This window comes from Lepisosteus oculatus, chromosome 8 (assembly GCF_040954835.1).
Source record: "Lepisosteus oculatus isolate fLepOcu1 chromosome 8, fLepOcu1.hap2, whole genome shotgun sequence".
NCBI classification, from domain to species: Eukaryota; Metazoa; Chordata; class Actinopteri; order Semionotiformes; family Lepisosteidae; genus Lepisosteus; species Lepisosteus oculatus.
This window is the reverse complement of record NC_090703.1, coordinates 12,070,024-12,186,021: the sequence shown is the minus strand read 5'-3', so window position 1 is coordinate 12,186,021 and position 115,998 is coordinate 12,070,024. Positions and strand designations below refer to the sequence as shown.

Below are 115,998 nucleotides of genomic sequence, written 5' to 3'. Positions count from 1 at the left end.
AGGAGTTGGAAACAAATGTTTGTAATTAATGGACAGTGGCTGTGGTGTCGTCAATAAAAACAATGCAGCCTATGTGCCACAGGATAACCGCGAGTAGTTTGATACCTTTGTTTTATTAGTTACGCTACCACTGTTTTCATATCTCAGCTTCTGAGGTTTTCTGTCAAGGCTATGGCCATATCCTTCATTTAAACTGCATACAGTAGCATTCAGACAGTCGGTCTCTGTTGAAAATAAATGCTTCACTGATGTGGTGGTGGTCACCGGTGTGGAAAGACCCTTTCAAACAACTGTTTTTCTCTCCCTAGTGGAAATTGGTATTATTCCACTAAATACCATTTCCCTGCTACAGATCCATAGGATAGAGGCTCATATTAGCCATCACCCTGTACCGTCACTTATCTAGGTACTGAAAACTCCTCCATTCTCTAGGAGCGGGGGTACATTAAACCACATGGTGTCATATTTGGAGTATAGCTCAACTAGACTCACAGACCTGGATTCAATAACCAGGTTTCCAGGAGACAGGAACAAGACATGACCTTTCAGAATGAAAGAGAAGAATATTTGCCTTTCCTGTTTTCAGCTCAGTTTGTCACTGATAGTTTATTGATAAATTACAACACGCTTGACTTCAGGAAGTAAATACAACCTCTTAGGCTGGTCACACCCAACCAACACAGAACTTTCTATGAAAGAAGACAACAAAAATGGAAGGAGATTCTAAAAAAATACTGTGAAATGATAGTGAATTTTAAAAGTAGTTTAATTATATTGTACTTGGCCCATGTCTGCTTTTTGAGTACTTTCAACAGACTAAACACTGTAATTACTGCGCTTGAACCAGAGAACACATTAACCTCTATTCCCAGAAATTACATTTACATCTCCTCTTTTTTGAACCTAATCTATCATTTAAAACACTCAACCATAAGAGCCATCACTCCTCCAAAGCACACTGTGTTGTACTGGAAACTCAGCTGTGTTGTAATGTTTCTCAAGTGCTCTTTAATGTTCAGCTCTCTTGGACTATCCATTTGTATTCATGTCAATGCTAATTATTTCATATGCTCTTACTGACATTTTTGTGTGGTTTGTGATGGCTGAATGAAGCTGTAATCACAGTAGTTTCAGAGAATAGAGGGATTTGACCAAAAATATGTGTCCTTGACTTTTAAGATGCATCTTTTCCAGAGTTGCTGGTTTAAACTCTGTTTGTCCTGGGCTGTCCTGGAGTGACCTGAAAGCATGTCAACCCATCTTTTTCTGCTATGGAGCACAAGACCAAAGACGTTTTTTTAACCTTTCTAACTTTTCATGGATGACTACAGTAAACAAGAATATTTCGATTTTCATTTTGAGGTCTGCTTTTACACTACAAGAAAATGCCTGTCCAGAAATTTAGAAATGCAACTACCAATAATAAAACAAGAAAAAAAAATACAAATAAGGACATCCATCCAGATTCCATCCAACATGAGATATTTTTTTCATTCTTCATGCACAGGGACAATTCCCGACCTTTTAATGAGAAATACTTTTTCATCACTATCCAATAATCTCTCTGTCAAAATCACAAGAGATTAAATTTTCTTTTTTTTTATTACGTCTGTGTCCTGGGAGTTTCACTTCATACATGATATCTAAACAAGTCACCTTGTGAGTGGGAAGAGTTTTCCTCTCTGTCATACAGTGGCAGTACCAGGAATCTTATAGCCTTTTCACTGAAATTCTAGTATGCATCAAATGATGAATCTTCCAAATGAGACTTGGTCTTTTCAGCAGTTGTCGGTGTTCACTGCAGAACACTTAATTCTTTGTCTTTCAAGGAAAAAGGTGATTTTCCTTTATTTTAATCTCTCTGGTGTCTGTGTATTGGACTTTGAGCTAATGCCTGTTGGATTAAAGGTCAGGGTTCAAAGCAACATCTGCTGTTATTCACTAGTGGATTATTTCCAGACAGAGTGGTGAGGCGTGTTTAACTGGTTTATTCATGGCCCAGTAACCACTCACAGATTGAGCTGAGCTTTGATTTTAGTGGAGAAGCACAGGGAAGTGACCCACAGGCAAACTGCCAATTCTCATTTCATGTGAGGGGTTATAGACACAGAATTGGCTCACGTGTCTTGGCAGGACAACCTACACATCTGATGATCATTTCCTCACTTGGGTGCTATTGGAACTACTGCTGTATGTTGTAAATACTTGAGTGTACTTGATTGTTATTATACTTGGCACAATGAATCCACACTTTAAATCTTGGTTATTTTTTTCCCTATAGAATACTTATTTTTACATGAATATATTAATGAATCACAAAGTTCTCAGAGGGAACAATATCGAACATTGGAAACATATGAAACATATTCAAATAGTGTAATGCACAAAGACCAGTAATGTACCAGAGCTGTAGCAGATTTGTATTGTATTGTTTTTATAAAGTATAAAGGCGGAGATGATCATTCAACATCACCTCTGTCTTAAGGGATAGACTCCATCATTTGTCTGGTAATTCGCTCATGTGGGAAGTTGTCAGCATTAGTTAGCTAATTTAGCCAAATTTAGTTAAATTTTAGTAAGCTAAATTTAAAGGAACAAATAAAGGTTAATTTCACCCTGCAAAGTAGAAAGAAAAATATATGTTTCAGCTGTTGAGTTTGCTTCAGATGTGAGCAACAAAAGCTTATTGTACAAAAATATGTGACACCTGAAGAAGGCTGCACGGACGAAACGTTGTGTTCTCTTTCTTCTTTTTTTCAGCATGGAATAAACCTATTACTTATTCCTTTGCAGCCTACGCATCCTGACGCAGCTACCCACCTGAACTACAACCTTTTATATTTTTGGTCATGGTCACATCAAGGTGGAATTCAGAGTGCAACAAAAGGACTGGACTGCTGAATTGCTGATGTTTGACTGCAATTGAGAGTATTCTGCTAATGAAGACATTCAAGTAGGTGGCTGCATCAGCTGCATAGGCTACAAAGGAACAGTTAAAGGTTTATTCTATGCTGAAAGAAAGTAAAAAGAGACACAACGTCGCAGGTGTGTGAAAGTAACACCTTCACATACTTGAAGAAGGCTCCACGGTCGAAATGTTGTATCTCTTTTCTTTTCCTTTGTGTTCTACTACTACCTGTTGCATATTGGTACATTAAAATTGGGTATTTTTTCTTTCCAAATACGTCTCCTGTTCGGCCTAGACCCCGGAAATAATACGTTAGCTTCAGAATTCGCCATTCATATGAATGGGTCGTCAGGGTATTAGCGTGCTCATATACTGTCTAGAACGGATTTACCCGTTTTTCTTCTTTACAGAGTTTAATCCATCAGTGAGGTTTTATAGTAACAGCATAGACAAGTTACTCTTCAGCACCCTGGAGAGCTCCATACCGACAGTTCTGACAAGCTCCGTGAAGTTGGCCCCCTACAGACAGCACAAACGACGAAAGCCGTTAGTGCTACGTTTGTGCTGGTTTGTGCCGTTGAAATTGGCGTTTGTGCTGCTTTCGTTTCCGAGATGTAGCGTATAGATATATACGTCACTCAGCCCCCCCCCCCCCCCCTACAATGTTGTAGGGAAACCAAACCGGTTTCATTCTTTAGTGCTACGTTTGCTGCTTTCTTTCCCGAGATAAAACACCTTGTTTTTCCGGTGATCACGTGACCATTTCACCTCCAGTGACCCCGTTTGCCGAGTTCAAGTGCTCTGTTACAGTTTAGCTCGTACGCTTAACATTTTAAAGACAATCAATATCCATAAACAAATGAGCCTCCTTAAATGTGAATAATACTATGACGTGCCAACAAGTTAACCATCTATGACATAAACCTGTGGTTGTAATGTATGAAATTCACCGTGACTGTAAGATCTATGGATTTTATTTTCTAGTGCACATTTTCCTTTCTTTCCCTACCATGACACGCTGTTGCCAGACGCGTTACTGTGGGATACCAGCGTGACAAGACCTCCACAGCATGTCATGATGGGGAGTCCATGTATATCGCGGCAGTGTCTATCACGACTGGTGCCTTCCTTCCATGCCACCCTGGCACCGCTGTCGCAACAAAGGCCGCATATCAGGATATGATATACTCAGATAGTAAGTGTCCCGATATAGGGCTTCATGTCGCGACATGGGCATGACAATTTTTGTCATATCACGATATATAGACTCCATGTCGCGAGATGGGGGTTGGGCGTTTTGGCTGGGTATGTCATATCGCGATATAGGGCATTTCAAATCGCGACTTATGGCCGGGGGGGGGGCGGGGGTACGCCATATCGCGATATGCGGGATCCATGTCGCGACATGGGGGCGGGGGCGTTTTGTCAGTGTATGTCATATCGCGATATAGGGCATTTCATGTCGCGACATCAGGGCGGGCACTTTTGCGGGGGGGGGGGGGTATATTATATCGCGATATGTGGACTCCATATTGCGACATGGGGGTGAGCATTTTGTCGGGGGTAAGCCATATCGCGATATGCGGGGTCCAATTCCCGACATGGGGAGGGGCGTTTTGTCGGGGTATGTCATATAGCGATATATGGACTTAATGTTGAGACAGTGGTACCACGACAGTGATGCGCCAGTCGCAATGGGTGTCGCGATGTGATCGTGATGCGCGCACTCCTATCGTGACTATCGGAGTCGTGAATGCACTGTGGATACCATGACATTCTTTGTCTGCTTTTCAGTTTTGACCTCAGTGCGACTTCTCTTAGATTGATCAGTAATTGGAAACCAATGGATGTGTAACTGTATATCCAGCGTGCTCATACAGCACACACGGTACATACAGAACTTCCGCTGTGGCGCTTTACCCAATCAGAGTGTCGATTCTCACTCTTCACCCAGTCGCGGCCCGAGCTGTTCGGGGGTTTAGCCAATCACGGGTCTGAGAGCTGTTCAACCAAGCAGCGCCGGGTAGATCGGCTTGTTTACTGTGAATGAGAACTTATTTTTAAAATGCTTTACTTATTTGCAAAATAACTACTTCAGATTATTTTTTAACGTCTTTATTGGTTCACAATATCCCGTACTCTTCGAAATAAATACATTTTTATTTGCAATATAACTGTCTCCGCTGTATATTACAGTATATTAAAAAAGCAGCGAAAACCGCTAATTTAAAGGTATCTGCATAAAATATTAGTATTAATGTTTCTATATTAAGGGCACTTATAATAAACTCCGATTGCTATTTTTAAATGTGTACATTGAAATATCCGCTGATTATTGCATTTAAATGAAAAACAATAAGAAAATCACAATAATATACAGACTTTTTCCCATAATGTATATGCTGTCGCCAAGTTGCTCAATCTGAGAGGTCTGTGATGACTCCTAGCTACCGCTAGACGTCGCCAAAACGGTCTCAAGACTGCTTATCATTTAATTGGTTCTTTCGGTCATGTATTATTACTACTACTATATAGCCCTTTTCTGTCACTCCGCTCACCTGCACCCACCTGGATTATGTGACGGCTGTCAACGTACGATCACTACACGTCAGCTATCAGAGGGAAGGAGCACACAGTAATAAAGCCAATTCATAGATGGGTATTATTAGGAGGCTATGACTGGTAAAGGCCTGGTGGCTAATTTCCATAACTCGATTGAAAGGATTGTGGATTTCTCATCCGGGGTTAATCTTTAGGTTTATCTTTATTGTTGCAATCAAAATTGATTACAGTTTTGAATGCTTGGTGAGAAGCCCGACAATTTCCGATTTGCCCTTATCGACTGTTATTTGGTGTTTTCCTCGGATAGTTTAATAACGATTTAGAAAAAAGAAGGAGCAGAGGGGAAAATCAAGTTTGTTCGCTTAATAAAAGTAACCAGCGTCATTTAGAGTACATGAAAGCACGTTAATATGAGTTAATTACTGCTTATGCTGGAATTATCCTTTTTGAGTAAATTGAACACGTCTACACTTTAAAGAGTGAGTGAAAGAGAAAATGAATCTTTATAGTGTACACTACTGCTCAAAACAGACGTTAGATTTAGGTATTAGGTATTTTGTGATATAGAATTTGACCATATTAATTATGTAAATAGCTAGATAGCACTACGGAAATTTGCAACGGGAATCACTTTATGAACTCGTCTCAAGATCTGATAATGACCATTATTTTGAATTAATTTTAAAAAACAAACGCACATTGAAAAAAATGTTCGAATCTTACTGTACGTCCAACTACCCTGCAAATATGTTCAGTAGAATTATTTATGATGATATGTTGAAATAATAGGTTATGTTACCAAGAAACAAGCAGTGGGTCAAACAACATCATTAACATAAGCCTAACATTACCCGTATCTTAATTTTTATCCTCTACAACTGTTAAATTGTTAAAGCGAGTGAACTCTGCAGCTGTTGTGGGCAGAGCTCTATACAAGACAGAGGGGAGAGAGATCGTTGGCTCTAGGGGGCGCCCGCCACCGCAGCAATGTTATAGATACACAGACCACAATGAAAGGGAGGCAACAGACTGGTGTAGATCGTCGTAAGTAAAATAAACTTTCTTGTCTGGTAAAACAGTACCGTTAAAATAACTGTAATTGGACAGTCATGCTTTAAAGTAAGTCGTTTTAAAAGGTGTGTAGATGGACATTATACATTTCATCTACTGATACTTGAGTTATTGGCCTGTGCAATGGGTTTCTAGTCATTTACTTGTGTGAAGCACATAAGGCCCGAAAGCCCAGCGACAACCAAACCGGTAAATTCCAACCGCCACAATTTTCATTTTTTCCTTGATCGTGACATTTAAAAAAATCTTCAAAACGTGGATGCTTTCTTCCAGGTTTAAATTTGTATATACATATAAACGTACACAACTGTAATCCAGTACTGATCACATGTACCACATATCTAAAATTATTAATTACTTGGAAAAATGTTAGGACAATTTGGGTTTTCTTCTTAAGGTCGTATACAACATGTAAACCATTATGTATCTATGCCTGAGGTGTGACTGTACCGATGAAAAATAATGCAGATGTTATCAGTGCTTTTTAAAATGTAAAATTTTGCAGGTGTTACAATATATTTGGATATTCTCTCTTTGGATATACTGAGGATATACTGAGGTGCTCGCCAAGAAACAGCAGCAACGTGCTTAATATTTGGATTTTATCCGTTTCTAAAAAGTCTTCTTCATGCCAAGGTATAGTATGGTATGAGGTGAAGTTTTGTCTGAAAGACAAGAGCAGCGCTACCTGTGGGAGCGGTAGGTTGTTCTTGTAATACTTATCGGAGAATACTCGACCGATTATATAACTTGGCACACATCTACACAAGCTCGCATATTTCCAAAGCAGATGTATTTAAAGCTTAATTCAAATAGAAAAAAAAACTGCACATTATTGTAGAGAAACTGCAATGTGTTCAATTTTGTTCAATGTACCTTTTTCATTGCTGCAGCAATGACACTGGCATAGTGTATGCGTAGATGGGTGGCTGTGCTGTGGACTGGGAGGCGCCAGAGTTTGAGAGAAGTCACGCCTTCTCGGGGTGTTGCTTGAAGCTTGCAGTGACAACCAAGTCTTCAGGTTAACATTATTAGAGACTCAGAGAGAGAAGGAGATCGCCTGGATCTGTCCAGACTGTAAACATATATAAAATAATAATATCATCTAATTGCACGAGATGTATAGTCTTAGCATCCCTTTCTGTGCTGCAGCACTTACTGTTTTCTTATTTACGGCTTCCAGGTTTTTCTCGGATAGCAGACACTTGCACGTTGACGAGGGGGATTCTGTCAGTGGCGCGTCCGGTTCGGCTCCTGTCTCACAGCAAAGTCCTATCCTAAAAGAAATCAAAGAAAAACACAGGGAACTGTTGCCTTACTATACGGAATCCACGAAAGAAACATTTCTGAAAGTCCAGTGGAAAGAGCGAGGAGACGGTGACTCCGATTCATTAACGAACCACGGGCTGGCCAGGACGAAGGTGAAAGATATTCTGGATGTGGAAGAAAGCGCTGGTACCGGGATGATTGGTTGCGTGCAGCTCAGTTATTTCAAAAACGTGGATTTTTTGGGCTCGGGATATACTAAGGCAGTTTTGAAGGCTGTTTCTCCTGAAGGGTTACCCGTTGCCCTCAAATCCGTGAACGACAGAGGTACTGACATGAAAAGATGTCTGGAAGACTTTGGAGACGTGGAAGGCTGCTACGAGCTGGTGTCCTACAAGCTGATAAAAGAAATCATGTTGTTACAAAGGCTTCAACATCCCAATATCATTAAGGTGGGTGTCGTCAAGATACATTCACTTCAGATCTATTACCTGTGTAGAACTAAGTGAATTGTCGATACTTTTTCTTAGCAATTTGAAGTTAGTCATAGCTTTAAGTAAAAACCAAAATATTCATAACTGATCAAATATTTGTCAGCGGTCAATAAGAATTGTAGTGATCTAGAGAGTTTCGAAAGCAAAGTTTCTTTCTGTTAAAAAGATCGCGCGATCGCTTATCGAATACCTTAAAATTATTTAAATGTAATTTGCGGGCGTCTTCTTGTCCGGAACACGAGATTGCTTTAGTGTAATTTAATTATCACCCACTTTGGCAAATTCTGTTTGCAGTTACGCCCCGTCTCCAAAACAATTAACAAGCCAAACAACAATGAGGATTCGGGGTCTGTTAAAGACACTGCACCCATTTTAGGTAATTCTCTTTAGCAGACTGCAAATCAAGATAGCTACTTTCGACAAATTACATTTAAGGCCTCCATCACTACTTTAAACACATTAAATAACGTTTCTTTACAAGGGCATTTCCTGTCGTTTCAATGTCCGCCTGTTTAAATGTGTTCTGATTATATTATAATGTGTTTTAAACTCCACATTACGGAGTAGGGTGCTTACAAAACCGGTTTGCTAGGTAGAGAAATGTCAATAATCACATTATCTCATCTTGGCACTTTGTGAAAACCTTAGAAATACATCACTTTCAAATGATTCCTTATTGAAGTCTTTTGCTTTCTTTGTCTCTTTCTGCCTGCCTGACTACCCATGTATGTGTAGGTAATTTATTAGAAACTGATATATTTTCCTCATCTTATTCGATCAGTTCTTTTTTTTATATGCGGTGTATACAATCCAGATCATTAAACTGAAAAAAAGGAATAATGGTGACGCAAAATAATGTCTGTTGCAGTGAGGCTGGTAGAAGCACTGTTTGCATTTCTTGGGGGGGGGCAAGGTTAGGGGCATGCAGCTCAGTGCTTTCAATCCCAGGGTCTTGCTCCTCTTCTCTCCCTGCAGCTCCAGGGTCACTGCCAAGGCAGGGACTGGGGCAGCGGAGTCACCGCAGCCCTGGAGCTGGGCTCTCCGCTGCAGATGATCCAGCTTCTCCAGAGCCCCTGGGAGGAGCGCTTTCGGGTAAGACAACAACAGCCCCCTTCTCGCACTCCCTGGGGTATTAATCCGTCCTGCTGAGTGGACCTGGGGGAGCAGAGGGCATGCATTGCCCGAAGACCATTAACCAAACCCCTTCCCCCATCAGCCTGGAGCATAGAGTCGGGTCAGGTACTGATCAAACACAGACAGGGGCAGATGGTCCCCAGAGAGTCTAGTAAACTGTGATTCCGTGCTTTATCCGAAGCTGATATAAAATCACAGAGCATATAAAAATGAGAAAACATGTTCTGTGTACATTTGTTTTGTACAAATGAGAGAGATGGACTGAATAACCTACTCTAGTATGTACCTCTTTTATAGGCTATTTTTATTAATCCTGGAAGAATGCTAGCCAAGCCTTACAATGCGATAGATTCACTTTCTGCATTTTGTCCATCTTTTGAACTATCATGTTTGAGAAATGACTGGGACAAGTCAGGGCTTTTCTCACACACTGAACCGAATGCGCTCAAGAATAAGACCAAAAAAAGTTTGGTTCATGACCAAGATTGACTTAGGTTTAGCAAGTAAAATCTTCCTACAAACTGGAATAATAGCATTTTTCTCATATATTTAGTTTCAGTCATCTCTGCTCCCTATTGGTCTGATTGAGATTTTGAAAAGATAGAGGGGAGTAAATCTTAAAGAGTTACTCAGTGGCTCAGCTGTGTCTCCAGTCCGACAAAGGCATTTTTGTACCTTGACATAAGTGCCTGATTTTTCACTCTGACTGACGTTCTCTAATGTTCCTTTCCTGACAAAGGCCTCTGACTGGTTCTCTGGTTTCAGATCTGCCTGAGTCTGGTGAGGCTGCTCCACTACCTGTCTATCTCCCCCCTGGGCTCTGTGGCTCTCCTGGACTTCCAGCCCAGGCAGTTTGTGGTGGTGTCTGGGGAGCTGAAACTGACAGACCTGGATGATGCAAGCACAGAGGAGAGATCCTGCAGAACGGACAGCGACTGCACCCTTACCTTTCCGCACAGAAACTTCACTTTTCCCTGTGCTGCAGGAGGGATCTGTGAGGGGCTGAATGAAAAGACTAACCTGTACAATGCCTACAGGTATTGCAGTTCAGTTAGTTATTTTTCTGTGAGGGAAGAGGAAATTGAATGATTAGAGCTTTGCATATTAATCACTTGAAACTCAAAAAACTCTTCACTTTTTTTTGCTCATTGCACATTACATGAACTAATGTTTCCAACACAGTCCTTAATTGTAGTTTTTGTTAATTGCTTATGAAGTGTGTAGTCTTCTTGCTTTGTTGTTCCTGTTGGAAGACTGCTTTGTATATTGTCACACTGATATGTACATTTTCATTTTTAATAGTTTTAAGGTGCACAGATGTGCGAATCGTGAAGTTTCTTTACCGTAGATACCAGGTTTGGTGTTAAGAGGGTCATGCCTCTGTGCCTGAACATTGCCTGCTGTCATTATTATAACCGTGTTTTAAACAGAAAATGGTGTTTGTGTTCCAGGTATTTTTTCACATATCTACTGCCTCATCGTGCACCCCCAACCCTACAGCATCTCATTGATAACATCATGAATTCAACAGGTAAGAAAAAAATGAACTTTCTTGTCCTTTTCGATGTGAAAAAATCAGAACTTGGCAGAAACCAGGAGAGCAGATGCAAGATTTTTATTTTAAGAAAGTTCTGTGATCTCATCAGTCAAAATTCCATTTCAATTTAACTGCTTCACTGGTGTTCTGTTTTATAGGAGAGCTGAGGAGTGGTATAAATGAAACTCTCGAAGGGTTTGAAGAAATATTACAGATGTACAAGTCTGGGCGATACCTGAACAACCTGCCACCATCTTTATTAAGAGGTAAATCTTGGTGAAATGCTCATATATTTAACATCCTGTATTCATGATTCTTGGCAACAATGGCCTCTGGCATAACCCTTAAAGTAATTACTGCTCATAACTGTGAGGAGCACTTAAAAATAATAAATTCCCTTTTACTTTCTTGCTGTAAACCAGCTCAGGAAAAGAGAACAATTATACATTGCCCTTTGGAGCATTAGATATTATGAGGAGTGTCATATTTTCCATTCACTACAAATTTCAAACCAGTTTTTATGTATGGCTGCTGTTCCGATGTGCCAAAAATGTGTTTTATTCATCCTCCTTGGATTAGTTTTGTCTCAAAGTAGAATATTCATGTCTAATTGTTCAAGTAACGGCTGCACTTAATATATAAACAAAAAGCCCTCCATTTTCTTAGCCCCTGTTTAGCATATGTGAAGAACTAACAAAAATCCCTAACTTTTCACCACATGTCTTAAAGCATGACATAAAGGAGGAAAGTAGATGCTGAAAATAATGGTGACCAAGTGATTTTTTTCCCCCTGCCGTGTGGTATTTATGACTGACACATTGAGAAGGGATAGTTGATAATTTTAGTAGTTTCCCCTGGGAATCAGTGCATACCTGCCTGTTTCTCATATCGTACCAGCAAGTAGTCATGAAGACAATATTAATGTTAAGAACTCAGCAGCAAGACGTCTTTGGGTAAAGAAAGATGGTATGTATGTGTGTTTTTATAAGAAATTTTTTAATAGAAGCACAGTGTGAGACTGAAAGTCCACTAAAAGCCAGTCACAGTTTGGTAGACGGCCCTCATTTCTCACTCTGAAGCAGCTTACTGTTTGCAGAAAATTACTTGGTGGAGCGTTTGTTTTCCATTAGTATTCCCCAGCACATTTCCCACTGAACACTTAGGGTGAGTGCATGCCAGTATGTAATACAACACCCTAGCTGCTATTCTGACCATTACTAAGAAGACCTCTGTTAAGTTTTCTATTTAATGGCCTGGTAATATTTTGCAGATGAATTTGCCACGCGGGCTAATTTGAGACAAATTATTCTTATTCTTCTTCTAGGTTACACACTAGTGAAGGGGAAGAGGCCAGTGGATAGTGTTGATTACAGATGTTGGCCATCTTACAACCACCAGGGATGCGTGTTGTCTGTGCACAGTGCCAGGGAGGCAGCGCACATCTGCAGCTCCCACCCCCAGTGTACCAGCTTTTCTGTGAGCAGCCAGAGGACGTGGACAGGTGAGCTCCCGTAGGGCAGAAGGAAAGAATTCTCTCACTACTTTCAGAACAATCGAGGGCAGTGTTTCTCATGGTGTGATGTAACAACAGAAGTGCAGTAAAATCCTGTAAATGGTATGGACAAAAGCCAAACATACTATGGAGCAGCTTTAGACCCCTTTGGTTAGTTTTCTAAAAATGAGAAAGTGATGTAGTACCACTGCCCCGATCTGTCTCCTAATCAAACTTTCCATTTTTGACCGAATGCATTGACAAAGGAAAACGACTGTGCAGCTTCCTGTAAAAAGTGGGCACTATAGCTTGGGGACCGCATGGAATTTGTCTTGAGAGTCACTGGTTTGGCTAATCCATAGTGGTTAATAATTGTTTTGCTACGCAGTAATGAAGGCTGCATTGGGGGCGTAGGGGGGCAATTATAGCAAGTCAAGCCACAGATACAGTTCGCTCCAGCTGGCAGTAGTTCCTCTAGTAGCACCAACACACATTCATGCACTTTTGCTTAGCAGGGGCCCACAGTGGAATGGCAGGGTCTTTTTTTTCACTCAGGGGTTTTGTATAGCAGCCTTGCAATGGGTATTTGCTGCCAGTGTCTGTGTGTTACCCCCTATCATAAGAAACTATGATGGTTTTATGCCATATATTAATGTCAGTTTAACTTCCAAGACATATTTCTTCACAAACATAAGGAGCGGAAGCAAAGAACAACAAGATTACTCCTGACTTTTTTGGAAATAAAGCTTAACATCATTCACATTCTTGATTGTTTGATCTTTGCTTTAATGGCTTTGAGCAAAAGCTCTTTGGATTCTTCTTAAAGCATTCCTGCTATCACATAATTGTACTTAAACTTTTAATTTCAGCCTTATGTTGCAATGATATAATTTACTAAATGTCTTCTATAAGCTGAAAGTCTCTTCTCTCACTTGTGTATTTGTGTGGTTCTGCAAAGCAGCCTGAAGCTTAGATCTGGTCTTTTAAAGTGTGAATGAGCCTTTTAATACTGCAAAGGTTTTCATATTAAAGATGACTGCAGTTGTAATTTCAGAGTCAGCCTCCCCCTAAAATCAACCACAGAGAAAATTACAACTCCTCAAGTCCCTGGAAATAAAAAGTGTTTGATGGTGAAGCATATATTAACATTTGAACATACTTAAAGTCACAATGCAGATTAATTACATTTAATGCATTTAAGTATATTAAGTGTGATTGTGTTTTTTTTTCACTTTTCTGCAGGGCGGTACCTAGCATCGTTTAGAAGTGGTTTCAGAGATCTGATACCAGATGTTAAATCTGCTCTGTATGTGAAGAAAGTCTGTGGCTCTGAGGCAGTGGCATAAAGAAAAGAAATGGGATCAGAAGGGAAAGGAGAGCTGGGACTGAAATGTTTGAAGTAAATTAATAAGATATATTTATAAGTATTTGCACTCCAGTTGTTTGATCTCCATGCCAATATTTCGGTTGCCAGAGACTGTTAAGGGATCTCCCTTGAGGTATATAATTAACAAAACCCTGCTGGCTTAAATGTTGTGCTATTTTGTTGTTGGATTTATGATATAGTTGTTCCATACTTGGTGTTGCAACTTTAAGGACAAACTAAAATTGAAAGATTTCAAAGCCTGAAAAACAAATGCACAAATCCACTTTGATCTTTATGAGATCTGAACCCTTGTGCTGGACATAAAAGGAAAAAAAACAAGTGTACTTTTCTTAATGAGCATGAAAGATCAGCACCCAAAATAATCGAAAGTGATGGGTACAAAGGGCCCAATAAGAGCAACACAAACATTTCCTGAATTGACGTTCCTTATTGATCACAATCACATATTTAATTGACATGGTTAACTGCCATTTTCAAGGCAAAGTGCTGTTGATGTACTGTACAGTATATTGTGTGTCTGTCTGAATGTGCAGCAGTAACATAATTGCACCTTGTGGGTGCTATTGATCTTATAGGTTTGAATTGTCAATTCTTTCAGAGAAAGAGATCTTATTTATTGAACTGAGTATGTAACTGTATGGAGAATTTTGTAAAGAACGAGAATAAAATTTCCTGTATGAAACAGGTGTTGCTTTTGTGTCATAAATTTAAGGAACTGGTCACTTCATATTTTGTTCTAACAGTAGTGAATAAAAAGAAATTTTTGCAATTCCTTTCATTTCAATACACCTATGTTAGATTTTTTAAAAATGTAATCAAACAGAAACAGGCCTCTGACAGCCTGGGAAGAGCTAGCTAAGATGTCATTCTTATTACAAATACAAAATTCCTTTTTTTCCTCAATTGTTTTCACCGAATACATTTTCATTATTATAAAAGCCTCGACACAATTAGGAAGTATAAAAATGGTCCATCTTCCTTTCATTCTAATTTTTTAAGTGGGGGAAAAAAATTTTCTCAACCCTTTTTCTGAACCTCATTCAGGAATGAGATGATCCCAAAAGGGTGAAACCCTGCCATTATGTGCACAAAACTGAGAGAGCAGGAATCCATGCAAATTGTCACCTGTAGCGTCATTAAAAGTTAATTATTCCATTTAAATGCTGTTTCAACTGAAACCTTTTGTCATGGATAATTGACTCCTAGCATAATGCCAGATTACAGCCAGAACAATTAAAGTAAATGTCTTTTTAGCACATGAATGGTAACCCATCTGCCTTTTAAGGATTTAGCATTCACTTAATGCATTAGTGCGATTCAGTGATAAGCAAGGGTGGCCACAGGCCAGGCTGGAGTAAACTATTGTTTCCCAGTAGCCCCCCACCCAGTTTCTGGGCATGGGGTTACCGATAAGGGTGTTTTCATGTCAATATATGAAACAGTCAACTGAGTGGATGGTGATACTCAGCCCAGTGGAGACATGCTGATGAATCTTGGGTGTACACGAACTGGTTTTCTTGTTTCTGACATTAAAGGGCAATGTCCCTGTATTGTGGTTTTCTCTGGTCACAACTGGGTGGGGATTACTTGAAGAGTGAAGGATTTAAAATTTAATCTCAGATTATCATTTTTTTGTTGCTTGTCTTTTGTAATGATGTAACATTTTGATGATGTGTTGAACGTTTATCTCTTAAGGCAGTGTTATATTGTCATGCTCTCAATTCATATTCTAGTCTATGAAACTGCAGAGTCTGCTTTGACTTCTCATCAAGTTTTTTCAATTCTGTCTCCTTAGCTGTAGGTACTGGCACTCATTTGTTTTTTCTGTCCACATTCATCACTTAATATCTCACATTAATGGAAAACTAGCAGAGGTTTTGTACTGTGGGTACAGTTTACAACCAGAAAGAAAATAAGATTTAAAAAACATTAAATAATAGTTTGAATTATTTTCTCATAGTTTTTGTTTTGCTGCTGCAATAATTATATTCCTTCCAGATAGTTTACCCTAGCCTTTGCATGGGCACGTTAATAATTTCTCTGGTTTTGTTTGATGTTTGTAGCAGCATGGTAGATTACACATTCCATTGCTGGCCAGAAAATGTATTATTCATTATCTTTGGTTTGGTTTAACATGGTTTTTGTTTAGAAAGTCAAATGTCCACGCAGATAAGCGTACAAAAAAGTGATAAAACTGATGAGATAATTGAAGTGCAAACAGGAAATGAAGTAGAAATCAAAAGTTAAAAATATTAAAATCCCTTGATGTTTGTAGTAGCCTGCAGTAAGGCAGCAGATAGGTTTATACAGAAATACCGTGATAAAATGAACATTCTAAGTACTGCTTTGATAACACACCATTTTCAAGCCCTCTACTTGTTTAATTAGCATGAAAGTTGCAGAGGATTCTTAGGACTGTGCCCTGCATATAGTGGACCCAAAGCTGAAGAAGGCTTTATAAGTCTGAGGAAAGTTAGTCACTCACACTTGTTAACTTTCTTTTTTTGCTCATTATCACAAGTTCCTCATTCAACAGGTACAAATGATAGCTGTGCATGCATTTTCATTTGTAGGAGAGCTGTATGTACAAAATCTTTCAATGACTGCACTTTTTTGTTTCTCTAATTTTGTTTATCGTTCACTTTTTCTTCATGACAATCAGGCTGAAAATAAAATGTCCTTGGGAATTATCTTCAGAGTACAAAGTGGAAAAAGTGTGACAATACACACATGAAACAGAACGTGTTTTGCAGGTGTGATGGTGATTTTTGCAATGGCCAAAACCAATCACAGTGCGATGATGCTGTGGCTCAGTGAAAGAGAAAGAGGAACAGAAAGCTCAATTGTCACAACTCTTCAGAAAAGGTACCAGCTCACAGGAATCACTTATGACTGACCCAGACCTAGTCAGCACCGTGTAATAACTCAGGAAGGGTAACCTTGCCTTTACATGACTGCAGCTGTGGCTGTTAACATATATATGATTGCAGTCACTAGATGACTCAGACCTGCCAGCGTGCTATACAGACACTCCTTCTATCGTAAGCTTTGAAAGGTTCATTGTGCCTACCTTTATGGGGGCAATTGCTTCCATCTTTAGATAATGGCTTGGTTTTGTCATTGATGTTCTCACTACAAAGCTTTATGTTGTTCAGGTTTTTGGACTTATATCCACCATTGTAATTTGTGAATCACAAAGCCATATGGCAAGGGTCACTCAAGAACTTTAGCTTTAATCTGTGATCTAGGTCATGCATTGGCTTGTTTTTTCGTTCATCTCGTTACCCAGTCAACAGCCTGTGGGTTGCACTGGGTAAGAACATTCATCATGGCCACCCAACGTAAAAAAGTGTTTGTTCATCAGTGTTGTTTACAGATTTTGGGGAGAACACCCCTGTGGTCTGAATCAAACACCAGGGTCCTGAATCATATACTGTACAAGCTTGTTTGTGTGATGATGCCTGGTTTATCAGGTATTGTTTATTTTTTTATTTGAATGCACCATAATGCAAATGGCCTTTAAACTCTCTTGTGAAAAGTTTTGTTTTACAGAAGAAGAAATAATGGTAAAACTAAAAGAATAAATTTCTTATCTACTAATTTCCTTGAATCTGGGATAGCACCTGCAAAACAATGTCATATAAAAATGTCAAAAAGACAGAAAACTATTGATGGTGACTTTCTCTTCCAGCTCTTTTTACAGTTAGAAATGTTCTGTCTTTGACAATGTATTTCCGATGCCATTGGCCATCCTTCAGCCCCATCTGTTTTGAACTTCAGACACATAACAATTTCTGCTTACTGGTGAGACAGTGTTGCTCCAGAAAAAAGGCTAAATTGGTTTGACAGCGTTCCCCTGCAGGAACATGGCCCTGACTGCATGTATTTCAAAGAGATGCCTTTTACCCGGCTGAGCCTGTGCTCAATACTCCAGTGCTTACTGCAGAATGCGGTGGTGGAGGGATAATCAAAGGATATTCTTTTCCTTTCAGGCATCTGGTTTGAAGCACCAGGAAGTATAAAGCTTGCCAGCCCTTTGTCAGCCCCCTCAGTCTGGAAGCAGAGAAAAAGTACTGGATTAATGGCGCTAATGACAGAAGACTCCCATTGAACCATGAAACAGCAGTCCGTGCCAGGTCACTGTCACCCGCAACTCCAAAACCTGAGAGCCGGCTCTTTGAAGAAGCTCCATCCATCAGACTCCAGAGGGACCTGCCCAGGACAGCCTGGAGGAGACCTGTGCAGATCAGCTGGGGTCAAGACTGCTTTTTTCTCCCTCCCTGTAAATCAGCGCACTCTTCTTCCCCCAGAGCCCAGAGCTTTGGGGGAGGGAGAATGTGGTTCTCTGATGTGAGGGCAGTGATGCTCTGTGGGGACCTGGCTGGTTCCTGCCGGCAGGAAAAAGGTTGCCTTTTGTTCAGACATCTTTATGTCTCAATTAACCCTACCTGTCTTTTTCTGTCATTTCTCAATCGTATAAGCCTTCAGCACTGCTATTGTCATGAAGATTTTAAACAGCTGACCTGCCCTTTTACCCTCAGCCTGTCTTCCTCGGTGTTCAAACAGAATCCATTCACCATGGAACTTTGAAGCTACGTCTGTTCCTTATTAACCTCCTTTGCAAGTGGACATATTTAAACTTTATACTTTCAGTCCAGTTTTGTATTTACAAATCAAAGGAAATGTGAATGCTCAGAAGTACCTACACATCTAGATGTGTATCCATATATAAATACCATGTACAGTAACTATCCTATTCATAGATACATACTTTTTGAGTTGCTGCTAATCTAGTGCAGAATCATCAACAAGAAAATAAGTGTTTACAGATTAATGCTTTTATTATTGTGTATGTACTTAGGGATTTCTAGTCATTTTAATAGAAGATTAATGTTACTTTCCCTTCTAAAAAACTGCCCTGTGAAAATAAATCTGAATTCTAACAAATGCTTTTATGTTACTCACCGTAAACAATGTAGATTGGCGACATGCTTACATTAACACTCCTGACTATTAAATTCAATTTGCATGCATTAACAAGGAGCAACCTAATTAGATTTCCCTGTTCCACCATTATAAAATCTGTTTACTTGCTTTCAGCATTCAAAATAGATTAAATTATCTGAACAGACTGACTTCAGATCTTACTGTGAAAAATTGTTTTTGGCTGTGAGGCCAATATGGATGCAGTTGCATCCAAAACTCTAATCAAGGTCAGTTACACATTCTTTTTCATCACAGAAGCTACAGACCCTCTTACCCGAACTTGTCAGATCTCATCAACTAAGCAAGGACGGGCGTGGTTAGTCCTGTGATGCGAGACCTCTAAGATAGGATGTCACTCTCAGTGGTATCAGTGTGCTAGAAAGAGACATTGTTCCCATTGGGCCTGAATTCTGGAACCAGTGTCACACTATAAGGGCAAGGGACACTGTGCAATAGGAGGTGCTTTTTCCACGAGATATTATGTTGAGGTTTTAACTACTTGGTGATTACTGGTCCTGAGGCACTGTTCGTAAGAGAATGGGTGTTAACTCCAGTGTCCTGCCTAGCCCTGCACAATCTGGACTGCTAAATCTGTCCCCATAATCCTGCTTGGAAAGTACAGTAATTCCTTATTTTTCCTTAAGTGGGGCTGCAGGCACATAATGGCTGCACTATAGTGGTGGTGGATTCGTTGACTCCCTTCCTTAATGTAAAGCACTCTGGGATCCATTGGGTTGTAAAGTACTATGCAAATATAAGTAATTAAAATTAATTTAATACTGTTTGCTAGGAGACAAAGCATAAGCATGATAGCATGAAAGAACAATGCCCTGAAAGAATGGAATTAAAATTGCTATGGATACATTTGCTCATTATCTAGCTATAGTGACCATTATTGGATGCAATGGGCTAACATAATTCTGTTTAGTTTTAAAGCATAAGCATGATAATAAAGATTCAGCATATAGATACAGAACAGGATGTTCAATAATTTGTGGAAATGAAAAATGGTATCAACTCTATAATCCTGGTAAGAGAATAAACAATTTCCTTCTTAACTGTTATATTTAATGAAAGTAAAATCAGGCTATATCGAGAATATTAATGATATTAAAAGTTTAGGAACTCTCAAAATGTATTTATTGTGTTTTAATTATTTCACTTTGAATTGCCTTACACAGGAGTTTAATGCGTTTATAATGGTCATTAACAAAGACTTGTGAAGGATGCATAGAGCAGTAAGTTACTAATTAGTTTAATGTCTTGAAGATCATAAAACTGTTAAGGAGGCATTCAAGAAGGATGTCAATTTCAGCACCATTAGTAGTTAATTGAACCATGTATCTCTGAATCCACAAGAATAAAAAGTAAATATGAGCACTAGACCTAATGAGTCATACGTCTGGCTCCAAAGACCCTTGTCCTAACTGTTAATTTCAGACAACTTTAGCTGAGCTAACTTTAACCTCGCCAGTTAGGATGAACATCTCCTGTAGCAGGTAAAAGCTCTTTCCCTTCCTTGTAACCTTTTATTTCTGCACAGCAAATAGAACGTACACTAGTTTGTAAAGCAATTTACTGGAGCCCACCAGCAAATTTTTGCAACTCAAAATTGCACTTTGGGAAAGAATACTTATTTCTACCCAACAAATTTGTAAAAGAAGCAGTTCAGTTCTGTCCTGCCAGACTGTGGCTGGAGTAATAATAGGTCAGGCAGGGGGTTCAGGATTCTCTGTGGAGAGCCCACATTGAACTGGGGTCTGTGAAAATGCACCATGGAGCTGTTTAGCAAACAGGGTCTTGACTTCAAAGCCTGTGGACCTGGGGGATGGGGGTGGGGGATGGGGAGGCCTGGCTTCACCAAGGGAGAGTCAACAGCCCATCTGAGAGAACTGCTCGGGGGTGTGTGGGGTGCCTGTGGTTATTATTGTCACACAGTCAGGGGGATCCCCCCTAACTGTGTCTATTTTATATTCTGTGCTACAGCTTCTCAACATGGGGTCATTTCCACTGCACTCCATCGCATTATTTTGAAACAACCAGCAACTTAAACACCGTTACCAATCCTAATAATTGTCAATGAAATAGCAGAGAGCATTTCTGAAGTCAAAATACCTCATTAGAGGGGACTACAGAAAGGAGTAGGCCTAGTCTCACAGCCCTAACTGAGTAGGGTCCTCCGAGACAGTCGAAGAACCCTAATCTCAAAATTCCTTCTCATCAGTAATGTCGGACTGTTCCTTCCAAGGCTCTCAATCGATTAAACATATGAGCTGAACACATTTTTCATTTTTTTTACATCTTTTCTGTAGAATGCTTTTCAGTTTAAAGCAACTATGGTGACTGAAAACACTCATTCCTTTAACAGAGTTTTATACTAATGAATCAGAATGTGATTTTCTATTTGCAGGTTGTATAAATGCAGATTACAGAATATATTTTTAAAATGAGATTAAAGATTTGAAAATTATTAAATTATTTAAAAAAAAGATATCAGGCTTTGTGATTAAAGTACATTAACAGATTCTGGACTTGGGAATCTGAAAAAAAAAACATAGTTTTGGTTTTTGATCACTTTAAAAACCCAGCCTTTAAAAAAAGCATGATATGCATGATTAAAAATGTGCATGCATTTGGTGAAGTGCAGATCAATTAGTTTCTTTTTTATAATTTAACTTTTTATAACTGTTCCTCCTTCCCAGAGGCAGCTGATGTTAATCACCCTCTCTCTGCTAACATGAAAGAGGCTTTGAGTGCTGAGTCAGGCGGTCTGAATCACAGCTTCTAACTCCATCCATCTTAATAATTTTAACCCTGAACTGCCTGGAGAGAAGCTGTTCTGGGCTGTGAGAAGTTTGTGCACTCAATCCAGAGGTGTATATAACTCAAGGATCCAAATGGTGTTTTTTTATTCATCTTTCTTTTGCCACTAAAACTTTCTATATTTCTTCAAATAACAAAAGACAACCCCCTTTTCTGTCTGCAATGGCCATGAGGAATTTAAAAGAAAGGTTTGATTTAAAGGTGTGCTTTCACTGATTTCAGTTAAGGATGCATATGGAGTGTGTATTATACTATACCAGTATCTGTAGCGCACTGCCTTACTTCTCTGCAGGAGAAAACTGTGTCCAGAGGTCTGAATCATAGGGAATCTTTGGAGGAAGAGAACAGAGCACAAATGTAACCTGCAGCAGCCTCCCTGTTCTGTCACAAAAACTTCAGAGAAAGTAATTGAGAAACAGATATCGCCAAGGGGAAAGGGTTCCTGTCGAGTTTTGTGTGACTTTTTCTGTCTTTTTAGCAAGGTCAGGAGATGCTTGTAACTTTTGCTGTGTTGGCGAAATGGGGCCAGGCTGTGGTTGAGGCCTGCACTGAACGGATTAGTGTGCCGGCGTCTGCCAGCCCAACCTCGGCACGGCCGCATTACTTCACTCCACAGCAGGGGTCGAGCTCAGTCGGGCTCCTGACTGTAAAACTTCAGGCCAAACCAGAGGTTGCTTTCCATCTTTGTTGACATCACGAGCAATGCTTTAGAATAGTGCTTCCTTCTTTTCCTCCTTCCTCTCAGTGCTCTATCCTTTTCTCCTTTTTCTGTGCTCTGATGTTGTTTGATTGGCTTACCATAGTTATTTAGAGGCATAACAAATCTGCTGAAGTTTCTTAGGCAGCATCAGTACTGCAGAATGCTCATATGTGAAGCTTTTAGGGGAAGATCTTGTCGGATCCCACAGGCTGGCAGCCCCAAGTTGGAATGTTGCTTTTCCCACTAAACACATTCATCCCTCTGCAAAAAGGTTCAAATACCTGTGTTTTCATGAACAAACTTATGCATCATGTTTTGATTCCTGAGTTTCAAAAAAAGTTTCAGATCAAATCATCATAGATTTTTTGGGTATGAGGTGTTTATAGTGAGACTGGCAGGGCCAGTACAGTAAGAATAATGCAGGACATACCAGGGCATAAAATAAAAGTCAATAAAGTGATATAAATAATAATAAAACAGACACACTTCCTAAACCATTCAATAGACATTCAGGAAGTGGCCATTCATCTTATACAAACATTAGCAGAATTAATTAACAGTTTCTTCTTATGCATTTATGATGTGAAGCCATGCTGTGCCCCTGATGCTGTGACTTGATGGGATCTGCCCCTTTGCAATCACAGCTGTATGTCTGTCCTTCCCCGGGATTACTCTGAGCCTGACCTCGTGCTGAAGTCAGAGAGTGATGCAGAAGGTACGTCTGACCTTTATGTACAGACCAGAGCAATGGGGTATCTTGGTCTCCCCAAATCCACAGTGGCTTGACACATTTCTCCTAGAACCAATGTGAGAAGATTGTGTTCCCTTGCACATAAGACTCATTCCATCTTGGGAAGGCTTTGTAACAGCACTTTTGACAGTAGTTGATTTTCACTGGGAAAGACTCTGAGTCCTGAACCTGTGGTGTCCTGCAGAATTTACATCCGAATGAATGTCTCAGATCTAGCCTTGCCTTCTGTCAGGCACTGTCAGTGAAGCTGTAAGGGAAAACCAGCTGCAGGAAATGAATCCATTAGAAAGAAAGAGGAGCATCTTCCACTGGCTCCCCTCCCCACCCTTCTCTCACACCCCTGCAGAGCGCAGAGTGGGCCTTGCTAGGGGTTTTGAACTTCTGAATGGAACACCCCGCTGTTTAGCATCATTAATGACAATTACACTTTGGCCCGTTGACCTCTGTCACACATTTTCATTCTGTCACAATGAGCCTTGCATTATTCTAACATAAGTGAGGAGCTGCAAAGGTTAAAGAGGTTAAACAGCCATGAATATAGGAACTGATTACTTGTAATAAAGATTCAAACTAAGTAAAGAAAACTAGGTATATACAGTTCCAAGGCTGCTTGTCACGATCATTAAAAAAACTAACAATTTATTAAAAGGGCAGCTTTCTCCTACATACAAGCAGCAAGAGAGCCAAAGCAATGCTATTAAGATGAAGACTGATTACATTCAGGTTACATTCAGACAGATAGCTTTAGCTCTCTGTTTCCTAGTTAATGTTTACTGAATGGACCCCAGCCATGCCCCTAATGAGATTGGCCTCGACAGCCACAGTTAGTAACGCTAAAGAGAATATGATGAATTATGCATCATTAGAGACATTTGCTTTTGATTCACAAACTGGCACATAGGCTATTTGCATTCAGTGACAAAAAAGGCCTGAGAACATCTTAATTTATACATATGAACAAAATGAAGTAACCAAACTTTGAAATATTGGATTGAGGTCCGCAATTCATCATACAACAAGGCAATATTATAATCTTCTGTCAGCATTGTTTAATCAAGGCTGCACTAAATTGATTTGTGTGTGTGTACTCAAATTTGAACATAGATATACATAATATATTTTTAAATTCATCTAGATATAATATGAAGAGGTGTTTTTAGAAAATCAATGTTTTGCAACCTTGTGTATTTTAATTCAAATGTGTCAAATAAAGACAGGGAAACTATTCTGTTTATACTACAGAGTAAGCTTTCAGGGAATGTAGAATAACACCCAGAACACACAATAAATAACCAGAAGGATTTATTGTGTTTTCTCCAGTGTAGAGTTCACCACATGTGAAATCTCTTTAGACAATTACTAAACACAGCTTCAACCCTGAATATTTACATCATTTTTAAACAAGAGAACAGTTATTGTTTTTAATGCCAACATTTTACAGACTGGGAACAATTAATCTTCTGAATGTATTCAGCATGTTCATATAGACCAAACATTACACTGTGGTATTTGGTCCCCAATTTGAAATTAATGGAGTAATGACTACCATAGAAACCAGTCTTTTCAGCAGTAAAACCTTCAGTGGATCAAAATAGACTTGCTCTGCATTATCTGGTAGTGCAGGATTAGTAGAACAGCATTTTTTATCTCAAAACTGTATTTTGTGACATGATTCCTAAAGGCCACTTTTTATTAATTTAGTCCCCTGCTTTGGAAATCTCAAACCCCCGATTATTCTTCAAGAGTTAAAGTTCGGAATTCCAGCTCAGTAGTAAAATTGTTCATCAGAAAGTTGCACAGCCACATTGTCGAACATAAAACTCTGCCTTGAATCACTTGGCAACTAAATGGGCTAAATTGTCTTATTTTGCTTGTAGCTTTTATCTTCTTATGAAAGGACCTGAACACATCCTCATATTAATTAATAAAGGTACTCACTTAAGAGTAATTTTGCTTTGGTTATTCCCAGTATAACACACACCCTGTGGTTTTCACTCCAATTGAACATAATTACTCAACTAAAGTTTTAATTGAACTAATAGCTTCTTCGATGGGTATATTTACAAGCTTTCTTTATACTTAAATGTTTCTTGTTTATGTCCATGAGCTGGAACAAAAACCAGCAGATGTGTGGGTCTCCTGGACGAGGACACGTGTAGGACAGGCGGCATCCTGTTACAGGTTAAACAGAGAACGCCAATCCAGAAGGTGCTGCAGGAAACCATGAAGTCACCACTTTTTAAAGATACTGAGCAATTTCAACATGATCAATGAAACAGGTGATTTGTTTAATTAAGCAATTTAGATAATTTAAAACTAAACTAAATTCCCCCTTGAAATAAAACCACAGCTATATAATTAAACAATTCTAGATTACTACAGATACTGTAATATATATGCAATACACTATAAATACTATAACTCAACAGTCCAGTTGAATAATCTCACGTTCTTTATAAACTTCCGTAGTACAGACATGCGGCTTGCATAGCAAACTTGGGAAAATTTGGGAGCGGACGGCACTTTCCAGGAGATTATGGATCAATTGCGGGAGTCACGGTGGAGATGCTGATTTCCAGGAGATTCCCAGAACTTCCGGGAGACGACTTGAGATGTTTGCTATACCTTTTGGCTATAATAATTTTATATTTATATTTTATATTAACGAGTGAATTACGGTGGATCTGCAATATCTTTTCTTGTGGCTCTCTCTTCATACCAATAATTAAGTTCCCCAAATTTAGTAAAATTGTTTTTTTCGCCGTTTCGTTTTGTTCACCAAGTTATCTTTAGTATGCTTTCGAAAAGCAGTCCAATTAGAATATAAATTGAAATGATGGGAATTCAAAATTGTTTCGAATATTTTTTCATGTCAACAGTTAAGGTAAGACACTTTTCTACTGATATTTCCGTTTTGAACTCCAGAGGGAGCCATTGCACACAGGAATTTTAAAGTAGCTTTGTGAGTCTTTGACCTGGTGATTCTCCAGCTGTGTATGGTGTCACTAGCGCTTGCCGTATGTGGAACAGAGGGCCATCGAAGTTCAAACACAACAAAGTATTTAAAAATCAAGAAACAAGTCACGCTTATGGTCTACATTCGAGAATTTTGGCAGTTTATTTGAGACAAGTTTTGCATTAAAATTATTTAATGAAGCTCACTCTGTATGTGTTTAGGTTACATGAACACAGTCATCAAACTAATCCCGTGTGATTAAAACAAACTGTTTTCACAAACCAAGATATATACTCTATAGTGTATTTTTACTATGCTCTTCGATTTGTTTATCCAAAATAACATATTGTAGTCCAACATCAGGGATTGTAAAACTTGTTATTGGGATGTTAGTGTTCCCGTTTTAGAGAATAGAGATTCGAATGAGAGCTGTGTTTTACATCAAGCCTCCTGACAAAGCATGTTGTATAGTTAAACAGAATTCCTACCTTTGTCAATGCTTAAAATGTTTAAAGCTATTAGACCCGTCTTTTCTACTATAAAGGATTCTTGATTTGGTATGAAAGCAACAGAAGACATAAGCTATCACGCATGAAGTTTGGTAATTGAGTCTCTTTAAGTTTAAATACCTGCTGCCTGGTTGCTATCACATAATAGATTGGATATCTTAAATGTCTGTATGTGACAGGAGCTCTGAGAATATGCAGGAACTTTCAGTTCAGAAGAAAAGTAATTAGCAGAAGCAGCACTGTCACATGATGGTATGAAATGGCCTGGAAGGAGTTTAGTTCAGAGTAGTGTACATATTGGCTCAAACATCAAACAATGCTCTTTGGCAATGTGTTTCAAAACAGGCTCGTTTGACAAAAATCATCAGAAAAGGGGATTACATGGAGTGTAAGGTTCTGTTTAAGAAACCGTGAACTAATTACGAATCTCTGAACAGTAGGCAATGCAAAAAAAAAAAACTTGGAGAGGTCCTCCTTGAAGAGAAGATTCTTTGTATAAGGAGACTGAGGAAACATGGGCTGCTCCATCTCATCAGCAGCTATAAATATGATATTTGTGCTGTGTGAGCTTCCCAACAAGGGAATTAGAGAATCATGTTATTTATGGCTTTCACCATGACACAGACTCACCCATTTGTGCATCATGTTTCCATGTGTCTATCAAGGAAGCATACAGGGATATTTTGACATCACATTTTATATTTGTATTCTACTTGTTTATTTTTTAACTATCCTTTTAATATTTCTCTCAGTTAATGCTGTATTATAAAAAGTACAGTTACTTAATTACAGTACTTGAAGGTAAGAGAGAGGTCATTTTCTTTTTTTATTTAGAGGAGAGATACTGCTCGTTTAGCCACAAGCCCTGAATTATTTTTTCTGCATTCTATATTTTGCATATTTTTGTGGTAGGACTTAGCAGGGTGAGGCTATGGGTCTCTGAGCTTTTACGGTGTTTCTTTGTGTTCTGCAGGAGACTATCCAGTTAGTTGCTTTTTGAGCCAAGGATTTCATCCAGCTGTTACTTAAAGGAAGCCAGGGCAGGTCACAATTTGCCTTTGTATAACATGGGCTATTCATACTTAATTAATATTTTGTTGTATACTATTAGATACCTAGAGAAGCCAACAGGAAAATTAATTCCGAAGTTCAGAATCTGAAGTAATCCATAAAGACTTATTAGTATAAAGAGAAAAGAAGGTTTGGCTGATAATAGATCCCAATAAAAATTTTGCAAACATGCAGACCACCAGTAGTCCTGGTGTAAATCTCCCAGGGTATTGGTGTGAAACATTTTTTCTCCTTATCCTTCTCAAAGCACAGCTGTCAGTGCCGTGTGAATGCATCCTATCATTTCTGCATCTCAAGGCCTGTGTTCTCTGTGCAGAAGCATGCATCTTTGATCATGTGAAAGCTACATGAAACAATTTTGGAATTCTTATAGCCCCTGCTTTGAGGATAATACCTGCAAGTCAAAAATTAAAATGGTGGCTAACATCTCTGCTGTGAAGTCAGAAGCTGCTCAATGTGATTTGTTGGGCTGTGCATTAGATCAGATTTCAAGCAGCAGATTTTAAGCCCCTCTGAGGTTTCTTACAGCAGGGCCCCAGGGGCAGTACTGGTGTGGACGGGGTCTGTCCATGCTGAGCACAGCAGTGTCATATGCTTTGCTATGAGCAGCCAGGCTGCATCTGCCCTTTGTTTCAAGGTGGAGACGCCTCTGGTGTCTCTCAGGGTCCTGACGCCCGTACTGCAGTATCAGTTTCAGCGAGGCAGCCTGTGACAGGAAGGAAAGCCTCTCGTTATTACTGGAGCAGCAGTCCGATGAGAGAGTGACCTGGAGTAGAGTGGGGGGGGGGGGGAGGGGAGGGAAGCAAACAAATTTATCCGCCAATAGAGGCTTGGCCTTGTGCCGTTAGAATACATTCTTTGCATCCCATAATCAAAAGTGGACTGGAGTGAGGAACTGCTGCAACTCTGTGGGTGGGTTAAGGCATATTGGATGTTTAGCTGCATATGTTTGCAATTTAAACTCTGCCCTTTTATTTAAAAAAACAAGAACTTGTGGGCTGAGAGTCCTCGTTGTTTCTGGAGCAAGCAGGGAAGAACTTTTTTTTTCCCCAAACGATGTCAGACTGTGAGGGACTGACAATGGGTGAGTGCCTAGTGTTTGTCTTTATTCCTCCTGGAGTATGCTGTGCTTTCCTGGACCACCCATCCTAACAGTCAATAAGGAAGCAGATCAGCTCATTTCTTCTACATCTGTTCTAATGGGTTGTCATTGAAATGAAATAGCTTTAAGATCTGTTTTTGAAACTTACTAAATATAAACCTTTTAATAGGTGGCAGAATGTAAACCCTGGAAAGGCCATGAAGTTTAACTTTACATATAAGTAGAAGAGTTGTGTGAGGGAAGCAGAAACATTTAGGATTCTGACACGTACAGTTTGTTAAACCATTGATTTGAAACCCATGTTATACTGCCAAAATGTGCAGTAATGTAATAGTAATCTATTGAAAAGATCTGCATGAAGCCTAGATCCTTATAAGCAGTGCTGAAATGAAATGGCATGTGCCGACACTAGGTGAAGAAAACAACACAATCGACTATAAATAACTTTCAGCTTTTAAGACCAGCCTATTGCTCCTCTCAGCAAGCCAGTTGGTTCATTTTTTTCAGGTTAATGTGAGGGCAATGTTTATATTTATGTCGACACATAATATTTTGTTGTAGGCAACATGCAGGGGAGCAATAAAAAGGCAAATGGAATTTTTGGCTATCTAGTTACAAGCATAGATGTGAAATCCAGTGCTGTTAGGTTAAAAGTGTACATGATCCTAGTAAGATCTAATTTAGAATATTGTGTTCAATCTTGGGCACCGCAGTCCAAAAATGACCCGTTCAGAAAGAGCAACATTCCTGAATTCAAAGGAATATTCTTCCCTGATATGATACAATCTGTTTTGTCTTGAGCAATGAACACCATTAGGGGACCTCAATCAAGTATTCAAAATCCTCAAAAACATGGACAGTGTTAACCTTGGGGTTTTGGTAGCCCTACGGACATCCTTAGAACCAACCGTGGACTCGAACCAGGACACAAGTGGAAGCAAAGAGAAATTACTTTAAAAAGTGGTAACAGGAAATACTTTTTTCAGTAAAAGGTTGCGAAAGTCTGGAACACGTGTTTCCATCACTTTGTTCAAGAACAGCTGGATGGGATCTTCTGATCAATTAGCTACTGAAAGCCAAATGAGCTGGAGGGTCTAAATGACCTCCTCTCTTTGGCAAGCCTGCTTATATTCTCTCTCTCTCTCTCTGATGCCGCATAATGTGAGCTCCTGTAAACAGAGCCTGACATGCTTCTCTGGAAACTCTTAGTTCTGCTCAGTACTCGCCCTTTGCTCTCGCCACAGGCATTTTGCTGACTGCAAATGTGCTAAAGTAAACTTGCTGAAATGTTATGGTGCAGTTTATAATATCATTTTGCAAAAAAGCAAAGGACTTTTTTATGCTACTCCTAGGTAAGGTGCTAGATTTTAATGTAATGATTTTCAAGATGTATGTGGGGAGAAAAACACTGACACAATTATTAAAATGATACTAGCACAGTTGAAGTCATTTTAAGACAATAAAAACAACCTATTATTTAGTATTTTTGTCTATATTGTGAAAAGACCAGATTTTTCAATGATCATTTTTTATTTTCTAAATTTATTTTAGTTCAACACACCTTCGGAGTCCATTTTCAGTATGGAAAATCTGTCACAGTTTATACGCAGTGCAGCATCCTGCATCATTGATTACATGGAGGTTACTGTAGTGTTTGGATGCCGTCCAAGCTGCTTTGGTAATCTTGCAGACTCTGGCATGATCTTGTTCTAATTTTCCATGGTTTACTTCAATGAGCAGGATTATATACTGTATATACATTAATTTTTTACTTATTCATTAATAAGATTAACAGTCTTTATTAATAATCTTCTTTTAGAGTCATAAACAAAACTAAAGAAAGTAATCTATCAATGCCCTTATACATTTATAAGGAAAGAGAGAATTTTGTATTGACACGTTTGCCTTGCAGTTGGTAGATAGACTAGAGTTACAACATGAAGCTGTTAATAAACAATGAAACACATTAGAGAACGAACTGCATCTTTCAGAGAAGAAAATGGGTCATAAGAGTCAAATAACTAAGGACACAATGTGCAGAATGTTTATAGTGGAAATGCCACTTCTTGATTTCAGGAAGTTTAGTTTGTGATTAGATCTTAAGTCATTTTGTCTCAGAAGATTCTCATTCTTAAGTATGAATCAGAATAAAATGTGCACAATAAATGTAAATTTGGAGGTCAGTATAAGAAATGCAGCTCTGCACAAAGCCCTCATTAACGTTTAATGCCTGGCTTCTGTTCATGGAGCCAATATGTGTGTATATAATGTGTACTCCAGAGTGCATGGCTCAGGCTTGGCTGAGCTTCATTCTGCTGCTGTAGTGATCGGGTACATTCAGGTATACCAGGAAATGGTTTATTCTCACTCTTCATCAATCTGCAAGCAAATTTAAAATGTTTAAAATCCTGCAGTACCTTTAAAAGCTGTAAAAACATAATCTTAAACCAACCAGCCCTGCCTGGGCTCACTTACAAACAGCTCAGAAGAGGCAGCCTGCCTTCATCTACCATAATAAAACTGTATTATGTTTCACTTTTTAAAAAATATGCCTTACTTTGATACCATCGTACCACATCAGAATTGGCTGTGTAAAAATAAAAATTATTTCCTGGAATTGAACTGATCAAGTAACCTTGAGTGTCATTCATAACTCTGGGCTCTCGGCAATTAAACTTGGAGCAGGCCCAACAGAAGCAAGAACAGATCATGTTTCTGTAAGACCCCTGTCTACATCGAACTGCACGGCTTTATGAATCATTTAATCTTTCGCAGCGTATGGCAGTAGTACATCATTGGCACATCCTTCCAGCGGCGCAGGGCTGGCAATGTCCGGGGGAAGGTGGTTCTTCTCAACCCACAGAGGGCGCTGTTTTTCAGTGGTGCTGCTGATGCCAGGAAAAAAAACTTAAAGAGCCTCAGGGGAGGTGCTTGTGCAATGGAGAGGGTTTTCATACTCCACGCTGTTTGATTTACTGCTAACATTTGTTGTCCCAAAATGAATTATTAGTGTATATAGTCTGTCTCCCATTCCATTACCCTTCTTTGAGACTGTCCGCATGCACAAGCTGTACTTCAGTGATTCCAGTAGCTACATGGCTGCTGTTTTCTCTAAATGTTACCGAGGTGAGGCATCAGTAGTTATTTTAATGGAAGGTCTTTGATCCAGAGTACTTTTTAGTTTCACATAAGTGAGAATTTTCTTATTCTTTTAAAAAATATTAGTTATTATAGAATGAAGAAATAATAAAATAATATTGAATCCTCAGTTTACTGTGCTGTTTGTTTAATAGCAATTCTATTTTTATTGTGATTTGAATGACCACACTGAAGAAAATGATACTTGCATAATCCATGTAAAGGAAAGGGGTGTTTTTCACAACTTTAAAAACTCCCTGATTAGTGTCATACTTGTCAAAGTTAAGATACCACTTTAGACATGCAGGAGCACAGAAAGCATGTGGCAGATTTTGTCTTGTTCTCGAGATGTGCACCCACACATATGGAGTTTCATGTATTACAGAGCTCAAGCAGATAAAATATATGCTATGTGCTTAGACATGGCCTTATATTTCAAGTGCATTGTTTGAATCCAACTTTATTTTAATTTCAACGGGACTCCTGTTGGGGCAGCCTGGTGGCACATAGGTGAGCAGTGCTGGGGCCCTGTATTCAATTCCAGACCTGGGTTGCTATCTGCTTGGCATTTGTATGTTCTCATCATGTTCATGAGGGTTTCCTCTGGATGCTCTAATTTCCTCCCACAGTTGAAAGACGTGCTGGTGGGTTAAATAGCCACTAATTGTCTAATTGGTGTGTCCGTGTCCGTGTCCGTGTCCAGGATCTCTCCTACCTTGTGCCATTTGCTTGCCCAGGATAGGCTTCAGCTGCTCCATCACCCTGAATTGGCTAAAGTAGCTAGAAAATGAATGGATAGAAACCTTCTTAGAATCAATTAGCTCTATTCCAATATGAAGGCTTCTAATGGTTATCTACGAGGGTGCTTTCGCTCCATTTGTTTTCTCAAGGGACTCAGGGACTGCATGTACCTTGAAATAAAAGCCATTCCAGTATCTTTAGATTAAAATAGTATCCCTTTCTTTAATGATTTAAAAATGCAGCCCTGTTATGTACAGGACCTCATTAGTCTTGCAGTTTTACAGTACCTTTGGCTTTTCAAAGTGCAGAGCAAGAACATTTTTTATATTGCTCACAGCACATAATTATAGATTCATAAACCTCTATTAAATATGTAATTGTTAGTATTTTCTCCATAACTTTCCTTGGATGTGTCCTACTTCAATATCAATGAAAGTATCAGTGATTTGTATCATGTCATTAAACGTTGTTAAAAGATCTGCAATGTTTTAATATATTAAACAATTATTATATATTGTTGCAACAGGGGCTCACTTCTGCTTTCTTTGCATATGTAAATATAGACAAAACTGAATTTTCTATTTATTCCATTAATGCTCATTTTTTTAATTTATCTTTCACAGCTGTGGTCTGGCAAATGTTACTCTAAAGTGAAAAATGTCCTTTGACCAGACAAATAAAACATCGTCTCAACCTAACCACTGCAATCATGTTTAAGTAACTCGACTGACTCACAATGAATAGCACTTATGAGGGGAAAAAAAATATCAGGGGCCCCAATGCACCTTGGCAGGTTGCCAGATGAGGGCTAAATGAAACATTTTACCTCAGCTTCTGTGTAATCCTTTAATCTGAAGGGCATCTGGGTCTGAAATGTTGGGATTGTTTTAAAAATCCTTGGGTCAGGGGTCCTGAAGATCTTTTGAGTTCAAGATCCCTACAGTCATAAACAATTTTTGAAATTATTTATGATTTTAAATCAATTTAGGCCTTAAAGGGAACTTCAAAGATCACTCGCATATATGTTGTGCACATTGGGACCAGATGTTATTAAGACTGTGAATTGGGCTAATTTTTATAAAATATGAGGCTACCAGAAATGCAAAATTTGTGGACGCTATTATGTTCTTGATTCATATAGATCTCATCAGCATTTAGCCGGTATATCTTTGGTTGCTGTTGACTATGCAAGGAAAAAGGAATGGGCTATACATAGGATTTAGTACTGGTTTCTAAATATTATATACTGTATGAGATTATTCTACATTTCCCACTTATCTGGCGTTTCTTTGCGTTGTCGACACTGCAGCGGCCTTTTCTTTCTGTCCCATTTTCCAATCTTCGTTTTCAAATTATTTGTTGATAGGTATAATATAGTGAAATGTCTGCCCCCTCTCTTCAGGGGGCACTATGATATTACCTTCAGCAAAATTTGCATTCTTCTCTCAATTGCTTATCATTTGAAGAAGCAAAAAATTTGGAAGCACTCATGTGCAAATCCAATTTATTTTTATGGCCTTTTATGCCTGATTTGAGATAGTTCGGTCTCCATGATTGCATCATAAATACTAAATAGTGCATCACTAAGTTTGTGCTTGGCTATGATAGCTGACAGGAATAGCGGAAATTTAAATATTCCAGATTTCCGAATAGTTAATGCATAAGAGCCCCAGTAATAAAATATGATTGGAAACAAAAACCCCTTTTCTGGTGGAGATAGAGTAGAATGGCCCATTTATGGTGTTTTATTTATGAGTGTGAGTGTCCTTTATATAAAAACAAATCCTACTTTTGCTTTTAAAATTGCTGGATAAATGGGTATCCAGTAAATAATGATAGCTTTTTAAATCCACTAGGTGTCAGGGTAGCTCTCTGTATTATAGTGCAATTTTTCTTAACACTATGGGACTACTGATTGTTGATTGCTGTCGTTTAGTTATTTGCACACCATATAGGATATCTCTTTTTTGCTTTTCTTATCAGCTAACTAAAATAAATGTAAAACAAAACATTTGTAGCAATATAAAAAGAAAATCACAGCCCAGATCCAGCCCAACAGCAGTATTTTGGTCAGTTTCGAGAACACGTTTCGATAATCGAGGTCCTTATGCATGAACATTGTTTATATATCATCAGATTTTGTGTGTTAATATCTCAATGTCATAACAATGAATCATGGGAATTACACGATATAGTGCACATAAAGCACAGTCTTGAGAAAAGTTACCAGGAATTTATCTTATTGAATTGGTCTTTTTGGCAAAATAAACTTCAAGCAATGAAAGTGTGTGTAATTGTGAGCTGTAGAATAAGGAACAGGGCATGGTGTGTTACTAATGGCCATTTTTGTGAAATATACTACGCTCATTAACAGAGGAAGGGTCTCCATGTCTGCATTCTTCTCAGGACTTGATATTCATTCTGCTAAAGTGTTTCCTTCAGGACAATATTCCCTGTTAACTCCATTCTCTAGGCATGTGGAAACTCTGATGCCCAGTGTTAGGGTGATACATTAGGGTAACTGTAAAAGGAAATGTCTGCTGTTTCTACTGTATCTCTTATTAAAACCCTTTAGGACCACTATTAAGATGCAACACGCATCACTGCATTGTGGGTTAATTACCATGCCACACGGACATACTCTTGACTCTTTCGCATGATGCACTCAATCAGAACTAAGCAAGCGAATGTTTAGCGTCTTGCTAGTGTTTCACCAGGCACTGCTTATTACTTGGGTGCACTGGAGCGATTCTGCCTTATCTCAGAGCATTATCATTGTGCAGTCTGTGACCTTTGCTTCCTATAGCCTGAGCCTTGACACTTTTGATTGAAGACATACGGCAAAGTTTTAATGTTCCACTTTTTTAATGTTGGTGTGTCGAAGACTTTTAAAAGCTATCCCTACTACCTGAAATCTCAGCTAAAACTGTTAAACTGAGTTTTGGTTGGTGATCACTCTAGCATGTTTGAACAGTCCTGTGGTTCTGTAGCCCAAGGAGTGTGTTGCTTTTGTTTTTGTAATAGCTCTGGGCCTCAGGAAGATTTAAGTGTGCCCTTGCCCCCCTCCCATTAAAAAAATCACACTTTTAGATACATTTTATAAATAGAAAATTGAATTCACATTTCAACATCTTACGCTAGCGTGTAAGAGGGCTCTGTGCTGGCCTTCTTGCACCTCATCAAGTACATTCCAAGGGTCAGAAAAGAGCTGCAGTATTTCATTCATTCCGATCAATACCTGGCAGCTACAGTGTATATTCTTAAAGAAAAGCCAAAGGTAAAATGGCAAGATCGAAATTAATTTTCTACAAGGCTGATGCTGTTTTCCATGAAGTACAAACTTTTAATATGTAGATGTGAATAGGTGTGTCATTTTAAAAAAATACATGAATCTCACAACCACAATTTTCACAACCACCGGACCTTTGTGCAGAAATGCTTTCTCTGCTTCATTTCGTTAACAGACTTTGTCTATACACACTCCATGATGGGTGTTGCACTTTCAAAACGATATTCAACGTAAGATAAGTCGTATATCAGTTTTATTGTTCTGGTTTTATAAGGTGTCATCGTCTGAACTATATTGTTCCCCTTAGCATAATGGATGCCAACCAATAGAAGATTTTGACATTAATTTTAGGAAGTAAACTTGTAAGTTTCTAAATCAATTGATGGTCATGCAGCTGAGTCCTGGGCAGCTGGGTCAGCTTGTTCGGTATTTCTAATTAAAGAAAGAAAAGGTTATGAAGAGTCGTGGACGAGACAAAGTGATTTGATTACTTTATATCTTGTATGTGTAGTATTTGAACAGTAACATTTACATTTATGACCACAAACTCTAGACTTACTATTTAATAGTAAAGATATCTTAAAATTTCAGTACTTGACATAGACCATTTCCAACGACATTTTACAAATTCTGGTGCCCTTTAGTGGGGTACTGTAAGTTGTTGAGTGAGACATTCAGTCTCAATCACGCTGTGAGAGAGAATGGTGAGTTGGATGGCTCACTCTTCCCTTGTGATTAGACAGTTTATAGGATTAGGTCTAGGCTTTCTCCCGTCTGCTAACAAGCATGATGCTGTGTAGTCAAAACTGTTAACTAAGGGGAGAACCCAATACTTCTGTCTATGCTCCTTCTCTGACTCAGAATTTAGAGTCACAATTGGCAATGCAGAATGTCTTCCATGAATATCTGATGTCCCAGCAAGGATCACCCAGAGTTTGGGTAATTGGGCATTACAAAATGCCATGGCACGCTGTGCACACAGATTTTTAAGTGAGCTGCTGTGTACGGAGGCATAGACCCCGTGGGTGCCGCTCCTCCTAATGGAGATAAATTGTTCCATTGATGAAAAATGACAACTCCACATCCACAATAAAGAGCACTCTTATTTACTTCTGAGTTTGACGGGGGTAGTTGGTTTCTTATCCCATATTGTAATCATTCCACATTTGTGTTTTGCCTTCTGACATATGTACTTCTGTCCATCCTCATGATGTGAAGTGCAATGATGAAAGCTCTTTATCTCACTCTGGCAGAAGCTTATGTGTACTACTGGAGGTTGTGGTCCAGAGAAATGCAAAATCTTTTCTTCTCAGTAGAGATGGTCCTGGGTTCAGTGCTGAATTCATTAGGGGATGAAAGCTCTCTCAGAAACTGGCCAACTGTAGCTTGGTTGCTTGGAAGCAAGGCTTGTGGTGTAATTTCAAACAGCTAGCAATTGAACACACTGTACCGTACATGTGTAAATATGTAAATTGGCCCACTGTATGTTGTGGTGTTTGATTGCTCCATTGAATATACACATTTGGGATAGAGATAGTGTTTAGTGCAGTTCATTTCTACAAGCCCAGGTGGACCTCATCAAGTGCTTTATTGTGTTAGTGAAATGGCTAAACATACTGTAGGGAAAAAAAGGAGGATACATATTGCAGTTCTAGGGGAAACCTTATCTCTCTCTCTGGGTGCAAAGACACTGAGACCCCTATAGTTTGGAACAATCACTATCCAGTCATAAGGCTCTGTTTCTCCTGGTATGTGCATGTGTACATGCACTGTGTGAATGTGAACATGCGAGTTGTATATATGAGTGTCTGTGGGCTGTGAGGTGTTGTGATTATTCCAGGAATTGCAGACACTTTTGACATTTGTTCATGTGACATTCACAGCACTTTACAAAAAACATTATAAGAAGTACAGAATTGTCAAGAATCCTGTCTCATCATCAGGTTTAACATTAAATTAGAGGCAGAACACTCTACAGTATTTGCCTGTGATGTTCCTAACCTTACTTTTATTATTCCTAGTATTTTATTATGATTGTTTTTTCACTGGCCATCTGTTAAGTAAATGTAATGCTGCCATTTTGATTCTGTGTTCCTAAAGGGAGATTGTAAAAAAAAAACACCAGCTGCACTCGTTAAAGCTTTAATAAGATTGGTGGTGAATTACTTGTACCATGTAAGTGTGCAAGTGTATTTTAAGCAGTCTGTGTTCAAACTGTGGAGTATAAATCATGCTTTGCTTTCAGACTCTAAACTTAATTAACTTTATTGCTCTTGAGTAATATTTTCCTTTTGGCATCACATTTGAGTTTAAATGTCTTTACACTAATCTAGTCACAGTCATCACTTGACCTGAAACCTAACTCTGTGATTTTCCTCAACCCAGAATTACTGAATGAACATGTACAATTAGAAGGAAATGTATAAGTGTCCTGCATCATTACTTTCATTTAGCATTTTTAAAGTAATAACGTTATAATCGACTAGTACTAATGAGAAGAGTAAGCACTCTTCATTTTAGACCTGTAGTGATAATTGAGCTTCAATTGAATTATATTTGAAATTAGATCTTGCTGGAAATGTCCATGTAGTTGTAAGTACTGAACCTTTAACACTGTCCTCCCTCTTCCACAGCATCTGCAATTAGTGTTGAATGTCCACCAATACTATAGGGAGCACAGAGTTGTATTATATGGCTCCTATACAGCTACCAATGTTATATGAAATATGGTACCTCTTGTCAGGATTCCAAAAAAATTAATATGGATTCATTATTTTGATTGTGGAAGACAATTTTAGAAGCTTTATACAATAAATGTAAGCAGATGCCTGTCATTTCAAAAGTGAAACACAGATGCTCTCCCTGGAAAGACTATTGTACAAAACAGAACATCATAGGAGCCTTTTAAGAGACTAGGGTTGTATACGGCAAATATGCCACTGTCAAGCTTTTTGAGGGGCTTAATTAGTCATACATTAAAATTACATCAAACAATCATCATGAACTCAAAAGCCTTTGATCTTTGATAAAATAAGGAACATAATGGTGGACTTTTTTGTCTGTTCAAACACAGTAATGAGAATTAGAAAAACGTCCAGTCGTACATTTGTACAGCAGTGGGCTAAAACAGACTTTGGTTAATGTGGTAAGATCTCTATTCTCAGGACTTGCTATCTGAGCTGTGGAATGTGATTAAGTCTGATTGATAGACACCTGCACTTTGAAGCATGGCAGAAAGCAGTTACTTTTTCCTACAGAAAGACTCTCTTCCAGGTTTGCTGTGAGGTATCATAAAGAAGTGTGCAGTGTTAAGATAGGTGCAAGTATGTTGTTGGATTTATATAAAAATGAACACTCAGCTCTTTGTTTTCCATGATGTAAAAATCATGCATTAAATTCAGAATATGAGAGTTTGTGAATAGTGGAATATTGAGATATTTTAATTTGTCGGGAGTCTTTTAAGTCTTTTAAGTCTTTCTGGGATTTGAAAGAGCAATTTAATATGCTTCTGGAAGCTGGGTGAGCACACGTGTGACAAGTGGTTCTAGTACATAGACTTGCACTGCTGAGCTAGGTACCTCTTGGATTTGTGAAAGAGAGCATTCACTGACTCTCACCATCAAAGAACTGAATTAGTAAAGTATATTGGTGTTACACCCTAGAACGGTCTGTGTTGAAATTCTTCTCAAGTAGCTTAATCCAGTAAAGTCTTATTAAACACTAATTACATATTATTGATGATGGTATGAACATTCCCTGCTGTATATGCCTAAATAAAGTAATATTCTCAAGAGCTAATTTTCTGTCTTATTAGCTGATTTCATTAAGGTTTTTATTGTGCAGGTTACTTCTGGGTATCACGTCAGTCCCTCTCTTTCGTTGTAAATATGTCTTTATTGCTTCACATCCATAATTTGTTTTTGTATGGGCACAGAAAAATAAGTGATCTGTAAATATATCATACACTTGGAATTACTGTGTTTAACAAGTAGTGTAACCTTCACTACATGATCTTCATGTTACATGATCATGTAGTGAAGGTTACACTACTTATCTTGCTAAATGTTACATGTTCTATATGATCTATACATGATCTATATAAAGATAAACCTGCAATAAAACGTACAGCTCAGAAGGGGATTCTTACATAAATGCCAGCTGAATGTTTAACTGGGTGTAATACTTCAGAAGGCTCTTCCTATATGCATGTGCAAGCCATTTTTACATAATGCCATCTCAATATAAGTTTTTGTCGGTAATCTCATAGGCTGTTAAAGTAGGATGCTTTTATACTATGAGGCCGTAAAGTTAAAAAAAAAAAACTGTTTCATCAAATTTGAAACTGACTGCCTAATCAAAGCTTCAGATGGCTTACGGTCCCTAATCTTGTTCTTAATGACATCATCCAGATTGTGTGCTTGGGAGCAGGAGGGTATTAGAATAGGAGCGTTCATCTGCTGGCCGCTAGCTGTGTGCAACACTTTCATCTTGAGGAGAGACCGAAGGGCTTAGAGCACTCATGCAGACCTCCGTAGCTGTGGAGAATGGTGTGGCAGCCACATCAGCCAGCCCCCTTGGGATGACCATGAAGCCCATTCCTGAGGAGGCCGTTCCCTGCGATCACCTGGCCTGCCCTGAGGCCTTCTCCATTGTTGGTCAGTGTTGCTCATACATAACCCCAAGGCACGTCTCTCCGGCCTGCTGCAGAGGAGAGGGGTATGATTGATGGCTTTTGCAGACAAGATGTGATGTTCTTTATCAGTTAGCGGGTGTGTGGCCTGAGAGGGGAATGTTTGTGCACTGAAATTCTTCTCACGTTGTGCTATTCTGTGATGTGTTGTTGTGAGTATGTTGTAATGCTTAATATAAATTATTCTAAGGCTCCCTTTCTTACGTGACAAGTTATTTCTAATTGTTTACAACCCCAAAAGAATGCCACATAAGCAGTCAACTAAATTGCGTGAACAGTTACTGGTGTATTGAATTGCCCAATGTAATATATGGTTCAATCTGTTTGATATTACGTTCAAACTGTTCTGAGATATGAAATACCTTTTTTACTCAGAAAACTGTATGCAGGGCATGGCATTCAGCAGTGAACCAGAATAATAATATAAACTTAGACAGTACTGTTCTCACATGGACTGTTAGTGGCTAAACTGACTGATGAAGGTTACAAGGTGTTTTAGTCTGCAGTTAAAGGCAAGCACATTCCTCACCTGATCTACACTGAAGTAAGAAAGCCAAGATCACAACAAGGACACTTAGTGGATGCTTTCTTACACACTAAAGCACTTTAACACTTTAAGTAATGCATTAAGCTGCTTAATCTTGGAATGCCAGCTAAGGGTAGTTATTAGCAAAAATTTAAAATGTGTATTATGTTATCATCTTAAGCCTTTCTAGTATGTAGGTTTTGGTGGGGGGTTACTGCTTTGAAATGAACATCAGCTCTTGCTAGAAGTTTGAAAGTCTACTTTTAAGTAATGAAAGAGAGACTTGCAATTGCTATGTTTCACATTACTGTACTATTTGTGTAGCATATGTTGTCTTTAAAATATGGGGTGCTTATGATGTCCTTCTAGTTTCTCTCCGTGTCATTTGACTCGTGCCTTATTCATAAGGCACTACTGCAGATCTGCTGCACCTGCGAGCACTGATTCTGAAATGGCAGAAAGGAACTGTTGCACAGCATTGTTTTTTTAGTTCTATATTATAATATTTTAGGGAAATCTAGTAATTTTTTTAAAATAAATGTGTTAAATAGGGCTAGGAGTACATACGTAGTCTGTTCTTTTTTGTATTAAATTTATGTCCTCTTTGACCTTGCTGAACTTGCATTCTTGAGAATATCCTGCAGAGATTTCTGGAGGAGAGAGTCTAATATAAGACCACCTCGTTCTGTTCTTTCTTCTGTACACAACCTGGCCTTCTGCGCTATGGACATTTGACCCCTTGATGCCTGTGATTTACACCTAACGTTAGGGTTGATTTGCAGAGAAACACAGTAGGTGTCTTTCCTAGGTTACTGTAGAGCTGTCCCTGCCTTTGTGGAAAGAACCCCTGGCTGTACAGCACATGGTCCCTTCACTCTGTCTTCAGGAGAATGATGATGAAAACACACACAAGCTTTCATTGTCCACTGTTTACCAAACAGTTTTTCCTTTGGCCTAAATATAATAGTTCCAGGAAAAACATCTTCGGAAGACCAGAAGTGGTATCTATTTTAAACAAGTACAGCATGATCCAACCAAAACAGTAAATAGAATTAGAAAAATTATAACAGCAGTTTCTTAGTAAGGGCATATCCTGAGATTAATATGCTCTTGTGACTGTTTTGCCTTTTTAATATTGACATAGTATTCTGTCTACAGAAAAAAAACTAAGGAATCCTGTGAGATGTGAAAAATGAGAATGAACTTATAGAGTTTAGGTTGGAGGACAGTTTTACATATGTCTGCCTATGTGGTGATGTAATGGCTGAACATATCCTGGTTAATACTGGATATATACTTGTTAATACCCTTCTGTAGCCAGAGGATTAAGTGCTATTTTAATTCCAAGGACAGATAACACTTTATAGGTGGCAAATCACAGAGGTGTGGGTGAATGCTGTTGAAGGATTCACTCTGAGCCAGAGAGAACAACAAGCTCAAGGGGAACCCATTGGCTGCCTTTAGACTTACAGGAGAAATTCACACTTTCCCTGCAAAATAGCTTATGCAGTGTTGGTTTACATCAGGCATTTTATTTTGCGGCAAGTACAAGGATTTAAAATGGCTAAACTGCCATACCCCACAACCCTTAAATCATCAATTTGTTATGAGTTGAAACACATTAATTTTGATCAATCTAGTAAATTATTTGGTTCTTAAACAATTCAGGAATGACCATTTGTGGTCCCTGGGAGCTACAGATACATTGGTATTTTCATTTTAAATGATCTCTAAACTGCCTAATTGAACAAAATTAGCTGCTTAAGTGGTTAAAATGAATTTGTTCCAGGCATTTAGAAATGGGTGAATTAACCTGTAAAACCTGCTGGTTTGTGGCTCTTCAAGACCTGGAGAGGGCATGGCTAGTCCTCATCTATGGTATATCATTGCATATTGGCCTAAGAACTGTGTCTGACAAACCCAAGTTCTCTATTCTGTCGTGCCTCCTTGCTCTGTATTTTAGAAAATAATCTTTGAAATTAAGCTGTTCAATATAGCTTAATTCAATAGAAACAGAAAATTCAATACATATAAGGATTGAGAACAGCAAATTTTGAAATGTTTCTGCTCTTGTAAAATTTACTGTGGGTCTAAAAACAAATTTAGGTTTATGAAAATATTTGTCTGACACCTGGATATAACAGAAATGTAAGATAAGTAAGAAACACAGAAAAACAAACATTTAAAAGATCAATTTGCTGATGTTGTGCTTGTTGTGCCAATCACTGTTGCCCTTGTTATGTTATTTTTGCCTTCTAAAATCCATAGTGATAAATATTCTATGGGCTCTGAGTTTTTATGGATGATGCTGGTTGCTATGTTACACACACAACAAATATTATTTGCTGAAGGCAAGATGAACCATGTTGCAAAACCAGAGAACACCGCTCAGGATTTCATTTGTAAATTTTAAATATAGGGAATGAATGTTTCGTGCTAAAAATGCAGCACATTTGTCATAACTTTTTCAAGCCCTTGTTCAAGTTGCAAATGCATTCCTTTCTATGGACAAAAAATGGTGTCTTGAGATTTGATTATGAAAGGTTGATGGAATGTACCAAGGACTGGGTAAAGCGATAGATAGCATAGCTTTGAGAAAAAAAATAAAATAATGCAAGAGTAAAAGTCCATGGTGTTGCAATAGGTGATTTAAAATGGTGATAATTGGGCTTGTCATTGCAAAGTCTCATTCTCATCTCTTCCCTTGAAAAAGGATTCTAAAGTCTTCCTCATGGCCAAGTTCAATCTAAGTCAATGATATGTAGTTATACTGAATCCTATACAATGAAATTCCTGCAGAGATTCTTGGTTTTCTGGTCCTGTTTCATCTGGAGGCCATTCCAAATCTTGAGCCATTGTGAAGTGAATTAGATCCCATTTTGGCAGTTGTTAATTCCAAAAATATTCTTCCTTGGATTGACTAGGGGTTGCAAAAGAGCTGTTGGTGGGTGAAAAGGTTATGTCAACATTGTTTCCAAATAGATTAGCATTGCACTTTGGTTTTGTGTTAGATTTCACTTAGCGCTGAAAAAGAAAGTGCTCTGGATTGGGTACTAAATCTCCATGACTCAGCTGTTTTTGAGCGTAAAAGTAAGTTAAAACAGGGAGTGCTCCTTTCCCTCCCACCCCTGTCCAAAAAAGCAATGGCCCCAGTAACTGATTGGATATTACTTGCTGTAATGGTGTACACATCGTGTTAGAGATGATATTGTTTAGATCTTCATGATGCTGATCATTCTAGAGATGCAACTTATTCAATAAAATCAAAGATCATGCTATGACGTCAGGTAAGATGCTGTCTCTTATGGCTGCTGATTTCCTTTTTTCTTCTTCTTTAGATCTGATTACTATCAACCAGGAGGGTGATGACCTACTGTCAACAACATTATTGCTTTCACAATCCTATTACTGCAGCTGAGATGAGACACAAATAGATTATACAGGAACGTTGCTGTATGAAACACTGGAAAAACAGCTAGGGGCTGGGCTGCCTTCTTTTTGAACCCTTTTTTCTTAGACTTTCTTAGCGGGAGTTCTTTACCTCCTAGTGCTTTAATGGGTCAATATAGGATGGTGGTTTTCTAGAATACTAATAAGAAGCAAAGCCTTTGAAACATGAACACAGGATTAAAAACATGTTTTAAGATAAATCATACATTTAGAACAAAAGAAGATAAAAATAAATCTAGTTACACGCATAATTTGTTTTTGGATTTATGGATTTTCTGGTTATACACTATAAAGGATTAATTCTTAGTAGGCAGTAGGCCTTCAATGTTATATATGGACTTGAACTAAGACTTGGATAGAAAACAGTGTACAGATAAGGGGTGATTGCATAAAATAGGGTGATGTAACTGGTGGGGTACCACTGGAATCTGTATAAGGAACACATCTTTCTAATTTATAGCAATGGTCTAGATTCTGATAAAGTTAGTAAATTAGTCACTCTTGCTGTTGATGGTAAAATAGGGTTATTAAGCACTGTAGAAGTTGTAGAGGAAATTCAAAAGATTTAGACAACCTTCAAGACTGGGCAAGCATCTGGCTTATGACATTTAATGTAGACGTAGAGAATATTTCATGCGGGTAGTAAAAACAACTGTAAGTCTAAAATGAAAAAAGCTGAACAAGCTATTTATTAAACAGATAGGTGTTTTATGTTTCAGTATTTATTTTTTTTAAATGTTGTGTGGTAAAGAAATAAAAAAGGCAAAAAAATGGTGGGTTAAAATGTCTGAAACACTAGTAAGACCTTTTTTGTAATATTGTGTGCAGGTGTGGTTCCAGTTTCCACTAAAGGTATATCTGCTCTGGAAGCAGTCCTGAAAAGAGCAAACATATATTCTTGTACTTAATAGAAAGTCCTACTCTGACTAGCTAAAATAACTAAATCTATTTTTTTTTTTTTTTTTTAGAATTTCGAATATCCAGTTATTTTCTTTTATACCCACTTGTGTGGTTTTTCTTGTCTTGGCTCGCGACTGTGATCCCCATGACTGTGCATAAAGTAAAATAACCTTCTCTGTGTTGGCAGACTTTTCTGTAGTGCCCGCTTTCAAGCCACTCATCTATTAATCAAGGCGTTGGGAGCTTGACCCTGTGCACCAGGCCCTGTGCTGATTGGAGGAAAGGTGCTCTCCTTAATGACGAGGCCATGGTGGTCACTGTGTTCCTGAGAGCCTAGAGTGCCCTGGCCAGCTGATCACTCTCCCTCCCTTCCCTCAGTGGCCTTCAGCCAGTTGCACACTGTCGCTTTGGGAATCCCAGTCACTGGCTAGATAATGCTTGGATATCATAGAGCTCACCTGGACAAGGCCTTTACCAGTTGAACCACTTTCGGTTACTCCTTTGAAGTACTGTTCTTAACAGGATTTAATATTAGAAGAATTGTAAAAATAAGAATTAATCATCCCTTTTTCAATTAGTTTTCTGAAAAATTATGGGTTTATGTCCATTTGTGGATTACTATAGCAATATATAGTGTGTGTGTATATATATTTCTATAGGGACAGATAGCCTATAGTATTAGTATTAGTATTAGGATATGTACTGTGGCATATGCTGCTCTGCTTGGCAAGTTCAAAAGTCAAAATAGTTCAGTGGTTTTTTCTCCTGTGTGCTGAGCTATGTTTGTCTAGTGCTGTGCTGGAAGGCAGCCAGCCGCAGCTCTGAACAATGGGAGGGTGAGTAGGCATCTCTGTTCACACCACCAGCCATCAGCCAGAGAATCGAATGGCTCACACACTGCCAGAGGAACACCTGTGAACTTCGAACACTCTCAAGGTAAAGGCTGAGTGATGTTCCGGCACAGCAGCTGTAAGGTTTCATGAGTTATCCTGTGAAATTCCTCAAAGTAATCAGACTTTTTCTAAATTTGCAACTTGCTGTTGCTGCTCCTTGGAATTCCCAGGGTTGTCAAGGAATATTGATGCATAGCTGCCACGTTCAGTGTGGTTTAAACACGACTATCAAATTAGGGAGTGGTATTTGATAAAGGTAATTAACAGAGCCTTGGCAGCATATGACATTTAATCTTTTTCCTAATTTGAATTAATGCTGAACATCTTTTCTTTTAAATTGGCTGAAAGACACACAGGACGTGAACAGTTTAGTCCTTACTAATGTATTTGGCAGTTTTGCACCCAGTTTATACAGATGGGTATTTCACAGGAACGATTTTAGTGACATGTCCTGCTCTAGGTTACAATAACATGATCCCACCTGAGATTTGAACCCACAACCTTACAGTTATAGGTGCAGAACCCTAACCACTGTTCCACACCACTGTCAATTACAGCTGCCTCTGCACCTAGGCCCTTAAGAAGCCTGGATAATCTTTAGTGTAGAAAAGGTTACAGTGCTTCTCAGCATTAACGTCTTGACCTTCAGGATTGTTTTTCACCACCATCCTCTTACCTACTGTAGGTTATTAGGTTCTGTTTGGAAAATAATCCCGCCTCTAGCTCTATATTTCATATCTACATTCTGCTAAAGGATTCTGATAAAGTTTAAATTCTGTATAAATTCGAATCACTTGTTATTTTTAAATTAATCCCATTTTTTACAGGTGTCACCCTGTATAATAATGGAGGATGAAATTGAAGGTGGAAGCATGTAGCAAGTGGACAAAATCTAAAATATTACAGATAGCGTTTGCATTACTATTTAGATAAAATCCATAGATTAAAATGTTTAATGGGTTCTATACTGTAACCATTACTTGGTGTGCCCCAGTAAATAGCGAATAGCGAAGAGAAGCAATTAATCCTTGCGTGGCACAGTGTGGGTTCTGTGAACATGCCTGTCCTGTGTGTGCAGTCTGCCTCATTAATACATTATGGGGTTTATACCACATGTGTTGCTTCTGACTGCCACTCAATGTACAAAGAGCTTCCATACTGAGCCAGAAGCCCTAAGCCTTTTCACGCAACAAACTGAATTAGAGAATTAATTAGAGAGAGTCTTGTGGAAGTGAGCCTGCACTGAGCTATCCAAAGTGCAACACACCCTGCTGTACGGACAGCAGGACATGTCAGAAATGAGCAGAATTACATCTCTATCTCAGGATGTGCGTTGTGTCTTTTTGTTGTCTGGAAAGGAAGAACAGTGTTTGAAGAGTAAATATAGGCCATGTAGTTATCATTATGCATATTTCCACCCGTGCTGAGGCTATGAATAATTTAAAGTGGTTTTCCCCGGTGGCTTCTTCTGTAGACTCACCACCCGAATGGAGAGCCTGATTTTTTTCTTTCCTTTGGTGTTTACATTGAAAAAGACGTCTGTTTAAAGACAGATAAGGCTACAGGATATGATTGTTTTTGGACAGACTCATATTGTTTTTTTTATTTTATTTTGTATGGGGGGGGAATAAGATGTTGCTTTTTTATCGCTTAAAAAAGTCCAAAATATTCTAAGCCCCTCTTCTCCGCCAAGTCTCTGGGACTGCCTAATGACTCGCAGGGATTTCTGGCTAGAACACAGTACGGGAGACTATTCTGCAATAAGAGTCCCTGTTATTTTCATTCCCTTTTCTCGGTTTTTCTGAGCACCCATTTTTTCTACATTGTGTTTTCTGTTTTGCGCTTTAATTAGAATAAAGCGGTTAAAATTATTCAAAAACAGGAAAACGTCTTCCTGTTACTTGGTCGTCTTATCTCCTGATTCGGCTTGTCACCTCCTCAACGCCTTGTTTCCTTTACCTCTGTCCGACGTTTGCGTTTTATTTCATTCTTTATAACAACCCATTCCTCCGTCCTTTTTTTCTGCCACATTTCTCTCTCCACCTTCTGCCTTTCCCATTCTCTCGACAGTGGGGAAAACAGTAGTTTTTAAAGTTTCCTTTTAATAGAGCAGTTTTAAGATGCTGTTCACAAAACAAAGTGAACTGAACCCTAGCTTTGGCATTCAGAGATAACGTGGTGTTCTAAAGCTGGGAATAGTCGGGTGTATTTACGTGTAGGTAGATGTCATCCTGTCAGGACTGGTTGAGGAGCTGTTCTTGCTACAGGTTTGGCTGCTTAATCATCTTCATTCTCTGTGTGGATGCATCAGGAAACTTCTTGTATACTTTAAATTAACTGAAGAAAATAAAGTTTGAGTTAAGACACTATTTACAAATGGAAAAAAAAAGGTTCCCTATGTATAATTTCACATAACACAAGAAGCATCTCCAAAAAAGGTGAACGCCTATACTGATCCCTGTGCTGTCTTGTCATTAATATTCTGTCTTGACAATCTCCCCTCTGTAGGTCGCATGTATTTAAAATAAATCTACAGTATAATTCAAGAGAAGTGGAGATTTGCTTTAAATTCCATCTTCCTCCCATTTCCAGTCTTGGCTACATTTTTTTTCCATGCACTATTTTTATTTGTGCTTCCCCCCCCGTTTTTCATTAGGTAGTGACTTGCTGGTGTGTATTTTGTGCTCATTGGTTCTTGGCAGAGGGGTTGTATTTTGAAAGGAATTCAGTACTGAGTTATTACTGGTCCAAATTTACTGTCAGGCCGGAACTGGAGAAGGCTGTTTGGCAGCTCTTCAGAGTGTCTGAGGCATTATATATACACACACCAACACAGGCACTCTGACACACACTCAAATCTCTGAGCCAGCCCTCCTTATAGCCAAGCCTTCCAAAGCTTGTTTCCTTGTACAGATCAGTACACGGTTTAACGCTGCACGGCTGCGGACAGCGAAACGGGGAAGGATCAAAGGGAGGGTGGGGGGGAGAGAAGAAAACCTGAAAAAGAAAGAGACGCTCTTTTTAACTTTCCCCCCACTCCTCTGTCTCCACCACCAACCACACTCCATTCAGAAAGAAGGTTGTGTTCACATGACATAATCGGAGTGAATGGGTTGCCATGGTAACTGACACTGGCAGGTCGACCCAAGAAAGCTGGATGTTGAATGGAGGAAGAGCTGCGGTGGCAGGCAAACTAAAGTAACGGAGTGTCACGGGAGAGAGGGAGACTGGAGGTCTAGAATGGAGGACGGGTTTTCCAGCTATAGCAGTCTGTATGACACTTCGTCGCTGCTCCAGTTCTGCAATGGTAACTACACACTTTTGCCTTACCGAATTATTTTCCTCCCTTTTCTCTGGCTGACAGGAGTCTGTTCCTGCTTAAAAAAACTGGACACCAGAGTTCAGTTCAGCAGGGCTGTTTTTGCCAAAGCGCAAGACATAGCCCCGCTCACAGATTTTGCTGTACTTCTTAATTTTTTAGTTTTGAGAGAATGAAACTTTTTTTCTCTGTGGTTAAAAGCTTTATTTTGGAACCAATTCTGTGAGCTTTAACGACAAAAGGAAAACTTGAAAAACAGTCCTGTTTGGCTTGCGCATTTTGAAAAACTGTGCAGCAAGTTGTATTTTTGGCATGAATAGTGTATGACGAAATACATTTTAATTTCATCCCTATGGGAGAAGAATGATTTAAACACAGTAATGGAGTCTTGTTAAACTGATGAAATTTTTCCAGCTTTCAGCCTTTTAATTAGAAGCCATCTGGTGTTTTCAGAATCTTTAATAATAAATTAAATTGATATTAGGTTGCTGTATTATTTTACCTTTCTTGAATCTGCGTGTGGTTCCTTGTATTTATTCAGTACTATTGTTTTCAGTTGAATATATAAAATGAATGAAGCAAATGGGAGCTTTTAATTAAGGAGAGTGTTTTGTTACATACAGTTTTAACAATGTTAGGCTGGATAAAGGGTTGCAGCTGGTCGTAGAAAAATGTTAGTTGAAGGAATGTACTTTAATGTTATCGTTATTTCACAAATACAGGCATGGTCATGTGGATAAAGATTATGTTCTAATAATATAAAAAAGAGTTGGTTTGTGCTTTTTTAGTTATCTTTCAAAGATTCCGAATTCAGTATTAGTATCTTCTTTGTCTAGTGTGAGCAGTTTAGTGAGTCTATATCTTGTGTCGTTCAAAGTGCTGTTTAATTTTTGTTTTTTTCTCCTTCCTGTCACACTCTCTGGCTCTGTTGTCATTAAGAACATATTAAGTTAAGCCTAGTGGATCTTTGCTGTTAAACACGGATTTCTAGTTAATATCCGAGTGCATAGGTGATGAGGGCATGAATTTGTGGGAGCATATATTGGTTTTATTGTCTTTGTAAGTTTGGTTCTCTGACATAAGACTACTGTGGGGTTATTGTGAAGATATTCAGTGAAGGCTCATTAATCTTCATTATAGCCTGTAAAACAACAGAGCAAATAGAATGAGTGAAAACAATTGCTTGTTACTTTTCTGTTTGCAAAACTGATATCAGTACACTTCTTGTAATAAAAGCAATGTTTATTCACAAGTGTGATAAAACAAAATTGTTTAAATGTTTAACAGACCGTGATAATAACCACAGCTTGATAAATGTTGAAAGTCTAATATAAAATTTGAAGATTTCAGAATGTTTTAACAAAAGTATAGTAAGAAAGAAATTGACCTGTGTACCTAACATCAGAATTATGGCATGATCTGTGTTACGTATAACACAGAAAAACTGCATCAAAATGTTGGTTCACCTCTCATTTGTTAAACATTTTATGACTGCGTACTTAAATAACAAACTTAGGCATCACACCTACTACAGTATATGTGACAGAGTGCTGTTGCTTCAGCTGTGGAGTTTGTCCTGACCTGATGCAACTGCTGGTGTTCAGAAATGTAAGGCATCTTACCTGGACAACCAGAAAAACAGGTGTAAGTACAGGTGTGAACTTGTATGAAGGAGACAAAAACTGATCCTATATATTTGTTGAGTTTGTATTCAATCTCGATTCTGTTGAAGTTTACCTTCAATAGAAAAGCAGTTTTGTGTCATTTCTTATGTATTAAAGCCCATAATTTGAAAATGTTATAATTCTGTCTTGTTGCTGTGTTATAGCTCTCAAGATGATCTAAAAAGGTTAAAAGAAAATACTTCTACTGACATTAACTCTCCTACTTCAACCACTAATGCATGAATTGCTGGTAACATTTTTAGTAGTAATATCAATTAATAATGGCAATAGTATAAATTATGTATTTACATTGTTCCTTGTCCTTGGGCTGCCCGGATTTCTGTACAAAAGTGAATAATGCTTGTTGAAAGGTGTCTCCAGAAGTTGTCTATTAATTAGGTCTTGTACTCCCCCATCTCACAGTTCTTGAGTCCTCATTACATTTCAGCACTGTGTTTGGGCACATCTTGAGACCTGAGATGTATTTTTCCCATGAAGTCCTTCTACTTCAGTTCTGTACGTGTGGAAAGGCGGGGGTGTCTGGCACAGAAATATGGCCACCAGTGTGAATGTCTGCTTTGTTTTTCCTAAAATGATGCAAGTTTGAGATCAGAATCCCCTCTGGATAGTTTTGGGTGAACTGGGTTATTTAAAGGGCTCAGATCAAAATCCTCAATCAAAGCACCATTTTCCTGAGGTTTAGTCCCTTTAGTCTGTGGAGTTGTCATATTAAAGTTTCTAATGCGTCTTATGAACCATGTCATCGGTGCAGAATTCTGGATATCTGGTAAATTATAGATGAAGATCTTAAAAACTATATTGAGTGGGCTAGGAATTGGAGAGGCATTGAAGTGTTCCAGCAGTATAATAAATTGGACGTGTATAATATAGGTAGATCGATAGATCTTTAAAGGGACATTAGTCACTTTGCTATTTATTGTTTGTTTTGAGAGAAAATAGAACTAGCTAAGAATCATACAATTTAAATATATTTAAATTGAAATATTTAAATATAAATGGATCCCTGAAAGCACATGGCAGATTCTTCTAAAAGTAATATACTATATTTGTTCCACGATTCTCCTGGAATGCATCTTCTTGTTCAGTAGAATGCTATTGCCTTTCTTAATTCTATACAGCAGTGCACTGTAGATGGTTTTCTCCCATGAAACATCAGTCTGTGGTACACCAAGAAGAGTTAATTCCCCAGGTCAGGAAAGAGAACACTCTGTGGCAGAACTACTATAGTTGACCTATTAATCTAGATGAATACCTTCCATGGCCATTATTTTAATACACTATACTCTTTTCCGATTGAGTGGGTTGGCATTCCCTTTACATAATTACTTATTAAAAATCAATATTTTAGAATACACAAACTACTCAGTTTATTGTGATGCTAAATAACTCAATTTATGAGTTTCTCATTAGATTGTCTATTTCTTAATTACAAAGAAAGCTCGAGTGAAATGACATTTTACTTTATGGTCAGACATTGAGGTGTTTATATTTTTATTGATGTTTGCTGTGCATTTAGGTTGAGGAATAATTAAATATCTATTCAAAAGAAAATGTTTACAAATGATGGACATTTCAGTGATTCTTTATCTCAACTGAAGACAGACCTGCAAGTTAAAAGCATTGGTTTTGTGTCATACTGATCAAGAAATTTGTGATTGCAGGTCAAATTGGATAGCACTGAAATACAATTGAAATGAGATAGTGAAGAAATGCATCTTACATCCTGAGGGAGAAAATTCCAAAGAGCAGCTGTTTAATCAGAAAACAGAAAAAAAGAAAAAGTGGTGTCTTCACAGGAGTAGTGCAAACACAGAACTCCACAATTTGTTTCATTTCAAAGACTTTGGAAATGATTCCAGTTCCTTTCACTAGGATAGATTACTTGCCAAGAATGTGCTCAGATCTGTAAGATGGTTTGTGTTCTGTTGCAGGTATTAAGCTGTGTGTGATGTCATTGCTGACTGTACAATTTTTCAGTTGACCTCTTGATATGGGTTTGACAGCTTTCCTGTGAAGGTCTTTAGACGTGTCTTGTACAATAAGCCACATCTGTTTGGATGGGTACGCACACACTCACATGACACTATATTACTTAATTACTAAGTGCTTGTGCAGTGAATGGAAATCATGTTAGCAGCTATCTTTCAGAACCTAAGAAATATGCAAATATTTTTTCCACATGTAGAAACATTAAGAAGATAGACCAGATACATGATTCATGTGTTCTGAATCTAGAAGCATAGGTTGCATCAGCTATGCTGGTTTTCATTCCATCCCACCTTAATCATACTATCGAGGCCTTAATTAATTTAAGACATTGCTTCATTGGAATATTTGCATTTTGTTTCTAGTCACAAGTTTGGGATTTTATTTTACAGAAAAAAATACGGTTAAAGCTCATGTTCAAGAGCTAGGACCAAACAGTCTAGATTAATTTTGCTATTACTGTAAATCCATGAAAGGTTTGGTTTTGTAACTGAGGGCTCAGCAGGAACAAAAACCAACAGGTGTGTGGGTCACCAGAACCAGGATTGGGAACCACCATACAATAAACACAAATTCAATACAATCAATACCCAAACAAATTTTGACTCTCTGCTTGAGGTATCCTGGAACATACAGTACTTACCAAATGTTCCCAGGTGTTCCTTTCCAACCTACTCTGCTCTTCACTCATTGGCTGATGTGTCACAGAGCCTAGCAATCTCAAGGCATTAACAGGCCCATGGTCAATTGTTAGCCTAGATTTGTGGAGAGATTAGCATTAACCCTCTGCTTATATTACAGCCTAAAACTAAGCACTTTTGGCAGTGCATCCATGCTGAGTCATAGCTAAGATTTTCAATACAGTAACTACTTACAGTATATACAGTAAAAAGCAGTCTCTGAAATTGCTCCAGCCCTTCACTCGGGAATTATCATTGTCCATTAGTTTCATACTGTTTACTTTAGAAAAACATAGCTTACCACAAAATCTTTTTATTTTCTGTCAGGTCATTCAGACTATATGATCTTTTTTCAGATAAAACAGAAGACCTTCTGTTTTGAAGTGAACAAAATCAGTCCATGATACTCAACAGAATAAAACAAAAGTACAATTCTCTCGTAAGATGTCTTGTGCCTTTTATTTAAAAAATCCCTCTCTCCATTCACTACATAAATACATGAAGGTGTAATGTAGCTCTTAAATAATGTAAATAATGTTTTAGTTATTAAATAATTAAATATTAAGTAATGAAATTAATGTAAGTGTTTTCAAAAGCGCTTACCACTCCCCATTGTTACACAGTTTTGTAATTGTGTTTCCTCTGTTCTGTCTGTCACTACTGGAATATCCTCTGTCTACAATGATGAGTTTTTCCTTTTTCATACACTATTGATTGTTATGAGAGAGCTATTTAAAAAGTAAATTTATTTATTGTGTATTATCACATCGATTTGATCTCCAGCTGTTTTTTTGTTAGGAGGAATTTGTTGGGAAAAAAGCTTGGGGCCCGTTTATTCTTCTTCTTACATTTGAAAAAAAATTTCATTGTATTCATGTTTGAAATGTGATCAGAAGTAGAATATCTTTCACACTGGAATTATGTGGGTAGCAGGCATCCAAGGAGATTGACAGATGATACTATGTATGGATATAATATTATTATAACATTATAACATTTTATATTAAAAAGAAAAAGAAGCAGAGCATCTGGCTAAAAAAAGTAGGTGAAAGGGAACGATAAGGAGGGAAGGCTGGTTACATAATTTAAAAGACAGATCCAGCTTATTGTTCCGTTTTCATCTTTACAGTCCTTCCCCTGTCCTGATTCCTCGGATCACAGGAGCAGGGCTCCTCTCAGTTGGTGATAAACTGCATCGGCTTTCCTGCACTGGTTGTGCTCTCTTTGTTTATTGCCATGCCTGATTGGTGATTCCACGCTGTTGCAGGGGGATGTTGCCAGGGGATTTACCAGCTTGCAGTACCAGCAATCATGTGCCTGGTATTACAATAGCTATTTTTAATTCTGAAGAGTTCTGTGATACAGGCTTGTTCAACCTAGGGTTTAGCTCTCTCTCATTTCTTTTTGGCACAGATTCTTGCACTCTGGAGGTTTTTTTGCTTTATTCTTATATAGCCATGTTGTAGTAAGTGGAGTAGTAGATGTAATATCATGAGGTTTTGTGATGATAAAATCTGAAAACGTTATAACCCATAGCACAGCAGAGGGATATTTTGAAGATTGTAAGGTACACAGTACAGTACAGTGTAGACTATATATTTATCAATACCTTTGTAGTACATAGAAATGCAGAACATTCTAGTAATATACAGCTTATAAGCCTAGTTGACTTCATATTGATTTAGTGTACTTCTGAGGACAATTGAAACCACAGGAGATTGAGGAAGGCAAAGAATTTCTTGTGATCTATTGGGCTCAGTCTCGGTCCTTGACTTAGAGGCTTTGCATGCTTACAGCCTTGGTTACTGGCAAAAGATGAGGAAGGCTCATGTGGTGGACTATACATGTCTTTCTTAAAAGTGCTGACCCTGAGCACCCTTGCAGCAAGGTTAATGCTTTGCTAGACGAAGAATTATAGTGTCCTAGGCCCTCACCAAAGATGCAATAAAATGTCCTGGAGACAGCAGGAGAAATAAAACAAATGACAGCAGGGTAATAATAAAGGCCAGACACAGGGGAGAGAAGTGAATTATGGAAGTGGAGAACAATGACCTTTGACAACTAGCTAAGGGCTGCATGTGCATTTTATGGGGTTAAAAAAGTGGACATGCATGTGGATTTGAGACAAGTGCAGGGCAATTGTCAGCATAAAATGAAACACATTACTGACATTTATTTCTGCTGTTAAATGCGGGATTTTTCAGTCTAAAACAGGAGTGGTGAAATCCAGTGTGTTAGATTGTTGTACTAGCTACTGTACCTCTGATTATAAAGTCGGTTTTTATTTCCTTTGAAGAAGCAGACAGCCTCTTTTTATGTATATCACCCCTTCAACTGTGGCAGTTGAGTACGGAGGACCTGTGCAATAGTTGTGATAAAACATGGCACATGGTGTTTTCTTACAGGCATGTTATTACACCTGTCAATATAATATTAAATGCAATTTATTTATTATGAGGATCCCCAAATTTAATGTTTCATTTTCCAAAAATGTTCATTGTAAAGGGCAATTTTAAATGACCAGTAAATGTAATCATGCTTTACATTTCAGAGATGAAGTGTACCTGCTGTTTGTTCAAAGGACCAGACTGCATCATAGATCACAGAACATGACATTGTGACCTCAAGCAGTGACTCAACCAATCTAATTATACAACTGTTCAAAAAAATCTTCATGCTTTAAAAAACGGGCAAACAGAAGAGTACAGATCTGCACACTTAACTAGATACTTTTTCTTTATTTTTCTCAGCTGGTGAGCAGGTGTTCACATTCTCTGATGCAGTTTGGTCCTTTGAGGAAGTTCAGCTCTCTTTCGGTTACAAATACAAAACAGATGGTTACACTTTCTATAAATTGCAGAAATAAAGACACAAATAACACACAAATGGTGCGTAATATTTTGTAAGGAATAACCTCATCCAATAAGAAAATGCCTTCAGGAGTGTTTATCGAGGAGTTAGGTATGAGAAACGTAGGCTTAACTTGCTTGATGAGGATCAACTGTATGATGAGGAAGTCAGGTCTCCAATAAAGAGAGAGAGGTTAACCAGAGGGGAGCTGCACAGGTTGAGAGGAGGGATGCAGGAGACAAATGTGAAGGAGAGAAGGGGTTCATGTATAGTATTTATAGTTTTTCAGGAAGTGACTTCATGGACAATTATGCATTAGAGTTGCAGAGGAGTGGGAGACCTCTGACTGCTGTCATCCCTCCTGAAGCTTCTACATACTCTACATAACAATAGTTACATTGTTTGGGTCCCCACACCTGGTTCTGAAGGATAAGCATGTTTTCAGTATTTGCTCTAACTGGGCCTGTACGAGATTTGTAGTAAGAATTAATCATTTTGGAGCCATAGTTATGAAATACAAATAATTGAAAAAAATGTAGGGAGAGAGACACCTAGTCTTCCTATTGCTTTATTCTGGTTTTTCTTTCTTAAATATGATGTGACGGTAGTGGATTTGGAGAGTGTTCCATTTCACCACATTTAAAACATGCTGACATTTTTGATTGTGGTCTTCTAAGAAAATGCTAGTAGTTAAAAGTTTTTGATATTGTGATTTGGAAGTTTGCATTTATTCATGGACACTCTGAGATCAAAATCTTGATATTTAAAATTAAAAAACAACAATAAGTCATTTCCGTATTTGGAAAAGACACACCCTTTTGGCTTAATTGGATACATTTAAAAGCTTCTCCCTGGTCTTCAGGGGCTGGTGCTTTGAACAGATGTGGATTGAGGACTCTTGGTGTGTAAGACATTTTCAAAAGCTGCATGCTATACTCTTCACCTGCCTCAGTAGCCACAAAGATGTGTGCATGCAGTTGTTTAAAGAGAACCTCAGATTGAGGTTCATTTAGTTCCATGTTGAATTCTTTATAAATCATGAATTAACATTCTGTACTGTGTCCAGAAAGCAGTTTATAGAAATCTGAGTTGAATGTACTTAAAATTAATCTGCAAAAAACTGAGCAGAAATCTGGTGAAAGGCAGTCGTGCAACTTGTCTCTTAGTGTAACTAAGATGGTCACAATGCATAAAGTAATACCCTGTGACTTTGCTTGAGTATAAATGAAATAGCAGAAGGAACCTTTAAGGATGAAATGTAGCTGAGAGGTTTTCTGATTGTGAAAATGTTAATGATGCTAAATAGTTAAGAGACTGATCGCTTTAGCAAAGACCACGTTAGCCTACTGCAGTGATATCCCCAGAGAAAGTCTGTGAAAGCTGCACGAATAGCAATGATCTGGGATGCACTGGAATATCCCAGTGGCTGTGTTGGTTGTCTTTTAAGGATTATGTTGGTAGGGTGTATTTCTTCCATTTGAACCTAATTTCATGAAAGCGGAGTTAAATCTGGCTGGTCCAATAGATACCTTGTGCTATATTTAGTGATTCATAATTGCTTCTTGTCATAAAACAATGATAAAAGACTCCCAGATGTAAAGTGGACATGCTTGTATTAATTGGCAAATCTGGCCAAAACAAGTATAGGTCCTCAGGCCCTGCTGAGGAGTTGAGGAATTAAAGAATATATTTAACATGGAAGGCATATGAAAATATTCTTGCTTAGCCTCAAGTGCTAATTTAAGAAAAAATGTCTACTGGTGCATGAAATAAATATTAAAAATTTAGTGTTCACTGTCCTATAAAAGCTGTTATGAGAGAGGCAAGGGAGAACAAAATAGCTAAACTATTTGCTGAATATTCATATTTTTAAAGTTCATGAAACTTCAAATATTTTTGAATAAGCAGATTGCAAAGCATGGACGGACTGGTCCAAATCTGTAACCTTGCAAAGGAGGTTTTGCTGTTTTCTTTTCTCCAGGTTTAGGTTTGAGAATCAAAGTTTGTACTGATACCTTATTGTGCCTGTGGTCAAATTTTTCTTTTTATAATAATAGGGTTGAATGTTTATTATAGTTTTCTGAATAATTGTTATTTAAGTTTTTTAAAAAGTTTGTAAAATAACTCAACAAACCCTTGATATAAATTACTTTGATAAAAACAAATTCCATTTTGCCCAGAAAAACATAAAGTCTACTGTGCCTTAAATGGCAGAAGATTAAATGACATCTAGATTACAAATGTGTTGGTGAAAGCAGTGCTATGACATACCTTTATATACAACAGCAGTACAGCATAGTACAATGTTCATGGTTAAGCATATTAAGGAAACATACTGGTTTCTATCAAGAGATCAGGATGACATCCTTGGATCAATAATACATGTATTATCATCCGAGTAGATGGGCCAAATGGCCTCCTTTTGTGTTTTCTTTCTTATGTTCTTATCTTATAATGTGCTACAAAGTATATTATTACTCCAGATTTTTCTTTTTCTTCTTCTGGAGAGGTCTTCCTATAAATTTGTGGATTTTTTTAAACTTTCTTCTTGGTGAAACCAAATCTGCTTAAATGTCTTGACAATGTCCTAATGCAGCCTTTATTAAATTTGATTTTGGTTACATTTTTTAAATACTTCGTTTACCATTTTCATTACCATCTTCTTGGGTGTGCAACTGTTTATCTTCAGCAATGTTTCCATAAAAACAAAACTTTCCTTTTCACTCAAGCCTGTCGTAATCCCCTGAGGCAAGAATCTCATTTTCAGAGGGGAGAATGATTGTCTTGTAATTACATTGACCTGAAACAGAGTAACAATGCAGTGTCCATCAGCACAGTCACAGGGGTACCCAATCACAGAGGATAATGTGAAAATGAAACTAGAAGAAGGTTACCACATAACAGAGATAGTGAACAGCATGTCAATGCTGTGGAGAGATTTGTAGTAAGAATGAATCATTTTGGAGCCATAGTTATGAAATACAAATCATTGAAAAAAATATAGGGAGAGGGACACCTAGTCTTCCCATTGCTGTATTCTGGTTTTTCTTTCTTAAATATGATGTGAAGGTAGTGGATTTGGAGAGTGTTCCATTTCACCACATTTAAAACATGCTGGCGTTTTTGATTGTGGTCTTCTAAGAAAATGCTAGTAGTTAAGTTTTTGATACTGTGATTTGGAAGTTTACATTTATTCATGGACACTCTGAGATCAAAATCTTGATATTTAAAATAAAAAAACAACAGTAAATCATTTCCGTATTTGGAAAAGACACACCCTTTTGTTTTATACTGTTTATACTACATGCATAATGCTGTGCTTGTTGGGTAAGCAAGCAAGGTCTCACAGAACAGACGCAAGCTATGTGCACATTCTGCAAACAACCACTTCAATGAGTTATCAGTGAAGGCTCTGTTCATTTCTTTTACCTAATCAATAAAATAAACATAAGAAATTAAAAAGGGCTATTGTTTGCCTCAGGATACAATTTGTACATAGGACCCAAAATCTCATCAAATCCTTTTGCCATTTTTGCACAGCATTCTAGTTTCTTTTTCAGACCTTTAAATGACTGCTTTTATTATTGATTTTAAACCTACTGAAACATACAATTTTTTCGAGCAAACTCATATACTATACGTGTATTCTCCTTCAAAGTTCATGATACAGTTATTCTCTTCCTTGCATTTTCCTGAATGAGTGATTTAAAATTTAGGTCTCTTCCTGGTCTGTTACCATTTTAACAAAGGTGTCATAGTGTTGGTGGTTTGTGTTTTGTTGCGTCTAGTTTCCTTATTCCCTATCTCTGTGCTTAAGCTGCACTGGTGCCTGCCCGTTTGCTGTGAAATAGGGCTTCTGAAAACCAAATGGCATAAGGATAGTAGAGATGAGGTGTGAACAGAGCACTGGGGTTTTTCATTGTTCTGTTTTAAAGCCTGCTATGGACAAACTGCTATGTAAGTTTAGGTTCTCCATCTTGAAATCCTATTGATTTAGAACAGCAGAAGGAGATGCAAAGCTGTGATGCTTAACTGCATCTTTTATTCACTGCCCTGAATAATCCTCAAAATTTTCGTGTTTTCTCTGTTGTTTTCCTTCTGCACTGTCTGTGCAGTAATGGTGTGCAATTGATTCTTTCCATTGAATACAATCACGTTTTCAAGATCAGTTTTATTTGGTGTAGATGTAAAATAGTAGCAGTGCATCTTCCTAAATTGTTTATTTTTTTTAAAAGTGGTAAATTTTAGTTGTTTCTGACTCAGGTAGGAGGTTGAATTGGAACAGATATTTTTAGATACTGATGTTTTTTTAATTATCATGTTTTAATTTTCCCAAAGCTAACAATTTCAACATTTTCAGTTTACTACTATGTGTTTTTGATGGTTTTTGAAAATAAAGCATAACTTTTTGCACTGAAATGAATGTTGATTTTTCACCTTCTAGAACTGCATCCCACCCGAAATGCAAACGTTAAGAATGAAGAATTAAAAATGAAGGAATCCAGCTCAAGAAATATAGTAATATCATGACTCAATGACCCCCGATGTGTTGTTAGTCCAAGAAATTTCTATTATGCCGATAAAACTAAACACCTGAATTTAAAAGAGCACTAATCCCTCTGTGAAGCCCCGAGGTTTAAGATAACCAGTGTGCTGAAAGATGTCGGCTCAATATCCCACTAATCCTCTCCGTGCAATGTGCCAATTTCTGTCCTGAATAAGGCTTTGAAGATAAATAGCATCATCTTCTGAATTGCATGCCCTTTCTTCCTGTGCCACCTCAGATTGCTGGGGGCCCAGCAGCCATCCCCTTCTATGGACTGGCACCGAGGACCCAGTCTGCTCTGACAGAGACTAGAGGATTATCTGCTGAACAATAGTCATTACATTTATATAGTGCTTTTCATTCACTGAGGCTTCTCACAGGGCTTTATGAAACTTGTCAATGTCAAAATGTGATGCAGTGACCATAGAAGACTGATGCTCTATCACGCAGTTAGCGGCGTCCCACTTGTGTGCAGAAAAGGAGCTGCTTTCATGCTAATATTATTCCCCAGCATGTTATGAGCTTCCCAGTTCAACTTGCCTCCAAGCCAGTCAAGGCTGCAGGTGTGGACAAGAAGGGAGAGGATAGCCTGCAGAACAGCTTCAAGTATCAAGTATGTGTAAATAAGAATATGTTGAATTGTGGAATGGCACTCGACATGAGTGACTCAACATATTCAACTTTTTCGCAGAAATAGACTGTTTCTGTGTACGTTACACACTCTAGGTCAAGTTTTCCTAGCTCTGGTCCTCAAGGTTTGGAATCCAGCAGGTTTTCTATGTCTCCTTGGGTTATGAACGGCTCTTGAGAGACATGTTAAATTGATTCAATTAAGGTATAATGGGACCAATTCATCCCTTCTGCATAGCACTAAACTGTTGCCAATTTAAAGAGACACAGAAAACCTACAGGTCCCAGACCCTGAGAATTGGGAGAACCACACATGGTTTCTGGACTGAACGCACTTGAATGTCTGGCATTTTAAACAGATTTAAACAGACCTGTGTAGTATTGTCTTTCACTGAGCTCGCTGTTCCCCGGTGGACTGAGCAAACCACATGTTGTGCTAATCAGACATGTCAGCCAGCTATGAAATTTGATACAGTAATGTAAAACAGACGTGTAAAACATGTATTAGTTTAGCAGGATGTCATGTTTTAGAGAGGCCACGGACATAGTTCTTAAAATCACAGTGCTCATCCAGATCTATTTATGGGAACTAAAACCTTTACAAGTCCCTGTAATCTGCTAGTTCATTAGCTAATAAGCTTCTTTCAGGCATCCCACTGCTTTGTGACAGCTGGGATTAAACCAGATTGCTTTCTGGGTTTTTTTCTTCCCTTTTCTCCCTTTTTGAACTCACTGTGGTTTGATACTCTGAAAGATAATTGGAGAGCGGTTCTGGGTCCTTGATCGACTGTGACTTGTGTCAACAAGCTCTAAGGCAACTCGCAAGAAAGGCAGAGCTTCTCTCACTTCCTGTCTTCATTCTTCAATGTGGAGGGATGTGCCAAAATGGAGAGGGAGAATGTGAGACACTCAGGCAAACTGAAATATGTTGTGCCTACGGTAACTGTTGGATCGTGCCCTTTCTCCCTTTTTACTGGGAAATCACTGCGAAAGTGGATGCAACTTGGCATAGCTCCCCAATCAGAGGCATTTGCATTCCTGTTTTGTTTTTTTCAAATCTGCTGTGCAGTGCAGTTTCACTGGAGGAACGTTCTTTAATGCTTTCTGACAGTTGAACCACCCCCTAGGATAATTCGGCAGCAGAGTTTGAAAACATAGCTGGCTTCTGGAGGTCAGCTCTAGCTTTCCTGTTCAAACACAAGATGAATATAATATAATCACCATATGATTATGAATTAATGTGTAAACAGTAGTCACAGGGCTTACCAATTATTATCGTTCATGATCCTGCAGTTTCAAGCTTTTGCTTTGTAAAACTGACCAATCATATGTTTGATTGATCTATGTGGTTGAGTTAGGGACTGCTGTCTTGATTAAAGTCTTGTGATACTGGGCATGAATTTTTCGAGGATGTTTAAAAGGGTCTTTTGGTTCCCCATATTCAACGTTCCTTTGCCTCATTTTATGTTTTTGCCATCTTTCTCCCATCATTTGTTTGAAAACAAAACATTTGTTAACTGTATTAATCATCGGACATAGTCACCAAGAAATGTGTGATTAATACAGCAAGTATTTAAGATTCTGAAGCCCCCTCCCCCGTTTACTTGTGGAGGAATGAAATCATGCTTTTCAAGGGAGGGGAAATATCAATTAAAATGAGATCAGTCTGCCGAGCTGTTTGATGTGAGACATGACGGCTTGAAAGAAGAAAGGGCTGCTACCTTTTCACACTGCTTTTACTGTCCCGTGACACTCGGTTCATCAAGCAACAATCCAAAGTAAAGTGTTCAGTCGCTGCGCTGTGGCTGAAGAGCCTGTGTTTTATGGCAGTAAACAGGATCCTTGGAATGACATGACTCAGAGAGAGGCTCATAAAGCAAAAGAGTCAGAACAGGCGTGGATGGAGAAAGTGATGTATTTGCTAGCTCATGAGTATTGACTGGTCCCAGGCAGAAAAGGCACAAAAGCAAAGAGGAAGTGAGCAGAAAGGGACAGGCATAATGGGTTGGTGTCCTGAGAGACCGTGAGGTGCAGGGGTAAAGAGACATTTTTTGTCACAGCACGTACAAAGGAGCCATGTGCTCAAGCTGAAATCTAAAAAATCATCACACGAGTTATGAGACGTAGAATGCAAAATCTCATTAATAACAACATGTTGCGTTTTTTCTTATATTAAGCAATGTTTGTATTATCATTTTTTTCCCTGTTTAATCAAACATATCAAATGAATTCCATCAATTCTCATCTTACATACCTGTGGGATAAACGGATTTAAACAAAATAAATAGCTCAGCAAAAATTATTTTGAGATCCCTGCTGCAAAATACCACTTAAAATTCAATATATTGTTACTGTTTTGTATACCATGGTGATGTTTGTATAATGCAGTACTGCATTATACAAATATTTAGGCGATTCACAGTACTGTAGGTGCTTTTTGAGTATTAGCAAGATGAAACCCAACTCTGTTTAGGATGCTTAAAAGAATAGTAAACGGCATGTGACACATGGTAGATCCTAATCTATTAATATTCGCACATTCAAGTGTAACACCCTGAGGCATTTTTCAAAAACAGTTTTTAAAATGTTTGCTGACTTTCATGTTAATCTTATGAATAATAAAGCCTCTGAGATTTAATAAGAATGTTTAATAATGAATCCTAGTATTTTATATAAAGCATTTTTCAAATTTAATTTACTACCAGACCATTATTTGCCACTTAAGATCTTTTTAGATGTAGCTTTTCGCTGACCAAACTTTCTAAATCGAAAACACTCTCCATTGCATTCTCACTCATGGCTGACCTCGCTGACATCAAACTCTGTCAACGTTTAATAATCTTTGTGATTGGTTAAAGTTCAGTAGTGGTGCTAAGTGATCTCTTAATTTCAGACACTTTTGTCACACTCAGGGACAAATATGTTTAGTAGTAGTGATTGCATACAGTATGCCACAATGAAGTGTATATACAGTATTATTTTGTTAATGTAGTTGTTAAAAAAGGGCCATATCTGAGCCTAGAGGCTCATGAAGACAGAGCCTATCCCCGTGTCTATAGCATTAAGTGGGTTGAGGGTACATGGCACTTCTGTGGCACTAGTCCATCACAGGGTTACCATCCACACTGGCATTAATTGTTTTTAGGACTGGGTGGAATGGAGCAACTGTTGGAAAGCTCAGAACAATCAAGGTGAAGTACGTGGCGCCAGCGTGAGACAGCAGAGTTTATAGCATAATCCACAAAGTTAAATCTCACCTTGTACTAAAATTTTTAAAAGAGTCTAAACAGTGAAAAGCGAGAGCAGTGTAACATATCTAACTGCAAACATTTTAATGTCAATACAATTTCAACTGTAGCAGTCCCATACTGTGGCCACAGAACAAAACTAAGGGTAAGGAAAGTTTTACACTACCAGTCTCTAGAAATAGAACACTAAGCCCAGATGCCAAGAGCTTTTTGACCTAATTCATGATCAATCGCCTGTCAGCTAACTCTGCACTTTTTAATTATTCAGTCAAAGTTAAAACACTGAAGCAGTCTGCAGATAATTCTGGACCAGGGGTCCTTAATGAAACTGAACATAATTTCTCCTGGGTGATGAGATCCGCAATAGAATGTTCAGCAGCTCCAGCCTTTTCTCTGAATGTTCCGAACAGACAAGCAATACTGTATGTGTGAATGAAAGCATTATTGAATTTATAAATATATATATTTTTAAGAATCTTAATTATTCATTGTATATTAATGACATGTTAAACATGTTTTGGGGAATTTTCAATTGGCGTTTTTGGCACTTTAAAGTTGGGACAATATTGAGTCCAAGGTAATATTGGGATTATACCAGAAATGAGGCAGTAGCCACTGACCTTCTGTGATGTGAGGAATTGATTGGAATATTATATAGGCTTTCTGAGTCTGACTGAGTTTCACCTGTTTATTATTTTTTTGACTCAGTTTACTGCAAGAGAGAAAAAATACCTGACCAGTATGATTTTGTAAAATGAACGGGTCTTAAGGCAGGCTTTATCTGCAAGTCATCATAATTAGTGAATGTAGGCCAGAAAATGCTAAAGCTAATAAACTACATAAGAATAATTAGTACTTTGGTAAATGTAATTTTGAGACAAACCTTGTGATTCATTGCACTTCTGTTTAGTGAGTATGAATCAACAGTAGTAGCTGCCATGACAAGTTATAATGCAAGACCTGATATTTACTATACATACACTGACACAGTGATGAGCATTTGAAAGTTTTAAGGGCACTGAAATATTGCCGTTCTCTTGTCTGTGCAATGAGCCCATTTTCAAACCCAGGAACTCTTTCAGTTGGGTAGCGAGTGAAAAGGAAAGATGTGACTTTATAGCCTTTTGCTTTGCTCTCTGGACAGCCCCTCTATTATTAATGTGCCTCTCAGACTGCTAACAAGCCAAAGCTCACTTGTTAAAAAGACAGGAACAGCAGATATAAACAATTACATGAAGCACATTAAGCTCATGATTAAAGAATTACTATAGCCTATTTATCTTTGCTGCTGCCTTGTATAAATCCTCCTCCTGCTACTTTTTGTATCTGCTCTACTATACTGTTACCCTGAAGGCATGAAAGCAATAACTATGGCATGAATATAACCTTTAAGACCTATAACCATTTGCTGATGTTAATTTGTTAATGCCTTACACTGAAGAACTTAATGGGCCTTGCAAATAACCTAAACAATCTTCCACAGACACACTAATTCCATTAAGCACATAAATGTAACTTAGCCTTTTTTCTTATTTCATTATTTACGGAATAAATCTTTTTAAGGAAAATGGACTGGGTTTGAGGTTTCACTGCTGTGGAAGTGTAATTTTATATTCTCAGACAACATCTACATGTGTGTGTTATTGAAACATTTTTATAGTGCAAAAGATGTGGTCCACTACAGAACTTCATTTTATATCAATTGAATTCAAGATGATTTAGGCCCAGTAGATATCCAACTAAAGTGGGCCACACATGCTTGACATGACACATGGTAAGTGGACACTCTTGTACGATGCTGTTGACATATTGGGTTGGAGTTTTTTAGATGAAGAGCAAGTGTGTTTTCCCATCTGATTTCCACTGGGAGCTGCTGTTGTAATTGGGTGAGATTGGATGTCGGATATCCATCTAGTTGTGGGTGCAAAGCAATGTCTTGTTGAGGTGATGTTAGTCTGCTGAGTGCGTTAATGTTCCTCTCAGAATGGACAACAGCCCTCATAGGGTCATGAAGGAGGCTGCAAAAGATTTACCTATAATAAAATATATGGGATTAAGCAGAAGTTAATTCCATGCCAAAAAGCAGAAAGAGAAAACGGAGTGTTTCAGCTGTTGAGATGAAGGTGTGCTCGCCCCCAAAGAAGGCTCAGCAGCTGAAACTGTTTTTCTTTTTCTTACCACGGAATTAACCTCTACTAGTTCCTTTTCTGCACACACACACTGTTGCAGTTTATGTAGACTATTGTAGATGACCAATATAGAGTCCAGATCATTTTTCAAATAACTTGTATTCGAAATTTATTAAGATAAAGACCTTCCTGATGCCACATCTCCAATAACCAACTTTACTGTATTTTTTCAGTAACTGATTTTCCCATGCTAGTATGACGGAACTGTATCTTCGCTATAAAATAGGGGGATTATGTAATGTGCAAAAATGCATGGACATTTTTCTGTTCAGAAACGAAACTGAGCAACTTTCCCTCCCGATTTCCAGTGTTTGTGCTTTTTACTAGGAAAGTATATTAAATATAAGTATAAGTATATTAATTTTTTGTTAATATCTGGAACAGTGCTGTGGAGGCCAGTATCTCCTTCACACATTTTTTTCACTCTTTTGTGCAATGTTGACAAGTTCACTGGTACATCAGCTGGGAGATATCTGAAGGAAATAATCCTTGCTCTCTTTCCCACAGCATTTGCATGCTATCATATTAAAGGTATTCAGTGTACTTCCTTGCAATTTCATCTGAATCATTTGTGTTTTGATAAATGTGCCCATTCGAAAATGTAAGTAAAATGTAAATGTAATTCCAGCAGCATTTAGCTAGTTTAGCCGAGCCATGCCATATAAGCTGTCAATCTGTTTTTTCTTCTACAAAACCGTAGCAGGCAGGCAGTCAGTTTGGTACAGGGTCTAGTTTGTGAACAAAGGCAGGCAGGGGAATCTTGAGTGGTTACTGCTCCTGATGTATCAAGCTGTTTTTTAGGATGCTTGCCTAGAAGGTGGGAATATCCCCTTCTGTTAAAGACAAATCACCAAAGGGATTGCAGCGTGGTGCTGAGACTTTTTGCACTCAATGATGAGGAAGTTGGCAGTGGTAAGGGAGTAGAATCGGGGAAATTCCCTGTGTGCCAAACTCTAAACTCGTTTCTTAATTAGAAGCCCAATAGAGCTGCAGATATAGCTGAGCCTGTGCTGACTCCACCTCTTTCACCTCTGTCTAAATTTCCCATCTGCGTCAAAATTAATCTTCCGTTACAATGAGGCGTTGTGTCTAAAGGTGTGGTGGCCGTCAAATGGTATCTACAAGGATGAAATTCTGTAACATCACAAAGCTTATCTAGAACAGGACATTAATCACAAGGGGAAGTTAATAGTTCTGATTAGAGTGGCTGTGCAGTCGGAATGTAAAGTGAGCTGAGGCGTAGTGGGGATCTGGGAAGAGGTTGCTGATGTCGGAGGCAGTGTATTCATTTGTCTAGTTAGATTTTTTTTTACATTATTTTGGATCATTTTCAGCTCATCCTTTGTGGGCTTTGTCTTAGGTCCAGGGACGTTTAGATTAATATGGCAGGTCTGCAGAATAGTAGTAGCAAGGGTTGACTCACATATGATTGTTTTTCCATTAGCTACATTCTGACAAATGTTTATGTAACTAATAGATCTTGTGTGCAGCATTGATTTCAGGCCTGAAGTTGTCATTTGTGTTTGGCTAGGAGGTGTTGATCACATTTTGTTTAAGCAATTTTCCAACCATAAGTTTGGAATCTCTAAGTGAGTTTGTCAGCATTGTGGAATGTGTGTTTCTACCTGTAATATATCATTTTAATTATGCTTTCAGGTGTACAGAATGGTGGCACAGAGGTTAGCATTGCTGCCGTGCAGCACTGGGGTCCTGGGTGCAATTTCTGGGGTGCTGTCTGAGTAGAGATGATATTTTCTTTTAGTTTTTGCACAGGTTTTACTCTGGATGCTCTGATTTCCTCCTACAGTCCAAAGACATAACTTGCACGCATGCTTCTGTAAGCTACTGGTCCTGGTGTGTATGTTTTTGCCTCTGTGTGATCTGCCATGGATTGGGGGTCACATGTAGGTCGTATCCTGCCTTGTGTCCATTACTTGCCGGGTTAGGCTCCACCTCCCCTGCAACCCTGTACTAGATAAGGTGGATGGAAAAGGGATAAACAGATGGATAATCTTAGGTGTCAATTAAAGGCATCCCTGTGTCTATAAATTCAGCCCACCAACCTGACATTCATCAGGTTTTATAGTCAATATGGTGAACATACTGAATGCAGGACAATAGCATGTAACTAAATTCATTAAACTGCGCAGGACTAACCAAACAATAATGTGCATACATACAGTATTATATGAAGATACAGTGGGCTCTCAGTGTGAGAAATACAATTCCACACAAATGGAAATGATGAAATGATGCTGTAACAAATTCCCAATGAAATGTATTTAGTTGTGCAACTTAAATTACCATTTTGTTCCATTTCATGAGGTACAGGAGTTACTAAAGGTGTCAACTGTTTAGTGACCCTGTCAACCTTTACTATAGGATTCTGCTTATCTCTTTTTCCTTAAGAAAGGCTAACAGTCTTTAATTTCTGAATTTAATAACTGTAGTACAGTAGATAATTTGTGTTGCTATCAGGCTACAAATGGCATCAGTACAGTACTTAGTTGTTTAAATGTTTGATATTTACATGCCATCATAATCATTGTAAAAATTGAAAATATGATTCTAGTTGCACAAACTATCGGTAGCATCCTACTGATTCATTATTTATTGCTATTTTCTTCTGATGTTTGTCTCTTGAGCAATCTGAACTCTTCTTTCTATTAATTTTTAATTAGAATGACTTAAATGCAGCTCAAGTCATCTGCAGGTTTTGCTCACTCAGGTGAAGGTGATACAACTTACAGTTTTCTAATTGCTCAGGTTATATTTCTACAAAACGTAAGCATATACTGCTAGCAAACACAACACCACTTTTCTAAAGGATACATGGCAGAATGCTTGTTGCCAGACTGTATTTCTTCTTTAGACATACAGTTTGAGCTGGACCATTTGAATTTCTGGTTGGATGTCTGAAGGAGCTTCTCTGAGTTCTCCTTTACATCTCGATTGCAGAACCACCCCTTTCCTTCTCGAGGGCTGCCTGTCACCTGTACTCCTTGACTCTGGCACTTTCCCCTAACAAGTATTAAACCCTCTTGCTGCACTAATGTATTCAAATACAACTTGATTGGGATGTCAGTGGCATTACTTCACTGTGGATAAGAAAAAACAGAGTTCCATTTGATGATTTACTTTTGGTGCAATTAATACAATCTGATTCCACTAATTTCTCTTTAAGACTTTTATTTATTTATTATTTTTAAATGAATGTATATTGTTAGTTTATGCATATAGCTTCCATTCCAGAATACAGGCAGCTGTGTCATGTTTTTTTGTGTCTTTCTATGTAAATGAAGAAGAAACTGGAATTTGAGTTGATAACTGTTCTTTTGCACAGAACCTAACTAAAAAAGCTGCCTAATTGGTGTTTCAGAGTCTTGTAGTTTGTGATTTGTTTTGTACAGAAGGCTGTTACAACAGTGCCTTGTTTCAGAGGAACACTTTAAAGACACCAATGATCTGTCTTGTTCACGGCTGCAGTGCCTCGTTGTTTATTTAATTAGGCTGTCTCCTTCACTCTGGTGCTTCTGTACACATCACCATCATCTGAATTGCTCACTATATTCAGAGTTGAGCCATTGGTTTCTTTGTGTACCGCGGTTCCTGGCTCTCCGTCCTGAGCACTAGCTGAACTCCCCCTGTTTCTGCTGCGTCTCTACACAGATGACAGTGCTTCGGCTGCCAGCAGCATGGAGGTCACGGACCGCATCGCCTCCCTGGAGCAGCGCGTCCAGATGCAGGAGGATGAAATCCAGCTGTTGAAGTCGGCGTTGGCTGATGTTGTCAGGCGGCTCAACATTTCTGAGGAGCAGCAGGCCATGCTGAACAGAAAAGGACCCACCAAAGGTATCCTCCCTGTTCTACACTTGTCTTCCACTGCCTTTCTCTCGGGAGCGCTAGTGTGTTCCCCCATATCCTGGGAAATTGTATTTTTACCTCACTAAAATTTGCCTCACTAAACTGAGAAAAGCTTTCTTCATGAAACAGTGAAGATGATATGTATGTACACCTTTAGCCCTAATATTTTCGAGAACACTCTTCATCACATTGTGGTTCACAAGCAAAATGCATTCTCTTGAGCTCTTTTAGTAATATTCTTGACACTCAGGAATCTGTTGTGTTTAGAATATAACAAGTCCGTCCATACAAATGTCTAATTAAGGCAATAGTCTTAATTTTCATTTATAAAAGTAAAGGACTGGCAGGCAGTGTATTAGCATAAACATGAATTCCCCTGCCTCCCACACATTCATACAACAGCTTTTTACTAATTTCAGTGTCCGTGATGCAGAGCAATTTGTATTTTCTATGCCACATTGGATCATCAAAATTTAAATTAAATTGAAATTTAGTATTGCCTGAGATAGTCTGATCTGAGGATGCTTTTATGGCCAAGGAGCTGTTCAACTCAAGCATGGAGAGCATTGGTCACAAGCTGGCTGTCCTCAATGCGTCTCACAAAGGATATCAAACTATACCCTGTTTTTTTTTCAAATTGGCAAAATGAGAAGCTCTTGTATTCATTCCAGTTGTACCCCATTCCCTTCTTTGGGTCTTGCTCCTCCCCCATTCATTTTTCTCTTCAGTTCTCTTCCATTTCCTTCTTCCTTCTTCTTTTTCTCTTTCCTTGCTAACTCTTGGCCTCTTTAGACCAGACCGCTGTGAAAAAATCCACTCCTACAGAGAGTGCTAAATCAGGCAGTACTGACAAGCCAGGTAAGAAGCATCCCCAATAGTTCTGCCTGTTGTTCTGTGACTTCACAACTTTTGGGCCTGTCTCTGCATCGTCCACTCGCTATTAATACAAATAGTAACTGCAAATGAGAGGTGTATGTCCTGCAGATAATAAAGGCATGTCCAGAATTTAGGCTTTTAACTTGTTAAAGTATTGTGTTATTGATGCTTCAATCCTAGGTGAAGTGTTGCCAAGGTTGTGATTCTTTCTGTCATCTTGGGAGGTGTCTTGCCTGACTTTACCACAAACTGTGCATGTACTAATAACACAAATAGGTTTAATATGCCACAATCCGGCAGCACTGTGGAATGGTTGTTAGGGTTCTGTTCCTGGGTGGTGCACTGCTGTTGTATGCTTGATTAAGGTACTTCACTCAGTTTGCTCCAGTAACCATGTCCAGCTTTATAGAAGGTTGTAAATTTCAGGTGCTTTGGATATCAGCCAAACAAAATAAGAATAATGCTCTAATGTGGACTTTTTGAAGAGATATATATATATAATAAATCTGTTTATATTGGACAAAGAATGGAGAGTCTATGATTTTAAAGTAACAGATCTTATCAGTGTAAGCAGCTTATGCTGAAGAGTAGGTATTTATTTAAACAAACAGTATACAGTAATATACAATAATTCCCATTTTGCAAGGAAAAGCTTCTGCATGTGTGAGAGGCAGTTTCATAGTGTTCTCAATTGTGAATGAGACCACAATTTTTAACAGTTCCAAAGTGTTTGAAAATGTAGGTTTACATTGGTACAGAGTCTTTTGGAAGTTAAATAGAGATTATTTTCTTGTCTTGAGATATTAATAAATATGGATTGCATTTAGTAAATTAGAATTGAGAGGGGCACCTGAAAATTACAGAAGCTCTTCTTCACATCAGCTTGTTCACTCTCTGTGTCTCTCACTCAGTTTGGAGGTAAATCTGTTTCCTTCTGTTCTCTAAAATGTTAGCTGCATTGTGCCCAGTTCCTCTAGAACAAAGTTCAGATATGCCGAAGTAAAATCTAGAAATGGGCAAATCCAGTCGCACACTGTTTGCTATTCATGACATTCCAAGTGCAGGGATTATTAAAAAATAAATTAAATTATCTGTTAGTCACTGCCTTATGCTACCTTATTTTTATGCTGAAATGGACTTCTGGGGTATTCCAGTGCATCAAACAAATCACATTTTTCATATGCAGAGTTCCCCTGGGATACCAAAAGCCTCACGTTTTAAGCTTGCATTTCTCCCCTGAAATTGTTGAGTGCTTAACAATGTGTTCTGTGTTTTCCTTTGACAGTAAAGTCCCAGAGAGGGACCACAGAGTGATTAATTGCTATTGTGCCTTTATGTGTAGGTTTTTTTTTCTGTGCATTGCTGTGAGAACCAGTAGTAGAAGATTGAAAGCCTGTGCTCCCATCACCCAAGTTCAATCATTTCTCCACCGACAAACATTCTGTACAGGAGGTGATGTGAGGCACCTTGGTTCTTAGTAAACAAGAAAATGTCTGGGAGTCATAGCTGGTTAATCCCTTTGTACTCTAATGCATTCTGAACTGTGTTGTTTTTACACTTTCACAACTGCACAACTGATCTGGCCTTCATTTATTATCCATTCTTTGTGGTTTTACATAAAAAGTTATCAAGATTAAATTAGCATTAGCCACCGAGTACAAAATTGCTGCTGTCACATTTGTAATTTGTTTTTTTGCTCTTCCTCTGTTTTGCAGCCAGACCCCTGATGCAGGGGTTGCCCTTGAGGCCGACCGTAAACAATGGCACAGTCCTACCAAAGAAAACCAGCACATTGCCATCTCCCTCTGGCACCAGGAAGGACACCTCATCACCAGCAACCAAGAGGTAGGACTGCCTTGGAAGAAGTGTAAGACTGGAGTGAAAGACCCTGGACTGATAACTCCCAGTTGAGTGACATTCCACATCCCTACATGGGCAGTAGAAACAAAGCAAAATGTCTTCAAATGACTCTGTGGTCTTCAACCAGCCAGATCAGAAAGCCAACCTGTGGGAGAGACAGAACACATGTTCAGTCTCTTCCATTTCTTCTTCATGATTCCATTTCGTTTGTAATGCAGATCTTGGCCTTATAAAGGCAAAGCTATTTTGCCATTAACCAGAGACTCAAAAGGCAGATTAAAACAGAAAAGAAGCAGAACGGAAGAGCTGAAGTTTTTGTCACTCCCTGCATGTCGCACTTAGATTTGCTAAATCACACTCACAGCCAGAAAATCAGAGCATGGGCTTTGCTGCTACTGCAAGAACTAGGGACATATTTCAGTATGCTTGGTTCTTGTGGTCTTTAATGCCACTTATTCCTCTTCAGTTCTGCTGAAGCCTCATTACATACACGTGCGTTTTACATCTGTGGAAAAATTGATCAACAGATTCAGCAGAGGAGCACAGGTTATTCTATTTGGTTAATGTGTGAGTAGGCAATTGGCTGACGTGAGGAAAAGATTGATTCCAGAAGTTATTATACAGTACATATAAGACGCTCTGTAAAATGTGGGACTTTATTAGCAGAAACATGGTATTTTAAGTAGTAAGAAACTTAATAGTAACAGGTTTAGAACTGTTACCTAGACATTTTTGTTAAGAGTTCACTTAGTGAAAATGTATCATGTATTGCCTATAATATGATTTTGTTTATTGTCACAATTGTTTGAGCAGACAATGGACAAAGTTTTAGCAAACGTTTCTGCATTACAGTTGTCCAGTTCTGAGTAAATACCAAAATGTGTTATTGGAACGATAGTTTTTATGCCTAATAAGTTTACCCTGGAAACTGTAATGACTAAGGTTTGTCATAACCATTAGACCATTTAACCAATCCTCTAAAGCAGCATGTATTAATTTTCCTGTAGAAAAATCATATTTGAAAGTTGAAAAGGCTTTAAATTAACACCTGCTGGTAGATGTTTAAATACAAGTTGGAAGGGTGTGTGTGTGTTGAATGCTTTGCTGTGTTTCTTCAACTGAGCAGAATTCTGTCAGAGCTGTGATAACTATTTGAAATTAAGACTCTTCACATGTCAGCAGCATAAGCTGGTTGACTCCTGGTGGTTATGCTTTCACCACTGAAGATATCTCCCAGGAGTGTGAATTTCTTAAATATCCTTAGTAAAATTGGCATGTGTGGATTATGTAATTGTAACTTAAATATTCACAGTATTTCATTTGGCTGACTGGCAGTGATCATGTTTAATATAATGGGTGATGGCAACCTTTCCACGTTGGACTAAGAAGTTTTGGCAATCAGTGCAGAATGGCTTGGCTGTGATGCTCAGTCTGGAAGGGTCTTGGGCAGAGTTGTGTCAGATTAATGAAGCTTTCAATTCAATTTCTTGCTACAAGACAAAAGCAGCTGTGAACATAATATCTGTCATTGAAGTAATAGATTCTCTTGTTACCAACCATGCTTTTAAATATGTTCATGCAGACAAGGGCATTTTTAAAAAGAACCTTGCAAAATGTGACAGTTTTCGAAAAGAAGACTTAAATTTGTAAAAAGAGGGGTTAAATTGCATCATTAGTGCTTAATGGAAAGCTCAGTGAAAAGTAGTTTAAAGCATTTAATCCTTTTTGTGGTTAAGGAGATCTTCACGAGAACCTTGTCAGATTTAATGAAAGAACTCTTTCCACTTATTTACTCAAAAGGTTGTGAGAAACCTGAACAAGATACCTGGCCATATTGTTGAAGCGAATATTCTTCAAAAAATGCTCAGATCAAATTTTATCAGCTATTACTGTACCATGTCTTGGTGGAATTAAATATGCTTCCTTGGCATACAATCACATACTTATATAAAGCACACTTACAGTGCCTTACAAAAATATTCAGATTGTTCCTATGATGTTTTTTATTCTGTGAAATTACAAAATGATGGGACACATTTTTAAATGAACATTTTGTTTAGAATCTGAATGCTCAAACTGAAGACTTTTTTAGTTTTAGAGCAACAGTATGTAAAAACTGTGCAGGGATTTGAATAGTTTTGCAAGGTACTGTATATTGGCTGTTGGTACAAGTGTTCTATGACCTACTCATTAAATATATCACATGGATCTGAAAGAAGAAGTTATTGTGTGTCAGAATATGCCCAAATACGTATTGAACGGTCCATGCCAGTAGGATAAACAGAATGCTAAAAACATGCCTCCAACCACATATTCCACGCACTCTCTAACATTCACAGTATTCATGTATTTACAATGCTTGTCACCTAATTTTGATTTGTGTAAATATGAAACTATTATCCTTTATTTGAACAACATCAGCTTTTATGGTAAAACCTGAGTATGCAAACATTCTAGCTAAAAATGGAAGTGAACAATATAAAATTCATCTGCTATTCTTCTGTTTGATTAAAAAGCTTTAATTAGCACTAATTGTATGTTGCCAAAGTACATAGAGGCAGTTATGATGATTAACCGTTTTCTGTTGATGACTAAGAGCCTTTCAAACTAGACTTGACTTCACACAGTGCTAGTTATTATTTTCCTTTCAGCTCCTGATTCTCCACACTTCAGAATTAAACGGGTTCCCCTTAGAGAAGCTTGATCTCTTTATGTGAATGGTCAATAAGCATCTTGGCGCCCGTTTTGTGTGCTTGTGTGTGTGCTGGGGGGGGGGGGGGGGATAATTTCAACTCCAGTAAGTAGGTCTATCTCTCCCAGCAGCTCCTGTTTGTTTTTATTGTGTTGAATTCCAGCTGGTGCTGTAAAGAAATGGGTTACTGCTTCTTTTTCACAACCTGCCTCATTTTTCTCATGAAAAAAATGCCACTGTTTATGACTAATAAACAAAGGGAGAGCCTTGTCTTCATGCTCTCGACATGCTGCTCAGCTGTTTGAGTTATGGCTTGATTAAGTAACTCCAAAGGAAGCTCAGACATAGATGTGGAGACCAGCAAGCTGTGTTTCCAATTGGGGTGACAATTATTTTCTCATGTCATCTATGAAACATCTTACGGTGAAGCTCATTTTCAAACTTGATAGCTTTAGTTTTTTTTTTCACTGGTGTCCTGACAACTGAGAGGGGGAATGTTGTTTATTTTTTGTATTTTAACACCTATTAGATCCTGGCTAAGGAAGAACAAAATATAAAAATATAGTTTTATCTCATTCAGCGTTTGTTTTTTGCTAAAACAAGAGTTTGCTTCCTTTAAACAAAATTCTGTATACAGTACAAAAGAGAGGTGTGCACTGGAATGGCACCATCCCCCCCATCTCCCCTGTTAGCCCCTCCCTATTCTCATCTGAAATCCATGACTAATCCAGACGAGCCTGAGAGAACCACTATAACATTTGCTTGCACCATGTATTAATCCTCAACAGCTGGAACAGAGGGCGAAATCTGCTTTGCGTTTCTGAGTGCTTGCTATGAGCTCCCTAGAGGAAGGGCTAAAACATACGTTTCAGTCTTTGTTTTTAATCCTCAAACTTTGCATATGGTGAGGACAGTTGATGAGGCGGGTTCTTAGCCTGATATACGGTACAGACTGAGATATTCTGAGCCACTTGTGTTGCACAGCGAAGAATAGAATTTATGTTCAGATCATTTTCTCCTGGAAGGACTGTGGTTGTATTTCTTACCTAATATCAACTTAGCATATCCTCAAGAGAAAAAAAGAACTATTTGAGTTATGATGCAACTGCAGCTGTAAATTGTCCTAGAGAAATAATATACCTATAATTCATTTACTCTTGATTTATTGCAACAAGCAGTTGTGGTAGATTTCTTTTTTTTATTCTAAAGGGCCATAACAATACATTTACACCAGGTTTATACAGCTGGGAACTTAACTGAAGAAATTCAAGTGACGTACAGTACCTTGCTCAGAAGTTCAGGACCCCATAACTTCCCATCTACGTTTCCACACTGCTATCCGCTGTTAAACTGAATGACTCTTTTGACGGCTCTTTCGCAAAAGAAAGTTTGTACTCTAGGTGTTCTTCACCAATATTATACATTAAGTGCAAGCTTAAAAATGTACTAAAAATGAAGGATAATTGAGAACAAGTGACTTATTAGCATAATTCATCTGTGATCCATCTGCTTGAATGCATTTTTTGATAAGATGAATAGAAGGCTTTCTTGAAACAGATGTCACATCAATTAAGGCTATTCTTGAATGGAGCAGTAAAACACTATAGAAATTAACAATCTTGAAGAGCAGCCTGTGGATCCTTATAGTCCATTATTTTCTGTTTTCTAAAATGTTCCACAGTGTCTTTGGATTCAGGTAGAATATTCATTGTCATCTTTATCATCGGAGCATTTCTGATGTATGTGCTCATGTGAGTCCAGTTTCTTGTCTTTCTTTCTGCCCGGTGCTGGGAGTCTGGAGCTTTTCCTTATTTAATTCACTCATTAAACACTTCCTCTTCTCGCTTCTGCTCTGCATGTCTTGTATCCTGTGTTGCTATGATCTCTGAAGCTTATCCAGACACTGAATGTCTCCAAGGTTTGTTGTATATCCCCCCAATGTGACATCACCTTTGTAGTACCTGTTGTTTCCAACAGACGTTTGCTGTCATAGATTAAGATTTTCTTCCAAGATAAGAATGAACAATTATTCTCTACTCAACCCAGGACTTTATTCCTACTCTGTTTTACCACTGTCTAGATGCCAGGATTTGAAACGGGTAATCATTCAAGCGTTCTGCTTTGCATCTCTCTCATGCCACTTCTGACACTTATCAACTCAGGCCGGAATGATGTGATGTTAGCCTGGTTATGCTAGAGATTTACCACCAAATCCCTGGGCTCTGAATTTAACTCCCTAAATCCATTGCGGTCAGAACTGGTGTTAATTCCAGAATTTCTCAAGATGTCTCAATCCACATCATATGTACAGTACTTATCCATTTTATCATATTATCCATGCAAATGCTTAACATCTTCACTGCCTCTTAGCAAAGCATACCTCAGATATAGACCTCTAAATTGTTTTGTTTGATGATTATCACATGATACTGCAAACTGCTTGGGTCTTCACTACATTAGGCAGTAAAAGACGCAGACACTAAACCAATTAAAGATGAAGGACGACTTTATGCTTTGCTGTACCAAAAAAATAAATGCTTGGAATTTTTGCACAAGATATAGCTAATCCATTATGCTTGCAATAGCTGTAAGGTATTATCAAGTAGGAGTGATCTTATCTGTGCAGTGCAATTGTTCAAGTAAGATAAGTGCCTTTTTTCTTCTCTGTTCCAAATTAGATATCAGCTCATTAATGGAAATCAATCAATCAATCAAGGTTTATTTATCAATGCACAAACAGTACAGCATACAGTGGTATTGTAGGCAGTGAAATGGTTTATTTCAGTTTTGCAAACTTTCAGTGTTTCTTTTGTGCTTCAGTGCTGTGATATATCCCTCACTATCATTTTGTCTTTAGTAGGTACTCTATATGTGATTTTCTCTGTGCATTTTCTGTCTTGTGACATTTATTTTAAAAAGTCTAATTGTCTTCTCCTTGCCTGTCATCTCTAGTCTACATTCTAAATCTTTGATGTAATAATGCTTGTTTATTATGATGTGTTACTAGAGCACAAAACAATAACTTTAATATCAAATGCAGAGAAAGTTACACTCACCTTTGAAATGAGATAGGATATAAATGGTAGTAGTACTGCCAATAATGATAGCAGTGCAAGCACAGTCCCAGGTTTTAACTCGTCTGTGCAGCTGTCCATAAAGAAGGGCCTGCATTTGAAAGCTACCAATTTCTACTGTGTCAGCCTCTCCTGTCAGCTCTCAAAATCACAGGTCACCCAGAAGTCAGGGGTTGTAGCCACTTGACAATAGCATGCCAGTAAGAACATTGCAAGCCAATTAGTTTAACGTCCCACTAATACCTATTAAATTCATATTGTGGCAGTACCATGGCTCCAGTACCGTTATTAACAATAATGACCTTTAACAAATACATCACATGGGATTGTGTCTCCAGCAGGACAATATCAGTAGGCCGTTGAATGGACTTTAACTTTCATGGTTTGGATTAAATCACAGCCTGTTCTACATTCAGCTGCTGACAAGGCTGTTTCATTGTCAGAAATCATGTGCTCATGCAAAAGGGCAGCCAGCCCCAGTCTCTAAGCTTTTTACATTGGGACCTAATTAGTCTTATCTAACAAGAACAAAACCTCACCAAACATAATTCTAAAAATACTTTATTTAACTTCTCCTGTGTCATTTCCTGTTGTTTTTTTTAGCAGTCATTTTATACAACAAAAAGATAATATGACAATTGACGTTTGTCACAACATGGCAGAAGACGGACGAGTACTTGGAAAATGTTATCTTCATGAATCCGCTTCCTGTCAACATCTAATGTTTATTTTTTGTGAGTGATGGAGTACATAAAAGAGTTTCCTGCTGTGAAACAAAACAATATACTAATTTCTGCTAAATATTTTTCTCACACAGTATTATTAGAACTATTTTTCAAATGCAATGTTATTGTTCCTAGAATACTACTGAAATGGAAAAATAAAAATTCTGTAGCTCTGGTTATGCATTCAATCAATCAGTTGACTAAATCTCAGGTATCAGTCACTGCAACATACTATGATCAAGCTACAGTTTTTGAACAGTATGAGGTATATTACCAGTGTTTATCGAGTTCTTTTCTTACTGTTATGGCTGTATTAGTTCAGTACTAGGCGCAGAAGTGCTGTAACTATGCTTCCTGGAGATAGTGGGAAAGGGAGAGATTCCACGGCCAGTGTGGAATAGTGCATTTTGGGCTGGGAATGTACACTTCCTGTCACAGCTACAGAGAGGGCAGGTACAGTGTATAATGAACACTGTCAAGGCACCATCTGGGATAAACAGAGTAATTTATTTGATTAACTCTGGATTTAAATCTTAAGACATCTTGAATTATTTTTTAAAAATGCACTTTTTCTTGATTTCGTTATCTCATTACCTGAGAAAACCTTCAATAACCTCCCCATTCAGAAGAGTACAATGCTAGGTGGGAGCCGTGGTAGCTCAGATGGCAAGGGCGTCTAGCTCCTGACCGGAGGGTCCCGGGTTCAATCCCGGTTAGGGGCAAGCGATGTAGCTTGCTCTAATTCCTTCCAGATGGCTCCCAGGTCTACTCAGCCTGCTTTCCAAATGAGGTTACTCCTTCCGGGGGTAATAGGACAGCCGGAGCGTAATGCTGACCACATCACCTCCACTTCTGATGTTGGATAGTCAAGAAAAATGGGGGCCCTTGGGCCCCCATTCCCCAATGGGCCCCTTTGGCCTGAAAAGGGACCTACCTACAGTGCTAGGTGAGCTGGGATTGTGAAATGTAGGAAGAAAAAGACTGAGTCTCCCATATATGTTGATATATTTTTTTTCTTCATAGTTTTCTCTATTCAATAGATTTATGTAGTGTCATTAGTCATTAGTAAGTTTACAGAGATACCATGTCGAATACTAGTTTCTTATACTCCAATATGTGGTGCTCTTTGAGTCTCTTGTCCTGGCACAAAATTTCTTTCTATCATTAACATGGTCACATACCTTTGAATGTCCCTGTCCTTGTAGTGTAAAATTCAAAAGTTTGCTCAAGTTGGGTTTAGAGGCTCTTTGAACTAACGTCTTACATTTCAGGGGTTGAGATTCAGTTAGACCCATTTCTGTTTCCCAATCAGTAGTGAGAAATTGTAAGTGTGTGTGTGTGGGGGTATATTTCCAGTTGCTTGACAATGAGAAGTCACCTCTGCATCACTGCACTGTAATGCTTCTCCCTCCTTCCCTCCGTGCTGTAGTACTGTGAAGAGAACAAGCTCAACAGAGCGCGTTGGGACTCTGGCACGGAGAGAGAGCACTGGGGAGTCCAAAAGCAGCCGTACCCGTGCCGGATCCACCAGCAGCAACTCCAGCGGAAAGAAGAACAGTGAAAGGTAGAGAGGAAGGGAGGGAGGGGTCTGATGGGAACTGGTGTCTGGCTGACCGGGTAAAATCCATGGCATATCCACTGTGCCTCCTCAGGCTAGAACTCCCCCTGGTTGCCTGAACGTTAAGTGGACTGAGACAACATAAGACACCGGTCAAAGGGGTTACTCCCTGTTGGTCCTTACTGGTCCTCATACATTATATACTGTAAAACTGGGTGGGCTAGAGCAACTATGCTCTATGTTGCAGGGTGATACGTGATATGGCCAGCAGCCATATCACCCTGCAACTCACAACTGGCAACCCACTGAAGCTAAGCAGGTGTGAGCCTGGTCAGTACCTGGATGGGAGACCTCCTGGGAAAAACGAAGGTTGCTGCTGGAAGATATGTTAGTGGGGCCAGCAGGGGGCACTCACCCTGTGGTCCACGTGGGTCCCAATGCCCCCGTATAGTGATGGGGACATTATACTGTAAACAGGTGCCATCCTTCGAATGAGACGTTAAACCGAGGTCCTGACTCTCTGTGGTCATTAAAAATCCCAGGGCGTTTCTCGAAAAGAGTAGGCGTTTAACAAATACCAATATACATTTAGATATATTTATACCTGTTATCTGTGTATAATGCTACATTATTGCATGTGATTTGATGTTGGAAACCCTTCAACTCATTGGAAAATGACATTCTTTTTGGAAAAGGTGCATTAATAAAATCCTTAATACTGTATATTGCACTTTGTCGTAAATCTTCTGACCTGCTCACGGATGTTTTTACCTTGTCACAGCAAACCGAAGGAGCCGGTGTTCAGTGCAGGTAAGGATGTTATTGTTTTGTAATGTACTGTGATGTCTCATTTGCTGTAGTGGCTGGTTCCATTCATGAAAGCAAAAGCACACTCAATTTGCTCATCAGTTCTGTTGCCATTTTTCATGGCCATCTGTTTTCCTGCTGTTTATTTTCACTAGGAAGCCTATAAGGAGTCTATTGCTGATAATTTAATGTTTATGCAAGAATTCATCAAAAGTAGCATCCATTAGGCGGCATTTAATGTTATCGATTAGAGATTAAATAAATATGTGCTAAATTGGAAATCATGCTGTTTTAAGCTGTTGAACATATGGCCTGTGTTTCAGAAGAGCCTACATAATCTGCCATGTTTTTATAATTTAATTTCTCATTTCGTGCAGCATTTCATTTCATTGATTTTATTTTGTGTGGATGCAGTATTAGTATGGTATAAAATAAAACAAAGGCACACCTTTATATATTATTTATATAGTATATATAATTATATATACCTTTTTAAATTGATGGATACATTCATGCACTTTAGTTTTATATCAAGTAATGGATTTGTAACAGGGGAAGCTAAATTAGAATTGTTGGCTCATGATAGTCTGCCTGTGGTCTGCTCTGTTTGGGCAACAACAAATACCCACCAGCTTGGTTCTATAATGACAGTGTAGGTGGTATGAGATTGTGTCAGGAAAAAATAAAGCAAATAAACTTAAAAACCACCCATTTTTTTAAAATAAAATTTTAATGGAAAGACATCTCTCGTACTGTTAGGATATAAAACACACACCTTTACATTCCTGTGGTGTCAGTGTTTGATCCTCTCTTTATCTGTGAAAAGTCTTTTAAAATTCTTATCTTTTTATCATTCTCTTTCCTTTGTCTTTGCTCATCCTTTGCTGTCTTGTTGAAAGAAGTGAGAGGAGGGCACTAAGGCACTGAAACAGGAGATCCGAGTTTGCCTTGATATTCTGATGGCAGATTTCTTGTTGCAGAGACTCGGGCAGGAGAACAAAGCAGATGAATAATGTAGGGAGACATTAACGGAGGTGTAATGTATGCGCTGTTTGTGGAATTGTTAGACCTCTCAGTCCTGCTCTTGTAAAGGGGTTACAGTTAATAGAGACGACCAAAGAAGTCAGATGGGAATGAAGTCTTTGCGTTCCATCATGCATTCCATGTGAGTGAATGTGGTGGAACTTGTTAGTCTGGTTGGCACAGAGTCATAGTTAGTGATCACTTGGAGTTATGGGGTTGCTTGAAGAGAATTCTCTTCTCATCTCTAGCTGCCTAGAAGGAACATTGAAATACAGGTTACTGTAATGGGTTTAACAAAGTACTAGGTAAGCATGAGTGCATTCCTCTTGCACATCTTCACTTCCTCATTCTGTCTCTGTCTCTATAACCCCAAGGGATGCGACGGGTGACACACTGCAAAGGTAGGCCTCGTTTCTCAACCCCATCCAGCTTTTGAAACGTTGCCCTTTGCTGGGGCAAGTGGCCTTTGCAATTTGGCAAAAAGCCCTTCTAACGCCTCACCTCCCAGCCTCGTCCTGCAGAACAGGGTGGAGAATGGCTATCTGATCAGGATCAACTCTAAAACAAATTTCAAACTTTTGAAAATGTTCCCATGGGCATTAGGCCCCTTTGAATTTTAGAAAGATCTTACTGATTTGGAAAAATCAGTAGATGCATACTTAAAATACAACGGTTCTGGAAGTAGGTTGGGACTGGAAGTACGGGGGAGACTGACTAATGAACCTGCCCAGTCTCCCTGGATTTTGTGAGTCACGGGTATGATGCACAGTATTGTGCTAGGCACATGGTTGTGTGTGAAAGTAACCTCTTTCCCCACGTTTCCCCAGTTCCCCACTGCGGACTAATGTTTGGTTTTCTCTAACACCCACTCACACTTTAATGTACTTGTTTTTGTCCTCTGTTATTGCATTAGTTTGATACTGTAGTTGCATAGTGCTTTTCAACTAGATTTATTAGTCCTCTATAAAAAGCTCCTTTGTATTTCTACAATTACAATAGCACCCCTACAAAGCATTGATATTTTCTTGATGCTGCTCAATTTAATTACTTCACTAAAAAGCAGTATTTCATGTTGCTTAATGCTATTTTTAAGCCATTATTATTTACATCAAAACAATTTGTTTTCATTGGAGGAAAAACAAACTAGGCTGTATATTTAGCATTTAAGTATAATCTTATTCTTTTGATAGTGGTTCTCATCATGTTGTTTTTCTAGACTGAACAGAAGGTTGTTTTGGGTTCGCCACTTATTCTCAATTAGTTTTCACTTTGAATAATAAATACACAAGAACATCAGAAAGTTCACAGAGGAGATTAGAGCAGGCAGCTCATCTAACTTGGCTGATATAGCACGTCTCTGTCCTGAAAGTCAGCTGTTAGTTTAAATTTGTATCAGAGGCATATGTAAAAAGTAAGCAAAAAGAAGGAGAAAATAACAGGGTTAAATATTAAAATACTTTCTGAAATCTGGGGTCAATGTGGGGGCATGTTCTTCTATTATAAACTCTTGCCTGAGATAGGTTTGATTTGGTACCAAACGTTTTTGCACAATATATTTTTCTAAAACAAGGGTTAGGCCCAGGCAAAACAAGGTGGATTATATACAGCCTGCCCAGTGTCTCTCCTCCCTGTATCCAGGGCTCTAATCCGGTTAGAGACCAAAATATACTGCTGACAAATCACCACTTCACAATTTCGCCCAGCTCTGACTAAATAAGTATAGTATTCTAAGCTATGCACGTCTAGAAAACCGTTTATGTGGTCAGAATAACAGAATTAACATACAATTTTAGAGCAGAACAATTTGTTAGGATTATTTGTTGCCTCCAGTATTTTATAAAGTAAATTTGAAACCTAGGCAAAAGCCTTTGGGTTGTATGTATTTGTACATAGTTACACAAGTACGTTTATATTATTACCACTACAGTATTTTTGTCACTTGGGTGTTAAGCCTGTACGCACAATGAAGCAGACCTTTGAAATAACCTGGGGTTTTTTGCATCACATTGGTGATAGATAGCTTGTCCCGTTCTTGTGTATGTAGACTTCCTTTGTCTGTCCGCCTATAGTGTCATTTTTGAATAGTAGTTAAAGCCTTTATGAAGGTTTGTTGCTGTAAATAGAAATTCATTTTTTTAGTTTCTTATTCTTGTTACATTTCCTTTTACTTTTGTTTACCATGCTTCTTTCAATGGCTTACCATACCTCTTCATGCTTTATGGTTAATTCATTCCTGTGTACTGCACTTTAATGCTACAGTATATTATATATTACTATGCCAAAGTACACATTTACAAGGGAGATTATATTAGCAGTAAATATGTTGTCTTTGTTTTTTTTAAGGTGTTGTTTGCTATCATATTGACTCGTAACTGCTCTGTATCAATTCTGCCCTGCCCTCTCCACTCCCCACCTCCCCATCCCTTTCCAACTTGACCACTTTACCTAGTAACTGTACAGATATTTCTGAGCCACCCGCAAAAAAGGATTGGATCTTCTGAGGCCCAGTCCCCGATCACAGGGGTGCTGACTACCCAGCCCAAGTGCATGACCCCTGATTTGGGGACCACATCTGAACAATCCTCAGTCAAAACTGGAGTTCGGAAGGCCCCATCTTTCATACTACCCTTCCCAAAGAGCCCCAGCCAGACAGTGCTTGAAATGTCTCGCTCTCCCAGCTTTAAAAGCCCTCTCAAATCTCCTAGCCAGTATTTCCAGATTTGCTACTAGCTATAGTTTCTTAATCAAAATGGAAGAAATTATTTTTAAAAGAAGTGTCTGTGTTATTGTAACAGTTATTAATGAAAAAATAAATGTAAAGATTTTGTCAACATTTTTCCACCTTTTTGTTTGACTTTTTTTTAATTTATCTCTTTGCAAAGCTTTTCTGTGTCCTGCTGTTCTGATGGCTGTGCACCATTTTGTGGGTTTTATTTTTGCTCTTTTTGGCTTCAACATCTTAAGCATCTGTTTTTTTTTCTTGTCTTGTATTCATTCTAGTCTTTCAACTGCATGATTCACATTTAAACATTGTCAAGCTAGCTAACAAGACAAACTGCTTTCTATTCAGTGCCCTGTCAACAGCTGCATGTTCTAAGACTGTATTTTAAATGGCTAATAAAATTAATTAAAAGCCCGCATTCCTGTGTCTATTGAACCATCATTTCTTCTTCACATTTCATTATTTACTACTCTTCTTGTACGCCCTGCTTGCTTACTGATTAAAAGAGCAGATCAGCCTTTTGAAGCTCTCTGTCCTTTTATAGAGGAAGGGTATGTGAAAATGTATTTGAGAGGGCGTCCCGTTACCATGTACATGCCTAAAGACCAAGTGGAATCCTATAGCCTGGAAGCAAAATCGGATCTGCCGGCCAAGAAGCTCAAACTGGACTGGGTGTATCCTTTTGTGTTGAAAAAACACATCTGTAAACTTGCTTTTTTCTGCAACACTTTGATTTAACTCAAGTCTGAGAGCAACTCAGATGCAGGTTTTAATTGAATAGGATGCGTCTGAGTTCATAACTGAGAGGTAGTTAGATCCGTTGTTATAAAATTTAAGCAAGCACGAATTTCCTTGTTTTATTTACAAACAATAAAAGTCACCGGATACCAGATTTCTAATTTGCCATTGGTGTCGATTTCATTTTAATCTGTTTTTAAATAACATAGTATAATTGCTTTGTTTTTCCCAACTGCTACAGTGGGGAAATAAAAACAAATTACTGTTGTTTCTGCAAAATTAGAGAACACTGAAGAGAATGTTCTTTTCATTTTTTCTAAAGCCATGGTCACTGATTCTTTAAGATTATAGTAATAAGTTATGTTGTTTATAGGTTATTGTAATCCTTCTGTTAATGAAACATATAATTTGGTAAATAAAAGTGAAATACAGCTTGGTAATTCAGTACTTGCTTAAAATGTTTGGTTAACAGCACAGAGTGCACTGCTTGTATATTCAATGGGTATGGTGTTTTTTAGATGAGAAAATCCTTTAGGAAACAAAAATAAAAATGAGGTTCATTTCCTGCACTTAATTTTCTTCAGAAACAAACAACTATCCTTCTCCACATCAGCATTTGATTTTACTGGTGAGACAGAAGGCTGAGTCATTGTCTCTTCCAGTAGGCGCTCAGCTAGACTGGTACCGAGTGTGACTATTGTAGGTCATAATTTATAGAGAGACAAAGTCTTGCTTTTTTTCCTGTTGACTTGGAAAAACAGTATCGGTTTCATCTGAAGGTGCTTTTCATCACAAATAAGAAGCAGAGGAATCTCTTTTCCAGTTTTATCCATCCATCCTTTTTCAGGAATCACATTATCCTTAGTTGAGATGAGCTGGTGCCCAAACTGGTGGGTTCAGTTTCATACTCAAGTTTATAAAAAGGATTGATAGTGTGAGACATGAGTGAGAAAGACAAGATTAGCAGCACTTGCATTTTGTGGGTAGTACTTTTTGCAATTTCACATTATGCCACTTACACCTCTGTACAAGTTGTCAGTGCAGATGTTATCCCTGGCTCACTAAGAGAACTCATCTTTTATGGGAGGACAAAAACTAATTTAAAGGTTTCTGGGGACATGTCAAATTGTGAGCTGTTACCCAATTAGAATTTGATGAAAGCATACTACACTGAGTGAGTGAAATTTTGTTCTCACACAGAAGCACTTGATTTTCTTTTTTGAGTGAAGAAAGAAAGGCAATAAACCAGTAATTGAAATCTCAATACCCCAGTTTGCTAAGAAAGTTTAGAGGAATCGCATAACCTGTAAAGTTGAAACACGGCACTGAAATGGTTTCTGTATTCCCTTACAAAAACTTGTCTTGAATAACCTATAGTGTGCACTTAATTTTTAACATGGCTTCTTTATTTTTCTGTTTATCCTGCTTTTTACTAGAGAACTACATGGTTGCCTTCCATAACAGATACATGCCGCTGGCCTTAATGATTCTATGACTGCTCTAGCAATTCATCCCAGGAAATACAATGCTTATTAACTTGAGTGGAAATATTAACTGCTATTCCTTTTGAGCTAAGTGTAGCTTTTTAGCCCTTTTCAGGATTTAATATGTACGGTAGCATAATGTGCTCTATGACCTATTTCTTAGTTCTACTTTTTAAAACTGTACATACTGTACAGTACCACCTGTATTATGCTGCATTTGTACTACTATGTTGCTTGGTTTTGCTTCTTGACAAAGCTGCAGTTATGGATACAGGGGTCGAGACTGTCGCTCCAACCTGTATCTCCTCCCCACTGGTGAGACGGTCTACTTTATTGCCTCTGTGGTGGTGCTTTACAATGTGGAGGAGCAGCTCCAGAGACACTACACGGGGCACACCGATGATGTCAAGTGGTAAGGCCTGGAAGAATGTGTCATTTCCATTTTAATGTAGGTCTCTTGCCTATTATTCTTTGACTCATTTAGAAGAGTTTTATTCATAGCCATGTTTAATTGTTTTTGGGAAGTATGATACTTTAATTATGGCAGGTGACATTCTTGCATCTTCAAAGAGAGCTGACAGCAGTTAATCATACCAAAGAATGAACATTTCATTTTGCTAACAAGAAAAGGTTGGATGTCATGATCACATTCTTATTTGGAGTAAATGTATTGTCTGTCTTGACAATGAATATCATCACTTCAGTCTGGGAATACAAAATGCAGATACGACAAAAGGTTTTTCAGTTGATGACATTTCACGGCAGGGTACTGAAATTCAGGTTACTGTATTTTTAAGGTTCACTTTCTTCTGACAAAACAAAAGACAAAAGGGGGGTTAAAACAATTGAGAAGCTGGTATGTGTTTTAGAGCCAGACAAACATAAATAACAATAGAGTAAATTATGTAGCCTGTTTAAATTCACCAAACTAATAGAAGGCAGCAGCTGAAAGGTTAATACGTCCACAGTGTAACTGGAACACCAGAAGCGTTGCTATAGTAGAATTAAGTTGACCATGAAAACCCATTATATAGCTCACATTATTGATTAGACACCTTTCAAAATCTCAAAGGGCATAACTACAGCTTATGAATTTAATAAGCGAACATGGCAAGTGGAGAAGAGATAAGGTAACATCAGTTTATTTGCCGTCTCATTCCCTCCCTCTCACTCTCATCATATCTTCTCTTTTAGCCTTTTCACATTATTCCATGTTTGTGTTGCTAGACTGAGGGTTTTATAAATGTCGCATTTACAACATCATATTCCATTTACGTTCAGAATACCAGAGATCATGTATCATTTACTCAATGTAGTTGTTTCTTTGTGGAGTTAATATATTTAAGAGCAGTTGTCATCATGATGGTATGAGTCTAAAACTGGCATATTATTTAATGCATTCATCATCAGTGTTGTAGGGTTTAAGCTATTGACAGGATAGTCTTGAAAGAATGTGCCCTTGGAAGAATGACACGTTAAGCATGCACTCTCTCACTCTCTAGTGGTACAGTAGGTTGCTAATAGAACAAAATGTAGCTTCAAGTGCTTAATTAAGTGTAAAGTAACCTTTTGTTTCTTGATTTGTTATTTAACATTTGATTTCTTATATCTGTCAATGTCTCAGTGTTTTGGTGTAAATGCACCTGTTTTGTTTTCCAGGTTTGCTGCACCAGAGAGATTAATACAGCATTATTTACATGTAGCCCAGAATTGACAATATGCCTTTGTTATCAGGAATTCACATAACATTTCATACCTGTACTTATTTCTGTACTATGTAAATGTTTCCCTGGTGTAAGTGCAGATAGAGTATTGGTGAATAATTGTGTGTCTCAGAATAAAGATATTACCAGCAACAGAGAACTTGCATACTGTAAGGCAGACTTTGAAAGATATACTATTGTTATGGATCGCTGATTAGTTTGTCACTGAACAAGTTATATTCAGCATTTTCCTGATTACTGTAAATCGCAGCTTTTAAGGGAAATTTTTCTTTTAGTTTTGAACTGATGTTTAATACATAACAATGTTATCTGATTCATTGTTTTAATATAGCTATTATTGAAGAATTCATATGTAAGTAATTGACCTTTTGTGGACATTCTGTATCATCATGTTGTCTACTGCTATAATTTGACTCTCTTTGTACATTTGGAAAGTAATGTTAACTACCTCCAGAAATTTATGCAACAGAACTTAAGATGCAGTTACTTGCTATAAAATATAAATATAAACGTTAATTATCACATAAACGGAAATGTGGCAAAAATAATATGAAAATGAACATGTAATAGGTTTATTCCGTGCTAAAAAGAGAAGGGAGAAAACAAAGTTTCGGCTGAAACATTGTGTTTTCTCTCTTCTCTTTTCAGCATGGAATAAACCTATTACTTGTTCCTTTGCAGACTATGCATGCTGACGCAGCTACCCACCTGAACTGCTATAATATGAAAATTATGATTACCATGATTATTATTGTTGTTACTGTTACTGTTTAAGGTTAAGTAAATGTAGCAAATGCAGTTGATTTCCTCATCTATAAACTATGGCGTTGGCGGAACGTCCTTGTTTCTAGTAACCTCTTAAAAATTTCATTACATGTCTGGCTGTGGTCTGTATGTTTGGCCGGGAGCAGAGTTTTTGTGTCTCTAGAGAGTAGCAGGAGCACAGTTCACTGGCCTGTACTATCTCCTGCTGGGCAGTGCTGACTACATCACAAACTGGCAGAACAACTCTGGATAGGCTGTCTCTGCTCTTTTCGTCAGAAGGAAGTCTTGTATACCAGTGTGTGTGATAACTACAGCTCATTAGCTCGTTGCAGTAATAGAGTATAAGGCTTGTGCAACTTTTAAAAAAATTAAATGTTTTTCTCACATGAACATCCTTGGTTCCAGTGTTTGACATTTTCATTGGTGACTGCTAACTTTTCTCCATATTATTGTTTTAGGATTAATTGTTCATTTCAGGTTTTTAATGATCCTACTGATTTTTTGCCCACATCTCTCTTGTGTGTTCGGCAGCCTAGCAGTCCACCCGGACAAAATCACAATAGCAACAGGGCAGGTCGCAGGTACATCCACTGATGGCCGAGTAAGTGATTCTTCTTTCATGACATTACAGGAACACTCAGTCTTCCCTCATCCCAGTACATCTCAGCCCATTTGGGCTGAAACACAACCTGACATGCCTGTGTACTCAAGTCCAGCGTTTCTTAGCCAGAGATGTATGGGTTTTTGCACTACAGTGCAAGATCAGTCATCAGTAATATGGACCATCAGCAAGGTAGCTAAAGCAGATTATGAAATTAAAATGTCTTACTGCCTGCTGAAGGGTATTCCCTTTGATTCTAAAAAATAATTTTAGTTTTACTTTTAGAATTTTTGTTACCATGTGGCATAACATGGTTTGAATTAATATTAATATCAATAGAACTATCTAGTTTTTATTCTTCATCTGAAGCAATCCACTCTCACTGCCATTTAAGGATCCACTGCCCCCTTACAACATGGGCCCACCTTAAATTAAGAATGCCGCCTGTCCTGCCTTCCCTTTCACAATTACCCAGTCGATTTGCACAGAGTGCTGTAAGCAGCATGAGCTGATGATAACTGTATGGCTTCAAGCTGGGGCCTTGCAGTGTGTTTAGTGGGTCTAGGCAAGGACAGTAAGAGTGTTTTTCTCTGTCTTTGCAGCAGCTTCCCCCTCACGTGCGGGTCTGGGACTCTGTGAGTCTCAACACACTGCATGTCATTGGGACTGGGTTCTTTGACCGGGCGCTGGCCTGCATTGCGTTTTCCAAATCGGTGAGTCCAATTATAAGTTGTCTTTGTCATTACTGCATTTCTATCAGTCCCTTTGAGTATTGGTGTACACTGTTGGGAGACCAAACTAATCATTCACAGAGGCTCAAATAACCCCATTGACCTGCACTTAAGAAATTAGTCACTTAATTTGTGAGGTTGGGATTGTGGAGCTTATTGTCAGGGTTACTCTACTTATTGTTTTGGTGCACTTTTAGTCCTTTAAGAAAGGAAAAGGCTCTGTTCCATCTCTGACTCTCGGTCTGTGTGCAGAATGGAGGCAGCACCCTGTGTGTGGTGGACGATTCCAATGACCATGTCCTATCAGTGTGGGAGTGGCAGAGAGAGGAGAGGCTCGCTGATGTCAAGGTACTGGAGCATTTACCAAAAACCTTAAAGACACAAACAGCTGGGTTTCGTTAAACCTCTAGTAAAGCAGGAAAAACAGAAATGGAACATCAAAATAACTGAGGAGCATCTGCTTTATGTATCTGCTTGGCTTGATACCAGTCACAAGATAAATCTCTAAAGTACTATGTTATAATAAGCAGGACATAAATAAAAGTGTGTTACTGTATGTGTACTGTTGTTAATTTCATAGAAATTCTTCCTAGATATTTTATTAAAATATAAATGTGAAGATTTGACTTTAAATTAGACTTGACAAACAACATGCAAAGCACATTTAGTCATATACAGTATGTATATAATAGCTAAAATATCAGTAATAGTGGATGTACCTAATTTAAACTGGAACAGCATCCCTATTTTAAATTTCAGGGTTGGAAAGAATCAGCGTTGATCAGTGCATTTCAAACCACAATAACAGTAAAATGTACATAGTAATTTGTAAAATCACAAATCACAATCTATGTTCTGTGATTCAGAATGAGGCAATGAAACTTCTGGTGAGGTGAAGTGGCCTTATTACATTGTAAACAAGCAGGCTTCTGAATACATCTCTTTTAATCCAGTAGAAATATTGTTCACAACATTGAGACGGTTTTATTGACAATTACTACTTGTTATTTCTGCATGCAAATCACATTGGAACATTCCTGCGGTGAAGTGTCTGCTGCACAACCTGTACTTACTCACTTCTCCTTTGCATTACATTAGTTGTTAGTTATGACTAGTGAGCAGGAAGGGCCACATCATGTCAAAGTTTGTGGGAACTCTCACTCTAACCCCTGACAAGACAATCATCAATGAATTTATTTGTTACTGAGATTTAATAGCCGGTGTGAGATATTGGGACTGCAGTTCCCTTTTAACAGTTAAGTTCTGTGTGACCAGTGTGCTTATTTCATAGGTTTCCCAGTGGTCTGTGTTGACATCACATTAATGTTTTCTCACTCAGTGCTCCAATGAGGCAGTGTTTGCAGCAGATTTCCATCCCACTGATACCAACATCATCGTTACCTGTGGAAAATCTCACCTGTACTTCTGGACTTTAGAAGGAGGCTCCTTGATCAAGAAGCAAGGATTGTTCGAGGTAAAATCACTTCACTGGAATGAGATTCTAATACTTTTAATTTAAAAAGAGTTTGAACATCTTTTTAGAATATATTTTAGAAAGTGATGCCGAAAAAATACAATAATGTCTATATCTAAAATTAGATTAGAATTTTTTATTGGCCCACAACAATAGTTGATGGAATTCGCTTTTGGTACAGAAAGAGAATGCTGATGGAGCAGATATACAGTACAACGTGCTTCATTGTTTTCACATTTTAACTTGGCTTTTGCACATGTTTTTGAATGTGACAATTTTACCAAAGCCTGTTACCTATAACCTATAGCCATAAACCTATTAGATTTAGCCTCCAAACTATTATTAAGTTTGCAATGAGCTTTTATATTCTCTGTATGAACATTTTTTCTAACATTTGTTTTCTAATTCTACAAATAGTAAACCAGGAAATATTTATGTTTCTTGCAGAAACAAGAGAAGCCCAAGTTTGTCTTGTGTGTGACTTTTTCAGAAAATGGAGACACAATAACTGGAGACTCTAGTGGCAATATCCTGGTCTGGGGAAAAGGTAAAAGAATATGCACCTGACATCTAACTCTGTTTTTAAAACTGAGTGTAATATGCTTGGATCAATAATAGCACTAAGCTTTTATCATTCCTTAACATGAGATAGACTCAGTCTTATTCAGTTTATAAGCCTTCATTTTGGGAGCTTTTAGTGTGGATTGCAAAGTACTGTACTGTAAGTGTATGATGCCACTTTAATGCAAAATACCATGATTGCAATTAGGATTTGTTTCCATAGCAGATTAAAAAAACCTGTATCTACAAATGCACACGTGGTGTTGTTTGTATAGTGATTCTGGCTATGCTCTAGGAAAGGACTACGGGAATTGTTCTAATGTAACAAGCAATACTGTATGTGTCTGTGTCTCAGAAAAGGTTTGCTTTTTAAACCCACAGCTCATGTCCCAGCTGTCTTTTTCTTTGCCAGAAGCAGTGCTCAGTGCACTGAGCAAGTTCAGATGTGATGTCACCCTTCTCTGAAATCTGGACGTGTCAGGAGCCAAGAATCAAATACGAGCAGGGCAGAGGAGAGCTACACTCATCACACCTTTGAACATTTCTTTCTGTCTTCTATCTTTTTTTGTTTTGCAGGTACTAATCGGATTACCTATGCCATTCAAGGGGCACATGAAGGAGGCATCTTTGCACTTTGTATGTTACGCAATGGCACTTTAGTGTCAGGTGGTGGAAAAGACCGCAAGCTCATCTCTTGGGATGGAAACTACCAGAAGATACAGGCTGTGGAGGTGAGGGGATAACTACCAGTGACTCGCATTTCTTTTTTTATAACTTATAATCATTATTACCTCCTCTTCCCGATTTGGAATAGCCAGTTGTGTTTTACACATTTTGGCTCTCAGCTACTTAATGTGCTACCGAATACAGTGGAGAATATAGTTTAGGCAGATTCCTGACTGCCCAAATTTGAGTTACTTGGCTTGTAACGTCCCAGTCTCATACTGGAGGTTCAGCTCCCACTGGAGGATATGCCCGTACCACACACACAGCACGTCATGCCGGCAACCACCCAGGAGGCAGAATAATCCCACCCTGTCCTCAGCAACACTCAGTCAATTCTGCTATGTAGAGTGGGGAATCTCAGTCACAAGCTAAAGACATGACCCAGGTTCAAATCCTTGATACTGGAGCTCAGCCTGTGCTCAGCTGATTGCATTTACCAGTTGGGACCACAGAAGACTTCATATTCATTGGAAATATGCAAGCCTGACTCTGGAGCAGAGAGGCTGGCTCCCGTATAACACCACTCCAGTAGAGTCCCTTTGCTTTGTGAATAGTGAAATTGAAATATTTGTGTACAACTAAAAATCTTTCCAAAATACTTGATCTAAGTTCATCTGTTATCCTGCAGCTCCTCAAATACTGAGCTTTAATATATGGGTCTGGTAGTCTGTTACAGAGGGTTTTCAGGTGAGTTTAAGTTTTTAAAAATAAAGCAAAATTGTATGCCATGGGACTATCTGGGCAAGTTTTTAAAAACATTTTTAATCAGTCTTTCACAGTGGCACCCCATAGATAACATAAAAATTCACAGGACTATTTATTCTTTAGTGTTCATTAAACTTTCCGTAAAGATCAATTTACGATTTATGGATGAATGATACAATCGTTTGGATGACTGAACGCTTGCAATGTGTTCCTCCTGTTATTCATAACTCACAACTTGTTGTTTGTTGCAGTTATTTCATCGATGCTACATTTCAAATCCCTTGTTTCCTGCCTGTATACCAGATTACTATGGTTAAGGATTATCAGACAAAAATGCTCTGGTGAACTGCAAATTTTATGAAAAGGTGTTGCTTTTGGCCCGAGGTGTCCAAATCAGTCACCCAAATAGGTTGTCCTTTTACAGTTTGAGGGAATAACAGTATACTGTAAATCTACACAGAGAAAACCTGTAATTTAAAGTGCTTTCAGTGGCCTGTTTTGGTCAATGTGACTGAGCTGTTGCAAAACAGAAAGCAGATCTCAGTGATCTGTTTCCCAACTGCAGCTTTTTCATACTGGCTATTCCAAAGAAAAGTTTAATTTCTATCCCAGCTGGTGCTAATTATTGAAAAAAAATACTTCAGTATTTTACTTCAGAGGCCAGTGGGTCACATATGGTATGAGATTAAGTATATCAAGTATAGAACTTTTCTGCAGAGGAACAGTGGCCTGTCTGAATGAGACCCGTTTCATTACTTAGACTTTACACTGACATGTTATTGTGAGCAATTGCTTTCTGGTTAACAGAAAGGTATTGGCTATTCCTGTAGGTCTTAATGTGGGTTTTAAGTCAGGGACAGCGTATGATCTGGATAAAAATGTTAAAATTAATAAATTATTTAAATTAGCTCAGTTGTGAAGATGGACTAAACACCCATTTGTGCTTACATAAATACCAGATGTAAACATATAAAGACTGGGGTCTTGTATATGTGAATGATTAAGGTGAGAGGAAAGAAAATGGACTTCATATAAGTATGGACATGTACTGTAGCACCTCCATCACAAATAATACAATGAGAAAACCATTGATGATTAGATCCATTATATACTGCAATTTGACATAATTGGTTCTTAAAGTGTTACTTGGCCCAACATATAAACATTATTGTATTACAGTTCACATATGCACGGACTCCTCAAACCCACCTTGTTTAGTTCAAACCACTGGTAGCCTACTTACTGATCATTTACTGCTTACTTATTAGTTACTTATTAAACATAACTTTAATAAACTGTTTAGGTAATGCCTTTGTATTTTGTTGACTAAGAAACCTTGTTATCCCCATGCAAAGATTCCTGAGCCATATGGACCTGTTCGTACAGTGGCCGAAGGCAAAGGGGACTGCGTGCTCATCGGCACCACCCGAAACTACGTTTTACAAGGCACTTTATTCGGGGACTTCATCCCAATTACCCAGGTGGGAACATCAATCCAGGGCAGTGCAATGTTGTCCCATATTTCTGTATATACAGTAGTAAGGTATTTTGATAGTAAGATAACTTTAAACTATCTGTCCACTTTCTACCAATATGAAAAAGCTGGGATGGGCAATATACATACCAGATGATCAAAGCAAGAATATGGGTTGTAAATATTTTACTCTTTTTAGGAGTTCACTGCAGATTTGTCTAAGAAAATTATAAGGAAGAGTTGTGCAGGCTGTGGTAATAATATTGTACTTTGGTTTTGTGTGTCTGTGTGCTACTGGAATCCCCTAGTCTAATGCATGCATATGAGCTGTGAGCTCAGCTCACTGTGAGGAATTCCAAACCATATCCCAAGGTTTTGAGTACTGCCTTGTACTACTGTCTTGGGGTTGGAGAGTCTTTAGATCCTCAAAAACCTTCTTCATCCTCTTTTTAAGTGGTGAGGAATTAAACCATGCTCAGTTGTCATCAAAAGAGTCAGTAATGTAGAACAAACATGTTTCAGGGCCACACTGACGAGCTGTGGGGCCTAGCAGTGCATCCTTGGAAACCGAACTTCCTGACCTGTGGACATGACAAGCACATCAGCCTCTGGGACTCTGTCACACACCAGCCCATTTGGAGCAAAACCATGGATGTATGTAGGCCCTGACATCTGCCTCTTACTGCTTCACGCATTGCTCAACTTCACCAGCATGCCCACAGTATTGTTAATAATAAGAATGCAAATTTACTCTTAAAAGTGTTTTTCAAATGCAGAAAGCTTTAATCTGTTTGTATTTTTTTCCTGGAAAGCAGCTACTTACCTAATTATTATCATACATTTCAAAGCTTTAAAGTCTGTGGCTAATTTTTTCCAACCAATTATGCAATATTTGCTAGTTAATGTACCCATAAGTACACTATAATGTTATGTATTTATGTTAATATTACTATAGATGTGCTATGGTATTAATAATTAAGTGAGTGTGGGAAAATTAAGACTGACCTGAACTGTGGTTGACATTATGAATAGTTATGTAGTTATCTAACAATATGAAAATAATATGACTTCAAGTTTAATTGTACAGTAATTATGGTTTACATTACTCTAAAACTAGGTGATCCTTGGCAGAGTTCATTATGAGCTGTTAAAAGACTTCACCACACTTGTATTAGCAGTCTGGTGCCCATGTCTGAACACCTCTCTTTACCCCTGAACTTGGCAGGATGCAGCACAATCAGCGGGTTTCCATCCATCTGGATCTGTTGTTGCTATAGGAACACAGACTGGCAGGTACTGTATGTCTGATTGGCACTCCTCACTGTTCATGAGAATTGTGTGTGCTCTGTGGCCACTGAGTGGTCTAGTTTAAGTGGAGCAAGGGTGACACCTGCTGGCCACTAAAGCACATACAGAAGAGGGCTAGAATGTGGGTTACATTAATGTACAGTAACAGTGTAGCCAAATCTTTCTTGTATTCACACTACTATTTTGTCTTTCATTTCAACTAACAGCTAGAGTCATTGCTAAGAACAAAGGTATAAATTAACATAAGACAGTAGGAAACATCTTTAGAACCTCCCAAGTATTAATGATGACCAGTTACTAATGTAATGATATTTGTTGAGGCAATTAAAAGCAGTTTCTAAATTTGGCAACTGCTTTATGTGCTAGCAGATTTTTATGTGGAATGAGGGCTGGGGGTGTGTCTGTGTGACTGTGCCTTTTATCTTGTGCAGGTGGCTCGTTCTGGACACCGAATCCAAGGACCTGGTGACTGTTCACACTGATGGAAATGAGCAGTTGTCTGTTATGCGCTTTTCACCAGGTTAGCAGGAAAGCTGTTTTCTCCTGCTCTCACTTTCTGAACTCAAGCATTGCTCATGCAGGTCATGAAATTGTAAAATTCTTTGTAGAAGATACTGGTGCAGTATACATTATCTGTGTTGTATGGGTTTTAAATACAGGGCTTGCAGCATGTTAATTATACATCATGTGAACTCTGAGCTGTTTGTATTGCAAACTATTTGATAGCTCTTTGGTCTGCAGTGTAAAGATTAATTTTCTTAAAATGACTCTGGTACTATAATGTAATTTTGATCAGATAACTTTATGCATACTTAAAGCATTAATAGTCTTTATGAACTGTTAATGCATTTTCACATTCACTTTCTTTGTTTTCAGATGGTAATTTCTTGGCAATTGGATCACATGACAATTACATTTATATCTACGGAGTTAACGAGAATGGCAGGAAATACAGTCGGGTTGGAAAGTGTTCGGTATGTGTCCAAATTCTTTTGGATATTCTGAAGTAGTCAGAACTTTATGCTGCTTTGGTTTTCCTGTATCATTGGTGTTGATCTGCACATCACAGTGTTTTTTGAATGGACCAGGATTTAGCTACAGTACATACAGTTTTTGCAAAAAAGTCAGGAGACTAATGCGAGTATTTCTGCTCTACAGCAGTATCCATGAAAAAGATGGACTATAAGAATCCTAATGGAATGCATCCTTTGCAGAACCTTCTCAATCAAGAATGCTGTCCAATTGTGTTGCAAGATAAATAGGGCTTTGATCACCTCTCTTGTTTTCTCTTAGGGTCACTCCAGCTTCATCACACACCTGGACTGGTCAGTTGACTCACAGTACCTAATGTCAAATTCAGGGGATTATGAAATTTTGTACTGTAAGTAATACTCTGTGGATGTAAACAAACATGACATTCTTAGTCTTACTAATAGGTCTTACTGATAGTCTTTATAGCCTAGTAGCAGTAGTAATAGCCTAGTACTAATAGTCTATATTTATAAATAAAACTTTATAGCTTTTTTTCCTCAGTGCCTATGGCATATGATGAAGTGTATGCTTACTTTATTTTACTGTAAACCAGTGTTAGATTATCATGTGGCTTTTTCATAATTGCAATTATTGTTATTTAATTTATTATTTAGACATAACTTTGAACATAAGAAAGATTTATCAGTAGTGGTTACACTTTTTAACTAACTCTGCGAAAGTCCTGAACTGTCTTCTCCACCAATAGGGATTCCATCTGCATGCAAGCAGGTTGTCAGTGTGGAAACAACAAGAGATATAGAGTGGGACACATGCACTTGTACACTTGGCTTCCATGTCTTTGGTAAGTTGTAGGATAAGTAGTTAGAGTTTGAATGTACTGTGTTTGCCAATACACTATTGCTGTTTACTTGATTATTTACAGTATGTGAACCCTGTTTAATAAATCCCTTTTTTGGTGTGGTGAAAATATATGGATTAGGAAGGCCTTTGCATAGGAGATCCAGGATCCTGTCTCCAATCAATCCATCCATCCATTCTCTAACTGCTTCATCCAGTTCAGGATTATGGGGGAGCCTGTGCATGTCTTGAAAAGCAATGGGCACAAGACAGGGTACACCCTGGATGGGACATCAGTCCATCTTGGGCATACAAAGACAGACAGTAAAACACACATACACGCCAGGGCCAGTTTTGCCAGAAGTCAATTAACCTACCAGTAGTCTTTGGACTGTGGCAGTAACCTGGAGCACCGGGAGCCCAGCCACACAAACACGGGGAGAAAATATACAAACTCCATGAAAATACCACTGTAGGTTTGGATTTGAACACTGGGCCCCAGCGCAGAAATGCTAACCACTGTGCCGCTGTGGTACCTGTTACTGTAGCAAACATTTTAAAATGTTAAAACGGACTTTTCTTTTGCTGCCTTACACATTGTCTGGTAGACCAGAAAGCCTTTAAAATGTTCTTCATGTTATTACAAAGTGGGATTTAAAATGGAGAAAGTCAGGAAACTGACATGGTGATCAGTCAAATATAAAATAAATATAACACCTTACTTGTAAATATTTCTCCAATAATATACCTGAGTGGTTAGTATAGTTATAGGCACTTGAATTCTTTGTTCTCTTTTGCAGCTTTGATGAAAAGAGGCAAACTTGGTTAAACAAATATTATATCAATGACAGTGACACACACTTCTCTCCACACACTTCTTCTTTTTCTTCTTTCTTCTGATTTGATCCTATATGGTCTATTTTCTGGACTGCTGATTAGCACTCAATCATTTACCCAGAATGTAATTAACTAAGGCAAACCATGATACATTTTATAATTGGTTTGATCACAGACTCTGGAAACCTATTATCTCAGCAAACATCCCCTCTGCTTTGAAGCTGGAAATATTTCCACTGCCAGGTGTTACACACCTTATCTAGATTCTTATACACCACTGTTGTCACCTACCTCAGCCTGTAACAATATTCATCTTTGTTTTTTAATAAAAAGAGTCAGAATGAAAATCACTGATTTGTTTTTGTTTTAGATCCATTTAATTGGCCACTGTTAAACATCTGATCAAACTTTATCAACATTTTATAATGAGGTTTTCATTCTGTTTCACAGGTCTATGGCCAGAAGGCTCAGATGGCACAGATATCAATGCTGTCTGCAGATCACATCAAAAGAAGCTCCTTGTTACAGGAGATGATTTTGGAAAAGTCCATCTCTTCTCATATCCCTGCTCACAATTCAGAGTAAGATAGAAATCATCCTTAACTATTTTTCATTGTTGAGCCCATTGTAATTGTAATTGAAAATTGAATTGGTAAAAGACTTCTTGTACATGCATTTTAAATTATTTGTCATGTATATATCATGTGTATTATTTATGATGTAAATATTTAAAGTGCATAGATGCATGTAGGAATTCGCTTAGTGATTCAAGTTACAGCATGGAAACCTCTTGAGTACATTATAATAAATGTGGGCAAAATATATTTTTTTCTCCATTTAGTCTTGGAAGACTCCCATAATAAAAGGTAATTCCATAATAACCAAACTATTCACATTTTTAATAATGGATGTGCTATGTTCTCTCCCCTTTCAGGCTCCAAGTCACATATACGGAGGACACAGCAGTCATGTGACCAATGTGAACTTCCTGTTTGATGACAATTACCTCATTTCCACTGGAGGAAAGGACATGAGTATCATGCAGTGGCGAGTTGTGTAGGAGTCTCAGGGGGGCAGAGTGCCCACTCTGTGAAGAAAACAGACCATCCCAGAAGTCTGTACTGCACATGGAGCTAAAGAGGCAAATGCAAAGGCACAACACTAGCAACAATGGCAGAATGGATGAGGCGTTGGAATCAAACCTGATGTTTTTTTTTTCACAGCTCAGGAAACAACAAAGCAAACAGATTTTATTAAAATTCCCAGACAGTGATCCTCCTATTGTAACACTACAGTATGATTTCAAACAAGTTTAATTTCTGGGGTGAAAGATAACCAGGATTTTCATTTTTTTGGCCAATAATATTTTAGGACAAAAGTTATGCTCACAGACTTGTATTTCATGTGTATTTATGCCAGCAAAGATAGAGGTCATGAGCTATCCAGTTTAAGTCCTGTAACTGTGTTATCCTGTACTGCACTAATGCCTTTTAGAAACTGTAAATATATTTTTTTTAATGTCACTGAATGTGGCGAGTACAGCTGGAAGATCAGTGCAGGTCCATCTCTTATTAAAATACTGCACTGTCAGTCCTGAGACAGTGCTGGCTATTTTCACCGGATCGGTTAATGGTGCCTACTAAACTGCAGGACTCTATCCTGACCAATTCAACTGTGTTTTCCTTTCATCACATTCTAATCTCTGCCCCTCTTTAACTTCAAGCCCATAATTCACAAAAGATGATTTACTATAAAGTATTTTATTTAAAAAAAGTAGCAAATGAAATTTGGAATAAGTGCATGGCATCATCATTATATGTAGCAGAATATGTTTTGACTTAAGAATATCCAGTGAGTGTGTCTTCATGGTAACGCTGAGCCCTTATGATGTTTCCTATATAAGGACACCTTTTTCTATGAAGTCTTACAAAAATCAATAAAAATTGTATGCATACATGTGCACATTTCTGAAAGGTCAAGCAATGTACAATACCTAAACAAGCTATATGCAGTCAAACAGTTTACTTTTACAATGGACTTCGAGAAAACATTTAGTAGTGAAAGGCTGAAAGCTCCTCTATTCATTTTCTTCTTGCAGGTTATATCACTGCCATATGTGGAACACTGCAACTTACAGTTGAATACTGTGTCCATGGACTATGAAGTAAATAAAAAGTGCTAAATGTACACATCTTATATACTGTAGGTCATTAACTCTGAGATGCCTTTCTTGTATAGCAAGCAGAACACAGCCTTTGACCAAGAGAAAACACATGATATATGTCTTCGTTATATTTTGGTTATCTTTCTCAGATTTATCACTAATGGGTATTATAAATAAATTACTATCTTAAACAGGGATAATGCTTTCAGCAAACAAGAAACTACATCCAGAGCTTCACAAAAGCGGCAGGGGAACTGTATAAATGAAACTAATGTTTTTAATACTACAAGAAGCCATTTTGTTTTGTCGGCATTTCAGAACAAAAGACGGCTCTGTTCTTGATTGAGTTGTACATACAGTACATGAACATTATTGTTGCACTATTTACCTACAGTGGTATAAAAATATAACTGTAATAGCACCTCTTTGATGTGTGCAAGGTCTGGTCACTGTGTGCAATGCTCAGTCAGAAGAGGTAGTGTGATTTTAAAAAGGTTTGAAGTGGAAACAAGAAGAAACACAACCAGTGTTGACTGTCGGGAAACAAAAAAAAAAGAAATTGCAATGTATTGTTTACAATGGGGAATGTATGTAGAAATGACATATGGTTAACATGGTAGTTTCCATTTTATCACTAATACAACTATCATTTGTGTTTGACAGTAAATATGTATTAAACTTATAAAACATGTATGGCTGCAGTACTCATGAATCTTAAGACCATAAAAGCTTCCATTTCTAATAGCCATTCCAGGTTGAATGCCTATTAATAATATTTACTTTGTGAATTTTTAAGTATCATCAGGTAATACAGGTATTAGGCAAAACTAAAGGATTTAAATGTTACCGTCCAATTACAAATATGAGAAACCAAGAGCTTCTGGTGTGTTTTTATGTGCAAGCCACCTGGTGTTATTAGTCATGCCGGCACACTCGCGGAATGAAACATTTAGTTTAACAGTCAACATCACATAAGAGCTCTGGTCTGAAAACGTGTTCATTACAAATATTGCACAAATTAAACTATCAATTACAACATTGCTGGTTTCATATTCTTGTCTGACAGTTGACACCCCTTCTTATACATAGTGACTGCAAGAAGTTAACATGGGATCATAGAAGCGAATTGGTATTTGTTTTGTACCTGAATTATTTATATAATTGTCATTGTTTCTGAAGGGTAGAGTTCATTATGCAATCATGACACATTGGCCTGAAGTGAGTAAGCCTTAAGATCAGAAGCGCACCTGGTATGCCTTGGAAGTTTAAAGTGAGGAACTAATTTATTTGAAAATAAACATGAAGAATATTATACCCGTTTATGGTTTTACATTTAAGCATTAATGCATTGATTAACCTTGATTTCAATTTTACTATTATGCAGATGTATACACCGCTATAGGAAAGTATTGATCCACTTCCAGTAATACCCCACTGTGTTGAATTCCAATTTGGTTTTAAATGCAAAACACGACACAGTTTTAAGTATTTGAAATTAATCTGCAGTTTATCTGCTTGAAAACGTAAGCAATAATGAGACTGAAATGTCTCGGCGGTGTTGAAATCCAAACCCTAACCCTAGCTCGGGCCTCCTGGAACACGTACCCAAAACACTCCCTAAGTCAGCCACGATTAGAAAGTCACCAAAATGACTTCAAATTAGACAGACACAATTAAAGTAACAGTTTCCAGTATTTGAAATGTGTCTGCAGTGTATCTGCATGAAAACCCGAACAATAATTTCTGTTGTAATCTTCTGCGCAAAAAGGTGTCGAAAATAAACATGTTTTGTGTGGTTGACTGGTTGGGATTTGAAATATGACTGAAATCTGGCTAAACTGATCATTTTATTTGGAATAAAATGCAAAAAGAAACAGATTTGAGCATGTATACAGTGTCTTTACAAACTTGTAATGTTTGACCTTCTCGGCAGGCGCACAGCATAGCAAAAACTGCAAAATCCGACCAAATTTCATTCTCTAGGTAACAACAAAACAACACTTTCCCTGCTTTCCAAATGCATTCTAAAGCACGGGAAATGCATCAGGAACTGGCTAGTTCTTGCTGAAAACCTAACCCTAATTCTAACCCTAACCTGCTGCTGAAATGCATCTAAAATGAGCATTTTCTGGTGACATTTGTGGGTTAGTATTACAGTCATCACTGCTATATGGCTAAAAATATGATTTGATTTGGATTCAGATGGAAAACACGAGCGAATTTCCCAACATAGAAAGTGTGGTTTCAACTTTTCAATTTTTGACCATTTTTGAGCGACAGGCGCGCGCGCAGCTTAGCAAAAACTGCAAAATCCGCCCAAATTTCATTCTCTAGGTAACAACAAAACAACACTTTCCCTGCTTTCCAAATACATTCTAAAGCACGGGAAATGCATCAGGAACTGGCTAGTTCTTGCTGAAACCCTAACCCTAACCCTAATTCTAACCCTAACCTGCTGCTGAAATGCATCTAAAATGAGCATTTTCTGGTGACATTTGTGGGTTAGTATTACAGTCATCACTGCTATATGGCTAAAAATATGATTTGATTTGGATTCAGATGGAAAACACGAGCGAATTTTCCAACATAGAAAGTGTGGTTTCAACCCTTCGATTTTTGACCATTTTTGAGCGACAGGCGCGCGGCTTAGCAAAAATTTCAAAATTGGCCAAAATTTCATTCTCTAGGTAACAACAAAACAACACTTTCCCTGCTTTCCAAATGCATTCTAAAGCACGGGAAATGCATCAGGAACTGGTTAGTTCTTAATGAAACCCTAACCCTAACCCTAGTTCTAACCCTAACCTGCTGCTGAAATGCATCTAAAATGAGCATTTTCTGGTGACATTTGTGGGTTAGTATTACAGTCATCACTGCTATATGGCTAAAAATATGATTTGATTTGGATTCAGATGGAAAACACGAGCGAATTTCCCAACATAGAAAGTGTGGTTTCAACCTTTCGATTTTTGACCATTTTTGAGCGACAGGCGCGCGGCTTAGCAAAAATTTCAAAATCCGCCCAAATTTCATTCTCTAGGTAACAACAAAACAACACTTTCCCTGCTTTCCAAATGCATTCTAAAGCACGGGAAATGCATCAGGAACTGGTTAGTTCTTGCTGAAACCCTAACCCTAACCCTAGTTCTACCCCTAACCTGCTGCTGAAATGCATCTAAAATTAGTATTTTCTGGTGACATTTGTGGGTTAGTATTACAGTCATCACTGCTATATGGCTAAAAATATGATTTGATTTGGATCAAATGGAAAACACGAGCGAATTTCCCAACATAGAAAGTGTGGTTTCAACCCTTCGATTTTTGACCATTTTTGAGCGACAGGCGCGCGGCTTAGCAAAAATTTCAAAATCCGCCCAAATTTCATTCTCTAGGTAACAACAAAACAACACTTTCCCTGCTTTCCAAATGCATTCTAAAGCACGGGAAATGCATCAGGAACTGGTTAGTTCTTGCTGAAACCATAACCCTAACCCTAGTTCTAACCCTAACCTGCTGCTGAAATGCATCTAAAATGAGCATTTTCTGGTGACATTTGTGGGTTAGTATTACAGTCATCACTGCTATATGGCTAAAAATATGATTTGATTTGGATTCAGATGGAAAACACGAGCGAATTTCCCAACATAGAAAGTGTGGTTTCAACCCTTCGATTTTTGACCATTTTTGAGCGACAGACGCGCGGCTTAGCAAAAATTTCAAAATCGGCAAAAATTTCATTCTCTAGGTAACAACAAAACAACACTTTCCCTGCTTTCCAAATGCATTCTAAAGCACGGGAAATGCATCAGGAACTGCTTAGTTCTTAATGAAACCCTAACCCTAACCCTAGTTCTAACCCTAACCTGCTGCTGAAATGCATCTAAAATGAGCATTTTCTGGTGACATTTGTGGGTTAGTATTACAGTCATCACTGCTATATGGCTAAAAATATGATTTGATTTGGATTCAGATGGAAAACACGAGCGAATTTCCCAACATAGAAAGTGTGGTTTCAACCTTTCGATTTTTGACCATTTTTGAGCGACAGGCGCGCGGCTTAGCAAAAATTTCAAAATCCGCCCAAATTTCATTCTCTAGGTAACAACAAAACAACACTTTCCCTGCTTTCCAAATGCATTCTAAAGCACGGGAAATGCATCAGGAACTGGTTAGTTCTTGCTGAAACCCTAACCCTAACCCTAGTTCTACCCCTAACCTGCTGCTGAAATGCATCTAAAATTAGTATTTTCTGGTGACATTTGTGGGTTAGTATTACAGTCATCACTGCTATATGGCTAAAAATATGATTTGATTTGGATCAAATGGAAAACACGAGCGAATTTCCCAACATAGAAAGTGTGGTTTCAACCCTTCGATTTTTGACCATTTTTGAGCGACAGGCGCGCGGCTTAGCAAAAATTTCAAAATCCGCCCAAATTTCATTCTCTAGGTAACAACAAAACAACACTTTCCCTGCTTTCCAAATGCATTCTAAAGCACGGGAAATGCATCAGGAACTGGTTAGTTCTTGCTGAAACCCTAACCCTAACCCTAGTTCTAACCCTAACCTGCTGCTGAAATGCATCTAAAATGAGCATTTTCTGGTGACATTTGTGGGTTAGTATTACAGTCATCACTGCTATATGGCTAAAAATATGATTTGATTTGGATTCAGATGGAAAACACGAGCGAATTTCCCAACATAGAAAGTGTGGTTTCAACCCTTCGATTTTTGACCATTTTTGAGCGACAGGCGCGCGGCTTAGCAAAAATTTCAAAATCGGCCAAAATTTCATTCTCTAGGTAACAACAAAACAACACTTTCCCTGCTTTCCAAATGCATTCTAAAGCACGGGAAATGCATCAGGAACTGGTTAGTTCTTGCTGAAACCCTAAGCCTAACCCTAGTTCTAACCCTAACCTGCTGCTGAAATGCATCTAAAATGAGCATTTTCTGGTGACATTTGTGGGTTAGTATTACAGTCATCACTGCTATATGGCTAAAAATATGATTTGATTTGGATTCAGATGGAAAACACGAGCGAATTTCCCAACATAGAAAGTGTGGTTTCAACCCTTCGATTTTTGACCATTTTTGAGCGACAGGCGCGCGGCTTAGCAAAAATTTCAAAATCGGCCAAAATTTCATTCTCTAGGTAACAACAAAACAACACTTTCCCTGCTTTCCAAATGCATTCTAAAGCACGGGAAATGCATCAGGAACTGGTTAGTTCTTGCTGAAACCCTAACCCTAACCCTAGTTCTAACCCTAACCTGCTGCTGAAATGCATCTAAAATGAGCATTTTCTGGTGACATTTGTGGGTTAGTATTACAGTCATCACTGCTATATGGCTAAAAATATGATTTGATTTGGATTCAGATGGAAAACACGAGCGAATTTCCCAACATAGAAAGTGTGGTTTCAACCCTTCGATTTTTGACCATTTTTGAGCGACAGGCGCGCGGCTTAGCAAAAATTTCAAAATCGGCCAAAATTTCATTCTCTAGGTAACAACAAAACAACACTTTCCCTGCTTTCCAAATGCATTCTAAAGCACGGGAAATGCATCAGGAACTGGTTAGTTCTTGCTGAAACCCTAACCCTAACCCTAGTTCTACCCCTAACCTGCTGCTGAAATGCATCTAAAATTAGTATTTTCTGGTGACATTTGTGGGTTAGTATTACAGTCATCACTGCTATATGGCTAAAAATATGATTTGATTTGGATCAAATGGAAAACACGAGCGAATTTCCCAACATAGAAAGTGTGGTTTCAACCCTTCGATTTTTGACCATTTTTGAGCGACAGGCGCGCGGCTTAGCAAAAATTTCAAAATCGGCAAAAATTTCATTCTCTAGGTAACAACAAAACAACACTTTCCCTGCTTTCCAAATGCATTCTGAAGCACGGGAAATGCATCAGGAACTGGTTAGTTCTTGCTGAAACCCTAACCCTAACCCTAGTTCTAACCCTAACCTGCTGCTGAAATGCATCTAAAATGAGCATTTTCTGGTGACATTTGTGGGTTAGTATTACAGTCATCACTGCTATATGGCTAAAAATATGATTTGATTTGGATCAAATGGAAAACACGAGCGAATTTCCCAACATAGAAAGTGTGGTTTCAACCCTTCGATTTTTGACCATTTTTGAGCGACAGGCGCGCGGCTTAGCAAAAATTTCAAAATCGGCAAAAATTTCATTCTCTAGGTAACAACAAAACAACACTTTCCCTGCTTTCCAAATGCATTCTGAAGCACGGGAAATGCATCAGGAACTGGTTAGTTCTTGCTGAAACCCTAACCCTAACCCTAGTTCTAACCCTAACCTGCTGCTGAAATGCATCTAAAATGAGCATTTTCTGGTGACATTTGTGGGTTAGTATTACAGTCATCACTGCTATATGGCTAAAAATATGATTTGATTTGGATTCAGATGGAAAACACGAGCGAATTTCCCAACATAGAAAGTGTGGTTTCAACCCTTCGATTTTTGACCATTTTTGAGCGACAGGCGCGCGGCTTAGCAAAAATTTCAAAATCGGCCAAAATTTCATTCTCTAGGTAACAACAAAACAACACTTTCCCTGCTTTCCAAATGCATTCTAAAGCACGGGAAATGCATCAGGAACTGGTTAGTTCTTGCTGAAACCCTAACCCTAACCCTAGTTCTAACCCTAACCTGCTGCTGAAATGCATCTAAAATGAGCATTTTCTGGTGACATTTGTGGGTTAGTATTACAGTCATCACTGCTATATGGCTAAAAATATGATTTGATTTGGATTCAGATGGAAAACACGAGCGAATTTCCCAACATAGAAAGTGTGGTTTCAACCCTTCGATTTTTGACCATTTTTGAGCGACAGGCGCGCGGCTTAGCAAAAATTTCAAAATCGGCAAAAATTTCATTCTCTAGGTAACAACAAAACAACACTTTCCCTGCTTTCCAAATGCATTCTAAAGCACGGGAAATGCATCAGGAACTGGTTAGTTCTTGCTGAAACCCTAACCCTAACCCTAGTTCTAACCCTAACCTGCTGCTGAAATGCATCTTAAATGAGCATTTTCTGGTGACATTTGTGGGTTAGTATTACAGTCATCACTGCTATATGGCTAAAAATATGATTTGATTTGGATTCAGATGGAAAACACGAGCGAATTTCCCAACATAGAAAGTGTGGTTTCAAACCTTCGATTTTTGACCATTTTTGAGCGACAGGCGCGCGGCTTAGCAAAAATTTCAAAATCGGCCAAAATTTCATTCTCTAGGTAACAACAAAACAACACTTTCCCTGCTTTCCAAATGCATTCTAAAGCACGGGAAATGCATCAGGAACTGGTTAGTTCTTGCTGAAACCCTAACCCTAACCCTAGTTCTAACCCTAACCTGCTGCTGAAATGCATCTAAAATGAGCATTTTCTGGTGACATTTGTGGGTTAGTATTACAGTCATCACTGCTATATGGCTAAAAATATGATTTGATTTGGATTCAGATGGAAAACACGAGCGAATTTCCCAACATAGAAAGTGTGGTTTCAACCCTTCGATTTTTGACCATTTTTGAGCGACAGGCGCGCGGCTTAGCAAAAATTTCAAAATCGGCCAAAATTTCATTCTCTAGGTAACAACAAAACAACACTTTCCCTGCTTTCCAAATGCATTCTAAAGCACGGGAAATGCATCAGGAACTGGTTAGTTCTTGCTGAAACCCTAACCCTAACCCTAGTTCTACCCCTAACCTGCTGCTGAAATGCATCTAAAATTAGTATTTTCTGGTGACATTTGTGGGTTAGTATTACAGTCATCACTGCTATATGGCTAAAAATATGATTTGATTTGGATCAAATGGAAAACACGAGCGAATTTCCCAACATAGAAAGTGTGGTTTCAACCCTTCGATTTTTGACCATTTTTGAGCGACAGGCGCGCGGCTTAGCAAAAATTTCAAAATCGGCAAAAATTTCATTCTCTAGGTAACAACAAAACAACACTTTCCCTGCTTTCCAAATGCATTCTGAAGCACGGGAAATGCATCAGGAACTGGTTAGTTCTTGCTGAAACCCTAACCCTAACCCTAGTTCTAACCCTAACCTGCTGCTGAAATGCATCTAAAATTAGTATTTTCTGGTGACATTTGTGGGTTAGTATTACAGTCATCACTGCTATATGGCTAAAAATATGATTTGATTTGGATCAAATGGAAAACACGAGCGAATTTCCCAACATAGAAAGTGTGGTTTCAACCCTTCGATTTTTGACCATTTTTGAGCGACAGGCGCGCGGCTTAGCAAAAATTTCAAAATCGGCCAAAATTTCATTCTCTAGGTAACAACAAAACAACACTTTCCCTGCTTTCCAAATGCATTCTAAAGCACGGGAAATGCATCAGGAACTGGTTAGTTCTTGCTGAAACCCTAACCCTAACCCTAGTTCTAACCCTAACCTGCTGCTGAAATGCATCTAAAATGAGCATTTTCTGGTGACATTTGTGGGTTAGTATTACAGTCATCACTGCTATATGGCTAAAAATATGATTTGATTTGGATTCAGATGGAAAACACGAGCGAATTTCCCAACATAGAAAGTGTGGTTTCAACCCTTCGATTTTTGACCATTTTTGAGCGACAGGCGCGCGGCTTAGCAAAAATTTCAAAATCGGCAAAAATTTCATTCTCTAGGTAACAACAAAACAACACTTTCCCTGCTTTCCAAATGCATTCTAAAGCACGGGAAATGCATCAGGAACTGGTTAGTTCTTGCTGAAACCCTAACCCTAACCCTAGTTCTAACCCTAACCTGCTGCTGAAATGCATCTTAAATGAGCATTTTCTGGTGACATTTGTGGGTTAGTATTACAGTCATCACTGCTATATGGCTAAAAATATGATTTGATTTGGATTCAGATGGAAAACACGAGCGAATTTCCCAACATAGAAAGTGTGGTTTCAAACCTTCGATTTTTGACCATTTTTGAGCGACAGGCGCGCGGCTTAGCAAAAATTTCAAAATCGGCCAAAATTTCATTCTCTAGGTAACAACAAAACAACACTTTCCCTGCTTTCCAAATGCATTCTAAAGCACGGGAAATGCATCAGGAACTGGTTAGTTCTTGCTGAAACCCTAACCCTAACCCTAGTTCTAACCCTAACCTGCTGCTGAAATGCATCTAAAATGAGCATTTTCTGGTGACATTTGTGGGTTAGTATTACAGTCATCACTGCTATATGGCTAAAAATATGATTTGATTTGGATTCAGATGGAAAACACGAGCGAATTTCCCAACATAGAAAGTGTGGTTTCAACCCTTCGATTTTTGACCATTTTTGAGTGACAGGCGCGCGGCTTAGCAAAAATTTCAAAATCGGCCAAAATTTCATTCTCTAGGTAACAACAAAACAACACTTTCCCTGCTTTCCAAATGCATTCTAAAGCACGGGAAATGCATCAGGAACTGGTTAGTTCTTGCTGAAACCCTAACCCTAACCCTAGTTCTAACCCTAACCTGCTGCTGAAATGCATCTAAAATGAGCATTTTCTGGTGACATTTGTGGGTTAGTATTACAGTCATCACTGCTATATGGCTAAAAATATGATTTGATTTGGATTCAGATGGAAAACACGAGCGAATTTCCCAACATAGAAAGTGTGGTTTCAACCCTTCGATTTTTGACCATTTTTGAGCGACAGGCGCGCGGCTTAGCAAAAATTTCAAAATCGGCCAAAATTTCATTCTCTAGGTAACAACAAAACAACACTTTCCCTGCTTTCCAAATGCATTCTAAAGCACGGGAAATGCATCAGGAACTGGTTAGTTCTTGCTGAAACCCTAACCCTAACCCTAGTTCTAACCCTAACCTGCTGCTGAAATGCATCTAAAATGAGCATTTTCTGGTGACATTTGTGGGTTAGTATTACAGTCATCACTGCTATATGGCTAAAAATATGATTTGATTTGGATTCAGATGGAAAACACGAGCGAATTTTCCAACATAGAAAGTGTGGTTTCAACCCTTCGATTTTTGACCATTTTTGAGCGACAGGCGCGCGGCTTAGCAAAAATTTCAAAATCGGCCAAAATTTCATTCTCTAGGTAACAACAAAACAACACTTTCCCTGCTTTCCAAATGCATTCTAAAGCACGGGAAATGCATCAGGAACTGGTTAGTTCTTGCTGAAACCCTAACCCTAACCCTAGTTCTAACCCTAACCTGCTGCTGAAATGCATCTTAAATGAGCATTTTCTGGTGACATTTGTGGGTTAGTATTACAGTCATCACTGCTATATGGCTAAAAATATGATTTGATTTGGATTCAGATGGAAAACACGAGCGAATTTCCCAACATAGAAAGTGTGGTTTCAACCCTTCGATTTTTGACCATTTTTGAGCGAGAGGCGCGCGGCTTAGCAAAAATTTCAAAATCGGCCAAAATTTCATTCTCTAGGTAACAACAAAACAACACTTTCCCTGCTTTCCAAATGCATTCTAAAGCACGGGAAATGCATCAGGAACTGGTTAGTTCTTGCTGAAACCCTAACCCTAACCCTAGTTCTATTCCTAACCTGCTGCTGAAATGCATCTAAAATGAGCATTTTCTGGTGACATTTGTGGGTTAGTATTACAGTCATCACTGCTATATGGCTAAAAATATGATTTGATTTGGATTCAGATGGAAAACACGAGCGAATTTCCCAACATAGAAAGTGTGGTTTCAACCCTTCGATTTTTGACCATTTTTGAGCGACAGGCGCGCGGATTAGCAAAAATTTCAAAATCTGCAAAAATTTCATTCTCTAGGTAACAACAAAACAACACTTTCCCTGCTTTCCAAATGCATTCTAAAGCACGGGAAATGCATCAGGAACTGGTTAGTTCTTAATGAAACCCTAACCCTAACCCTAGTTCTAACCCTAACCTGCTGCTGAAATGCATCTAAAATGAGTATTTTCTGGTGACATTTGTGGGTTAGTATTACAGTCATCACTGCTATATGGCTAAAAATATGATTTGATTTGGATTCAGATGGAAAACACGAGCAAATTTCCCAACATAGAAAGTGTGGTTTCAACCCTTCGATTTTTGACCATTTTTGAGCGACAGGCGCGCGGCTTAGCAAAAATTTCAAAATCGGCCAAAATTTCATTCTCTAGGTTACAACAAAACAACACTTTCCCTGCTTTCCAAATGCATTCTAAAGCACGGGAAATGCATCAGGAACTGGTTAGTTCTTGCTGAAACCCTAACCCTAACCCTAGTTCTAACCCTAACCTGCTGCTGAAATGCATCTAAAATGAGCATTTTCTGGTGACATTTGTGGGTTAGTATTACAGTCATCACTGCTATATGGCTAAAAATATGATTTGATTTGGATTCAGATGGAAAACACGAGCGAATTTCCCAACATAGAAAGTGTGGTTTCAACCCTTCGATTTTTGACCATTTTTGAGTGACAGGCGCGCGGCTTAGCAAAAATTTCAAAATCGGCCAAAATTTCATTCTCTAGGTAACAACAAAACAACACTTTCCCTGCTTTCCAAATGCATTCTAAAGCACGGGAAATGCATCAGGAACTGGTTAGTTCTTGCTGAAACCCTAACCCTAACCCTAGTTCTAACCCTAACCTGCTGCTGAAATGCATCTAAAATGAGCATTTTCTGGTGACATTTGTGGGTTAGTATTACAGTCATCACTGCTATATGGCTAAAAATATGATTTGATTTGGATTCAGATGGAAAACACGAGCGAATTTCCCAACATAGAAAGTGTGGTTTCAACCCTTCGATTTTTGACCATTTTTGAGCGACAGGCGCGCGGCTTAGCAAAAATTTCAAAATCGGCCAAAATTTCATTCTCTAGGTAACAACAAAACAACACTTTCCCTGCTTTCCAAATGCATTCTAAAGCACGGGAAATGCATCAGGAACTGGTTAGTTCTTGCTGAAACCCTAACCCTAACCCTAGTTCTAACCCTAACCTGCTGCTGAAATGCATCTAAAATGAGCATTTTCTGGTGACATTTGTGGGTTAGTATTACAGTCATCACTGCTATATGGCTAAAAATATGATTTGATTTGGATTCAGATGGAAAACACGAGCGAATTTTCCAACATAGAAAGTGTGGTTTCAACCCTTCGATTTTTGACCATTTTTGAGCGACAGGCGC

The 115,998-nt window shown here is 38.3% G+C and overlaps 2 protein-coding genes across 11 annotated transcripts; both read left to right on the top strand.

The window, feature by feature from the left end:
* Nucleotides 1-7,533: 7,533 nt before the first annotated feature.
* pkdccb (protein kinase domain containing, cytoplasmic b) lies at nucleotides 7,534-14,523 on the top strand. Its single transcript, XM_015339263.2, has 7 exons — nucleotides 7,534-8,259; nucleotides 9,277-9,393; nucleotides 10,201-10,472; nucleotides 10,887-10,966; nucleotides 11,131-11,238; nucleotides 12,297-12,473; nucleotides 13,707-14,523. Exons 1-7 carry the CDS (start codon nucleotides 7,660-7,662, stop codon nucleotides 13,808-13,810), a joined length of 1,458 nt encoding a protein of 485 aa, XP_015194749.2. The 5' UTR covers nucleotides 7,534-7,659; the 3' UTR covers nucleotides 13,811-14,523.
* Nucleotides 14,524-28,514: 13,991 nt separating this feature from the next.
* eml1 (EMAP like 1) lies at nucleotides 28,515-104,523 on the top strand. Of its 10 annotated transcripts, XR_011190223.1 has the most exons (25): nucleotides 40,371-40,572; nucleotides 71,179-71,361; nucleotides 72,166-72,231; nucleotides 73,965-74,094; nucleotides 82,030-82,164; nucleotides 82,940-82,968; nucleotides 84,363-84,389; nucleotides 87,255-87,384; nucleotides 89,195-89,344; nucleotides 91,953-92,022; nucleotides 92,625-92,735; nucleotides 93,006-93,101; nucleotides 94,093-94,227; nucleotides 94,675-94,774; nucleotides 95,365-95,519; nucleotides 97,575-97,700; nucleotides 98,216-98,347; nucleotides 98,919-98,986; nucleotides 99,433-99,521; nucleotides 99,878-99,975; nucleotides 100,295-100,382; nucleotides 100,740-100,835; nucleotides 102,119-102,249; nucleotides 102,603-103,732; nucleotides 103,767-104,523. XR_011190223.1 is itself a non-coding variant. In XM_015339255.2 (24 exons), exons 1-24 carry the CDS (start codon nucleotides 28,704-28,706, stop codon nucleotides 102,726-102,728), a joined length of 2,499 nt encoding a protein of 832 aa, XP_015194741.1. In that variant the 5' UTR covers nucleotides 28,515-28,703; the 3' UTR covers nucleotides 102,729-104,523. The 10 variants fall into 10 exon arrangements, 9 of the variants coding, with proteins under 9 accessions (XP_015194741.1, XP_015194736.1, XP_015194735.1 ...); XM_015339255.2 differs by lacking the exon at nucleotides 40,371-40,572 and adding an exon at nucleotides 28,515-28,731 and having other exon boundaries at nucleotides 102,603-104,523; XM_015339250.2 differs by having other exon boundaries at nucleotides 92,628-92,735; nucleotides 102,603-104,523.
* Nucleotides 104,524-115,998: the final 11,475 nt, after the last annotated feature.

Bases quoted from the DNA above. Each gene is read 5' to 3' on its own strand.
- eml1 (XM_015339249.2), top strand. From the start codon at position 40,437: ATGCAGACCTCCGTAGCTGTGGAGAATGGTGTGGCAGCCACATCAGCC. The intron at 82,165-82,939 runs GTAGAGAGGAAG...ACCTTGTCACAG, and splicing joins GGAAAGAAGAACAGTGAAAG to CAAACCGAAGGAGCCGGTGT. The intron at 97,701-98,215 runs GTGGGAACATCA...AACATGTTTCAG, and splicing joins ACTTCATCCCAATTACCCAG to GGCCACACTGACGAGCTGTG.
- pkdccb (XM_015339263.2), top strand. From the start codon at position 7,660: ATGTATAGTCTTAGCATCCCTTTCTGTGCTGCAGCACTTACTGTTTTC. The intron at 10,967-11,130 runs GTAAGAAAAAAA...TCTGTTTTATAG, and splicing joins TAACATCATGAATTCAACAG to GAGAGCTGAGGAGTGGTATA. The intron at 12,474-13,706 runs GTGAGCTCCCGT...ACTTTTCTGCAG, and splicing joins CAGCCAGAGGACGTGGACAG to GGCGGTACCTAGCATCGTTT.